The sequence below is a fragment of the Monodelphis domestica genome, chromosome 3 (genome assembly GCF_027887165.1).
Source record: "Monodelphis domestica isolate mMonDom1 chromosome 3, mMonDom1.pri, whole genome shotgun sequence".
Classification (NCBI taxonomy): Eukaryota; Metazoa; Chordata; class Mammalia; order Didelphimorphia; family Didelphidae; genus Monodelphis; species Monodelphis domestica.
Genome location: NC_077229.1, coordinates 200407561 through 200551739, shown reverse-complemented (window position 1 = coordinate 200551739; position 144179 = coordinate 200407561). Strand labels below are relative to the sequence as shown.

The following is a 144179-nucleotide window of genomic DNA, read 5'->3' as shown; positions in this document are numbered from 1 at the left end:
TTGTTTTTCCCTCTCACATGTATCATTGGAGGATTATTACCTTTCTTCTAGATATACCCTAGACCTATCTCTCATATGTCCTCCATTTCTAAAACATGACTTAATTGTATTATTCCACTGCTCAGAAACTATCTATAGTTCCTATATTACTAAAAGCAGCAAGAAGGAAATAAGCATTATTTTACATACCAGGCACTATGCTAAGCACTTAACATATTATCTCATTTGATTCTCACAACCCTGGGAGGTAAATGCTATTATTATCCCCATTTCATAGATGAGGAAACTGAGGCAGACAGACAAAGATAGGATCACACAGTAATAAGTATATGAGATTAGATTTGAACTCATGTCTTCCTTACCCAGGATCAAAATTTTATCCCTTTAACCACCTAGCTACCTCATAGATTATTATAAGGACAAGTAGGCCAACCAAGACTGAGTTAAGACCCACATTTATTATGAGTTTGTACATTCCATAAACATTCAGGCAAAATTTTGCACCCATACCTTGTAAATTATCTTTGTGTCCCACAGCATTTAGCACATTCCTTGATACATAGTAGGTACTAAATAAATTGCTTGTTAGTTGACTGATTAATTGAAACCTAAATAATGCATAATTATTGATCCAAGAGAAAGATTTTAAAGAAAAGGAGAAAAAGAAGGCAAAGAGAAACAAACACTAATGTTAAAGGGACACTGAAAAGCATGGATATGTGTTCACATGTTTACTTAATATTACTGCTGAGCTTTATAAATTGACATTACATTAATGATCTTCTGCAAGAAGCCTTTCCCAGACCCTCAGCTGTTAATACCTCCTGATTCAGATTGTCTTTCATCTGCTCTGTGTGCATCTTATCATGTACAAAATTATTCACATATTGTCTTTTTCATTAGAATGTACATTCCTTCAGGACAGAGACTTCTGTTTTGTCTCTTTTTGTATCTCTGGCATTTAGCACAGTGCCTGGCATAATCTTAATAGCTTTTTGCAAACTGACTAACTGTAATCCCTCTCACTCCAGCAGTCTTCATTGAGATGCTTATTTACCAGGTGATGTTACTTCCAAGTGCTCTTCTCTCCCTCCCTCCATCACCACAGAAGCACTCAGGCTAGGTGGCCATTCAGTTCAATTCCTTTTTTACCTATCACATCCCATTAGGATTCTTTCAGGTCTAAACAAACAGATCCAAATATCACAGCTAAAGATCTTACAGCTTGTTTAATACTATATCATTTTTTAAAACAGACTTGCAAATTTCATCAATGTAGGGAAGCTCCCAAAGAGAAATACCCTTTACCAATGTAGATAGAGTCTTCTATGCAATTTATAGTCTTAGACAGATGAGTGGGGTACTGGGAAATTAAGTGAATTTTCCAAATAACACAGGTAATATGTATTAGAGGAAAGAATTGAACCCTGATCTTCCAGATTCTGAGGCCAGCTCCCTACTCTATCACGCTACCTTTCATTATATCTAACCTAAAATATTATATTGGTTGAAACAACTCCAGCTTATGACTAGAGCAAGTTGTTTTCTCATTCTTATCCCTAGTAATGTGGATAGCTCAACAGTCTGTTCTCAATACCCACAGCCTCTCAAATAGAGCCCACACTCCTCCGTAAGTTCCTTTTCAGGCACCATCATCTCTTAAAAGCACACTGTGCTATATTATTCCATAAATCTGCAGTCTACACACTTCACCTTTGCTTGTGTTGCCCCCCCCACCTCTGCCCAGTAGGGTCCTTACCCAACTATGCCCATGGGGATTCTATCTACTTTTTAAGATAACTCATCACCTCCTCCATGAAGCCTATCCTAATCCATCTAAGCAGAATACAACAGCACATATTCTACTTTATTCTTTTATTGAAGAAGCAGTGCTTTTGTATACTGAATAGAATGCTGTTTAGAGTTAGGAAGACATGAACAAATCACTTAACCTTCATGACAATTCTCTAAGATTTAACTAGCATTTATTAAGCATCTACTATGTGCCACACACTGGGCTACACATTGGGGATTCAAAAAAAGGGAATATATAGTCCTTATTCTCAATGAACTCACTGTCTAATAGGGGAAAAATGTAAACAACTATATGCAAATGATATGTTGTGTATATATGGGCGTGTGTATTACAAATATATGCATAAATTATGTTATATATTTGTATGTATATATGGACATGTATATACACATATATGCATATAAAGATAGGTATGTATATGTATTTATATGTATCGACTAAGTAATGGAGGAGATAAAGTGTTGGGTCTAAAGTTAAGAACCCTCATCTTCCTAATTTCAAATCTGGCCTCAGACTTAATAGTTGTGTCACCCTGAGCAAGTCATTTAACCCTATTTGCCTCAATTTTCTTATTTATAAAATGAACTGGAGAAAGAAATGTCAAACTACTCTAGTATCTTTGCCAAGAAAACCCCAAAGGGTCACAAAGAGCCAGACACTACTGAAAAAGGAGCAATCAACAAATACATACCCATGTATATTTATAGGGAGTAGGTGTGTATACATACCTATATAAGTATTTTAAATATGTATATGTGTAAATATACAGCAACAACTATAAATTATTAGAAAATCACATGTTAAACTCAGTTTTAAAAAAAGATTAAGATACAACAAAAATGTGAACATTTCAATTCTTAATATATATATATATATATATGTATATATATGTATATGTATATGCTTTCCCCTTCATGACTTCATGGGAACTGCTCCACACATCAGGTCATATGATTTTGCTTTTATATATAGCCCACTAAGATATCACCTAAAATCAGCCGTGTTAAAAATTCATAAATCAAACCTCTTGATTTCCCAGCTGTTTAAACTCCAGGACCTGAGTAACAGTTGTCTATCCTTAGAAAGTTACAAAGACAGAAGGCACGGTTTTTGCCTGAGAGCTGAGATTGTGTGTGTGTGTGTGTGTGTGTGTGTGTGTGTGTGTGTGTGTGTGTGTAGTCATACACACATATACAAATATTTACTCTGAAATTATCTCTAATTTATCACATGAATAATGACATGTGTATGATAAATTGGTAATCTCAGTTATAAGACACTAAGAATAATCATAATCACACAACAATGTCATTTCTTAGCAATTTTAGTGCCCAAAAAATTATCCTGAGTGTCCAACAGAAATCATTTGAGACTCCTAACATTCTTTTGTTAGCTAGTTACCCATGCATTATATGCACCAGAGGGCGCTATGCAGCAATAGTAAGGTATATCTAACCTTTGAAATGCAAAATCTTCAAATGAGTAACAGTGTAACCTACCCCAGTTTTCTCCAGGATGAAGGGTTGTAGCAATAATACCACTCAGTGTGCAGTCTTGCTTATCCCTTACTTGTTTACTTAGAGATGACAACATTGCCACTGAAAAAATTCCATTGCCAAAATTGTATTCACAAGTTATCAGTAATCAACTGAAATAAATACCATGCCCTCCATCTTTGGAAAGTAACAGCCCAGGGATTAAAAATTGCTACACAGGGCATGGCATGTAAATAGCTAGAAAATCAAGTGACTTTTTTCCATGCCATTTTGACAGTGGCTTGTTTCAGGTGATATCTCAATGGGATATGAAATAGAAGGAACACTATATGGCTTGGTTTGTAGAGTGATCACCATGATGAAATCAAGAAGAGTAAAAACATTCTATTTTGAAATCTTCACAAAAAGCTAACTTTTTGTTGAAGTTGCTTAAAATGTATTTTTTAACTAAGCATAACCTGTCATTTCCATGAGAAAAATATCTAGCTATTGCTATAAAAGAGGTTTTTATTGTTCTATTAAGATATGGATACAAACAACAGGTTTCAAGATATCAAGGGAATTCTGATATAGTTATTTCTTTGCTCCTATTCCCAACCCACCATGACTAAAAAAATTTTTTTTAAGTATTTTCAATTACTGGATCAAAGAAGATGAACTAAAAAGCTATCACCCCCTTTGCTCCTCCACTTCCATTTTGGGAATGATCTACTATATGTCAAACTTGGATATGCCAAGCCATTACACTTCACCATCTGGTTAACCTTATCAGAAAAGCACTAGAAAATAGATCCAGAGCATTACAGTTTCATCTGTGCTGCAGAGTTATCCTGGTCATAAAGAGTTACCCAAAACTGAGATAAATTGTTATGGAGAGTAGAAATGGGTTGCATTAACTGCACATGATTGAATTCAACCAAGAGTGCTGCACCTGCAACAGACCACAGTACATGATGTTGGAAATAAGGGTACAATTGAAGAATCACAAATGCTGTACACTTAGCTGGCTTAACTAGTTATATTTTTCTATCTTATAACCCGACACACATCAAATTTGTCTAAATGTAAATGAATTGGAGTTTAAAGCTGAATAGCAAACTGGCTTTAGAGGGCAGAGCATCTCTATATGCAGCTGACCATGTTACTGAAATCCAATTTAAAGCCTATGTTTTTGTGTTCTTTTCTGGGTCAGATATCGCATGATGCAAAAGCCTAATAATTGTCAAACATAAAACTGAAATAAAAACAAAAGCTTCTGTAAGCATGGTAGTAATTTACAAAAATTCTTGGATTGACCTAATACTTAAGAAAAGACCACACAGAAATAAGTAAACTACTACATAATAAAAGATTAGTTTTCTGGGTCCCACTAACACCCCAGTAGCTCTGACTTATTCTGATTCTAACCTGGATCATATTATCCTTCTGTAGTTAATATGGTGGTACTCTATATTAATGCAAATTCAAAGTAAAAATTCTATACCTCAGAACTCTCCAGTTCAAGAGATCCACCTGCCTTGGCTTCCCTGGCAGTTGGAATTACAGCATGCACCATGTCCAGCCCAAAACCTTCCTTCTTTATCCTTATGGATAGAGCTAGGGGGGGGGAATAATTAATACTCAGAGTTATGGATGAGTTGATTCCTGGTTTTTTACCCTCTGCCCCCATCTCCAAAAATTAGCTTATATTTCCTTAGCATCCTCTAAGATAGAATTTAAAATGTATTAGGTTATACATTTGGGAAATGAAATTTTGCTGAGGTTAATCTATAAAGTGAATAAGTCAAACATGGATAATTGAGAATTGACTATCAGGTGTATATATTAAGAACAGTAACCTGATTTCCCTTGTAGTTTGCTCTTGTGATAGCTCAACAGCAACAGAAAAAAAATGATCTTAGCATTCTTCTCCCCATAATATTAAAAAAATGCCATTCAAGCTCTGCATACCAGAGTACATCATGTCACTCCTAACCAGCATCATGACTTTTTTTTCCCCTTTCATACCCACAGAATGCCAAGAACTTTCAAAATGCATTACCATGCAAATATCTTGGGTGCCTTTACTACACATTTATATTGCAGGGTAATCAATAAATTATTATTTCAATATTTATTGGAATCTCAGAATAAGAAAGAAGATAGATTACACAAATCCATCTTAGTTGATTAATGGAGACTCTAGCAAAAGGCACACACTGATGGAGTGGGTCAGTATGCAGACTATATTACTGAATATTTCAGCCGGGGCTGTAAATATAGTATCTGTTTCTCTTAGGGACTGTCACACTGAGTGCAGTATAAAAGGCAATAAATTTCAACAGATTAATTAACTCTTTGGTTACTGGGGCTGTGTGTCACCGATCCTGGCACCTAATAAAAAATCCTTTAATGCCAAGACATAAAGAAGGGCCTCTTTGGAAATGAGTTATTAACAGCATTTCGTGAATAGATGGAGAAATTGTAGGCTAGCCATTTAAGTGTCATAAAGTGCAGCAAAGGCTGCTGGAGGCCTCTGAGGGACGCCAGGCAATACCATAACAATCAAATCTGAGATGGAAGAGGGATTGAGCTGTCCACTCAGAATTTTTATATTGTCAAAGAGCAGCGAGGAAATAATGTGATCAAGAAGTGAATTAACCTTGTGTGTGAAAGGAAGGGGATGATCTGATGGAAAAGGCCGTAAAGTAAAACTCACTCCATAATGCCTCCATTGCAGGCTAGTCATGAGGGGCCCCTAATGTCTGCAGGCTGTCACCGAACAGATCCAACCCTCTAAGTACTATAAACCCATTACCTGCATTAGACTGTAATTGGAATACATTTATTCACACTTTTTTAGTTCTTTGGGGTCCCAGTGTTGTAGACCCACAGAGCATTAATTCCTATAAATGTTCTGCCTTTGCCGACTCCTGCAAAGAACTAGACAGGCTTCTGTGGCAATTAATACTCAGTGAGGGAGGAAGGAATTGCTGTATATACAGCACAAGATTTGTATCCATTTTCTATGTCATACAATATTGTTTAATTTAGCGCCCTAGGTGCTGCCTTCCCCAAAACACTCTCTGGGTGTTTTCTGATAAATGTCAGACTAGAAGAAGGAGGGGAAAAAACTTCCAGCTTTTTTCTTTTTTCTTTTTTTGCAGGAAAGGAGTCCTAACAGGCAGGAAATGGTAAATGCCAAAGGCTAACAAATTGTTTTTTAAGCAATGTTTGAGAGTCAGTCTGTCATGAGGCAGATCTCATTTTCTCTGATCGGCTGGCTTTTGAATACAAAGCCATTTTTAAGGTCCACTCAGAACTCACTGTGCTCAGGAACTCACAGACCTGCATAAGGTAATCAAATAATCAATTGTCTATTCCCATAGCTTTTTAACCCATTAGCCACTCATGTTCATAGGTAAGATAGATATTTTGCAAATGTGTTAACTCTTTACAGTTCAGTCTCCTAAAGGATTATTTGATAAGTTAATATTGTTGAGCTGTAATTAGCTAATTTATCTATAAGCTACTTGTCAGGCCAAAAGAGTAGCTCTTTCACTGGTCACACCTAGAAAACTAATCAATTAAATGTAAAAACACATGGATGTAGATGTGTATTTGTACATGCATGCATTTTGGGTCAAGCCTATTATTTCTGTAATATTTCTCCTGGGGAGAAAATTCCCTCTACCAGTGTAGATTTGCATGTACTCTGCAACTTATACCCTTAGAAATCATAAAACTATATATATATATAAATAATTACATAGGAAACTATCAATTATGTATATAACATGATTATATAATATTGTCAGATAATATGTATATAATACTCTTTATGTATACACTCCCTTGAATATTCTATATAATATTCTATATTTATATGTATGTATATTATAGATATGATATACACATACATATATTATGCACATATACAAGCATACATATATGCTTTGGGACATCCCAAAAGACTTAATTTAGTTTTAAGCTATTAAAATCTAAAACTAAATATAGTTTTAGTAAATAATTATACATTTAATTGTTCAGCGCTAAACAACTTCCTTTAAAAATATAGTCAATAGTAAGATGCCTTACTAGTCAATTATGTCATAGGTAATAGTCAGGTATTATCGGAAGAGTTTTCTTTACTCCCTTAAATAATAATTCATCTTTTCTTCCTCCTCCTCCTTCTTCTTTTGAATATTATTATATGATATATTATTATTTTTAAAGAAGAAAAAAGAAAAGTTTCAAAGCAGAAATCATTACAGAAGTCAATGTACATTCATAAACAAACATAAATAGTGGTAGAAGGAGTAGGAAATAGAGATTAGATACTAACAGCCTTAGGGCAAGAAAGGCCTGGTGGCTGTACATGGACTACGTGTTCTAGATGGGGTAATGGGGTATCTCAAGTAATATTCAGGATCTGCTTTTGGGAGGAGAAAAACTATAAGAGGCAGTCCTCAAAATGTATTTCTAGTTCTAAGTGGAATTCTGTCTCTTGTACATTTTATTTTGGATTTTCCCTCTACTTAGGTTGTATTCCATTTTAAAGCCTATTCCTTTCTTTTCTGTTTTTAAAGTTTAATTTATTTGTTTTGTTTTATTTTTTATATTACAAACATTTACAGATTACTCCCACTTTATGAGAAGTTTCTTACAACAAAGTAAAATGGTTATATAAAACTAATAATAAAGTAACCTCACCTGAAAATGCATATAACATTTCACATCTCTAGCACCTCTATCTCTCTATTAAAAAAAATAACAGAAATTTCTTTTCTTTCCCTCCTACTCTTACTCCATTTGGAAAAAGAAAAGAAAAACAAATGTCTTGTTATAAATATGTAAAGTAAAGCAAAATAAATTCCCTCAATAATAATATATATATGTATATATATATATATATATATGTTTGTGTCTTATTCTCTGCCTGAAATCTTTCATGTTTCATCAGGCTTCACAAGAATTATTCCTATTTATGAATTGTCATTATAACAATCACAGTTCTTATAGCTTTTAAAGTTGTTTGCTTTACCCAAGTGACAAATGGTCAAAGTATATGAAAAGGTACTTCTCAGATGAAGAAATTAAAACCATCTTTAGTCATATGAAAAAATGTTCCAAATTACTATTAATTAGAGAAGTGAAAATAAAAACAATCCTGAGTAAGGAAAAAAACTCTAAGGAACCCCCTCCTACCTATCAGACTGGCTACTATGACTAAAAAAAAGGAAAATAGTGGACATTGGATGGGATATGTGAAAATTGGGACACTAATACCTTTTGGTGGAACTGTGAACAATTGTTCAATAGAGCAATTTGGAATCATAACCAGGAAGTCATAAGACTGCGTACTTTTTGATCAAGCAATGTCACTAGTGGGTCTGTATCCCAAAGAAATCAAAGATGGCAGAGAAGTACCTACCTGTACAAAAATATTTTTAATGCCTCTTTTTATAACAACAAAGAATTGGAAACTGAAAGGATATCCATAAATTGGGGAATGGCTAAACAAGTTGCAGTATATGCGTGTAATGGAATACTATTGTACCATAAGAAATGATGAATGAGATGATCACAAAATACCTGGAAAATTTTATATGAAGTGATGCAAAGTTAAGTGAGCAGAACCAGTAGAATGTTGTACACAGTAACAGCAACAAATTATAATGTTCAATTGTGAATTACAACTAATGTTCTGATTCTGCTCAATTCACTTTGCAAGTTTTTCCATGTCTTTTTGAAATCATCTATTTCAATACAATCACAAACAAATTTATAGAATTAAATACAAACCTAAGCAATTGGAATAGAGCAATTATTCATGGGTAGCTTATGTCAATATAGTAAAATTGACAATGCAACCTAATCTAATTTACTTACTCAATTTCATACCAAACTACCAAATGATTATTTTAAAGAAGGAAGGATAATCGGAAGGAGGGGCAAGAGAGAAAGAAGTGGAGGAAAAAAAGAGAAGTGAAGTTTCAAGAAAAATAATTTTTAAAAATAGATTGTAGAGGGCTCAGAAGTGACAGATCTCAAACTATATTACAAAGCAATAATTATTAAAAAACAATTTGGTACAATCAGTGGAACAATTTAGGCATACATCATGTAGAAGCAAATGATATCAATTTTCCTAATATTTGATAAACACAAAGACCCCATTTACCAAATGAGGACTTACTACTATTTGATTATTTTTTTTTAATTTCTGGGAAAACTGAATGTTTTTAACAAAGAAATTAGATTTAGATCCACATTTCATAGCATATACAAAGATAACTTTCAACTGAGTATGTCACTAAGGTATAAAAGATCACATTATAAACATTATAAAAACATATATGTGAATTATATATATAATGTCAAATATATGGATAGGAGACAGGAGAAGAGTTCATGACCAAATAATAGCAAGGACCACAGGAGATAAGAATAATTTTGAATACTTGATACTAAAAAGCTTTTGCATAAACAAATTTAGTAAAGCTAAGATTAAATAGGAAATAATTGGAAAAATCTTTTCAGTGAGTTTATCTGATAAAGGTCTCATTTCTAAGATATATAAGGGATTAATTCAAATTTATAAGAAAAAGAGTATTTCCCAGCTGATAAATGGCATAAAGAGATGAACAGATAAATGACATTTTGACTTTTAAAATATACTGAAATATTTTGAAAATAAATGAAAGAATGTTTTATTTAAATTTAATTTGACTCATGTTGCATGTCTACATTCTGAAGAAAATTCTGAAGAGAAATAAAATAATTATTAATTAACTGATAAGCTTGCATTCTGGCTCAAGGGTCCTCTTTAGAATCAGAAAGATATGGGTTCAAGTCCTGCCTCTAACTTATTGACTGACTAAAAAAGTCATTTAACTTCTCAGTGTACAAAGAAATATGAAAAAATACTTTTCCCCTTTTTTGCTAATCTTTTAAATTAATTTTTAATTAAATTTTGTTTTACTTTCAGCTACAAATTCTCTTCTTCCCATTTCCCCTTTCCACATTCAGAAAACAAGAAAAACAAAAACATAAAATATATATATAGTTGAGCAAAACCAATTCATTAGCTATATTCCTCCTCCCTTCCCCTTAAAATGCATCAATCAACACAGAGCACATCAGCTGTCTTTCTAGAGATGGGTAATATGATTCATCATTCATTATGAGTCTTCTGGAATTGTAGTAGTCATGGTGTTGATCATACTTCTAAGTCTAATTTGTTTGTATTTAAAATATTTTTCATGTAAACTATTCTCCTGATTCTGCTCAATTTGCATAATTCATTCAGGTCCAGGCATTCGGGAATGCATTTTGGAACTATGCACCAAAGCTATTAAAATTTTTTAAATTTAATATAAATTATATAAAAATATAATTATGTAAAATAAATTAATGTAAATATAAATTTTAATATAAAATTAAAATATGCTTCTTTGAATCAGTAATACCACTACTAGTCCTATATCCAAAGAGATAAAAGAGAGAGAAGGATTGTACAAAGATATTTATAGAAGTTCTTTTTGTAATGGTAAAGAACTGCACACCAAGGGGATACTCATCACTTAGGCAATGACTTAAATAAATGATGGTATATGAATCTGATGGTATAGTATTCTCTTGCACAAAATGATGAAATGTATAATTTCAGATAACACTGTGTTGCCCTGTCTCCCAAATATTAGTCATTTTAATTTTTTCAACTGTTCCAATCTGATAAGTTTGAAATGGCACCTTAGAGTTGTTTTCATTTATATTTCACTAATTAGTTAGTTAAGAGCAGAGGTGTCAAAATCAGGGGCCCCCAGACTTCAATTCCTATGACCCTAGAATCAAATTAAAATGTAACTGCAATAAAATATGGACAATATTTTGTTTCTAAGTCAAATGTGGTCTGCAGGGATCCATTTCTATATGAATTTGATAACATTAAAGCATTTTTCATGAGACTGATAGTCTGGATTTCTTCCTTTGAAAACTTCCTATTCATATCCTTTGAACATTTGTCAATTGGATAATTACTTTTATTCCTATAAATTTGACTCCATTCTCTATATAACTTAGAAATGGGAGTGGGTTTTTTTCTAGTGAAGTTTTTACTAAAAATCGCATTATCAGAGAAACTTGCTGCAAAGATTCCTCACCCCTTAATTTCTGCTTCTCTTCTAATTTTAGCAGCATTAGATTTTTGGGGGGGGGGTAATCTGATGTAATCAAAATTCTCCACTTCACTTTTTATGAACCTCTCTCTCGCTCTCCTGTATGGTCATGAACTCGTCCCCTCTTCCTAGAACTGCCATACTCCTAGAATTCATTTAGGATGTCATGCTTTATTTCTAAATCATGCCCTCATTTAAGGCCTTTCTTGTTATTAATTTGACTGTAATCCAGAAGTTGTTGTTGTGATCTTTAGTGAAATTTTTCATTTAGAAAATTCTTTAGAATTAAGTGATTTCATTTCCAATTAATGTATAATTTTTGTTTCAAATAGTCTTTATTTCAGAGGCATAAAAGATGCATTTAATAATGTTTCATTTTTCTTCACTTTTTTATAATTTTTATGCCCAAATGCATATCAGATTTTGTGATTTTGTGAGATTTTGTGAAGGTGCTATGCACAGTTGAGAACTAGTATACTTTTCTCTATTCCCATTTAATATTCTCCAGATGTCTTTCATCTCTAACTTTTCTAAAAATTCTATTCAGGATCTTCATTTTTGTTGTTATTTTTTGTTTAGCTTTATCTAAGTCTGAGAGGAGTAATTGAAATCCCCTATTATTATAGTTAAACTATTTCTCTCTGTAATTCATTTAATTTTCTCTTTAAGAATTTAGATGCTGGTGATAAATGTTGGAGGGGTGTGGCAAAATTGGGACACTAATACACTGCTGGTGGAGTTGTGAATTGGTCCAACTATTCTGGAGGGCAATTTGGAATTATGCACAAAGGGTTTTAAAAGCATACCTGCCCTTTGATCCATCCATACCACTGCTAGGTTTGTACCCTAAAGAGATAATAAGGAAAAATACTTGTACAAAAATATTTTCCCAGGTGGGAAAAATTATGAATTATGTAACTGTGGACAAATATTCTAAATGAATAATTTTTTTAAAGAATTTAGATGCTGTCTTTTGCTACATATGCTTAGAATTAATTCACTGTCTAGAAAACTATTCCTCAAAATGAAGTTTCTCTATTTTAATTAGCTCTATTTCTTAATATTTTGTCTGAAATGATGATTGTACTCACTAGCTTTTTTTTACTTCAGCAGAATCATAGAATGTCCCTTATTTTACCTCTGTGTTTCTTATAAACAGAATATTCCAGTTTCTAATCCATTCTTGTACCCTCAGGTTTTATAGGTGAATTTGTGTAATTCACATTGTTATTTTTGTTAACTGTATATTCCACATAAACCCATTATCTTATACTTTTGTTTCTTGACCCCCTTGTTAAGAGTTTCTCTGGCTTCTCACTAATCCCTCCTTTAACAGCTTTCTCTTATTTCTCTGTTGAGTTAAATGTATTTCTGTATTATCTAACTGCATTTATGTACTCTTTCCTTCTTTAACCAGTTCAGATGAGGTGATATTCCCTTGTAGACTGATCCCACCACACGCTAGCCTCTTTACTTTATAAACTTATACTTGGACATCATATTTATATTAGATAATTGCCCTATTCTCCCATCCAACATTTTCCTTTTTTTCTCAAACATTCCCATTAGGTTTCTAATTTTTATTAAATCTTTTTTTGACTACTGCTATATTTCTTTCAGGAATTCTGATTGCACTTGTATCCAAGATTTTTTTTTTCTTTGAGGCTTCATTTGTATATGTTTTAGAGTCATTCTTTTCTGAGTTTGCATCTTGAGCTTCTCTACTGACATAATAGCTCTTTATGCTGATTCTTTTTTGTTTGTTCATTTTTCCAGCCTGCCTTTAAACTTTGGATTTATATCAGGGATGGACTTTATGTATTTCTAAGAGGGATTTCTGAACTTGATTTCTATTTTCTTGCATCTTTTTGCTAAGTTCATGGCTCAGTCAAGAGACCTTAAAGCTTTCGGTGTTCTGTAAACCTTAAAATTTCTTAGACTTATGAATGTTGGAAATTTCCCCATTGGGAAATTTCATATCTGAAAATTTTCCTACTGATAGTAAGAACTCTATTGGAATGTGAAACTCCTTGGAAAAGGAGGATCCTTCTCCTCCCTACTTAAGACTACTTTAGGACAGAAACCTTTTGCTAAACAATGGAAAGAGCTTTGACCTATGCTTAAGCATAGAACAGGAAGTTCTTTGAGTCATGATTGATTTTAGAATTGATACAATAGAGATACTTGGAATGATAGAACCAGGTCTTAGAACTTCTAATCTCCACCCTACTCAGAGTAACAGGATTTAGGAAGGGCTGCAGCAAAGATCAAGATTTAATTATTTGAGAATATGACCTTCAACAGACATGTGCAAAGGAAACAGACCTCTGGGAGGTCCTGGGTTAAGCTAGAGCCACCATTGGCATAGGGGAGACATTGACAGTGATTGGTAGATGTGAGAACTGAGGGGAGGGGAGTTAGATGGGTTCCTTAAAGATAGCGGGGTCTGAGGACAGGAGGAGGAGGTTTTTGCTCTGAAGGAGGTTTTGCTCTGAGAGGTTTTGCTTGGAGAGGTTTTGCTCTGAAGGAGGTCTGAGAGGAGGGCTTGCTCTGAAGGAGGCTGGAGGTGGAGGCCCCTGAGACTGTTTTTCCATTTTGGTCACGTGAGTGATAGGAACTGATCTCTTTTCTTTGCCCCAGCTATCTAAGGGCTTGGGCCTTTGGCCCAGCCTAAGCAGAGGGGGTATTTAAGCCCTATTCCCTTCTCTCCCCTTTCTCTCTCTCTCTCTCTCTCTCTCTCTCTCTCTCTCTCTCTCTCTCTCTCTCTCTCTCTCTAATACCTTTCTTCCTCCTGTTTGTAATTAAAAACTCCATAAAAGGTTGACTGCTGACTTGAGTTTTCATTTAGGAATTACATAGCTGAATTCCTTGGCGACCTTAAATTAATATATATCAATCTTTTAAAGTGATTTCAATATCACAGTTCCAAAAGCAATGTGATCTGGGATTAAGTACAGTCATCCCCTGCTATATAGCAGTTCACTTATTGAGGCTTCACTGTGTTGTAGGGTTTGTTTGTTTTTTTTAATCTAATTCTGTATCTCAGAGTTTTCACTATATCGCGGGATTTTGCAGATGAATACTATACTGTATACAATGGAAATGCAGTATGCCACTAACACTTGCACACATTTGCCAACATGAGATTGTACACAACACACTAGCAGCTGATGGAAAGAAACACAACCAACAATAACACTGTGTTCTATATCCTGGGGGCTGATTGATTCAGTGACTATAGCATCAGTCTGGTTGCTCTCCCACATTGTGCCCATACATTCAGCATCTCTCTTTGACAATTGATCACTGTGCATAGTGTTGTCCTGAGGTATCATGTTTTTGTGAAGTTTTCTTAAAATTTTGGATTTTTTTCAAGTCCTATGCCATCCAAATGTTCTTTGCCTTCTAAGGCTTCTGGCAGTGAACCCAAGCACCAAATTACATAGGTCTAAGAGTATAGAAATTGTGTTTATAAGAGTGTAAGAAAGGATAAGAGTGTGGAAAGGTATATAAGAGAGTGTAAAGGGTTTATAAAGCCTTGAAATATATGTAAATAATAAAATAAATATAGCACTGCTACTTTGAGGATTTTTACCTATCGCAGGGGTCTCGGGAACATAAGTCCCATGATAGGTGAGGGATCACTGTATATTCAATACCACTTGGTTTGAACTCTGCAAGTCCTGACTCAGGTTTGAGACTTTGGGCTTGTTCCTGATTTGAAGTTTCATCACACTGTTGCTGGATAAGCCACTGTTAGACCACTAGGAACCTCGAGAACTTCAGACTTAACTATACTACAGGTTCCCCTTTGGTCTGAAATTCCTATACTATGGGCTTCAGCCTAGGCTTGAGGCTGGAACTGAATCCCCATAGTACTCCTAAGATCAGAACTATTCTGCTATTATTTGTTTCTGAAATCACTCATGGCTCAGTATATAGGTAGGGTCTTTAAACCTAACTGTCCCTCTGTGACTACAACCTGTTAGGTGTGAGTCTCCTCCCTAGACTTCCCAAACTCTGTGACCTAGAACTGAATAATAGACAATAGAGCTGTCAGATGATATCCACTATTATATCCTTTGCTAATTCAGTGATTCCCCTGGGATTTCTTTCTGTTCAACTGCTTCCTGCTCTGGTGCCCAGTTTCAGGTTTTTTCCAGTCTTTGGGTGCTAGAATGCTCCATGTGTGACCTGTTCCTGATCAGACTCATCAGAAGTATCTTAATCAGCCTTTTATTAGGTATTACTTAAGATTTGAAATATGGTTGTTATTTCCATGGAAATAGCCCATATTTTATGAATTTAGAGATATAAATTCATTTGGAGTATTTGGAAAAGTCAGCATTTTGAGTTTACAGCCAACTCTTGCAAAGCCAGTAAGTAATACTTTCAACAAAATTATGAGGTTAAAGGTCTAAATCATTGTTCTAGATAGGCAAATGTTATTGTAAATTGGATGAATATAGATTATCCATAGAAAATAATGCCAATTTTTGCCCTTTGCCAATAACGAATGCCAATATATCATTGGATAGCAATAAAATCATCTAATCACTTACTAGTGTACCACTGACAGATGGAAATTTACAGACATTAGCACAGCATCTGCCACAAATATCCAGTGGTAAATCTATTCATATGACATATCTAATCCAACAATTAGTATTGAAAGGACAAAAATTGCAAGAGCTAGATGTGCCTGTTAAATGTTAAATCAGAATCATAGAACTGGAAGGGAACTTAGACATAATTTATGTATGTTGTAGTGGAATTAATGAAGACTTTGGAGGTAGAGGACAAAGGTTCAAATCCCAGTTCTGTTTCTTACTTCCTGGGTGACCTTAAGGAAATCATTTAAACTCAATTTCCTCATCTGTAAAAATGAAAGGCTGAGACTAATGGATCTCCACTATCCTTTCCACCACAAAATTTATGAGTCTATGAATTCATTCATTCTACAAATAACGAAAATGAGACCTAAAGAAGAGATTAAATGGCACACAAAAACACAACCTAGTCTAGGGCTAGATAAATGTTTTGGTACCAGCTATTAAGAATACAAGTAACTTTGGAACTGGTAGCCATGAGGATAGGGCATCAAGGCAATAAATTTTTAGAAATGTGATTTCTCACTAACACTTAATAACTACCTCATAAAATTAAGATAAAAGTGATTAAATTGTGACTCCCAAACAAGCATATTTTTGTTCCTTTTCACCTATAAAAACAATGATGCCCAAAGCTATTCCAAATGGAACTTATACATGAATTCCTTCAAAATAAGGACAATTCAACTAGTTACTAGCAATTACTTTGGCCCATAGTGTTTGTTAACAAACCAGCTGGCAGAGTCCTCGTCTTTTGCAAAGCAAGAATCCCAACAGAACAGACTTGAGCCATGAATGGATCTTTTCTTCATAGCATTCTGTCTTATTTATCAGATTGTGTTTCAGAGGGACCACTTGGCTTCACAGGGCGAAGTCTATTCAAAGGCTCTTATTTGGTTGTTCAACTTGTTTAAGTAAATCTAGTATTCATTCTAACAGTGAATGTGGCAACAAGCATCACTGATTTTATGTTTGATGAGCAAGGCTTGAAGTATTCCAATATTACAAGTATCAAGTCCCAACAGGTAGAGGGATTCCAGATCTGGCTATGCAGAAGAGAACTGTTCCAAACTGAAACTATCTTGGCTATCTATTGGATTTGATAGAAAAATGAGAATGTGCCTATGTCTTCCAGCCAACAGCAGTGATGCTGGTTAATGATCTGTGTAGACTGTCATCCAAAGAATCCTTAATAGGAAAGTGCCACCATGTGCATAGCTCTTGGTACTCTCAGTGCTCCCATCACTAATGGCCTTTAAGATACTTTGAACATTATCTGTTACAGTGAAGCCCACCATGAACCGAGTATCTCTACAGAACCAGGTGTTCTTCATAGTGCTTATGCTAAGTAGAATACTATTGGAAGTACAGCTTGTGTCTAATGTTCAAACACGTAATGGTGCCAGCTGTGCCCCCAGTCACTCAGCCATCCATGTTGCCACAGGGGTGGTCAGAATTACCAGGATTGCTATTTTGTATGCCAACAAAACAGGCTGGTTGGATTTCATTTATACTTTTCTGATCATAGAACCTAAAATTAAAAATAGTAAAGCAAAGAGGAATGGACTCTTCTCCATAATGGAATGCCAATGTTGACAAAATTGAAATGCTTCCAGTTTTTCTCTAAGCTAATACTGTTCCAGTGGGCCCTTTTTACTCTGTGATAAATCCATCTGGTTCATGCAGCAGGAACATATCATCAGTAGTAACTCAAATAATATTTTCCTTTTATATTAACCTAATAGCAGGTTATCATCAAATGGTCAAATTAACCCAAACTCTGTTGGATAAAAAGGTATTTGAATATGATTTTGATATATTTTTATTTTAATAATAATATTCTAGCAGATTTAATAAAGATGTATAAAAGAGTGAAAAAGAATACTATAGTTAAAAAACAAAAGTTACTATCATAAAAGTCAGAGTGAAAATATACAGTTTGATAATCCTTATATCATTTTTGTTTGTGGTGAATAATGATTCAAACTATTTAAAGGGGGAAGTGGCCTTAAGAAGAGGGAATATATTGAAAGAGATTTCTTATTATTGCTTTAAATTTAACAGTAGGCTTAGCAATTTATGGACTTGATTATACCTTCAAAATGAACACTAACCCAGTAACTACTGCAGTAGAAAGGTACTAAATTTTTATGATATAGGATAATCAGCTTGGCTACCAAAGATATAATAGACATGCTTCAAAGAAGAAACAATTCATGTTAAAAAAAAAAGCTGAGTAACAAAATTCCTCTTAGAAAGGCAATTTCTCCTTTTTGAGAATGCTTTTAACAGTCTTCTAGTCTATTGCTGGGGGAAAGAAACAACAAACTATATTGCATTAAACCTTACTCTTTCATTTTACCCTTTCCCTCAAACAATGATAGTAAGAATGCCTTAGGATATCTTTAACAGGTGGGCAAACATAAATGGACTACTGTCTCTTTTGACACAGTGAAGAAAACATAGGGTTCTCAGCCATTAGTAATGAAATGAATGCATCTAATATTTTATGTCCTTATTCACCCATCATCTTAGAACAACAATCTTTTTGTGGTTATTTTCATTGAAAAATAACCACTATCTCAGATGGCAGACTTCAGAGCACAACCCATAGTTGTCTCCTCTAAATATAATTGTCATGTATCTATATTTTTTAACCCTTATCTATTCTTAGAACTAATACTATTAATTACAAGACAGAAGAGCAGTAAATGATAGGCAGCTGGGGTTGTGACTTACCCAGGGTCACACAGCTTGGAAGTATATGAGGTCAGATTTGTACCCAGAACCTCCTGTCTCTGGACCTAACTCTCTATCTCCTGAACTACATAGCTATCCTATCTATATATATATATATATGTATTTTTAAACTAGATCAATAGAAGAAACAATGTCAGTAATACAGGTATCTCTAGACTTCAATTTCTTTTTTAAAATGATAATTCATGTAATAAGATATGTACTTAGCTAAAATATATCATAAAAATTTTTATAGTGGAAATGTTTATATTGGAGTATTTATCTTGGATGAATTTTCAGAATATTGTGATCACTTTCTTAATGCTATTGATTGGGTACAATCTTAGCATAGCAGGGTCTTTGTATCCCATAATCCTCCACTTCTTTGAAACCTAGATTTTAAGCACAGAGAATATGTAATGTGAGAATAATATGCTTTATATTCTTATATAAGCAAATCCTTTGTATAAACAATTTGTAAATTTTCAGAATACATTTTTTATGTTGCATTGAGTATTTGTTTTCACTTATTTAGTACTAAGTAGCTATTATCTTCAACTGGAATTGTGATTAAGCTAATCACAATTCCATTTGAAGACAATTAATGTAATTTTTAGAATATCAACATAGTTATATGGAATTCTTGACCCTATTTATTATCCAACATTAGCAAAAAAAAAAAGGAAAATAAAAATCCAATATATTTTTATATAAAGAAAAATTAAAATCCAATATAGTTTAGACTATAGATAGTTTTATGCAGTGAGGACATAGAAATAAATACTTTGATTAAATTAGCATAATTTAATCAACTCCAAGTTTCATTGAATGTTTTGTAGGCAAGACTCTCTCATGCAGGTATCCTTTTTTTACTTTTCAGTAAATAAATTCCCTTGGCCTGGGCACAAGATGGATTTGACTTATGTCCCATTCCATTCTGTATATTAAGAGGTTGTATTGAGATCCTAAGGTTATTTTCTAGAATTTTTATTTATTTATTTTTTGCTTCCAGAATGATTCAGAAATTTTGATATAGGATCTGTGGACAATGAGACAGGCACCCAATATTGGAAATGGGATATAAAAAGGAGACTTGGTTCTATAAAGGGCGCCAATAAAAGTTGTTCTTGTTGTTGAGTAGTGCCTGAGTCTTCATATCCTTGTAGATCAGTGATGGCAAACCTATGGCACAGGTGCCAAAAATGAAACACAGAGTGCTCTCTATGGGTACTTGTGCTGCCTTTTGCCTCCAGAGTTTGTTACAAGAAAGGCAGAGGAATTCCTGCAGAACTGCTCCCTTCCCCCTCTCCACAGTGCCTGAATACATTTTTTTTCATATCACCGCCCCATTATCCAGTAGTGCAATAGGAGCACATAGGGGGTAAGGTGAGCAGCTCTAGGACAGCAGAGCTAGAGAGGAACACAGTGTTTGGTCCACCCTCCTCCCCCTCTTCACCTGCACTGAAGACATTCCTCACTTCACCCACCACTCCACCCAGCAGCTCTTGGAAATACTTTCTCCTTCCCCTGTGTAAGATAAGGGGGTTGGGGCAGGCTACACCCAGAACTTGGGGGGGGGTATGTTATCTCTAAAAGATTCACTATCATGGTTGTAGACTATACTTGTTGGGTTTTCTTGGCAAGGATATTGGAGTGATTTGCAATTCTCTTCTCTAGTGGATTAAGGCAGAGGTTAAGTGACTTGCCTGGGGTCACATAGCTCATAAATATCTGCAACAAGATTGGAACTCAGGTCTTTAGGACTCCAGGGCCAGCATTCTGTCCACTAAGCCACATAAGATAAAGCAATAAAAGAGTTGGGAGTAAGATTTAAATTCCTGGAGACTTAGCGAGTCCATTTCATTTTTGCCTTTTTAAAGTTCCTAAAATAGTGCTAGCATAATGCAGGAATTTAATAAGTGCTTGTGATACTGAATTGCACTGATAACCTACAAAGAGTGAGTCATTGGAATTTTTATTAAGTTTTTCTGTCAAATAGATGGATGAAAAAATCATTATTACTAAGCATTTTCTATGTGCTAAATACTGCACTAAGTACTAGGGATACAAATAGAATAAGCTAGATAGTTCCTGTTCTCAAGGAGCTCATCCACTAAATGAGGGAGACAAAACATAAAAGGGTAGCTAGAAAGGTTCAGAAGTCCTACTGGTATATCAATGGAACTAGATGGTGAGGTTAAGAGGTTCTTAAATCACTTAAGTAATTATGATGACTGTAGAAAGAGATTTAAGATAATCAGGGCAAGGGAGAAAGTCTTAGGAGGCATTAGCAGAGGAGATATTAAGAGCTAGAGATTTTCCATCTCATCAGAAGTAATGGAATTGCGGACTTCCGTCTCATTAGAACACTGTGAGCATTCAAGCAATCCTGCTAGGGGGGAAGTTATAGGGATGGTACAATTCTAGTGATGTTATTATTCATGTTTGGTCATACAGGATGAGTTCTGGGACAATTTGGTCAAGGGGAAGGGAGAAACCTAGAGAAAAGGGCATCCCTTGTGAATGCAGTTCTTCTTGTCACTTAGCTACCCTTAATAAATGCTAGAATAACACTACATTAGGAGAGAAAACAAGGGGGAAAGTTGACAATAGGGCATTCTAATTAGACAGTTATTCCTAACATTTGGCCATGCTCATTGATTACCTCATTAATAAGTATGGGGAACATCTACTGGAATATTCCCCAAATCAATTGATTAATGATAGAACATCACCTTAAATCATAGGATCTTAGATCTAGAACTGGAAGAGACCTTAGAGGTTTATTTAATCCAACCCCTCACTTTATAGATAAGGAGACTGAAAGAGATTAAGTGGCCTAATCATATCAAACTTCTAAATATTTTAGGTGAAATTAGAATCCAGGTCTTCTAAATTCCAACCCCAGTAGCCTATATACAACATACTGATTCTCTGAATATCATAGATAATAATATTCATATTCATATCATTTTACATTATTGGCAATTTAATTTATTAATCATTTACTCATTATTAATTAATCAATAGTATTGAATATTGTGTTCAGAATGGCGAATAAATATAAAACAACATGGATGCATCCACGATCAAAACAGTGGCATCTCATTGACTATATCATTGTACGCTGGCGAGACATCCAGGATGTACAGATCACCAGAGCCATGAAAGGAGCTGAATGCTGGACAGACCACTGATTGGCTAGAGCAAATCTTCAAATACATATTGCGCCTTGCCATCTAAAACACGCCCAGACAGTTCGCGCATCTTGCAACATGAGTCGTCTAAGAGATCCATTCTATCTGCAAACATTCCAGTTCTGTCTGGACGACAAGCTGTCTGCCAAGGGACTACTCATTGGAAGCCCAACTGAGAAATGGAACCAGTTCAGAGATGTGGTGACAGAAACATCAAAGGCAGTCCTAGGCCCCAAACAACATAACCACCAGGACTGGTTCGACTAAAACAAGACTTCTATTGAAGACCTGTTGAACAAAAAGAACAAAGACTTTATATAGAATGGCAAAATAATCCAAACTCTGATCCTAAAAAGAACAGATTCAAGTCTCTCCAAGCTACGGCGCAGTGTGAGATCAGGAAGATGCAAAACTGATGGTGGGAAAAAAAGGCAGAAGAAATCCAGTGCTTTGCTGATACGAAAAACTACAAACAATTCTTCAGTGCCCTCAAGTCTGTCTATGGGCCATTAAAATCCGCCACCACTCCCTTGCTATCCTCTGATGGTGACACTCTCATAAAAGACAAAAAAGGCATCAGCAACAGGTGGAAAGAACTCTTCAGCCAGCTCTTCAACCTACCCTCCTCAGTCAACCAAAGGGCCCTTGACCAAAACTGCATCATCGAGCAACTTGACATCCCTCCTTCATTAGAAGAAGTCCAAAAAGCCATTAAACAAATGAGTACAGGCAAGGCACCCAGTAAAGACAGGCTCCCAACCAAGGTGTACAAGGCCTTAAATGGAAAGGCTCTTCAGGCATTCCATATAGTGCTGACCAGCATATGGGAAGAGGAAGACATGCCCTCAGAAACTCGGAGATGCCTCCATCATAGTCCTATACAAGAACAAAGATGCATGAGCAGCCTGTGACAACTACAGAGGCATCTCACTACTCTCCACTGCTGGAAAGATCCTCGCCCGTGTTATACTCAACAGACTCCTGTCATCTGTTTCAGAGCAGAACCTACCTGAATCACAATGCGGCTTCCGACCAGATCGCAGCACCATTGACATAGTCTTCACAGTGAGGCAAATGCAGGAAAAATGCCTTGAGCTGAACCTGAGTCTCTACATTGTCTTCATAGACCTGAAGAAGGCGTTCGACACAGTGAACAGGGATGCATTGTGGGTGATCCTCAGCAAGCTCGGTTGCCCAGCAAAATTCGTCAAACTGATCCAGCTCTTTCATGTCAACATGACAGGGGAAGTCCTATCTGGTGGAGAGACTTCCGATCTCTTCAACATCTCCGTGAAACAAGGCTGCATCCTTGCTCCGGTGCTATTCAACCTATACTTCACCCAAGTATTACGACATGCTGTGATGGATCTAGACCTGGGCGTCTACATCAAATACCGTCTGGATGGCTCACTATTCAACCTTCGCCGCCTGACTGCAAAAACAAAGACAACAGAGAGACTCATCCTGGAAGCTCTCTTCGCAGATGACTGTGCTCTCATGGTCCACCAAGAAAATCATCTCCAAGCCATTGTGGACAGGTTCTCTACCGCAATAAAATGGTTTGGCCTGACTATCAGCCTCAGCAAAACAGAGGTGCTATTTCAACCTGCACCAGGGAGGCCAACTAACCAGCTGTGCATAACTATCAACAGCACGCAGCTTTCTAACGTCAACACTTTCAAGTATCTGGGCAGCACCATCACCAACGACGGGTCCCTAGACCGCGAGATCAATGCCAGGATCCAAAAGGCCAGCCAGGCACTCAGGCGACTGTGCTCTAAAGTCCTCCAACACAGCAGTGTAAGCACTGCAATGAAGCTCAAAGTGTTTAACACAGTGGTCCTCAGCTCACTCCTGTATGGTTGTGAGACATGGACACTATACCAGAAGCACATGAAACAACTGGAGCAATTCCACCAACGCTCTCTCCGGTCAATCATGAGATTCCAATGGCAGGACTGAATCACCAATCAGGAAGTCCTCAACAGAGCCAACTCCACCAGCATCGAAGTAATGGTCCTCAAAACCCAGCTACGATGGTCTGGACACGTCATCCGCATGGACCCACAGCGAATACCAAAACAAGTGCTCTATGGTGAAATGTCAGCTGGACTCAGGAAACAAGGCCAACCAAAGGAAAGATACAAGGATCAGCTAAAGTCAAACTTGAAGTGGGCTGGCATTACACCAAAGCAACTAGAACTTGCTGTCTCTGACAGAAGCAGCTGGCATACCCACATTAACCATGCCGCCACCACCTTTGAAGATGAACGATTTCAACGTCTTGCCACTGTGCGTGAATGCCAACACCAGGCCACAACTGCACCTCCCGTAGCAAATGGCGTTCCATGCCCCATGTTCCACAAACTTTGTGCCTCAGCCTTTGGACTTCAAAGCCACATGAGGGTACATCAATAGATGATAATGCACAAAGACAATTGTCATTCTCGGCTTCCGAGGGACTACTACTAGTATTGAATATGTTTATTTTCTATTATAAATATTAATTTAATAATTAAAATATAATACTAATAAAATAAGAAATGAGTTCATTAATTTGGATTCTTGTAGGTCACCTAGAGATAAATTAGAAGTCATTGAGAGTTGTGGATTAAACACATCCTCTGGGCTGAGTCTATTTAAAAAACACACACACACACACAGTCAGATGCAGTCTTTCTTTCCAGAGATATCCTGAAAGATGAACACAGTTTGGAAAACAGCAGAGTCAAGAGTGGACCTGGGTCCTATACTGTGGAAAAAACTATTCATGGACACAGATTACACATTGGGAGCATTTCTGACTTCCATGGGACAATATTGGAGTTACATATGCTCTTAACCAGGCACTCCAAGTTGAGAATTCCTATAAAAATCCAGGGAGAGTGTGAACTTTATATTATTCCACCCTACTTAGTCTAACAAAATCAGGAATGTCTAGACCTATACTTAAGGATTAAGTATTTAGGAGGATGGCCTATGACAGACATGTGCTAGCAAATGGCAAATCAGAAACAACTGACAGACCCCTAGGCTGTCCTAAGTCAAACCTAAGATATCATTGGTACATGTGAGATGTAGGGAAGTGAAATAAAACCGTCTATATATTTTGCATCGCTTCCTCTCTCTGGCCTCTTTGATGACAGAGGGTAGAGAGGTGGCTGGTGGCAGCTTGCTGAGCTTGTTGGCATCTTGGCGTGGCAGCTGCTATTGTCCGAGTTTAGTGGTGACTTTTCCTTGATACCATACTGGAGGAAGCCTAGTAACCTAGTTCGGTGAGGCTCTTCTCTGAGATCCCTCAGAGTTTAGGCTGACTTTTTTCTCCTTTACCTTCCAAACATTATTCTCTTAGAGAAAGCCTCTAAGCTTCAAGGACCTCGTGGCAGAGGATTTTGAACTCACCTGGCACAAGCCAGGCAGGAGAAATCCTATACCTTTCCCTCTCTCTTCTCCTTGATTTTTTCTCAATATATTGATTAAACCACCATATATTTCCAAACTTACTTGGGTATTTTATTTGAGATATCCCCTGGTGACCAAAAATCAAATTTAGATTAGGTCACAACCATAATTTATCCTTACAGTCTGGCAACCACGAAGGGATGTGACAAGGACCCTCAAATTTCTGTGAAATCACTTTCCTTTCTCTCTTTATTACTTGCTCAAATCCGTGAGTCTTTTAAACAGCTAACTCAGCTTCAAAACACAGCTGCTAGAGCAGGTGAGTATAAAACATTTTTCTCTCTCTTTTCTCCTTAATTTGAATTGAAAACAGTCATGTTTATTTAAAAACCTAAAAGCAGCAGGACTGGGGAAGCTGTTTACCTATGAATCCCCTTTTCCCTCAGGGAACAAACAACCCAATTTGGCAACCCTCATTGACAATACTGCCTAGATTGCTCTTAATTAGCACTGAGAGAAACCTGAAGAAAGTTTTGGCCTTGTCTACTCCCCACATATTTTGTGAGGCCCACTAGGGAAATAACTACTATCTATCTATCTATCTATCTCTCTCTCTCTCTCTCTCTCTCTCTCTCTCTCTCTCTATATATATATATATATATATATATATATATATATATATATATATAAATGATGGAGAATCTCCATCATATAAATGATGGAGAATGTAGTATTCATTTATATATATATATATATATATATAAATGAATACTACATTCTCCATCATTTATATGACAGTTGAAGAATTAGGGACCTTAAGGAATTCAGGATACCTCCAATTTCTTATGTTATTAGGTAATGTCATTTTTGTACTCCTCAATACTGTGTTAAGAAATGCTAACATAAAAAAATTTTGAAGCCAAAATGCAGAAAAACATGCAAAAATACAAAGCTAAAATCCAGGGAACTATGTAAAAATCTGAAGCTAAAATACAGAAAATTATGCAGAAAATCTGAAGATAAAGAACAGAAAAACATAAAAAACCTGAAGATAAAAAACAGGAAAACATAAAAAATTTTGAGGCTAAAATACAGGAAAATATACAAACCGAATTGGATAATTTAAAATACTTCTTACAGGATCAGTTGGCAAATATCCACCCTACCAAAAACAGGTCTGAATCTGACAAACCTGTTTCTGAACCTCTAAATAAGGAAATTCCTTTCCCCAAAATGGAGATGGAAAACACCTTCCCTATAGCTCAGCTAACAGACTGGTTCTCTCATGGTCTGCAAATCTTGGCTGAATTTAATCCTCAAGACTCTTCTCCTGAAACCCAAACCTCTGAAATCCCAGTTTCTCCTGTTCTTTCTCCTACCCAAAAACCAATCCCAGCCCCAAGGAAATGTCCCCCTACCCAAAAACCAATTCCAGCCCCAAGGAAATCTCATCCTTTTAAAGAAACTCATTCTAGTCAAATTGACCCACAGGTACCAAATTTAATTACAGGCCTTTTCCCCCTAAAAGAAGTACCTGAAATAGGATGCAACAGGGATGTGGTAACTCTAAGGTACAATATACCATTACTCCCCAAGAAATAAATGAATTTACACAAAATATTCCCACATATAAAAAAGATCACTTTCTGGTAACAAAAAAGATGGCAGATATTTTTTCAATATAATCCGTCTTACAAAGACATTGAAAACTTGCTACAGGCTTTTTTAACTGAACGTGAGAAAAATAAAAATTGCTCATGTCAATAAAACCTGGGGGTTCAATACGGCACATTGGCCATCTCAAGATCCTGAATGGGACTATAACAACTCTGAGGATTATTTACAACTATACCGTTGTAGGGAGACCATCTTAACAGCAATGAGAGAGTGTGCAGACAATAGAGATAAGTGGACAGAATTTGAAAGAATTAAGCAAAATGAGGAAAAGACACCCTCCAGATTCATTGACAGAATAATTGAGTTTGGGGGTCGATACCTGGATTATGACCTTTCTAAAGAAAATTGCATAAGACAAGTTAGAAGGTACTTTGTCAATAACTCTTGCAAAGTGATTAGGGATTATTTTAGAACACATTACCCAAGATGGCTGGAGACAGACCTTGAAGAATTGCAGAAAATAGCTCTATATGTTTCAAAGGGAAATGAAGAAAAGGAGGAAGAGAATAATGATCTCATGGAGAAAATGGAAAAACAATTGACATATTTAACAGATAAGATGGCTAAACTGGAAAGAGGGCATGATTCTCAACCAATGGCACCTGCCCCTATCCAGGAATCTAATTATCAATCCATTACCTGCCAATTTTATGAGAAGGGCCACAGAATGATACAGAAAAATCTTGATTCAAGGCAATCAGAAGGAATATGCAGTTTAATAACAACTAAAGATATGATAATTATGGAAATAATTAAAATAATGATAATGGAAACCACAACTTTAGGAATGATAACTATAGGAATAGATATTGGGAAAATGATAACTCAAACCAAATGTTTCCACAACAATATAATTTAAGTGGTGCTCATTCAAAAAAAATACTCGGGGTTCTAATGACTCTCGGGGGTCCTTTTAGGGGGGTGCCCAAGGAACTCCCCAAATACTTTGAAGGTGTCTGGGGGGAGACTGGGGCACAGGAATCAGAGGATACAACCTTTGATTTTCCAGATTCTGATGACAACTACCCTTTGTCCTATCCACTACCCCCCTATACTGATGAGCCCCATGTTATCTTAAAGGTGGGTAACACCTATTATGATTGTCTTCTAGACACTGGAGCTTCCAAGTCTGTATTAACAAGTACACCTAATTTACATTGCTATTCCATTGGCTCAGAGAATGTAATGGGAGTGTCAGGGATACCCCAAAGAGTTAAAAAGGTTTCCCCTAGAATGGTGTCTGTAGGACCTATAGAAGTACAACATTCCTTCCTTTTGAAGCCTAACTCCCCTTTAAATTTGCTGGCGAGGGACCTTCTATGCAAACTCAGAGCCACAATAACTTGCTCCCCAGATGGTTCCTTATCATTGGAAGTACCAGAGGAATCTTTAAATTTACTCCCTGTAATTCTCTCGGAGAGTCAGAATCGAAAAGAGCATCCAACATTTGTAATACCTGAAGATATTCTGGAGTCTCTTTGGGCCACATCTTCTTCCTACGTAGGCTTACTCAAGTCAGCAGTTCCTGTGTAAATAAAAACTAAATCTAGCCCACCTCCTTCCATTCCTCAGTATCCCCTCTCAAAAGAGGCAATTGAGGTAATTACCCAGTGATTAACTCATTAATTGCACAGGGAATAATAATCCCTTTTAAGTCTGAATACAACATGCCCATCCTGCCTGTTAAAAAAACAAAAAGAGGGCCCAATTGCAAACACCTCTATAGATTCGTACAGGATTTGAGGGCTGTGAACAACCACATTATAAAAAGACATTCCATAGTTTCCAACATCAATACTATTATTTCTTCTATTCCTAGCACAGATACATACTTTACAGTAGTAGACTTATGCTCAGCCTTTTTTTTCCATACCCATACATGAGAACTCCAGGCATATCCCTGCTTTCACCTGGAAGGGTTCTAATTTTACATGGAATTGTCTGCCACAAGGGTTCATGGAAAGCCTGAGTTTATTTGCACAAATTTTGAGCCAAAACACAGATAATATAACATTTAAAAATAGTAAATTAATCAAATACGTAGATGATCTACTCTTGGCCTCAACAGATGCAGAAGCATGTCAGGAAGATAGTAAACACCTTCTTTTGGAACTACACAAAAGAGGGCATAAGATCTCGAAGAATAAAGTTCAGTGGTGTCTCCCTAAAGTAGAATATTTGGGGTTCATCCTGACTGCAGGTGCCCACTCTATTTCTCCCAAACGAATTGAAAATATTCAAAATTTAAGTGCTCCTACCACTAAGAAACAGTTGAAAACAATTTTAGTAGCAACAGGGTTTTGTAGACAATGGATTACTTGCTATGGGGAAATTACTAAACCTCTTATAGTATTAACAAGGGATTTGGTCCCTGAACTCCTCAAATTAGGGCCAGAATACCTCTCAGCTCTATCAGATCTAAAACAGGCTATCCTGTCTGTCCCTACTCTAGGCATCCGAGATTACAACAACTCATTTACTTTGTATGTACATGAGCAAAGAGGGGTAGCTTCATGTCTTTTAACTCAGACTTTGGGACCTTCTCAGCCACCAATTGCTTATTATTCTCCCCAAACAGATCCAGTAGCATCAGGAGCACCACTATATCTTAGAGGAGTAGCTGCTACAGCCTCACTAGTGACAAAAACTATTGATTTAGTATTGGGATGTCCATTAACAATTATGTGCCCTCATGAGGTAGAAGCATTGTTGCTAAGGTATAGAACACAGGCATTCTTGGATCAGCGAATTACAAGGTATGAAATAACCTTGTTAAATAGCGATAACATTACCTTGAAATGCTGTACAACCCTTAACCCTACCACCTTGCTTCCAGATTTACCAGATTCAGGAGAGCCATTACACAGTTGTGAAACACTAGTGTCCATGGCAGAAAAGCCTTGATATAATCTCTTGGACACTACCTTAGGCAAACTAGATATGGTCTTATTTACTGATGGTTCCTCTTTTATGAGGGATGGCATATGCTACACTAGACCTATTGTAGTCACAGAATTTGCCACTAAGTGGTCAGCTTTACTGCCCCCTAAAATTAGTTCTTAAGGTGCAGAACTCATAGCTCTGAAACACACCTGTATAATTGCCATGTATAAAAAGGCAACAATTTATATGGATTCTAGATATGCTTTTGGCATTTGTCACTCAGTCAGGATGCTATGGCTCCAGAGAGGATTTTTAAGCTCTGCTAGAAAATCTATAGCTAATGCAGAAATTATTAATGAAGTTCTTTCTGATTGTGGAAAGGAAACAAGACTGACCATTTGTGGGGGAAGGGGCCAACAGGGAGTGGCAGTTAGGTCTTGTGACTAACACTTCCTTCCTGCCAGGGTGGAGCTTGCTTCAGGGTGTTGGAGGAGAGAGGAGCTTATTCAGCCCAGTCTGGTGTGGTGTGCCTCCTCTTCTTGGTTCAGCCTGAAGATTTAGGCCCAATTGCTTCTGAAGATTAGAACTGTTCTTGTTTGCTTTCTGTCTACTGCTAAGATTCTAAAATGACAAAACTGAACTGATATAGAGTAGACGGGAGTGGGACAATCCCTCTGCCAGTCTCTGGGGCCTGGCCTCAGGTCTGAAGCTGAGAAAAACTCCAATTCCAACTGGTTATTAAACGTTATATTAATTGAATTTGCAGTCAGATAAATGGACTAACTTTTCTGGTCATAGAGAGAGCTGAACTTCAGTTCAGTCAATTCAACAACAAACAGGCCTTATCGGACCCCTGCTGTTTCCTCTCAGCAGGGGACATCTCCCTCCCTTGCATTACCAAGCAATACTCCCTCCTTCCCCTTAACTCCTCCATACCCCATACAAACCTTCCATTATCCCCAATTATTCCAATCCTCCTATTTCCTTTCCCAATAAATATTACATGCTCTCCAGCTGCCTGAAGCCCTAGCTATAGTTCATTGCTCTGCTCAAACAGGTGGCACTAACCTTGTCTCTAGGGGAAATGATCAAGCAAGATGCCGCTACAAAGCTAGCAGTCATAGAAGGGTTTGAATTAACTTTAACATTAACAACCACTGATGACTTAAATTTTATCACTTTCCGATAATGAAAAGGAAGTGGAAAAATGGAAGCAAAAATTCAAAGCAAAACAGATTAATGGAGAAAAGGTGTCATCTGAAGGAAAACCCCTGCTCCCTAGAAGTTTCTATCACCAAATTTGCCAATTTATTCATAAAAATGGTCACTTTGGTACCCAGGGCATTGTGGACTCTGTTAAGAGAGTATGGATAGCCCCTGGTATAACTACTATAGGCTCTAAGGTGTGTACAGCCTGCTCTACCTGCCAAGCATATAACCAACATGCCTTTCATGGCAAAGCCTTTTTTGGGTGTCCTCTGGCTTACACACCTTTTGAGTACCTACAGATAGATTTCATAACAATGCCGAAGGCTGGACATTATAAATTTTGTCTAGTTAAAGTAGATCAACAAACCAGATGGCCGGAAGCATTTCCTACAACCCAAGCCACAGAGGCTTTTGTTGCTAAGGTGCTTTTAAAAGAAATTATTCCTCACTTTGGTCTACCAGCTCATATTGATTCAGATAGAGGAAGTCATTTTACTGATTCTGTCCTAAATCAGATATATTCTTGCTTGGGGATAACTCCCAAATTTCATGTACCATATCATCCCCAGAGCTCAGGCCATGTTGAAAGAATGAACAGAGAACTTAAAACTATGATTGGCAAATTATGCACTGAGACCCATTTAAAATGGCCTGAAATTTTCCCTCTGGCCCTATTTTATCTTAGAAGCAGACCTAGAGAAGACCTACACATCTTACCATTTGAGATGCTTTTTGGATATCCACCTATACAAGCTAAGCCTTTCTCCCCTGCATATACATCACTATTAGGGGGAGATACTACTATTGCTTCCTATATATGGGAATTATAGCACAAACTGCATGAACTCCATGAATCTGGAGTAGTATAAACTTGAGTATAAAGCCTGAGATGACAGAGGTGGAGAAAGAATTTCAAAGCCTAGTGTAGAGCTCCTGATCCTTGCCTTAGACTACTATATAGAAAATGAAAATATAGAAAATTTCTAAGGCAGTGCTGAGTTCCTAGAGAGTTCAGAAACTCAGAATTCTACAGAAATAAGGTCTTGAATAGCTCTAGACATTTGTTAAGATAATACCAGAATCTAGATTTCTAGAGAAAGAAAGGGTATTTATTGGTACTACAAGCTGTTTGATGAGAAGATTGTGTATGTGGTCCCAGAACTGAAACAGCAAGAGATTGTGGTAGGATATGAACAGCAAATAATTGTGACTTTGTCATCTGTTAATACTGTGAATTATTCCAAGAATGTCAAGCCACCTTGGTAAATTCTAGGACAATCCAGTCAAGAAAGTAAAAGTGCCCCAAGTTATTACTCATCTTGCTATCCAGCTGTCCTACACAAGTGCTAAAAAGGTATCTGTTCTAACAACTATTCCAGGAAAATGATAAGCCCTAAGGGGCTTAAACCATGAGGTTGGGTGTCTATTAAGTATAGCGAGAGTGAAAGTGGGAGCCACCCAAATGTCATGGTATTTCCTATTTAGCAACTCCAATGCATTCACTTCTGAAAGCATTCCAAACCACAAGATAGTGTCATGAATCAGAGTGAGTATATAAGGACCCAAGGGAAAAGTGGAACAACAAAAAAAAAATAATTATATTCATTGTGGATACGGTAATGGAAATATTTTGTGTTCTCTACATTTTTAATGGAAGTGTTATAAAGGCTATAATAAACTAAGAATAACGGGTTCGCAGCAATTTAGAGTTGAAAGAGACCTCTGTAATCTTCAGGTCTAATTCATATCCAATAAAAAGAACACATCCAATAATATATCTGAAGTGTTCATTCAGCCTCTGTTCAAAGACCTCCAGTAATAAGGAACTCTCCTTCTTAGGGGACTAGGAACTATAGCTATATTTGAATTTGAACAATATTATATTCTCCAAAGAATAGGGGCAAAATAAGCCTAAGACATTTAAGGGTAGAGGCACCCCAAAAACTTAATTCAGTATATCTATCAAAGAACTTGGGGCATTGATTGGAGATTACAGTTGCAATAAACAAGAGAGAAAAAAGCATTTACTAAATAAAACTAAGACATATGACCTCCATCTGAGTTTTAGATTTGTGAGTCCTTATTTCTCTCACTTGCCTAGAGATCAGATTTATCCCAAGACATTAGTAGCAACACTAAGGTTGTATTTGAGGGTCAAATGGTCCCATCTGGAGGAATTATTGGGGAATTAGACAAGTGATTACATACAGATAGATTGGTTTGGCATCAGCATAGTAATTAAGTGCAAAAATGTTTCTTTCAGGGAACCTAACAATGATAGAAACATCAGGAATATAGCTTCTAGATCTGTCTGGTATTAAATTTTAAAATATATATACTAAAACCTCATCAAAGTCCCAAAGCTAAGAAGTAACTATATTACCCTGGCAACTCCTTAAAAGGAGTTAGCTGGTATTTCTCTACCCATTAGTGAAACAAAAAGAGAGCCTTCCAAATAATATTCTTTTCCTAATTAAAATATTTAGTCAGAGAGAGAGAGAGAGAGAGAAAGAGAGAGAGAGAGAGAGAGAATTGCATATGTCAGATTTCTGTGGTACAATGTTTTATTCCTTTTGAGTTCCTAGCTGTTAATGATACCAGCACTGATACAGCACTGATGCTCTCATCAAAGTCAAGCTTAGATTAAGAGAATTATTCCTACTCTTTCATAGCCACTAATGCCCAAAGGCCTATATGTGAACCATCCAAGCATAACGTAGAACTTGTGACAGGACAGCTGTGCCCATCAGAAGAAAAGAGCTGGACAACATGGACCTATTTTGCCTAGGATTTGCAAGAACCAACAGATGGTACCCATATATTTCTAGTTTTATCATTTCCATGGAACTGACCACCTTGCCTCATGGAAGGCATTCAAAGAATTGGTATTAATTTGGAATGTTTATGTAGAATAAAAGTTTGCAAAACTATATGAATCAAAGATTACCCTATAGTCAAGAATACCACCATTGCAGTATAGACAATCCATCCTTCTTACCCCACGGTGAGATATATATTCCCTGATCCAGGCTAAAAACTACAATCACTGGTTTAAGACAAGGTTGTCTGTTTACCATTAGAAAAAGAGGATCCAGTTGTGGCACTGCCATGATCTTCGTGCATTGGAGTGGATTAGAGGTCAATAGTTTGTGGTCGTTAATTGAATTACCTGAAGGTTGGTAAGTAAGCTATGAGGAGCTTTAGTTGAAAGATAAAAGCAAAAAAATCTCACTTTCATCCAAGTTTAGATGGTAAATGAATAGAGAAACAAGGCATGTAGAACATGTAGAATAGTTTCTTCTTTTTTAATTATTTTTTCCAGATTACTTGAAGAAAAACTTTTAATAATTTTTTGCTGATATTGTTGCAATCCATGTTTTCTTCCTCCCTTCCACTCCCCCTCCCATAGACAGCAGGCAATATGATATATGTAGGTTATATATGTGCTATCATGATGCTATCACATTTTCATCATATTATGAAAGAAGATACACTATTTATATTAGGGAAAAAAATTCACAAAGGAAAAGAAGTGAAAAAAATGGTATGCAGGAATCTACATTCAGACTCCATCAGTTCCTTCCATGGTAGTGGCTATCCTTTTTCATCATGAGTCCTTTGGATTTGTCTTGAATACTTGCATTGCTGACAATATTTAACTCATTTACAATTGATCGTTATACATTAAAAAAAAAAAACACCTTATTCCAAGGTAGAGGAGCAGTAAGGGATAGGCAACTGGAGTCAAGTAATTTGTCCAGGATCACACATATGAAGTGCCCAAGGACAGATTTGAACCCAAGACCTCCCATCTCCAGGCCTGGCTCTCTATTTGCCTCCATCATCATACACTATTACTGTTACTGTTTACAATGTTTTCCTACTTCTGCTCATTTCACTTTGCATCACTTCATATGAGGCTTTCCATATTTTTTTATGATCATCTTGTTCATCATTTCTTATGTCACAATGGTATTCCATTACAATCATATTACTCAATTGAAGGATATCCTTTCAGTTTATAATACTTTACCACCACAACAATAGTTGATATAAATATTTTGTAAAGGTAGTTCCTTTTCCCCATCTTTGATCTCATGTGACTATAGACCTAGTAGAGGTATTACTAGGTTAAAGAGTATGCATACTTTAAGGCCCTTTAGACCTGATTCCAAATTGCTCTCCAGAATGGTTGGATCAGTTCACAGATACACCAAAATTGTATTAGTTCTAATTTTCCCACATCCTCTCGGACATTTAGCATTTCCTTTTTTTTATCATATTGGCTAATCTAAAAATTGTGAGTTGCTAACTCGAGTTGTTTTAATCTGCATTTCTCTAATAATGATTTTTAGTATTTTTTAAATATGACTAAAGAAAAGTTTAATTTCTTCTTCTGAGAACTGCCTGTTCATATTCTTTAACCATTTACCAATTGGGAAATAACATTTAAAGATTTGCATTTATATAAATTTTCTTTTTTAAAAAATTCATATAAATTTGACATATTTCTCTGTATATTTGAGAAATGAAGCCTTTGTCATATTTGTTATAAAATTTTCCTCAAAATTTTGTTTCCCTTCTAATCTTGGTTGCATTGCTTTTGTTTGTATAAGTTCTTTTTAATTTAATGTAGTCAAAGGTATCTATTTTATTGCTTTTAATATTCTTTGTGCCTTGTTTGGTCATGAACTTGTTCCTTAATCATATCAGTCTGACAGGTAACTATTTTATGCTTCCATAATTTATGGTATCCCTTTTATTTCTAAATCATCTATCCATTTTGACTTTATCTTGGTATATGTTATGATATGTTGGTCTATGCCCAGTTTCTGCTATACTGTTTTTTCAGTTTTCCCAACAACTTTTCATGAATAGTGAATTCTTCTTCTAATAGCATGAATCTCTAGGTTTGTCAAACAGATTACTGTGGTCATTTATTATGGCATGCTAAGTGCCTAAATCTACTCCACTGATCCACTACTCTATTTCTTTCCCAGTACAAAATTGTTTTGATGGCAAGATCCAGGACAAACCTTTATATTTTTTGCATAGTTTCCCTTGTATTCTTGGTCTTTTGTTTCTTCAGATGAATTTTATTATTTTATAGCTTTATGAAATAATTTTGGGTAGTTTAATTGGCATGGTACTGAATAGATGAATTAATTTAGGCAGAATTTTTATTTTTAGTATTCTGGCTTAGCCTACTCAGGAGGAATTGATGTTTTTCCAATTGTTGACATCTTACTTTGTGTGGAAAATGTTTTGTAGTTTTGTTCATATAGTTTTGGAGGTTATCTTAGCAGGTAAACTTCCTGGTATTTTACATTGTCTATACTTATTTTAAATGGGAATTATCTCTTGCTGTCAGGCATTATTGGTGGTATAAAGAAATGCTGATTTACAGGTTTACTTAATATTCTGCAATTTTGTTAAACTTGTTTTGATTAGTTTTTTGGTTGATTCTCTAAAATATACCATCACATCATCTGCAGAGAAATAGTTTTATTTCCTCATTACCTGTTCTAATTCCTTAAATTCTTTTTCATCTCTTATTGCTATAGCTAACATTTTTAGTATAATGTTGAAGAGCAGTGCTGATAATGGGTATCCTTGATTCACTCCTGCTTATCCCCATTATAGATGATACTTGTTGATGGTTAAATATGATACTATTTATCATTTAAAGGAATGTCCCATTTATTCCAATTTTCTCTATTGTTTTTAATGAATGGATGTTCTATTTTGTCCAAAGCTCTTTCTGCATCTATTGAGATAATTATATTATTTCTGTTGGTTTTATTATTGATATGGTCAAATTATGATGACAGTTATATTCCTTTATATTCCCATTCAGTCTATCAAATCTAACATTTTAAAAATTCTATTTACTTCCTTAATTTCTGTATTCTTTTTTTTTATTTGGTTTACGTAATTCTGAGAGGGGAAAATTAATGTCCCTGACTAATATAGTTTTATTGTCTATTTCCTATTGTAAATCATGTAACTTCTCCTTTAAGAATTTGGATGTGATGCCATTTGGTGCACATGTTTAGTATTGATATTACTTTATTGTCTAAGGTACCTTTTATCAAGATGTAATTCCCTTCCTTATCTCTTTTATTTGAATTAATTTTTATTTTTGCTTTGAAGTAATAATTGCTACCCCTACTTTTTAACTTTAACTGAAGCATAATAGATTCTGCTACAGCCCTGTATCTTTGCTCTATGTATCTCCCTGATTAAAAAAAATATTTTAAGACAACATATAGTGGGATCCAGGCTTTTAATTTACTCTGTTATCCTCTTTTGTTTTGTGGATGATCATTCTATTTACATTCAGAGTTATGATTACTGTGTGCTTCCTTTCATCCTATTTTTCCTATTTATCCTTCTCTTTCTCTCCTGTCAGCCTTTCCCTGCTTACAAATGTTTTGCTTTCTCACTACTACTTCCCCCAGTTCACCCCCTCTTTTGTTCATCCCTTCCTTCTCTTATTCCTCCTCCCCTTCTTAATTCCCTATAAGGTAAAATAAGTTTCTATAGTCAAGTGAGTGTGGATTTTGCTCCTGCTTTGTGCCAATTCCACTGAAAGTATTGCCTGTCATCCCCTTCCCCCAACTTCCCTTTCATTTCCCTGACCTCTTACTGCCTCCTTATGCGAGATATTTATCGCTGTCTTTCTCTCTTCCCAATGTGTTCCTCTTTCTTATCCCTTAACTTGTTTTGTTATATCATCCCATCATATTCAACTTACTCCATGTTCTCTATATATGCTCCTATTCATTACCCTAATAGTGATAAAGATCAGTTAAGTGCCTTCAGCACATTAAGCATTCCAAGTATTTTAGGTACCTTAAGTATCTACATATTATGGATATCTTAAGTAACTTAATTATCATCTTCCCATGAAGTAATATCAGTTTGACCCTACTGATTCCCTTGATTACTTTAAATATCCTAAGTTCTTTATTATGTACTTCAAAAATGATTAATAACTTAAGTATCTCAATGATCACATTCCCAAGTAAAAATTTAATCAGTTTAACTCCACAGAGTTCCTCTGAGTATCTTAAGTGTCTTAAGTGTCTTAAGACACTTTGTTGTATCATGGATATCTCAAGTATCTTAGTTATCACTTTCCCATGTAGGAATATAAAGTTTAACCCCATTGAGGGCCTTTACTTTTCTCTTTTCTGCTTAGTTTTTTCTGCTTCTTTTGAGTATCAAATTTGATTGTCTGATTATCTTCTCAGCTCTAGTCTTTTAAGACATAATGCCAAAAAGTCCACTCTTTCATTAATTATCCATTTCTACCTCTGAATTATTTATGCTCTTTCAATAGGCAAATGATTCTTAGCTGTAGTCCTCGATGTTTTTCCTTATAGAATGCCATGTTCTATATCTTCCAGGCCTTTCATGTAGAAGCTACTAAGTCCTATGTAATCTTGACTGAAACTTCACAATATTTGAATTGGTTTAGTTTTTTCTGGTTCTTTACAGCATTTTCTCTTTGGTTTGAGAAATCTGGACTTTGACTAGAATAGTCTTGGGATTTTTAATTTGGATCTTTTTCAGGAGGCGATTGGTGGATTCTTTCAATTTCTATTTTCCTCTCATGTTAAGATCTCATTGATAATTTATTGCAATATGATGTCCAGGCCCCTTTTTTGATCAAGGCTTTCAGACAATTGAATGATTCTTGGGTTATTTCTCTTGTGTCTTTATTTTTTAGGTCAGTTGTTTTTCCAGTGAGATAATTCAGATTTTCTTCTATTTTTTTTCATTCTTTTTAATTTGTTTTATTGTTTGCTATGTCTTATGGAATCATTAACCTCCATTTGTCCAATTCTAATTTTTAGGGAGTCATTTTCTTGCTTTTTTGTACTCCCTTTTGGGATAGGAGGAGTTGTTTCCTTCAGTGAATTTTTGTTCTAAGCCGATGCCTCTTTTTGCTCCTATCCTTTGCTAATTTTCCTTTTGCCTCTCTCACTTATTTTTTTGAACCTCTTTTATAGTTCTTCCAGGAGTGTATTTTGAACCTGACATCCTTTCATATTTTCCTTTGAGGTTTCATTTACTTGCATTTTTGCACTGCTATCCTCTTTTGAGTCTATATTTTGGTTTTCTCTGTCACTGAAATAATCTTCCAGAGTCAGGCATTTTCTTTGTCTTTTGACCATTCTGAGCCTTTCCCCCATCTCCCACCTCAATTGCTTTGTCCATATGTTGAAGTTCAGCTCTGCTCCTGGGGTAGAGGAAGTACTGTACTGAGATTGTACCATGGTGTATCCTGGTGCCTAGGTTCAACTCAGCTGACTCTTGGCTTATGAAGTGAGCACTCTGCTCGGGCTTGGGGGGAGTGTGGCTTCCAAGAAGAGTGTGGAAGTCCAGATGCCACATACTAGTTTGAGTTAGTTTCTGCCCTCTCCCACCTCTGCTGGACCCTGCAGGGCTGTAGCTTTTTGCACTGATGCCCACACTATATCATCCCTCCTCAAGGTCGGATTGAACCCAGCTGTGTGCCTTCTCCTGCTGCTTGTGCTGGATTGAACTTATTTCTGCCTCAGAATATTGGAGAGTATTCTCCTTTCTTCCCCCCAAAAGATAGTCCCTCCACAATGTCCTTGACACAACAATGATTCATCCTGTCTCTATTTGTTCTGCTGCTACAAGATTAATTGTGAGGCATTTTTGTTTTTTGTGATTACTCAGAGGTAGGTTAGGCAGGCTCAGAATACTCGTTACTCTGCATGTTGGTTCCCAGAAGCAGAAATGACCTAGAATTATTTTCTGTAGCACTTTTAGGGTGGTTTTGTTTCAAAAACTGTCTGTCCTAATAATATAGTACTTACAACGTTCTTTATACGTCATTTCATTTGACCCTCAGTAGAAAAGTGTCAGTATTCGTGGTATTATCATTCCTATTCTACAGATGAGTTCAGGAGAAAAAAAGATACTAACCCAAATTACACAACCAGAGACTGTCAGAATTGAGTCCATATTTCCTCTGAGTCTAATCTCAGTGTTCTCCCACTATACCACAGTGACAGCTTATTTATTTTTAGTAATATCCAACACATCAAGGAAGAAACTGGAGATAGGCAAACCAGTTAGAAGGCTATAACAGGTTTGGAATTATTCTAAGAAAATGATACAAATGTTCTTACCCTTTGACACAAACATATCACGAAGAATTTACTCCCAAGGAGCTCAGAAAAATAGAAATAAAATTTGCATACACTCCATAGTTATTTGCAATACCACTTTTGTATTAGCAAAGAATTGGAAACAAGGTAGACAAAGAGAATGGCTAAATAAACCATGATGCATAAATGTAATGGAATAGCACTGCATCACCCCCCAAAATGATTAATATAGAAAAACCTAAGTAGTTATAACTGATACAAAAATAAATAAGCAAAGTCATAAAAACAAAATTAATAATTATCAAAACAATGTAAATGGAAAGAACAGGATCCATGGCTAAAAAAATAAAGGAAAAAACACTTAAAATGCTGCATAATTTTAATAACCAAGTTGAATTCCAAGAGGATTGAAAATGCATCACTATCCTTTCTTTGCAAGAGCTCAGAGACTATAGCTATGGAATATTACATTTACTGTCAGGCTTAAGTATTGAATTGATCACTTTGGTAAATGTTTTGTGTTCTCTATTTCTTTTATTCATGGTTAGAGGACATAGCAATATGGTCACAGGAAGAGAACTTGATTTATTTTTAAATGAAGGCAAAGGAAGATTCTTGGTTGATATGGTGATATGAACAATCATAGTAGTCCAATGATTATGAAATCTGAAAACAAAGAGAAGTGAACTCTTCATCAAATCTAGAACTATACAAAAAGGTGGCCAGTAAAGAGCAGAAGCTGCTAGAAGGGTCAATATGAGGGAAGCCAACCCCAACTCAAATAAAAATTCCAGTAAAAAAGCAAAGAAGATGAGTCTTGCCAAGGAAACTATCAGCTCCAGAAGCCGTCAGACATAGGAAGAGAAAGAGAGCCCAATACAAATTCCTAGAAATAAACCTGGACCAACCAGTTCACAACAATGGTATCGCAAATCAGGTCCAACCTCCATAGACACCTGAAGCTATAGCCCAGACCTTCTTTTTCAAAACAGAAAAGGGGGCCAGAACCAGACTCAATAGGCAACTGCACAGGAACATGAGACACAGCAGACTACTCCTCAGAACATCAGGAGCCACTGAGTGTCAGTGCATCAGTGCTAAAAGGGCAAAAAGCACAAAGCAAGACAACATGAGGACTTTACACTATGACCATATTAGATTTAGACCAAAAATTAAAATTTAGTTAAATATTTAGACTAGCTGAAAATATAATTAATACACATAAGAAAATTTAAACTGTAAGATTTATAATAGTGGAAGACTTAAACTGTTATAATTAAAATGGTTGAGGTTGTAAACTGTAGTGAGTTAAAATGGTGGAAGATATAAATTGTGATAGATATAAGAGAGGGTGAGTAAATTTGTGACCTCAGAAAATATGTTTCACTACAGTGTCTTGGTTTTTAAATCAAATATAAGGTGGTCGCCAGGGAATATATTCCCAAATTATGAATATGCCCAAGTCAACTGGGTTTTATAGAGAATTTAATTAGTAATACAATGAGTAATCAAAGAAAGAGAGAAAGAATAAGAAAGGAATAAGTATGAAGGGCCTTAAGACAACATGGCCTAGACCTGAGTCTTGAGAGAGAGATCAGTCAGTCAGTCTTTTATCACTCACCACAAGGTTTGTCTTAAGAAAGGATGTCTGGGGAACAGAGGCTCCCTAGAGGGAGTTCCAGCCAGAGTCAGCCTCCCAAGGGACTTCTTCTCAAGAGATCTTCAAAGGGCCTCCTCCAAAAGGATCTATCTCCAAGGATCTAAAGGATCTCCAATAATCCTCCTCCTTGCTCAAGAGATTCCTTTTCTTATATAGGTTTTTTTTTTCCTATGTCACCTCCCCTAAGTTCTTCCATCTACCAATCACCGTAGATATTTTCTAAAAGACAGCCCATCTGAATTCCAGCTAAGTCGACTAATCCCCTCAGTAAGTCTGAACCAGAGAAAACACTGCTGTGTCGACTAATCCCCTCAGTAAGTCTGAACCAGAGAAAACACAGCTGAATTGATTAATCCCATTAAGAAAAAACCTGCCTGACCTTTATAGGTACCTAGCATCCCATTGTTTTAATTCTAAAAACAGGCATGGCACAAAGAACTCCTTGCCTTATTATAAGCCTGGGTCCAAGTACTTTCATTGTTTAGCAAAGAGTTTTCTCCCCTAAAGCAGTCTTAAGTACGGGTGGAGTAGAGGTCCTCCCATTTCTGATCCTGGCGAGTTCTCACAGTCAAAATGGGGAATGTTCCCAGTGTGGAATTGTTCCAATTGAGAATTCCCCATTGAGGAAAATTTTTAACATTCACAAAGTCTGAGAAATTTCAAGATTTACAATCCCCCCTGATGATCACTGGGAGACTAGTCTCCCCATTGATCATTTAACATAATTAATTTATAATCCTAAATCCACTTCTAACTGTAGATATACACAATATTCAATTTTTAAGAGGAATTAGAATAGTGAGGGAAGAATAGAAAAGAAAAGAAAGCAAAACCAATGTTTTGCTAGGCGCATTGACAGAAAGCCAAATTAGGGGCAGTCCCTTTTGGCATAAATGTGTACATTTACAATAAATGTTCAATCAAAATTCAGTTCAATCAATCATATCCAAAGTTCATTCTTGATCTTCTTGATGAAGTGTAGGTTTTCCGGCATCTTTCTGCAACAGTTCATTCTCTGGATATAAAAGTTTCAAGCTTCTTTCTTGAAGATCTTTTCTCGAACAAAATCAAAATCTTGGAATTTCATAAAAGTACAATCTTAAACAAAAAGTCAAAATTTTTGGATTTTTATAAAAATACAATCCCCCCTGAAGTAGGTGTTAAAAAACATCAAGTTTCGCTCAGAATTCAATGTTCAGTTATGGGGGTGTATGAGTCAATTATCAAAAGAAAAGAAAAATAATCAAAAACATAAAGGAAAAAATCAAAATAGGCCCTTGTATAGGTCCAATTTAAAGTAATTTCTATCCCATAAGTCTGTAGGACAGAATGCAGTAATATTTCACTTAGTCATTTGTAGCCAAGACTACAGGAAGTTGCGATAATATAAGAAGAGAAGAATTAGAATTCTATTTTGATAGGGAAGTGTCATTCCCTCGTCTGACTTTTTTTTTCTTCATTCTCAGGGATATAGGGAGCCAGCATGATAGTCAAATTTTGTACTTGTATGAGTATTTCGTAAAGAGTGTAGATACAAGGAAGTCCTACTACTTAACATATGTCAAGCATCGCAACCTTGAGTCTCACATTAGTATTTCTTGTGTGCTCTTTTTGGCACTATTCAGGTTAAGTCTGTGCTCCTTATTTTCATCCCATTTTCTAGAATCAGATACAAACATTAATCACAGTCCTATAATATTTTATCAATAAATGGCAGGTTCCCATAGTTTAAAGCTTTTAGGTATATATTGACATTATAGCAAGAATATATATATTGAAATTGTATTACTGAAGAAAAAATATTTATATGTACCTTTTGTACGAGAAATGAGAAAAAATAAAATATTCTAATCAAAATAAAGAAAAGAAATAATAAAAAATAAGGAAAAAAAATCAGTAATTCAATGTGTTCTCAAAAAAACAGCATCCACTTGTCTATGGATTATTATTTCCAATGCATGCGATAGGTTACAGTCAATCAGTCTCAGCAGAAGATGCTTTCTTCACATGTGAGCAGTGAATCCAAGAGTCTTTTTCTCCAATCTTTATGGATGAGACTCTATTCCCCAGACATCCTTGCTTAAGACAAACCTTGTGGTGAGTGATAAAAGACTGACTGACTGATTGGCTTAAGGCCCTTCATACTTATTCCTTTCTTACTCTTTCTCTCTTTCTTTGATTACTCATTGTATTACTAATTAAATTCTCTATAAAACCCAGTTGACTTGGGCATATTCATAATTTGGGAATATATTCCCTGGCGACCACCTTATATTTGATTTAAAAACCAAGACACTGTAGTGAAACATATTTTCTGAGGTCACAAATTTACTCACCCTCTCTTATATCTATCACAATTTATATCTTCCACCATTTTAACTCACTACAGTTTACAACCTCAACCATTTTAATTATAACAGTTTAAATCTTCCACTATTATAAATCTTACAAAACCACATAACAATAATCTTGAAATAATTAAGCAAAAAAGGCAAAACATAACAGTATTTTGTTTAAGACACAGGAATATATGCATCATATAATATTGCAAATAGTATCTATCTAAAATTAAGAAGAATCTCTTTATAATAAAATTCGGAATTGTGTAATTAGCATTTTGTTCCCCTGGGACTCTCTTTCCCAGCTTCCCATGTTCCTTCTCACATTACATGCTAACATAGGGAAGATATAAGTTTTGTATAGCTCTGTCCTTTCACTCTCCTCTAAAAAACGTGGCTGGTGGAGGTTGGGTGAGAATTTTTCACACATGGTCAAACTTAAATTTTTTCTTTTGTTCTTTTATTTCTTCTACTTCAAGTGATTATTAATAAATCTCATGAAATGTAATACTTGGAGTTATTGGATATTCATTTTAATCTTACAGAATAAAGTGATGATGTTTATTTTTACCACTATTATTTGATATTGATCAAGAAATAATAACTTTAGTTATTAAGTCAAGATGAAAAAGGAACTGGAAAACCTTTCCCATATCTTTGCCAAGAAAATCCCAAATAGGGTTACAAAGAGTCAGACACAATTGACATGACTGAATAATAACACTACAAGTCAAGAAAAAGAAATGAAAGGAATAAGCATGGAAAAATAAAAAAAACAAATTATTCCTTTTTGCAGAATATATTAATATTATTACTTAACTCTAAATATTCAGCTAAAAGTAAAAAAAAATTCAGAAAAATCTAGGATATAAAATATACCCACAAGGCCACGAAAAATTATCATTAACATTACCAACAATACCTAGTTGGAGAAAACAGTAAAAGAAATTCCATTAAAATTTTCAAAAACATAAAATATTTGACAGTCCACTTTACCAAAATATACTCACAGAAGTCATATAAATATGACTATAAAATACTCTTTACTGAAATAAAAGAATAGTTAAGTACTTGAAGAATTAATTTCTCATGTTTTTGATACACTAATATAATGAAAATGACAATACTACTTAAATTAATTTACAGATTCTCTGACATACTAATCAAAGTACCAGAGGGTTATTTTAGAAATAAAGTTATAACAAATTCATCTGAGGGAATAGTCAATAATTTCTAGAAAAATAATAAGCAAAAATGAGAAAGAAAGAAGCCTATAGTACCAAATCTCAAACTATACTTCTTTATTGCGTGAGAGCCTTCAAACATGCCCAATATGCCCTTCCTAGACCCATTAATCATGGAAGTTGGCTGAATCTGCTTCCTTGATGTTCATTGAACAAAATTCTCTATCTCCCAATTCTAAGCCTAAAATATTCCCCATCCCATCTCTACTTCCAAGTTTCCTTGCCTTCTTTCAAGGACTACCTAAATTCTGACCCTCTATGATCTTTCCCAAGGTCCTTTAATATGAGTTCCTTCTTTTGATTTTCACTAACTAATCCCCTACATACCTTGTTGTATAAGAATTAAAATTATGAAACTGACCTTAAATTAATAAAGTTGATTAGAATCACTTGGATAGGTAAAAGATCAGAAATAGGTAGAAAGATAAGATTAAATTAGTCTAATCTAATTACCACATGGGTGCTCTCAGCCTGACCTCCAGCAGCAGGTCTCCTTGGTCAGTCACCAGAGACAGAGAGTGAACACTTCCTCGTTTGTCCCTTTTATTCTCTCAGTTCTGGGTCAAATTCAGAGTCATGTCCAGAACAAGTTCATAGTTCACACTCCCGTGAACTACACAAAGTGACATGGGTGACACAAACTCATACAGCCTCAAGTGACCTAATTTAACCAATGATTTCCCTCACATAGTCCTGGCTTCTGGGTCAGATGGTTGCCAGGAGATGAGGTCAAGTGTGGGAAAAGAGTTAATTTCCTTTACACAATCCCCACTTTGATTTTTTGGGAAACCAGGATGTTAAATCTCCTCACTTGGGGTTTCTAGGAGATTAACATATCAGGTCTCCCCAATGAATCATTACATATATGTGGCTTATATTTACATTCAGAATAAATGATGGGTTCAACCCTCTTCAATTCAGTTTATTATATCCCAAAATTCACTCTGGATTCCTTGATGTAGTGTGTGATTTCTGTAAGTATCCTTATGGCATCTTCTCCAGAAGATCCACTTTCTTGTTTCTGGGTGTTAGCCATTTTCTTTTCCTAAAATTACTTTAAAAGATCTTAACCCTTGGATTTTAGGATAATTATACAATCTCCCCCTTAGGAGGGTGTTGGCCAACACTAGAGTCATCCCAGGATACACGGCTGAGCTAAGAGGTATACGAATCAATTCTCAAAAGAAAACCAAAAATTAAAAAACCAGATAGGAGAGAAAAAATTAAATTCCATGTGTGTGTGTATATATATATATCCTATGTGTATAAAATTACAAGTAAAAATAAAACCATAACCAGTTCTTAAATCACCAATAAGGCCCAATTAAAGTGGCTTATGGCCTACCAGCATGCAGGACAAATGCAGCAATAAGTCTGAGGTAAAAGGGAAGTATGATTCCCTGGTCTGATTTTACCTTTAATCTCAGAGAGAGGGGAGCCAAAATGAAAGCCAAACAGAGGTACTTGCAGAAACCCAGCACAGGGAAGTCCAGCCTCTGGATTTGCCAAAGAAACACTTTCTTGAACTCAAAACAATCTTCTGTCTTGGTACAGATCCTCATCAATCCCACAGATCATGTTATTAATATTTAACTGGTTGTAACTCCTCCCATGTCCTCTTTGGCATGATGCAGCAATCATGGTGGGGTGGTAAGGTGGGGATTTTGGAAGTCTTCTATTTTGTTGAATGCCCATACTTTCCCTTGGAAGTATATAGTCAGTTTTGCTGGGTAGCTGATTCTTGGTTGGAGACCCAGCTCTCTTGCCTTTCTGAAGATCATGTTCCATGCCTTACGATCATTCAGCGTAGAACTTGCAAGGTCTTGTGTGACCCTGATTGGCATTCCTTTATATCTAAATTGTCTTTTTCTGGCTTCCTGTAGGATTTTTTCTTTTGTTTGATAGCTTTGGAATTTGGCAATTACATTCCTGGGAGTTGTCTTTTGGGGGTTTAGTGTAGAAGGTGTTCTGTGAGCTCTGTCAGTGGATGTATTGCCCCCTTGTTCTAGAATCTCTGGGCAATTTTCTTTGATTATATCTTGTATCACCATGTCCAGTTTGGTGTTTATTTCTGGCTTTTCTGGGAGTCCAATTATTCTTAAATTTTCTCTTCTCCCCCTGTTTTCCAGATCTATCACCTTGTCGGTGAGATATTTTATGTTCTCTTCTAATTTCTTGGTGTTTTGGCTTTGCTTTATTAGTTCTTGCTTTAAAGCCTGGTTTTCTTTTACAGTTTGGTCAAACTGGTTTTGTAGATGCGTGAATTTCTTTTGCATCATTTCCCACTTTTCCTCCCAGAGGGCTTCCATCTTTTTGGTCCTTTCTGATTCAAATTCTTCATGGGTTTGTGGAGAGTTTCTATTTCCTTTGGAAGATTTTGGAGAATTTTCTTGTATATCTTCTTCTATCTGCTCTGTATTTTGTATTTTGGCTCCATAGAATGTGTCCAGAGTCGCCCCTTTCTTCTTATTTTTCTTGGTATTTTGGGGCTTCTGTGCTTCTGTGGAGTTTGTCATCTCTGAACGTGGAGGATTGGCTTTTCTTGTCTTTGTCTGGTGATCAGAGGCTTTAGTCCTGGGCAGATGTTGGTTCTATGAGCGTTCCCTGGGTTAAACTGAATATGCCTCACTGGAACTGGAATGGAAGGGTCGGACCACGAGGCCACACTCTCCCCCTGGCTCGATTTCCGGAAGTTGCCTTCAGAATCCCTGGCCGTGAGGCTGTTTCGTCGGCCTGCGGGGGGATGGGCTGCCGCTTCCCCAAGCTCCGAGAGCACAGACTTTCCCTGAGACTTGGATAGCAGGATCCAGCCCGTGAGGCTGTCTTGCCCGCCCTGAGGGTTGCTGTTGTTTTGACCAGCTCTCTGCAGCGGAGGCCCCAGGCAGTAACTTTCACCCGGACCGACCGGCTCTTTGCAGCGGAAGCCCCAGGCAGTAACTTTCACCCGGACTGGGACTTGGGTAGAAGACCCTGAGGGTTGTTGTTCCTCAGACCCTGCTCTCTGAGCCCGGCGCGGCTGCCGCTTCCGGGAGCCTTGGACTCTGCGCTCCTACCCCTGAGGTCCGAGGGATCTTGGGTTCTGGCTTTTAAGGGGAGCCGTACCTTTTGAACCGGGTCCAGGTCCAGGAGGAGGGTTCCCAGGGTCTGTGCTGTTGATCGTTTTGAATTTCGGCGCCTTAGGAGCTTCTAGTTTGAGATCGGTGGGTCGGGAAGGGTTTTCCGGAGATCTGAACTTCAGCTTTCTCTAAGCCGCCATCTTAACCGGAAGTCCCCTAAGGTGGGGATTTTGAAATGGCTAATCAGCCATGGGCATGTGGTTTTTATTTTGTATCCTCTTTATTCCTTAATTTCTAATGATCTTTAATAAACCTCCTAAAATATAAAAAAATTATTATTTGAGATTTAATTTTAATTTTTACATGCAGAAACAAGAGAATGTTGTTCATAGAAACAACAATAATGTATGATCATCAGCTGTAAATGACTTAATTATAATCAATAAGGCAAGGATATAGGACAACTCCAGGAAACACATAACAGAAAAAAGTAAATCTCCCACCATAGAAAGAATGGAGTACAAATGAAACTGAAGTAATATATGTCTCCTTTCACATGATGAACATGGAAATATGTATTATATAATAGCATATAGTACTTTTACAAACTATTAAAAAAAATTGCCCTAAGTCTAAAATGATGTTTTAGTAACTTCTTTCCTTCCTATATAGGCCTTCTCAATGAATATCTTTTGTAAATCTATCTGATATCAAATGACTCATTCTGCTAATTGGGTAATTAATGTATAGACAGTCCATTAGATAAGGGCTCATGAATAATGCTATAAGAAACTCAAACTCACATGATTATTTTTAGAAGGGAGAATTAGTCAGATGATTTCTGGAACTCCAGTCCATAAATGCGAGTGGGATTTGGGGAAAATAAGTCCAGAAGGGGTACTACACAAATGGTACTGATATTTTAAAAAAGAACTGATTAATAGAAGAAAGTTGATATGCAAAATCCAATAGCATAGTGTCAAATACATGGACACTAAGTACTTTTTTAGTAAGGATTCACGGTTCAATAAAAATTGCTGGCAATTTTGGAAACTAATTTTTGAGAAATTGGGCTTCGAACAACATACCAAAATACAGTAATTCCTAAAAGGATGCATGACCTAGATATAAAAGGTCATATAAAAAAAACAAATTAGAGGAGAGTAGAAGGACATACTTTTTCACAATTATGAAAAGTTCCTGACTAAATAAAAGAGATTTTCAAAGAAGATAAAGTGGGCAATTTTTAATTTTAGAAAACAGAAAAAAATTTTTACAAATAAAAACAATGCCTTTATCATGAAAATGGAAATATCTAACTGTGGGGGGAAAAATCTTTTCCACAAATTTCTTTGACAAAAGTCTGGGTATCCAAGATATGTAGGAAACTTATACAAATATATAAGAATAAGAGCCATTTCCCAATAGAGAGATAACTATAGAGAGATATTAATAGAAAAGCATAAGCAGGCAGTTATCAAGAAAACATCAAGAGCCATTAGAAAAGTGGATCATCATTTAAACAGTAGTTTCACTGTGAGGCTGTAACTGCTATTTTTAGCAATTGTTGGTAAATTTTAAAAGTGAGCTCAAAAAATTAGTATTCACTGGCATGTTAAAGAAATGTATACATGGAAACTCAGACCTCCCTTTCTTGCCCATACATTTGGGCTTTTGTTTGAAGCAATGAGCCCATGTATTTCTAGATAAGAATCAATTGGTTATATGGGTTCTTACTAGATTGGGAAGTGCACACTAATTTCTTGATTGCCAATACTATGGTAGGCAGAATATGTAATATATGCCACTACACAGTGGATTTATAATCTGGAAAAAAAATAAGTATCTACTTGGTACAGATGGTAGTTCTTGAAATAAAATTGTTTATCATCTTCAAATAAGAGCAAGTGTTTTTGTACTGAATCAGAATAATGAGAATTGTCATTGTACTAAATCAAAATAATGAGAATTTCTATTTTTGTTATTCTGATTTCATACATATAAATAAATGAAAGTGAAATAAAAAGTCAGAAGTAATGAGTGCCTCATTAAATCAATTGAGGGAGGGGTAGGGGAAGAGTGGAAAAGTTAGAGCTGGTGAATCCTTAGAGAGTCCTCCAAATATCTTCTTCCCTCTTAAATCTTATAGTCATGGTGTTCTTCCTACTGAACTTCCCAGGAGGAAATAAAAACCCTTTAAATAAAGGAATTGATTTTTTTTTTAACTGACATGAAAATAGAAACTTAAGTGTTCACTTTTTTTTAAGCAGCCCTAAGTGTACTCTTGAACTCTTTAGTGAAGTAATATTTGATACAGTAAGTAGCATGTAGGTGGTATTATATTTATGTAATGTTTAGAGTGCCACATTAATAAAGCAATCTGTTAAAAATATCAGTAATTCCCAGAGAAATACAAATTAACAACTGAAGTTCTGCCTCATACTCATCAGTTTAGAAAACATGACAAAAAAGGATAATGACAATTTTTTTTTTGAGTGGCTGAAGATAGTAACATTTATGTATTGTTAGTAGAAGTATGAATTAGTCTCATCTTACTGGAAATCAATTTGATACTATGTCCAAAAAGTTATTAAATTTGCATATCCTTTGACCCATAAATACAACAATGAAGTATATATCCCAAAGAAATCAAAGATAAAAAAGAAATATGTTTAAAAATATCTGGAGCAGAATTTTTTTTGTTGTTGTGTCAAAGAACTAGAAATAAAGCAGATGTCATCAGATAGGGAAGGGCTGAACAATTTATTGTATAAAAATTAAATTTAAGAAATGAATGTTCCATTAGAAATTATTAAATAAACAAATTCAGAAAATCCTAGGATAACATATATGAACTAATGTGAAATGAAATGAGCAGAACAAGGAAATTTTTTTCAAAAATAACATTATTTTAAAAGAAAACTTTAAAATTAACTCTAATCATAATCTAATCTGATATGACTCCTGAAGACTGATAATGAAACATATTTCCAGATGTGTTTTCATAAATGTTTAACAGTGTTTAAAACCATACTTTTAAATTAGATTGGCATCATTAGTATTTTATCCATTACACTAGACAAGAAATAACTCAATCCTTAATTTGTATCAATCACCAATTTCTGATGTAATTGTTCACACTTAAAATTATATTAATACAACCACATTACTTTTAATATACCTGTAACAAAGAATCTATAATGATTCATTTTCATGTGCAGTCTCTTTTTTCTTCTGTACATGTAAATATTAAATTTTTTATTTTGTAGTCCATAATTTAAAAACAATACATTAAAAATGAAAGTGATATGAGGCAAAAGTGTCAATAATTTTTTTAAACAATCTATTGCAAGAGTTCAAGAATGTTGATCCATGGCATCACCAAGTGCCAAAAGTAAATGAAAGACTGAACAATAAAGCACTGCTACCTATGTTCTTACACATCAGGAATGCTTAGAAAGTATAAGTCAGAAAATGAGTTTCTTTTTTTAGTGCTGAGTCTCTCGAAGTGGTTGTACTATTGCTGCTATGGATGTTTAGTATTAGAATAGCTTTAAGTCCTCCACCTACCACAAACTGCTATTACTTGATCTGTCATATGTAAACCTCAAAATTTCTCAGACTTATGAATGTTGGAAATTTCCCCATTGGGGAATCTTCTACTTGGAAGAATTCCCTAGCAGATAGTGAGAATTCTACTTGAATGTGAAGGCTCCTTGCCTTGGGAGTATCCCTACTCCACCCTACTTAAGACTGCTTTGAGACAGAGGGCTGTTTGCTAAACAATGAAAGTACTTTGATCCATGCTTATGGAAGGGACAGGAAGTTCTTTGAGTCATGACTGTTTTAGAATTGATACAATGGGATACTAAGTACCTATAAAGGTGGGGCAACTTGTAAACTACTTAAACCTAAAAGGGTGAGAACTTATTCAGAGGTTTTTTCTAATGAAATTTGTTGACACAGCAGCATTTTTTCCTGACTTACTAAAGAGATTAAAACTACTCAGCTGTGAATTCAAAATGGGCGGTCCTTTAGAAACATCTACAGTGATTGGTAGATGTAAGGACTTAGGGGAGGTGACAGAGGAAATTTTGCCCTTAAAAATAAGAGCTTGGATCACATTCAGAAAAGATCTCGATTTCTGACTCTCATTCTGAAGGAGAGCTCCTTAAGGAGCTCCTCTGAGGGGCTCTGTCCCTCTGGGGTAGGAGCTCTGGAGGCTCTTGAGAGAGGCCCTTTGAAACAATCTCTGGCTGGAAGATTCTTTGAGGAAGGAAGCTGGCCTGGTGTCACTAAAATCCTTGTTTAGTCAGACCTTGTGGTGAGTGTTAAAAAACTGACTGATTTCTCTTTTAAGACTCAGGTCTAGGCCATATTGGCTAGAGGCCCTTCATATTTATTCCTTTCTTACTCTCTCTCTCTCTTTCTTTGATTACTCATTGTATTGTTTATTAAAATCTCTATAAAACCCAATTGACTTGGGTATTTGAATAATTGGGAATATTTCCCTGGCGACCACCTTATATTTGATTTTAAAACCCAAGACACTGTAGTGAAACATATTTCTGCGGTCAAATTTACTCACCCTCTCTTATATCTATCACAATTTATATCTTCCACTATTTTAATCACTACAGTTTAAGACCTCAACCATTTTAAATCTCACACATATATCTTATATTTCATTGCATCCTATTGTGGTGACCTTGACATAATGGATTTAGCACTCTCTTGCCAACAGATAGATATGCTTGCATACTGTAAATGTTTTACTATTTGCATGTAATGAATTAAAAAATAAACTGCATGTAATTGGGAATTACTTGATCGATCAATAAATATTTATCAATTATGCCAGGCCCTGTGCTAAGGGCTAGAGATACTGAGGCAAAAGACAGGCTCTGTCTTCAAGAAGCTTACAATTTAACAAGGGAGATGGCTTACAAACAAATATATACAAAGCAAACTATATATAGCACAGGATAAATACAAAATAGCCTTCAAAACAAAGGCACTAGAATTAACAGGGATTGGTAAAGCCTTTTTGTAGAATGTAGGATTTTAGTTGCAATTTAAAGGAAGACAGAAAGAGCATTCTAAGCATGAAGAATGGCCAGAACAAAACATTGAAACCAAGGGATGGAATGTCTTATTCATAGAACAGTCAGTATCAATAGATCAAAGAGTACATGTTGGGGGACAAAATTTAATAGAAAGGTAGAAGAGGTGTAAATTATGAAGGGCTTTGAATACCAAATAGAGTATTCTGTATTGGTCCCTTAAAGCACAAGAAAAACATTACAATTTATTCAATGGGGGAGGGGGCACAGTGTAGGGGTAAGTGACATGATTGAATCTGCATTTTAGGAAAATCACTTTACTGGTTGAATGAAGAATTGGATTGAGGAGAGACTTGAGGCAGATAGACTCACAAGCAGGCTACTACATTCATCAATAGAGTGGTAGTTGTATCAGAGGAGAGGAGATGTCTTTGAGAGATGTTTCAAAGGTGAAATCAGTAGGCCTTAGCACTAGCTTGGATATGGAGGGTGAGAAATAGTGATTGTTTGAGGATGACACCTAGATTACAAGCCTGAGGGGTTGATAGGATTGTGTTGCCCTCTATAATAATAGAGAAGGAAGGAGGAAGAAAAGAATGAGAGAAAAAGATAAGTTTGATTTTGAATATGTTGAATTTAGGATGGCAATTAGATATGCAATTTGAGATGTATGAAAGGCAATTGGAGGTGAGAGACTAAAGGTCAGCAGAGAGTTTCAGGCAGGACAGGTAAGCTTGTGAATCATCAATATAAAGATGTTAATTAAATCCATGGAACCTAAAAAGATCATTAAATGAAGTAGTATAGAGGGAGAAGAGATGAAGGTCCAGGACAGAACCCTGATTATGACTGGATAAGGATCCAGCAAAGAACAGAGGAATAGTTAGATAGGTAGGAAAATCAGGAGAGAGTGGTATCCCAAAAAACAGAGAGAAAAGGATGTCAAGGAGGAGAGGGTGATCAATAGTGTCAAAGGCTGCAGAGAGGAGTTGTCAAGAAGAATGAAGATTGACAAAAGGTCATTAGATGATCAACTAAGAGATAACGGGTAACTTTGGAGAAAACAGTTTCAAAGAAATGATAAGGTCAAAAGACAGATTTCAAGTGGTTAAGAAAGTGAGTTGGGAAAATATAGGGGTACCTAGTGTATACAATCTTTTCACGGAGTTTGGCTATGAAGGATAGAAGAGATATAGAATGATAGCTAGTAGGGATGGAAAGATCAAATGAGACTTTTGTTGAGTTTTTTTTTAGGATGAAGTAAGCATGGGAAAAATTGTAGGCAGTAGAAAATGAGCTAATAAAGATGGAGATTGAAAATAAATGAGAGTAGATATGACAGAGGAGGCAATCTGCTAGAGGAGACAGACTGGAATGGAATCACTTGAACAAGTAAAGGAGCTAGCCATGGAAATGAGTAAGGTCATTTTATCATATGAGAGTGAGGTGAAGGAAGAAGTAGCAAAAGGCATCTGAAAGATAAGAAAAGAGAAATAAAAGAGAGTTCATGACAAATAGCCTCAATTTGTTCTATAAAATATGAGGCAAAGTTTTCAGCTCAGAGAAGAGAGATTGAAGGAATCATAGAAGAACAATGAAAAGGTTTGGAAAAAACACTGTGGAAAGTGAGATAGTAAGTTGATAGGGGAGGCAAGATAAGATGCCTAGTAGCAGAAAGGACCCAAATAAGTTATATAACATAAATCTCTAGTGGATTCAGTTAGTACAGTTATGTGATTTTCTCCACCTTCAATCAACAACATATATATAAGCACAATGGTAACAAATGGGGCAAATCATCCAAAGTTAAGGTCTAGCTAGACATATCAGCAATATGATAAGGGGAAATAGGGATTCAAGAATGAGGATAAAGATAAACTGATTCACCAAGAGTCAAGATGGGGAGAGGAGGGAGACGTGCAGGGGACAGCCTAAGTGAGAACTGAAGGGTTAAAAGATTAGATATCATGGATAGATGAAGAGCAGGCTTATGTAAAGGAAGGAAGAGAGAGCTGAAAAAACAGATAGATTCTGGTCAGGTAAGAGGATTTCAATGTTCTTGAATATGGGGATGGCACATTTATGGATGATGGCAAAATTAAGGGTATATATAAACTTTTTCTGTGTGACTGAGGTATAGAAAAGTAGCTCATAGAAGTGAACAGGTAAGGAATTGAGTGGTTAGGGTACTTGAGTGTAAAAATGGAGATTTGAACCCTGGACTTCAATTCCCAGGAGTCCTTGGTAGCTCCCATCATACTACAGGCCTGTGCAGACTTCTCCAGGAGAAAAGAACTGAAGACAACAATTTGTTCCAATGGTGGTGAAGACACAAGAAGCAGGTCCTGTGGAGCACCTAGAGTTTGGCTAGACATTGAAGAAGTCAAGGACATGCTCGGTTAAAAGGCATCACTCATGTGATATCATTTTGGATCTCTTCCCCAGTACAGACTGTTATCCAAATTACCAAATATTGCAGTGGAAAGAAATGATCAGAAGAAACCTGGATTCAAATCTAGCCTCCAACACTGAGCCATTTTCCTTATCTTTAAAATAGCAGTAACAAAAATATAACCTATCCCAAAGGGTTGGAGATTGAAAACCTGGGTTCAAATTCCTACTTCCCTATTTATTGCCTTTGCAACATTAGGCAATTTACTTAACTTTTTTTGGCCCTCAGTTTTCTCGTGTAAAACGGAGGCAGTTGGGAGTATACGCTGCAGAAGAGCAGAGGATGGAGCTAGCCTGGAGTCTGAAAGGTCTAAGTCTTACATACCCAAGCTAAGACACTTAACCTGTTTGCCTCAGTTTCCTGATCTATAAAATGGGGATAACAATGGTACCTACCTCCCAGGATTGTTGTGTAGGTCAGAGGATTAAATGAGATAATAATTGTAAAGTGCTTAGCACTGTGCCTGGTACTTAGCAGTTGCTGTAGAAATATTAGCAATTATTATTATTAGCGTTTAGCTCTATGATTGTAAAGCATGTAAAGTGCTTTGCAAACTTTAAGTGTTAATAAATACCAAGTAGTATTTTTCCACTGGTTGATCACCTCACTCGAGAGGAAAGCAGGTCCAGATTAAGATATTGCTCGTGGCCACGTCCTGGAAACGCAGGCAGGTAAACTGAGGAATTCTTGTTTCTCTACTCATGAGGCACGTTTCAGACCAGGGGGTCTGACCTGCAAAAGCAGTGAACTCCTAAGGACCAGGGGGGCGGCGACGACGAAGGCGGGACCACGAAAGATCACTTGGGGCACCGATTTCCCTTCCCCCGGGCACCAAGACTTGCAGCTAAGGCGGAGAGCGCCGAGTAGTAGGATGAGCATGCTCGAACCGATAGGTGCTCCCCATTCTCCCACGCCATTTTAAGCGGCTAAGTGAGCGGAGGCCGGCTCGCTGCCTCTACCTCGGCGGCCGCCTCCGCCCCGCCACGTCCCTCACCCCGACAGGGAGAGCGAGCAAGCGTAGCGCGTGCCAGCTCCGAGGTAACGAACCCCGCACGCCCCTCCGGGGCCCGGGGAGGGGGGAGGGTACCGGAGCAGAGAGACCCCCGCGCGGTAGGGCGGGCAGTAGGCGGGGCTGATGCTGTTCTCGCTTTCGCTTCTACTAGTTCGATCGTGCGCACGCACTCAGACACGTACAGCCCATGAACGTATGCACGCACACACACGTACATAACACGCGGAAGTGGTCTAAGGCACCGGGATGCAGACCGCGGTGGGAGCAGTGGTGGTAGAAAGTGATGGCGGCGGATTTGGGGGGTCATCGCCGGATCCTTCTGGGCCACGGCTACCGTCCCAGGTGACCACATCTATCTGAGGCGGGCGTCACCTCCGGATCCTTGCCCTTCCTGCAGAGAGACAACTTCCCCCCCCCCCCCAACACATACACCCCGTTCTCTTTCTAACCTATCCGACATTTCCCGGTGTAGCCCAGCCCCCCTGTACTCCTGCCTGAACCTGCACCTCCCGCTTTTTGTTCTTTTGATTTTAAGGCCAGTGTAGATTTTGTGGTCTCTACTCTTCTAGGGCCTAGGCACTGGGCCAATATTTAATTACAACTTCCTAGTTCTAGGGCGAAAGTACCTGTGAGCGCTTCCGTGTTAAGGACGTGTTGAAGATCACTGCGTTTTACCCTATAGAAGAATTGAGTTTTGTGTTATGAAAAAGTCTGTAAAGTCTTGTTGAATGAAGTATCTGTCTGCATATGAAGCTCTCTTATCTGTTTATGGACACAATTGAGAGCATTTGATTGTGTGCATATACAGCAGTGCTCTCTTGTGTATATAAATATCTGCATATATTTAAATATATTTAACGTGGTGTGCTAAAATATTTAAGTCAATCCAGGTCAGCAGATATTTAAGCACTTAAATGTCAGGCACCTTTGAAAATACAAAGAAAAGCAAAAACAATCCCTTCTCCAGGAATTCAGTCTTAATTGGGTGTGTTCTCTAATTATTATATTTCTTGTCACTTTTCTTTTCCACCCTCCCACATTTCCAGGTTTTCTGAACAAAGTGGCAAAATGTTTTCGTTATTAATATATTAGAGGGGAAAAGCTTTAAAAATCCATTGATTGCCTCTCTTAACCATTTAAAGAAATTCCATAACAAGTTTAGACAACCAATATTTCTTTCATAAACTAGAAGTTTTTCAGAGGCAGACTCCTGAATTAGTAACAAAAAGGATTTTTTTTTTGGTCAAAAGTTCCTGATACCCATGAAATAACAAATCCATATCGCAAAAAAAATTATAAAAATAATATTGGTGCTGAATCCTAAATCCTAAATGTACTTTTATCCCCTCAAAACAATAGACAATAATAAAAGAATAATGAGAACATTATCGTCATATGTTAACTGAACACTAGTTGTAAAGCAATTATATAATTTCTGTCACTCATCCCTTCCTCATATCTACATCATATAAAGACTTCTATAATGAGCTAAGCTTATTTGTGCCAAATGTCATGATCATTTAATGGATTTGGAATCTTATTTCTAACACTATTTCATTGATAGGGGGCTTTTTTAAAACTTAAGGATAGAAAAGTGGAACTAGATCAAGTAATTAAATAATAATTGTGGTGTGTTCAGAAGGTTGATTTTCATTGTATACATTATGATCCATCCAAAGTTGCAATGTGATGTGGTGAATATAATATACTTGATTTTGGGGCAGAGGACCTGGGTTCAAATATCACTTATGCTCTTTTTATACCCAGTATGATTTCAAGCAATTCTTTTCAGCTCAGCTTCAGTTTCAATTCAATTCATAAAGCATTTAATAAATGTCTGCTATGTAATGTCTATAAAATGAGGAGTCTAGACTAAGTGCTCTCTAAGGCCTTTTCCAGCTCTAAATCCTATGATCCTATGTGCTAGGGACCCTTCAACTAAAGAAATATCAGAAGTGTACTCTGCCCTTGGGAAACTTAAGTTCCTAAATTTCTTGGTTGACTTTAATAGTAAGCCTTAGGGCAGTAGATTCCCAGTCCTAGTTTTACAACATCTTATGGCACTACATCAAGGATGTCTATTTTCCTGGGTGTGGAAACATTCATATGATTACAACACTAAATTGTTATTAAAATCACCAGCTATTAGTATTGTGAAAGTATAAAAGCAAAATTAATTTTTATCACTTTAATTTTTTTAAAAAGTATATATCAACTAGGATTTTTCCTAAGCCATTTTCAGAAATTATAGTAGGGGTTGTGAAATAAAATAGTAAAAGGATTTTACAATTTCCCCAAAGTGAAGCCATTAATCTAATACCTTAGAACTTAAGCCTTGCAGTTGGATTAAATATTATTCATATCAATAAATGTTAGTAGGCAGAGTTCTTTGATTCAATATTATTCATTCTAGGATGTAACAATCTGTTACTGAATAAAATCTGTCATAGAATCTTCTTAAATTAATCATTTATATTCAGAAATTTTGTTTCTAAAACTATTTTTGAGCTTTTAAAAACATTTTTGTTAAATTTGTGCCTTTTGTCTACTCTAAGACCACTTACATAAAAACTTGTCATTTTAAATTGTGCTGTGATTTTATGCTTGTAATATTAAGAGGGGTACATACCCTTCTGAGCTTAGAGTTCCTGCAATTTTGCTCTTGGAATCTATATTATGTTATTAAATTTTGTTACGTTTAGCAAATGGTTTATTGAACAAAGTTTTTCTGTCACTGCTACCTGAAAAAATTCTGAAGTGTCCAGACAAGAAAGTACCAAAAACTTTGCCTCATCCTCATAATATTCATTAAGACTTCTTCTGACAGCTGCTTGCATTCCCCTTAAATGCTATTCCTTTCTAAATCACTTACATCTGGTTTCCTGGTTCCCTTGTTATCTGATTTGGGATCACAGAGGCATTTTTTTAGTAATCTGGCTTCTTTAGCTTTTGCTTCTCTTACATTAAGCAAAACGAATGTAATATTGCAATACCAACTTCACAAAAAGTTCTGCTGTAAAGAAGAGATGACTTTAAAACAAAGAAAATTTTCAGAGTTTTTACCAAGTATAAGATCTGCATCGTTGTGTAAAGAAAGGAAAGTTGACCTAATAAGGAATAGGGAAGAGTCCTTGCTTTATGGTATTTTTCATCATACATAATCATTCTACAGAAAACCTAATTCTTTGTCATTCACAATTACAAATTTAAAATAAGTACAAGTATCAGTGTTTTAAGGCAACATAATAAAGGGATTTTGCTATTATTTAAAAGAAGTTCCTCTAAAAGTTATATGTCAGTGGATTGGTTAATCAAGAACCTTGACAACCAGTTGTGCTATCCCACCTTTCTTTAGATTACTGGAGCTTTAGGAAATAGTTTTCCCCTTCACCCACTTGCCAGTTTTTTAAGTATTTGCCCTAGAGGCTGTTTGTTCCCTTTCCCAGATCCTTGGAGAAGCTAGCTAGGGTTAGAGCTGTATTGTCTGTCTTTAACCACTTAGGAGTGATTCTCAGAGACTAACAGGGTCCTTGTGTTTGTACTAGCAATATTCCAATTCCAGTACTATATATTTTTCCTTTCTGTCTGTGTCTGTCCTCCCTCTCCCTTCTCCCCTCTTATGCCTCCCCCTCATTTCCCTCTTCATGTTTCAGAAATGAATTACATATAATGTATATAAACATACATTTTGACTTAATATATGGAAGACTTAGCCAATTTAAAAATTAGTCTACTAGTATTTAAGCCCCTGATGTTTCAGGTGCTATGATAACGACTTGAAATTCAAAGGAGAAAAAACCACATTCATATAGCACTTCAAGATTTACAAAGAGGTTTTTTTTTTATCATATTTATCTTCACAATATAGAGATGAGGTAGATGCTGTTATCATCCCCATTTCACAGATGAAGCAACTGAGGCAGTCAAAAGTTAAGTGACTCACTCAGGATTACATAGCTAGCAAACCTCCAACATGTCACCTTAACTTTTCATGCAGAAACAATCTCTGAGTTAAAAAAGAACTTAACTTGCACATATGTATGTGTATAAAAGATACGTACAAGTAAGATTCTAAGTAACCTTGCAGTAGAAGTTATTAAGAACATGGGAGACAAGGAATGACCTCCTTTAGAAAATGATGTTTGAATTGAATATTGAAGGATCCTATGCATTCCAAGAGTTGGAGCTGAAGAGGAAGTGCATTCCAGATATAGGGGACAACCTAGAGAAATGAGAGATCAAAGCATTGTGGAGAATAACAAGTAACCCAGATTGACTGGGTCGCCTAGAGGAATGTGTACAAAGACTTGAAAGCAGAAAGGAGCTAGGATGTGAAGAATTTTAAATACCAAATAGAGTAATTTATATGTGATCTTAGAAGTAATATGGAGCCATAGGACTAGGGGAGTGACAGTCAGCCTTACATTTAAAAAAAAAAATCACATTGGTAGGTATAAGGAGAATGAATTGAAATTTAGAAAAAAAATTGAAATGAAACTAGATACAAGGCTGTTACAGTAGTCTAGGCAAGCAGTAATGAGGCTCTCAACTACACTGGTTGCTGTGTGAGTGAAAAGAGAGTGTTGATTTTGAGAGATACAAAAGGACAAGATTTGGCAACTCGTTATATGTGTGGGGTGAATGATAGTGAAGAATTGGGTGACATTGAGGTGAGCCTGAGTGACTGGGAGGATGATAGGCTCTGAAGGGAAAGATAATAAATCCTATTCGACAGTTTAGGTTAAGTTGCTTACAAGACATCAAGTTTTAACGAGATAGATTTAATAATCATCAGTATAGAAATGATTATTTAACTGATGAGTGCCAAGGGGGATACCAAGTAAGAGTTTAGAGAGAAAAGAGGAACCAGAATTGAGTATTGACCACTCAGTGTTGGTGGCATGATGATAGAAGAAGCAGTCAGATAGACAAGAGGAGAACCTAGAGAGAGCAGGGTCAGGAAAACTCACTGAGTGGGAAGATCCAGGAAGAGAAGATGATCAGTAGTATCAAATGCCACTAAGAGGTTGAAGGTGATTGAGAAAATAACTTGGCAATTAATCAGTGACTTAGCATTTTCAGTTACATGATAAAGTGTGAGACCAAATTAAGAAGTTTTAGAAGAGATGAGAGAAAGTAGAGGCACCAAATAAAGGATTTCTCAAGTAGTTTGCTTGAGAAAGGGAGGAGAGAGTTCAAGGAAGATAGACAAGAGTTGGTTGCATCTGGTTCAAATTGGTATTGTATAGTATAGGAAAGATTGAGCATATTTTAGGTATAAGATCTGATGAATATCAAAGGTAGACTTATCTAATCTTGGGTGGTATTTGAGAATGGAAAAGTAGATTTATGATTAATAACTTATAAATAGAAACAAGTTATGGTTGTTCTTAAGAGTAATTTTCAAGACATTGCCTAGCAATTAATAAAGATGCTTCCCCAGGTAAATAAGTGAATGTGTTTCATAACCTTTACCACTTCTTTCTTGACCTAATCATGGGAATATTATTTTTTTGCAGACATTTTCCATCAGATTTCAGAGGGCCTTAGCTGCACATGTCCAACACAAGTAGATAAAGTATTAAAACTCTGGTAATAAGTTCAGAGAGGGGAAAGATGGGTATTGGAGGTTCGGGGTGAAGTGTACCAGGGAAACACAAATCAGGAATATTGCTAACTGAAGACATCAAATACCATCTTTAAAGTTAATTTTTACTAGTAGTGCCTCAGTGTTTAATATTTATTGCACATGCTCACATAGTAATCAAGGTCCCTGTTTCAGGCTATATATATCCATCCATTCGCTGTCACTAGGGGAGAAATGCTGCCTCAGGGGTCACATTGGTTGCCAAAGCTGGATTTTCTGCCTCTCACCTGTAAATTGTTCTGCTATGAGAGTCCTGGGCCAGACTTCTTTTCTGTATTTTTATTATATTGTCTATATTAGTGGGCTTAACTTTGACATGGTTAATTTAATTGAAAGTTAAAAGAGAAGGTAATGACTCTTGTGAGGGGGAGAGGAACATGCTACTGAAACAAAGAAACAAAAAGGCACATCTGTTGGGTCTTTTTATCTGAGCTCAGTAGTTACTTTATACATGAGTTGAAGCTATAATGTCATACATAATTTCTTATTGACTTTTGCATATTTTGGCCTCACTTTTAAAGACTTTTTTTCCTAGATACTACACTAAGAAAACTTATCTAAAGTTCTTAGGGCCATTTGAAGAATAACACTAAACAATGCTGATTATTTCAGACATTATGTAATTACTACTTGTATGTTTTATGATATGCTGTAAAAATTTTAAAGTTTGGAAATTCAGATAGCACCTTTATACTTTATACATGATCCTTTTGAAAACCAGTATTAAGACTACTCATCTTTCTGAAATCAACTGACTTTATTAGACATTTTAGGAGTAAATAATTATTGAATAGTTTTGTTTTAAGGAGTTATTACAAAAGCTATAAGTTGACTTACTTTGCAAAGATTTATTCATTTAAGGGACTATCTAAACAAAGCAGAATAAGAAATAACTTTTTTTTTAATACCAGAGGAGAATTTAAAACGAAGGTAATAAAATTGACTAAAAACTACCTTGAGAAGCATTCTACCCATTTTTATACATAGGTATAATTATTTCTATTTCAAACCTTTCTTGGGAAAGAGGTTACAAGATGTAGCTTTCAGAAAATCATCACAGTGTTACACTAGAAGACTAAAGTAAAATTAAGACAATAACTATACCTAGCTAACTTCATCTTTCAACAGTTCTTAGTTGGAAAAACAATAGCTGGTTGTTTTTCATTTTCTTAGAATCTGACAGATAGTACTTTAAAACATTTATTAAAGTGACTTGTTTTTCTCCTGTGGCCAAATATTCTTTTGTTTTCACCTAACTTTTCTTCATGCACTTTTATTTTTCAGCAGTGATAGTGAACCTATGGCACAAGTGCCAAAGATGGCACACAGAGCACTCTTTGTGGACACATGGTGCCCCCCCCCCATTTGTTACTAGAAAGGCAGAGAGACTTGGATAGAGCTGCTCCCCCTTCTCTCCACCATACCTGATGATATTTTTTCATGTCCCCTGCCCCCTCTGCCCAGCAGCCCAATGGGAGTACTTTCTCCTTCCCCTTTGTGGGGTACGGGGAGGGGAGGCACAGCACTAAATTTTAGGGATGGGGTGGGACAAGGCCCAGCACTCCATCTCTAAAATGTTCACTATCACTATTATAAGGCAACAGAGAAGGAACCACACTAGATGGGAAGAATTGAAGATGGGGCGGGGGCAGGGCGGAGTAATAGAGGTAGTAGTCTACTAGAGAAAAGGTGGAGGAAGGCATGAGATCAAGGGTATATATTTATCTTTCACAAGGAGAAGGGTAACCTTTTTTCCTTAGAGAGCAAGGGAGATTATGAGAAATGATTTTCAGATATGATTCTTTTCATCCTTTTATATATGTGATTAAGTAGCTTTATTTGTTCTAGTAATCCCATTCCATCCTGTTCTCCTCTAAAATATTTCTCTCATTTATTTTTTTTAAACCCTTACCTTCCATCTTGGAATCAATATTGGTAAAATATAGTAGAATCAGTGGAGTAGAATCAGTATTGGTTCCAAGACAGGAGAGTGACTAGGCAATCAGGGTTAAGTGACTTGCTCAGGGTCATAAAGATAGGAAGCATCTGAGATCAGATTTGAACCTAGAACCTTCCATCTCTAGTCCTGGCTCTCAATACACTGAGCCACCTAACTGCCTCTCACTAAAACTCTCCCTCTCTAGTGACTCATTTGCTACTGCCTACAGACATATCCATGTTTCTCCCATCCTGAAAAATCCATACTTGATCCTTCTGTCCATGGTAACTATTGTCCTATATCTATCATTTCTCTTTTTGGTAACCAGACTCCATGAAAAGGCCATCTATACTAGGTGCCTCAAATTTCTCTTCTCACTCTCTTCTTAACCCTTTACAATCTTGCTTTTTACTTTATTGTTCTACCAAAATTGTTCTCCCCGAATGGTGTCATTGCAAAATCCAATGGCACATTATCAGTCTCCATTCTCCTTAATCCTTCTGCAACATTTGACACTGTTAATCTCTCATCATGTCCTTTTCCAGCACATCACTTTCCTAGTTTTTTTTTCTTTACCAGTCTGACTACTCCTTTATTTCCTTTGCTGAATCCTTTTCCAGATCATAACTTCTAACCTTAAGAGTCCCTTAGGATTCTGTCCTGAGTTCTCTTCTCCTGTGTTATTTCACTTGATGATCTCATCAGTTTTCTTGGATTTAATTGCCATTTTTATACCAATGATTCTCAAATCCACCTTTCCTGCCCCCAATATCTCTATGGATCTCTAACTTCACACCTACAACAGATTTTCAGACATCTCAAACTGCATGCCCATTAAATACCTTAAATGCAATATGTCCAAAAGAGAACTCATTATCTTTTTCCCTATGCTCTCCTCCCTCCTACCTTCCCCTTCCCATTACTGTAATAAGCAACACTATACTTCCCTTCCTCAGGCTCAATACCTAGGAATCATCCTACATTCCTTACTACTCCTCAACCCTCATAGCCAAGCTCTTGCCAAAGCCTGTTGATTTCTCATTTGCAACATCTCTCAAATAGAACCTTTCTTACCTCTGATAGTAGTACCTTTTGAGTCGAGGTCTTCATTACCTCATGTCTTAATGATTATAATAACCTGATGGTGGGTCTGTGTGCCTCAAGTCTCTCTCCATTTCAAACTATTCTCTATTCAACCAAAGCATTTTCCTAATTTTCTTAAAATGCAAATCTGATTATTTTACCCCTCAGTGGCTTCCTATTGCTCCAAGAGCAAATACAAAATACCCTGTTCGGTATTCTAAGCCCTTTATGACTTAGTTCTTTCCAGTCTTTCTTTCCAGTCTTCTTATACCTTACTAACCAGAATATACTTTGATCCATTGACACTGGCTTTCTGACACTTTTACAAATAAACATTCAATCTCTCAACTTCAAGCATTTTATTCAGCTGTTCTTCATGGTTGGAATGATCTCCCTCCTCTACTGTCAAGTCCCAGTGTTAGACACTAGACAAAAGGTTTGGAACTGTTGTGATGAGTGAGATATCAAATTGATTAGGGAGAAGTAGAAAGATTGTTTTGTTTCATTTAGGCCCAGTTGAGAAAAATTCATGATAAAACCATTCTGGACTTTCGTGACTTATCTCTGTTCAACAGGAACTGCTTAGGTGTGGAAGAAGATAGTAGGGGTAATCTGGGGTTAGATTTTGGCAAGGCATGATTGGTGATAGGATAAGGAGACAAGGGATTAGAGAGCAAAGAATAATGTAAAGTTAATTCATGAAAGTATTAAATTGGGATGGATGGAGAGGTTAAAGCAGGAGTAGTAGTCTGTGAAAGCACTGGGGAGTGAAGAAACTGAATATCATGATGAGGACAAAAAAATGCCTTTTAAGGCATAGGGATATGTTCAATGATTAGAAGATAATGTTAAAGAAGTTCTTGAACATGGAAGTAGAACACAAGGGCCACAGCAAGATTAAGAGAATAATATGATTTTCAATATTTTAAAAATACTTTAAGTTTGACAAGCTCTATGATCATTCCTCTATGTAGCTGAGAGGAAGTTAAGAGATGAGGGACTGAGAAATCTGGGTATGTAAGTAAGTGAATATCAGTATTTCAAAGTTCCCTAGTATAAGGATGGGATCTGGAATGGATAGGAAGACTGCCAGACAAAGACTGAACAGGAAGGAGAGATTGTGTCTTGAGGACCAATAGATATTGGCCAGCAAGATCTTAATTGTATGATTGACATGTATAGAGTGATCCTCAAAGGAGGAGAAATTGATGAGTGATGGTAGGAGAGGGGAAACTCAGAATTAGCAATAAGTAAGGAAAAAAGAGTATTTTGACTCCCCAACCAGGATGAATGAGTTGAAGGCATAAAAGAATACTGGAGAGATTGGCCACAAATATAATGCCATTCAGAGGGAACCAGCTCTTAGTGAGTGTCAGAATATGCAAGAAGTATAAAAGGGAGACATCAAAATGAAAAGAAATTAAATTATTCAATGTGTAAACCTTAAAATTTCTTAGACTTATGAATGTTGGAAATTTCACCATTGGAAAATTTCATACTTGGAAAAAATGTCCTACTGATAGTAAGAACTCTATTGGAATGTGAACCCCTTTGGCATGGGAGGATCCTTCTCCTCCCTACCTAAGACTACTTTAGGACAGAAACCTTTTGCTAAACAATGGAAAGGGCTTTGACCTATGCTTAAGCATAGAACAGGAAGTTCTTTGAGTCATGATTGATTTTAGAATTAATACAATAGAGATACTTGGAATGACAGAACCAGGTCTTGGAAAATACAATCTCCACCCTACTCAGAGTAAAAGGATTTAGGAAGGGCTGCAGCAAAGGATCAAGATTTAATTATTTGAGAATATGACCTTCAACAGACATGTGCAAAGCCACAGAGCTCTGGGCGGTCCTGGGTTAAACTAGAGCCACCATTGGCATAGGGAAGACATGGACAGTGATTGGTAGATGTGAGAACTGAGGGGAGGGAACTTAGATGGTGTCCTTAAAGATAGCGGGGTCTGAGGACTGGGGGGTTCGAGAGGTTTTGCTCTGAGAGTTTGTGCTCTGAGAAGTTTTGCTCTGAAGGAGGCTGGAGGTGGAGGTCCCTGAGACTGTTTCTCCATTTTGGTCACGTGAGTGATAGGGACTGATCTCTTTTCTTTGCCACAGCTATCTAAGGGCTTGGACCTTTTGGCTCAGCCTAAACAGAGGGGGTATTTAAGCCCTATTCCCTTTTCTCCCCCTTCTCTCTCTCTCTCTCTCTCTCTCTCTCTCTCTCTCTCTCTCTCTCTCTCTCTCTCTCTCTCTCTCTCATACCTTTCTTCCTCCTGTTTGTAATTAAAAACTCCATAAAAGGTTGACTGCTGACTTGAGTTTTCATTTAGGAATTACATAGCTGAATTCCTTGACGACCTTAAATTAATATATATCAGTCTTTTAAAGTGATTTCCTTGTCACAAATGGAAATTCCATAGGACACAATAGAAAAGTTGGGCAAATGTATAGTGGAAAATTAGGGTAGGGTAGAGTCAAAAAGCATTCATTAAGCCTTCCTTATTTGCCAGGCAGTGTGCTAAGTGCCCAAAGAAAGGTAAATACATAGTCCGTGCCCTGCAGGAGTTGATAGTGGTATTGGCGCGTGAGGTTTATTCTTTGGTAATTAGGGTTTCAATATCACTGAGACAGAGAAAATAAGAGAAGCATTAGTATGCTAGCCATTACAGAATTAGTCCAGGCAAAGCATCTGTGAATTGAAGAGTATCTTCAGTTGAAGATTATCTTCAGTTGAAGATAGTTGATTACAAAGTTCAAAGTGTTTCCTGAATAAAGGCTTATTAATATTTCAGCATAGTCCTCAACTGAGCTGGGCTGTGATAGTATTGTATCCCAAGGCACCTGTAGTCCTGGCCTCCTGGCAGGTGTTAAGATTAAAATTTGGGCCAAACTGTGGTAGGTAAAGTTTCTCTCTGCTGAAGTATTATATTTTTATGAGGTTTATTTAAAGATTAAGAAATAGAGAAAATACAAAATAAGAAAGGCACATGCCTAGGCCCAGAGAGCCCATTCACAGCCACTCACATCTTGCCTGCTAGGTGGAGAGCTGCATCTGCTTGGAGGTGTAAGTAGGAGGGGGCTGGTAGGCTTTACAACTAGTTTAAATAGAAATTTTTGATCTCACCCAGATGAGGATCTCAGTGAGATTACAAAGCATTGTGAGAAGTGGTCAAGGACTTCTGGGGATTGGAGTGCGGGGTTCAAATCTCCATTTTTACAATTCTCCATATGATCATTTGGGAAGAAGGACTTCCCCAAAGGATCATGAAAACATAATCAATTTAAAGATTACAATAATTTGAGGATAAGAAAAAAATAACAAAACCATTAATTGCTAGACGCATTGACAAAAAGCCAGTTAGGGGGCAGTCCCCTTTGGCATGAAAGTATACATACAAATAAATGTTCAATCAACTACACCTAAAGTTCATTCTTGATCTTCTTGTGCAGCTTGTGGTCTGGAGGCTTCTTTATGATGTCTTCTCCAACAGTTCAGTTTCTGGATTCAGAGAGGTAGCATCTTTCTTTACCTAAAATTCTTCTTAAAAGGAATTTAAACTTTGCAATTTAAATAATATTTTTTAAATTTCCCCATGTTGAGGGTGATTTAAAAACACAGGGATCACTTAGGAATGCATGGCTGAGGTATGAGGTATATGAATCAATTGGTAAGAGAAATTAAAAAGGCATCAGAAAAATCCAAAAGAAAAAAATTTCTGGATGAAAATATAGACTATTAAAGTCTTATGTGTAAAAATTCTAAGTAAAGGAAAAGTAAATCTATATCAGGTCCTTGAGTCAGGGCCCAATTAAAATGATCTAAGCAATGATGCATTTACCCAGTCAGTAGCCAGGACTACAGAAAGTTACCACTCTAGGAAAGACAGAAAAGGGACCAGATTATAGAAGCCATGTAGGAGTCAAGTTTTTGGGGATACTCATCTGTAAGTATTTTCAGAGTGAGTGTGGACACAAGGAAAGCCTATGTCGTAACAAATGTTAAACATAGTAACCTCGAGTCTTCACACTAGGTTCAAGACCTTTGCATTGGCTTGCAAGTGCATCAATCCATCCTGGATTGGTTTATCTTTGGCCCTATGCAATGGCTCTTGTGTATATCTTGTCCTGGAATCAGACAGAATTATTAAGTAAAGTCCCATAAATTTTTTAAAATTAGTGGCGTCATTTTTATAGTCTCTAGCTTTTGGGGCATGCATTAGCAAATGTATCTTAAACTTATATTACTGCAAAATAAAAAAGTTAAAGAAAATCTTAATGCTGGTGACATGTGCCTCAAATATAAAAAGGAGAGAAAAAATAAAAAAACTGAAATAGTATATTGCACATGCAAGAAAAATATAATAAAAGAGTTTTAAAAATTCAAGAATGTAGCTTATAACGATTGACACACTGTGTCGGCTAAGAAAATATAGAATGCAAGGCTGTCTCACCAAAAATGAGATCCATTTCCTCTTCATATCTGGCCATGATCCACTGTGATTATGAGCAAATAAATGTTACAAGGTTTTTTTTTTTTAATAAAGAACAATATTACAAATATGTAGATATCAATATCCCCAAAATTCTCAATAGCCCAATTAATTACAATAGCAAACAAACACACTATCATATTTCACATAAGTTGCTGTATGGCATTTTTAAAAGCCTATGAACTAATGGATATTTGTCACAATTTTTTACAAACATAGCAAATCTTTCAACCTTGGTAATAAACATATTTTTAAACAAAGTAAAACTTATGTTGGGTTTAGAACACCATCAAGATATCTAGATATCATTCTGGTGGAGGTAAAATAAGCTGAAGAGTTATAAATGAGAAGTGCTCCTTTTTTTGGAGGCTTTTTGGGGATACAGATGCCCTGAGATTAACTGCCCAACTTCCATTCACATATTTAGAAATGCGGGAAGGGTTGGGGTTATAATTTTATTTCACTTTAGCTACTAGAATGGGCCTTACACCTCATGTTAGGGGCAGGCAAAGTAACCAGAGATTGTTAAAAAATTTTAAAAATCATGTCTAAAAACCTTAAAATCAATTGCGATATTTAGCACATTAAATTTTCCAAAGGTTGTTATAAAATTGTAACCAGTTCTGATGAAGTCCATCTATCCTCTATGTGACAATTTACAAAGTCAAAAATAGAAAAGCTGTGTTTTCATATGTGGGCTTATTCAATAATATTTGTTCAGAATGGTTATAGGGGAAAAGCAACAGAATATAACAGTAGTTAAAACCCAGTATATTAAAATGAACAGTATAACAGAATAATATTGAATGCAGTAATATATGAACTTAAAATCACAAAGTTAAATCTTAAACAAAACAAACAACAAAATGCAATAGAATACAGAGATTTTTATAAACCATTGAAGTCTGAAATGCCTTAAAAATATAACCTCCAGTCTCTTTAAAGTTCCTTGGGTTTTTATCCATTTAGATGCCTATTGTCAGAAGGCAGAAGATTGGTAAGGGGTAGGCAATGGAGGTTAAGCGACCCACCCAGGGACACACAGCTGGGAAGTGTCTGAGGCCAGATTTCAACTGAGGACCTCCTGTCTCTAGGCCTGGCTCTCAGTCAACTGAGTCACCCAGCTGCCTCCCCAAAGTTGATTAAAGAGTTGTAGCGAGCTGAATTTTTCTCCTGAAATGCAGGTGAAGTCAATAAAAGGATCAATGCAATTAAAAGATATCCTTGTAAAATATCCATGCTTTTAAGTTCCTGTTTGGAAAAGTCACTTTCTTCTTTCCCTTTTCTTTCTCTCCTCCTACGATCCCTTGCCCCCAGTCCACGTGGAATTTGGGCCAATCTGTGGTAGGTAAAGTTTCTCTGTGCTAGAAGTATTATATTTTTATGAGGTTTATTTAAAGATTAAGAAATAGAGAAAATACAAAATAAGAAAAGCACGTACCTAGGCCCAGAGAGCCCATTCACAATCACTCACATCTTGCCTTCTAGGTGGAGAGCCGCATCTGCTTGGAGGCAGAAGTAGGAAGGGGGCCGGTAGGCTTTACAACCAGTTTAAATAGAAAATTTTGATCTCGCCCAGGTGATGATCTCAGTGAGATTACAAAGCATTCTGGGAAGTGGCCAAGGACTTCTGGGGATTGGAGTCCAGGGTTCAAATCTCCATTTTTACACAGGCAAGAAAAGTAAGTCCTGGTCTTTCAGAATACTAAAGAGAAGTGAGGAATGTTATGTCACAAGATTAACAAGACAGTAAACTTTGTGTTTACTATATACTAGGCATCAAAGATAAAAAGATAGAATGGAAGCTTCTTGAAGTCAGGAATTATTTTGCTTTTGTCTTTTTATCCCCAACACAGAGTAAATGTTTATTGGATTATATTGTTCAATATGATTCCAATATTTCTCTCAAAAGAACTTTTGAATGGTCAAGGAGATACCCAGAAACCATGCTATTTGAACTAGAGAGGGTTAGCATGAAAAAGGAAACATCTAAGTAAAGAGTATGTCACAGCTGTATTTAAGTATTTGTAGATTTGACTCATGAGAGGTGTTTAGATTTATTTTTCTTCTTACCAGAAGGCAAAAATTAGAGCAAGGTAGGAGTTGGAGGGAACTATTGAGGGAAGGAAGTTTCAAGGAAGCAGTTTTTGCCCTGGTATAAGGAAAAATACCCTAATACCATATTATCCAAAAATGGAATGGGCTGCCTTGGAAGGTAATACTTTACCTCTCATTAGAAATCTTTAAAAAAAAAAGGCTAGGTGATTGTGTATTAGGTATGTTATAGAAAATCAGTCATTCACAAGTATTTATTTATGTCCCTATTATGTGTCAAACACCTAGGCTGTAGAGATATACACACGAAGACATAATCCCTATTTGGACAGCACTTACACTTGAATGGGAGAGACAAATATATTTTACAATATACACAACATAAATATAAATTCAAGAATTGCAAATATAGAAAAGGAAATTAAATACAGGTAGTTTGGAAAGGAGGGCACTAGAATTTAGGAGAGTCGGGATAGGTTTCATACAGAAGATAGAGTTTGACTTGAATCTTAAAGGAAGAGAGGGATTCCATGAACTAAAAGGAGAGAGAGATCACTCCAGAATCAGAGGGCAAGTATAAAGACAAACATGTGGAAAGATAGTGTTATAACTAAAGAACAAAGAGCCAATTAGCTGGATTACAAAGATTAATTTATTCAACCATTAATGGGGTTGAATAAATTGGTTGGGGCCAAGACATGTAAGGCTTTAACAGCTAAGAAGAGATGCTTATATTTTATCTTACAGGCAATAGGGAACCTCTGGAGCTGATTGAGTTGGTGAATTACATGGCCAGATTTATACTTAAGGAAAAACGTGACTACCATTTGTAAAATGTACTATAGAAGAACGAAACTTGAAGAAGGGATATCATATAGGAGTCATGTAATAATCTAAGCAAGAAGTGATGATAGTCTAAACTAAAGTTGGAATTCAGGAATAAAAAGGGTCAGATGGAAGCAATGTTAAGAAGGTAGAAAGGGCAACATTTGGCAATTGATTGAATCTGTGAGGTAAAGGAGAGTAAGGAGTCCAGGATACTGAGCTTATGAATCCTGGAAATTGGAAGGATAGTACCTTCAACAGAAAGAGAGAAAGAAATTTAGAAGAGGGCAAGGCTTTAAAGGAAAGATAATTAGTTAAGGTTTGGGCATGTTGAGTTTGCAATGTTTCCAGGATATACAATTGGAAATGTCTCCACGTAGACAGATAATTTGGAAATTATTCCAACATTGGTATCTAGTTGTTCCCTATTTATCAAGAATCATCAGTCTCAATTTTTGTGATATTTTAGTTCTCACCATGTCCAGAACTTTTCAACTTTCTTCTTAGTGCTCTTTTGACCTCTTTATGATGATTCCTTTATGTTGACTAAATATCTTTATGACATAGTCATGACTATAGTTGCCTTTATTTTTATGTTTTCCGTTTTTCAGAATTTAGCCTTATGAGGAGATTGGTTTGAAGCTTCTGAAGTTGGACACCATCTTTTCATTTTTACTGTTTCTTTTAATCTGCTCTTAATTTTTTTTATCTTTGTTCTAATTTGCTGATGATCTAATTATGCAAAAATAATTCCAAAATGACTCCAATATTAGTAATTAGTTATTCCCTAATATAAAGTCAGATTCATTATTAATGTTAGTATTATTTGGTAATTGCTATCATGCCATTCTTTGAAAAAAGTTTTTAATATATAAGCATAAGACATCTTTAATTCTTAATCCTAAACTTATCTATTTTTCATCTACCTTTCTTCAATGTTACCAAGTACTATTTATGGATTTTCTCTTACAGAAAACATTCTCAAAAATTTTAATAGAATTTTCTCTAATTTATCTAATAAAACAGAATTTGCTACATAGGCTGCAGTTACTTTTTATATACACTTACCAGGAGTACTTTAAGATGAGGTTACAAAGTAAACTATTAAATGATATTTCTTGCCACCTTAAGCATCTGATAAAAACTTGCTAATTACTTGTCAGAGGCAACTTTATACGCCATTCTTCTGTTTAGCTACAATTTCCTTGTCTTATGGTTTCCTTCAATATGAAGGAATATATAATTGGGAATGGTACATTTTCTCCAACACTATAACTGCTTGTTGGTTATCGAATCTTATAGGCTGCCATGACTAAAGTTTATTCTGTAAATATATATATATATATATATATACATATATCTCTTAATTTTTATTTACCTTAAAATTTAGTGCATTAGTACAAATTAATGCATAGTATTTTCAGTGAATAATTGTTAGATATGTCTATCACAGTCCAACATTCTTTTTTAAATAATTAAAACTGATAGTAATAAAAATAATTGTGAAATATATATTTTCTGATTTGAACCTCACATATAACCTCATGAGATAGGTACCACAACTATAATTTCCATTTACAGATAAGGAAACTGAAGGTGATGGAGGGTAAGGGTAGGTGACTTATCTAGGGTCAGAGAAGTAGTTGTCAGAAGTAGGTTTTGTCAGATTCTCTGTGGTGCTATTTACTGAAGGTTTTGATAGAGTCTTTCATGGGAATAGTTGAATTGGAGTATTTAAAATCATTGTTTAAAATAGTTATGTGAATATTTAACCTATATTAAAAGTTATTTTTTATACTATTTTTAAAATTTTACATGCAAAAACTAAGTGTATATTTTTCTTTTTTTTTTAACCTTTACCTTCTGTTTTAGAATGCATACTGTGTATTTGCTTCTAAGGCAGAGGAGCAGGAAGGACTAGGCAATGGGGATCAAGTGACTTGTCCAGGGTTACACAGCTAGGAAGTGTCTGAGGCCAGATTTGAGCTCAGGACCTCCCTTCTCTGGACCTGGCTCTCAATTCACATTCACTGAGCTACCCAGCTGCCCCCATATTTTTCTTTTTAAAAAAAGGATTTCATCAAAAATTAAAACATTACTTTGAAGCAAACTAATATAGAAAGCAATGTATTTTAAAATATAGATATTATTTTGGCATAATATTGACAAGACAAGTCACATATATGTATATTATTTACTCTTTAAAATGTATAATCCTAGGATTAAATTAGCAATCCTATTTTAACTCTTGGTTTGTTGCCATGGAAATGAGTCTGATGTAGGCTATTTAATATTGTGACTTCATCATCTTAAACAGGAGAAGATGAATTGTAAGCATAAGCACACATATTTTTGATGGTTATGAAAGGTACATGGATGCTTTTATATTAAGAGTGAGACCAGTTTATGTAATTTTTAAGACAATGTTTAGTGTAAGATAAAATAAATTTCATTTCACTCTGTGGTTTGAATTTCACACCTCTATTGCTTGTTTAATTCTCTAGGACTTTGATCAACATTCCAAGGAAGAACTCAACGCTAAGAACAGTAGCTCCATAAGCACTGAATGCATCAAACCAGGAACAATGGATCTGAAATTCAGCAACTCCAGGAAATATGTTTCTATCAGTGTCTCTTCCAAAGCCCAAGCTATGTCACCACACATCAAGTCAATAGATGACATTGTAGTACTTGGCATAAATCTCAGCAAATTTAACAAACCCACGCAGTTTTTCATATGTGTTACAGGAGTTTTTGTATTTTATCTAATCTATGGATATTTACAGGTAAAGAAAAAAAATAACCACATTTTCATTTATTTCTTCTGTATTGATACCACTTATTTTTATTGGATAGTATATATATGTATATGCTACAAATATGCATGTGTGTGTAGATGTTCAGTTTTACTGATAGTAAATCCAAGATAAACATTTTTTTATGTCTACATTTTACATCAGTTTTGCTGCTATTTCTAATAGGATGAGTTAATTTTACAATTCAAGAAAAGGAACATAATTATCATAAAGAATGAACCATATTTTGTATTTATTATTATTAGTAAGAGAAAATGTTATAAAATTTAATTGTAAGTAGACTACTTTATAATGTTCAAACTTCCTTTAAAGATATGGAAAGTTAAAGTAAATGTAAGTAAGGAGGTTGGCATATTTGAGTTTGTGCCCTGAGGAGTTTCCAAAACATTATTATTAATTAACAAGCCAGTCAACAAATTAGGAACTACTATGTGCCTGCCACTGTACTGTTCTAAGTCTTACGAATAAAAAGAAAAACAAAAAACAGATACCATTCACCAAAGAATTTGTAATTTAATGGGAGAGAACATTCAAACAACTGTACAAACATGTTATAAAAAGAATAAATCAGAAATAAACAGAGGGAAGGCACTAGAATTAAACTAGGAAAAACTTCCTGTAGAAAGTAGGGTTTTAACTAAGAATTGAAGAAAGCTGGGGAATCCAGAAGGCAAAGAGGAGGAGGGAGAATATTTCAGGTGTGAAGGACAGCCAGTGAAAATGTCTGGAGCCAAAAGATGATGGAGTATCTTGCTCAGTGAACAAGAAGGATGCCATTGTCATGAGATTAAAGGATACCTGGAGTATAAGGTGTGAGACTAGAAAGAATGGGGGAAGGAAGTCACCAAACAGGATTTTATATTTGATCCTAGATATGATTGGGAGCCACTGGAATTCACTGAATGAAGAGTGACATGACTGGACCTCTACTTTTAGAAAAAACACTGGCAATTTGGTGGAATAGGAAATTTGTGTCAAGCAAACCAATCAGCAGGCTATTGAAATAGTCCAGGTACAAGATGATGGGGGCCACTATCAGAATGGGGCCCATGTCAGATGAGAAAAGGGAGAATATTTGAGAGATGTTACAAAAGTAAAATAGACTGGCCTTGGCACTAGATTATGTATACAGGGTATGAAAGAGTCTAGGATGACACCTAGGTTGTAAACCTTGTATTCTCATAATAAAAAAGTTTGGAAGGGGGAGTGGTCAGGATTTGGTAAGGAAATTAATGAATTCAGCTTTGGACATAATGAATTTAAGACTACAGGACATCCAGTTGGAGATGTGAGATTGAAAATAAGTGAAGAAGCTGGGCCTAAATAAGTAGATTTAAAGAATCAATAGCATATTGCAGATAATTGAATACATCAAAACTGATGTGCCAAGTGAAATTGTATAAAAGGAAGAATGAAGAGGGCTTAGAACAGTGTAGTAAATTTATCTACATGGTGATCTAGCACAAAAGACTGATAAGCACTTACTCACTACCAGCTTTCACAAGCACTATGTTAATCACTAAAGATACAAAGATCAGAAAAATAATCTCTAACCTGAAGAATCTTATTCTTTATTAGAGAAAACAAGCTATTTATAAATAAGCAGATTAAAATAAATGCAAAGTAAATTTAAGAAGACCTTAATAGATTGAGGCACTAGAGGTGGTCATGAAAGGATTCCTATAGAAAGTAATATTTGAGCAGGTTTTTAAAAAGGGGAGGAATTCAAAGAGGTAGAATGCTGTATGAAATTGGTCAGCTGGTCCATGCAAAGGACCAAAGAGTGAGTGTCTTGTCACAGCAAAATATTTTTCTAACCTACCTTCTTAATCCTTAAGTTTTAAATTCTATTAATTTCACCATATTAAAAGGTATATCTATTGAAGAATAAAGAGAATATCATTAAAATAACCTTAGGAAAAGTTCATTTATATGTCCCATTCAAAGCCTCCTTTTTTAGTATTTCTCATATGCTTATTAAAATATACAGAACAAGAAGTTTTGATTAAAATTGACATTTAAAAGACTGCTATTATTAGAAAAAAATACATAAATAGCTTGCTATTAGTTTATGGTTGCATAATTTAAATTCCTTTTTGAGGACATTTTAACTACAAAGTCCCATTTTTACATAATGAGTTATTACATTTTTGAAGAAGAACAGAAATTGGCAATTTGAACAATTTTATTGAGGAACCATTTATTTAAAGTAACAAATATAAATAAAAAATAGCCATTTTCCTTTACCGCTTTAAATAGCATGCACAAAATTCAATGGAAGTAACTTAAAATGTTTGTAATCATAATTCAAACTATTTTTCCATTTTCATTTTTGAAATCCATATTCTTATATAAATAATATTCTTCATTTAAAGTAAAACTCTACATCTTTACTAATGATAAATAAGATAGGTTAGTTATACATAGTGATAGTGATATTTTATTTTGAATGCCAAACCATACTTTTGAGAGCTATGATTTCAGTTTATGTTCTTTCATCCAAAAGAAACCAAGACATTGTACAGATTGATGTGTACAAAAGAATTAATAGTTCCTTTGACAGTAATGCCAAAGGGCACTTTAAAATATGTTTAATAAAATTAAAGAATATAAAACTCAGAATTTTCTTGTTTAGTTTTTGTTTTGAAACAAAAGACTCTTTAATTCTCTTATTTGACTTCTTTTTTATTTCAAGCATATTTTTATTCATTTTAGGGTAATTTAAATCTTCAAAGATTCATATTTGTTAAACTTATTTCAACAGCAAAATCTCATTCTTGTAGAGGAATTTGTAAGCATAGAGTCTGGTTCAAGAAGTTTGAATTATAGAATTGTTTTAAAAATTAATTTTTAAATTTTGTCATAATAACTGTTTTGATCATGAGGAGACATGTCTAAATTTTTCACATATACATTATGAGCTTCTAAAAGTGCTTTAAAACAGCTTATTCAAGCTGGTTGAATTTTCTCCTTCCAAGGGGAATTATTTATGCTATTTGTTTAATATACAAATATTTATAAAGGCAAACTAAATCTCATTGCACATCTAAAATACTTCAATTCTCTGTTACTGGAATTCAAATCAATTAGATTTTACAGAATTCACATTTAGAAAGATACAGTTTGAGAATAATTGAGTTGAACTAATTAAGTGTCTTTTTAGGAAGTATAACAAGCTTGAGCTCACATTTATATTCTAATAAATCTAAAATAAAAAATGTTAAATCCATATCTTGGAATTTCAGAATAAAGTACCCCCTGGTTATCATTTTGGCAATTCTTTCAATTTCAGTAATCAGGTAATATTAATCCTTCAGAGGAGGCTTATCTGAGTATCAACTAACATCAGTTCCATAGAGAGTAGCTTCCTACAATATTCCTGCTGCTTTCTCTAGAGTAGGTGTCAGAGTTTATGTTTGAATGGGCTTATTAATCTGAGTTACCTGTAGAAAAAAATCTTATAGTCTCCTTTATTTGTGTTGTCACTTATTTTCTTTTATCTTTGCTTTTTTAATCTTATATCTTGAGTTGCTAGTATTTTAATTGTTTTAGGGTATTCATATTTAAACCTAATAATTTTATGTTTCTTGACAGGAGCTGATATTTTCAATGGAGGGGTTTAAGCCCTTTGGCTGGTACCTTACTTTAGTTCAATTTGGATTTTACTCTGTATTTGGACTAATAGAACTTCAGCTTATTCAGGACAAAAGGAGAAGGTATGATTTTTCCCTAGTTCAATTATGGATAAAATTTGATTTTGTTTCAGATAGTCTTAAAAGTATTTTGCATATTTGATTTGATACCCAATAATAGAAGATAAAAATTTTAATAGTTATAAACTTCAGTGATGATAGTTAGCTTTTAATTCCCTACTTTTCTATACTAATGAAACACTTTTTCAATTCTGTTGTCATTTCACTTCTTAATTTATTTGTTCTTCAATAATTTTCATAGAAATTAGTTAAGAGAATAAAATTTTTTTAGTTGCATATCTCTAATGAATATAAAAATAGAGCTAGAGTTTGACCAACAATTCATTTTGCTTTCTTAAAAAAAAATAACAATCTGTATATCTAAAGTAAAAACAAAATTTATGTTTTCAAGTTTTTCTTGATTGCTTTATTACTAGCATAATTTTATAACTATAATCATTCATGCAAATATGGAGTTGTAACTGACATAGTTAATTTATACTTTATTACTAATATAACTAGATATATCACTTAATAAATATTAGGAGAGCAGCTTTTTTCACTAGATCCTTTTTTCTTCCAAAATTATCCTTGTTTTAACTATCATGGTAGGAAATGGATTGTAGCAGTGATTATCAATATTCTTCAAATTTGTAGTGTTTTTTGTTGATTCCATATTTTAAAATCCCAAGCTCCCATATATTATTAGGGTTGATCTGAAGTTGATGAAGTGAAAATATATTACAGGTATTTTTAAGATAGTTTCAAAAATTTCTGCCCTTTTGCTTTCCATTTCTGATTGTAAAACACCATGGTATTGCTTTTTTCTCCCTTCAAAGGGTAAGAAAAAATTCTCATAGAGAATTAAATAGAGATGCTACTACTAATATTTGGAGGATAAGTTTGAAACCCATTGATTTCCTGATTGCTCATGAAATAGGAGGTAGCTGGTCCAGTTTTATTAAATAAAACATGATATGTTGAAACCTGTATGGTGAAAATCATTCTATTTCAGGTTTTAACACTTAAATTGACAAAAGAACCAATGTAACTAATTTTAGCCTTACAAATATCATTCAAAGGACTTTAAGACTTAATTTTGATAACCTTCAAATATCATCCATTTGGTTACTCACGTCCACATTGCCCAGAAAAAAAAAAAAAAAATATATATATATATATATATATTTTGGAATGTGAACTTTTGATGTCAAGATTTCAGTATAAGTGAAAAAATAGGGTATTTTTTTGGGGAGAGGAATTCATAAACTTTTTAAACAAAATAACTGCAATAGTGTACTAAAATTTTTCATTAACTGTTTCTGCAACATATGTTTTGTGGCTAAAGTATAAAACTCTTCAAAGTAGAACTTACCAGCATTTCCCTAAGTATTTGTAAAATAAGGATATTATACAATTTTAGGTATTTGTTTCTTAATTTTTTATTAAATCTGATGCTGTTCTTTGAAACAATAATATTATTTATGAATACTGTTTGTTATTTGCTTTCCTTTAACTTTCTTGTTATCCCATTTTGAAATATTTTATTATTCATCACTTTGACCAAGAGAGGCAAGAAAGAGAAGAAAGCAAAACAATCCCTTTTTATAGTTAAATATTCAGTGAAGAGTTTGAAAATATTTGCAAATTAGATTTCATGACTAAATATTTTATTAATTTATTTCACTACTTCATATCCCTTTTCGCATGTATAACTGAGAGCTGGTTATATTTTGTATTCTATTTTTCAATTTAGTTACTTTAGAAATGTAATTGCTCAACAAAAAATCATATATTCTTTAATAAAGGACATTTGTTAAGTCAATATAGGCTTTTTAAAAAGTTTCAACTAAAACATCATTTTCCCAAGAATTGAGAATTTATGAAAGCAAATGAATTGCCATATACTTTATTTTATGGGTGCTATTTGCCAATGTATAGGTCAAAAATGTTGAATTAGATGGTTTGATTATACTAATAAAATCTTGGGACTTTGATTTTCTAATTCCATATTTATTAATTCTTGGCAAAAATATTCTCTGAATCTATACATGTTCTATATCTGAAATAAACCCAAGTGAAGTTTAAAAGTAAATTATTAGAATGTTTATTTGGTTTTGCATCAACCACAATAGAACAAAAGAAATTAGAGTGACTTGAGTCATTTTTTTTCTGCACTTTGTTACATAGTTTGTGTGTGTGTATATATGTATATATATATATATATATATATATATATATATATATATATATATATAAACAAAGGTACTCTTTGTCTCCTGAAGAATAAAGCATATTTCAAGTAAATTAATTTCCTGTTTTGCTATTTATGAAACCATATTCATAAGCAATTTTTCATTAATGTTTTATTTTAAAATTAAAGTGAAAATTATTTTTTCTCAACATACATCCACAAAGTGATTCAAAGATAAAAGAATTGTAACATTAGGTTAAAAAATCTCTAGCTTAATAAATGATACTTTTCTAGCAATTCTAAGCAAAAATTAGAAAATTATTTACTAAAGCATTTTCCTTTCATGAATATCTTGAGTTGTCTCATTATTAATTTGGCCCCCAATCTTCATTTTAATGTTAATTGTGTTCCACAGGATACCAGGAAAAACCTATATGATAATAGCTTTTCTAACCGTGGGTACTATGGGTTTGTCAAACACTTCCCTAGGCTACCTGAATTACCCCACCCAAGTCATCTTCAAGTGCTGCAAATTGATTCCAGTTATGCTAGGAGGAGTTTTTATTCAAGGTAATGATTGATTTTTAATATTCCTTAAAGCTAATTAAAGATTGTCCATTACAGTTTTTTTTAATAGCATCTAACACTAGGAAAAGCATTTCTCTGCCATTAAAAAGTAGTAAGTGCTCATTTTCAATCATTAAATTATAACTAGTATATTACAAAACTAACAAAGATTAAAACAAAATATGATTGTATACTTTGTTCTCTGAAGTATTTGACATATCTCTTGAAATGCTTAACCTAGATGCAGGAAGAGTATTAGGGTTTATCTCGTTTTTCCTAAATTTAAAAATTCCTTTGGTGGTGGTATGTTTTTTGTTAAATTATATGAGAGAATTTATATTCATTGTCTTGACTTTTAGTTTTTGCTGATTATTTTTAAAACACTCTTTGACAAGGAAAGCCAATTACCAAACAAATAAGAATGGCTCAGAATTGAAATTTAGAAGAATGCAATCAGACTGACTCCTTTCATTCTCTTGCTTTTGAACAATTCCTTTTTATTCTTCTCTTAAGTAATATTGTATTTATTTGCATTTTTTCAAGTTGGTAGTAAAAAGAAGAGAGATTAGGAGAGACTTCTACTCTTTCAGTTAAAGGATAATAAATGGAGTCAAAACTATTTTATCTTTCCTGATGGATTGGGGACATCTCATGAATGTTCAGAATACATTCCTATTTTCTTTTGAAATTCACCACTCTTTAGCAAAACCTTGAAGACACTATGTAAACCTTACTTATCCTATCCTGTATTCCTTCACCCTCCCTCTCTCAGTGATTCCCCCTCCTTGATGCTAAAAATGGACAAGATACATACATAAGCAAAGAATTAGCCCACCATGCATGTTGGGAGCTAAGATCACCAGTAAAGGACTCTCAGCTTGCCCAAACCATCCAAACATACAAAACTAAAAAATAAAGCACCTCCAAACAAAGGAAAGCAGCCTACATAGTATATCAAAAGATTTATGTGGAAAATTTTATTAAATGCAAAGCAAAAGCTATAGTAAGTATGTATGCATACAGCAGGCTTGTCTGATATTTATGAACTCTTGTTCCATATAGGAAAGCGTTATAATATTGCAGATGTGTCCGCTGCAGTGTGTATGAGTCTCGGCCTAATATGGTTTACTCTGGCTGACAGTACAGTTGCACCAAATTTCAACTTGACAGGTAAAGAAATTCTTACTTCTTAATCATTTTTGCCTTTGCATAACAAGACTTCTTTACATTTTATAAGAAATTTAGTTAATGGCCTGATACAAGTTCAGAACAATAATCCACATGATTCTGATATAAGCTTGTCATATGCTCTGTATGAAGACTTAGATTAGGAAGATCATTGGAAATAATGTAATTCTTTCAGTGGCCTTTGGATTCTGATCCCATGTGAGCCATAGTCTTGCCTCATGATCCTTGATATTTCTGTAGAACTTTAAAGTTTGTAAATCATTTTCCATACATTATCTCATTTGAACTGAACAAGAATCTTGCAAGGTAGTTACCAAGGGTAGGTATCATCTCCATTGTTCAGAGGAGAAAGTTGACCTCAGAAGTCCAGTGACTTTGTCACTTAGCTACTTAGTGTTGTGGATTCAAGCTGAGGTCATTCTGACTCCTCCTCCAGCAACCAGTACATTACATGCTGCCCATAACTATTGATTATATAATCAGTTACTTTTTATAGGTGGGAGTGGCTGTTTTTGTGTGTTCATGCATAAACAGAGAATAACTAGAAACAAATACAAAGGTACTGTTATGGTACTGATTTCCTTTCCTCTCTTGATTTAATACAAATTCTTTAAATGTGCACTTTGTCAAGGACATGTCTATTTATATCTTACTAGTTTGCCTAAGAATGCGAAAATATATTAGAAGATTAAATAGAGTAAAAATGCCTTGCTATCTCATACATATAATAAAACTTAAATGCATTTAGAATTTTCATCAGATGAATGATTTTTCCTTTATTATGTATGCTATGTGTGGAATTCAGTAAATTGGGCTTATAATTTCTTTTAAAAGAATTAGGAATGAATACTATTTTATTTAGTTTTTTAGTCATTTCTGACTCTTCATGACCTGATTTTGGAGTTTTCTTCACAAATACATTGAAGTGGTTTGCCATATCCTTGTATAGTTCATTTTACAGATGTGGAAACTGAGGTAAATAGGGTTAAGTACCTTGCCCTAAGTGATATAGCTAATAAGTGTCTGAGGCCAGATTTGAACTCGAGAAGATGATTCTTCCTGACTTCAGGGCTGGCACTCTATCCACTGGGCCACTTAGCTGCAATAGATAGATAGATAGATAGATAGATAGATAGATAGATAGATAGATAGATAGATAGATAGATAGATAGATAGATAGATAGATAGATAGATAGATAATATATCACTATTCTGAATACCTATTTAGAAACAGATCTTTTGTTATTTACATATGTATGTGTGTATATATATATGTGTGTAAATGTATATACACATAGATATACATATACTTTTTAAGAAAACATATATCTTTTTTCCTAAAAGTGATAATCTCCAAAATCTCATTTGGGTTTTAAGAATGATATAAAATAATTCAAATGTCATTTTGTATTAATTTGGGCATTTTATTATATTTTTGTTGCCTTTAAAGGAAAGCATTGAATGTTAGATTTTTGCTAATAGAATGTATGAAACATCTTTCCCATAAATGCTAGAACTTTGGCCTCAAAAATTTATATACCTGGCAGGAATAAGAGTTCACAGCCAAGGCTGCTCACAGAACCCCAAAAGAAAAAGGATGGATTGATAATATAGCTACATTTAAGCATCATGGCCTCGTTGTGGGAATCATGTGTGGGAGTCTGGTAATGAGTGATTGAATATGAAGGCCATTGTAGCCCTGAAGAGAGAGAGTTAGCCTGTCAGGGAGATTAGCAGCTAGAGAAAAGAGAGTGAGATAAGGAGTACAGGAAAGATTGGAGCCAGCCTGCCCAAGAAGGACCGAACAGAAGAATCAAGGCACCATGACTGGGGGCTAAGATCTTCCTTTATTATGACAAACCAAAAGACTTTTATAGAGAGTAAAATATCAAGCATTACAACATTCTTAGGGGGTAGTACTTTCTCACAGGATAATGTTTATGAAAATGACTTCACACATGTACCTTAACAAGGTTGCTATTACAGGCATAAGTTGAGAAACTGATTGCTAATCTGTTCTTGGGGAAAGGAAGGTTTTGTACTTTTAGTTATGATGTTTACATGCCTGTTACATGATGTTGCTCTTTAGAGTGAGGGGGGACTCAGGGTTTAATGATGGTCTTTGGCTGAGAGCAACAGTGCCTTTGTGTGAGAAATTGGAAACTTGCCAGCAGTCTCAGGCAAGCATGGCTCCTTTCCTCAGTGGGCTTGATCTACCTGACTTCCTCCTATACCTTGTCATAAAATACTAAAATTGAACCTCAAAGGAATAACAATATAGGCAAAAACTTTAATGATACAACCAATAAAAAAGTAGTTTATTTCTTTACGGTCTATGAATTATTTAATCAATTTCATTATCTTTTTTTTATCAACATTCAAAAAAGTCTCTTGGCTTATTGTTGACTAAATTGCTTACTTGAATGGAAATGTTGCCAGTTTAGGATCAGAATGTATAGACTCCAAATAACCCAAAGTAATTGTGAATTACCCCAAGAGCTAGAGAACCAATACTTTGTCCACTCTAAAAATCTTATTATTTGAATCATTTTTGTGATAACTTCTCATTACTCCATAAAACTCATTACTCTATAAAGGACATGATTTCAGGTCTAATACAAGGCATGCTTATTATTGTAAGATCGGTTTTCTTATATGACTCTTAAACCAGATGGAAAAGGAAATTACATGTGAGATTTAAATAGACATGACATGGCAAGACTATTTTCTCTTTATGTGAGGATTCAAGTTCAAAGACAAGTTTAAGACCTGACATCTTATTGTGTTTCTTATAATTAAATAAGGCGACTTTTTTCTTTACTTTTACTTTCTTGAAGGTGTGGTCCTTATTTCCCTTGCCTTATGTGCAGATGCTGTTATAGGAAATGTACAGGAAAAAGCTATGAAGATGCATAATGCTTCCAATTCAGAAATGGTAAATATGAACTCAAACACACTGTTGTAATTTTCACATTTAAAAACTCAAATATAAGAACTTATCTTGTTTTATGTAATAGTTATCTTCCTGAAAACTTGTTGAATTTCGTTTTTGGTAGATCAGATCACTTTAAATGAACTAGGAAACTAGGCATTTTAAAGGAACTCAAGAAAGTTCTTTTGTAAAGAAAAAAAGTACATTGTAAACAATCTTCTCCTATCTAATCTCTCTTACTGAAAAACTATTTATTACATTGTCTTAAAGCAAACTCCTAGAGTACATAAATGTTTCTCTTTGGAAAATCATGTTTGGATTTGTAAGTGCTATTTTTTCTTACTTCTAAAACATAGTATTTATTTCTTTTTTTATAGCTTGAGAAATAAAATTGATATGTTTGCTTATGCCATGTAAGTGAAAGAGAGTATGCTTTGTGGCAAGATCACTGGACTAAGACTCAAGACACTTGAGTTCTGATTTCTGGCTTCACTATTAAGCTGCTGTGTATTTGGATATATATTTGGATATGACATTGGAACTCTTCATTTATCTTTCTTAGCTGGAAATTTTAGAGGATAATTCTGTAGCCTCACAAGCTCACAAGGTATTTATTTGTGAGAATATATACTATCTCTATTGAAAAGTATAATCATGTAAACATAAAATATATAAAGAATACTTTGACTTTTAAGAGTAGAAAATACTAAAAATACTGAAAAGTCATATTGCAATTATACACGTGTTCAACAGAAATCCTAGGATTGGGATCATCAGGTTTTACAATAAAATGAGATCCTGTCTGTCTCCTTTAATTTCAGATGCCTTCTTTTCCAGAATTGAGGTTCTAATTTAGAAGGATGTATGAAATCTGTCTCTTCTCTCTTTACACTCATAGAAAAGAGCTTCTTTCAGCTACCCAGTATATGAAGCTACTTTTAGAAATTATGAGTACTTACACTTGGGAGAAAAAAACCTTTGATGTATGTAATGTGTAACCTAAACTTATCCCTAAACTACAAGTTAACTATTTTTAACTGAAAAATGAATGGTGCATATTTGGGAGAGCAGGAAGGGAAAAATAATAAATGTTTACATACAGTCATATAATACAGAATATTATGTTTGTTATAAGTGAATTTTTATAAACATATGGTCAGATGAAGGAAGTTGTATCCAATTTAAAAGCCCCCAAATCTCCCAATTGCAAAACAAATTTAGACTCAGAAACCAGGCAGTCATGTAAAAGCTCATGTTAGGTATAAATCTTAACTGTACTCTATCATGTAAAATGAACCAATTATAAAAATATTGCTGGTAAAAAATAAATACATTTTGCTCAAGTATTTCCCTCTCATTATACTAAGAAGCAATTTAATATTTCAGGGAGTGAGGGGAGATTGGAATCAGAGTGCCTAGGTTCAAATCTTTACTTGAGGCAAGTCCATTAACCCTTATGGACTTTGCTCTACAATCTCTTCCAGCTCAAAAATCTATAATCCAATAAAGAAATTTTAGAAATTAAAAATTTATCAGAATTAATCATGACTGGAAAATTCTACATCATTAATTTTTAATTTACTCTGGCAATTTCTAGAGGTGACACTGAATTTTATCTTACAGAACTCCATTTTTAGATAGTGATTTTTAAAATTATATTTTAAATACATTTATAAAGATCTTGAAGCATACATATACAAATATATATGCTCCTTATTCTTATTAAGCAGATCAAAGAGGAAATAATATTCTTTTACTCTTCCAAGTGCAAATGAACACTGATGAGAAAAGAACCCTCCAGTAATTGAGAATTACAATGACAATTACAGCCACCTGGTCTCAGATACTTACTGTCTGTGAGACCCTTAAGTCAGTCACTTAACTCTGTTTGCCTCAATTTCCTTATCTATAAAATGAGTTTAAGAAGTAAATGGCAAATCACTTCAGTATCTTTGCCAAGAAAACCCCAAATTGGTTCACAAAGAATCAGACACAACTAAAATGTTTGAATAGCAAAAAGAAAAAAAATGACAAATGAAGAATTTGCATTTGGCCCTAAAGACAATACGAAGCCATTGGATCTTATTAGGGAAGCAACATGGTCAAGTGTGTGCTTTGGACTATCACTTTGGTAGCTATGTGAAATATGGATGGATTAGAGAGGAAAGAGATAAAAAAGAGAGGCAAGTTTACAAGGCTATTACAATAGTCCAGCCCAGAGGTTGTGGTGATGCTAATGATGATAACTATGATTTATGTAGTACCTACTATGTGCCAGGCACTTTAAGGGGAGGAGGGTGAATATAAGAAGAGAGTTGGGCAGATATAGGATATGTTAAGGGGAGTAGAACAAAAAAGATTAGGCACTGTTGTTAAGGAGAAGAGAGAAAGCATGAGGAGCTGTGAGTGACTTCAATAGTCACAAGTACATACTTATCAGAAATTAGGAAGTTAGGAAGAAAGATTCAGAGACAGAAATAATAAATTTCCTTTGGACATAGTTTGAGATACCTGTAAGACATCCAGTGAAAATATTGCATAGCAATTGACAGTTGGTAACATGGGACCAATAAATAGATCTGAACCTATTAGACCTAATGAAGTCACTGAGAGAAGGATACTGGAGAAGAAGGCCCAGTACAGAGCCTTGGGGCCATAACTATGGTTTCTTGTAATAAGAAGAAATGTAATGATCCTGCAAAGAAGAATGAAGGCAAGTCAGATAGGGAATAGGAGAACCCTGGAAGAACATCATGAAAAAACAAAGAGAAGGGACTTTCTCAGGAGAGCATAGCTAACTCTATCAGATTTTTCAGGGAGGTCAAGAATGAAGATTAATAAAATGCCTCTGGAATTGTCAACTAAAAGATCTTGGTAACTTTGGAAAATGAGTTTCAGTTGAATGATGAGGTTAGAAGCCAAACATCTAGGAGTTGAGAAGTGAATAACTGAAGAGGAAGTAGAAACAAGTAGAGACAGATTCTTGCAGCTATTTAGTTTGAGAAAGGGAGGAAAGATATAGGATAAGAGAGGGTTTCATTAAATGTTGTTAAAACTTGATTTATAACTTCCATTTGAAGGCATTCATATTCTTTATTTATTATCATACTTATTTCACATAAATGGGACCAACATAATAATGAAAAGAAAAATTTCAAATAACTTTTGATAATGTAGGCAAGTTCAAAAAAATACAGTAGAAAAGATTTCTTTCAGACTAGTGTTCTGAAGAATAATAATAGAAAATCAGGAAGTTCAGAGGTAAAGGTGGTTCCCATAAGATATTGTATCAAGGCACAGCATAGAATGGGCCTGTTTTTGTGCAAAATAGAAAATTGTAATGTATTTTGATTTTGATAAAAATTAATCTATGTACCAACAGCAACAGAGACATAATCATTAAAACTTTACTTAATCAGAGTTAGTAGCTTGTTCTTAGTACTGAAGTGAATTGGATGATTAACCCCATTAGAAATTACTTTAGAAAATAATCAGAGCTTATAAAATTAAGTGCTTTATCATAATGAGCAATATGGGATTTCAAAAGTTGAACAAAGCCCAGAAGCTCTTCATAGTTTTCTAGTGAACTGTCACCAGCTTTTACAATCTCCATATTCTCCAACTACTACCTGGAGAGAGATACAAAGAATTAAGCATTTGCTATCTTGTTAGCATATTTCAATACTAAAAAGAGAGTGAAGTACAAATTGCAACAGAATTGACCATACACAAATAATTGAAAAAATTCATAATTGAGAAAGCATACAGAAGTCTTAGATTGGAAGGATGAAATGATTTTAAATAAATGATAGATCCAGTTGGAGCTTTAATTTATATTGGCTCGAAGACAAAATAATGACCAAATCCATTAGTGTGAGCCAGAGAATAAACACATTAAATGAGATTCTTCAAATAGATTTTGAAGGAACCATAAATTAGTTAAGTACAGTATAAAACAACTCCCAGTAGCCCACAAAGTATTTCCAGAATGAAAATAAATTTATTTGCAAGTGACAACCACAACCCTTTAACCAACTTATATAGTTAATTGGTTGATTCATTTTGAAATTAATTTGAAAGATGAGTCAGCCAACATTTATTAAGTGCCTACCATGTGCCAGGCACTATGCTAAGAACTGGGGGTGAAAAGAAAGGCACAAATAAGCAAAATCCCTGCAATCAAGGAACTTACAATCCAATTAGAGCATGTGAACAACATAAGATAATGAACAGGGGATATTGGAGGGAGTCTCAGGGGCATGGGACACTAAGCTAAAGAAGGACCAGGTAAGCCTCCTTGCAGAAAGTGGGAATTTAGCTGAATCTTGAAAGAATCAAGGGAAGTCAAGAGATGGAGATGAAGAGGAGTGTTCCAAGCATAGGAGTCAGCTGGCAAAAGCAATGAAGCCAGTGTCACTGGATCACAGAATATGTGTAAGTGAGGGGAGTAGATATAAGAAGACTGGAAAGGTGGGAATAGGCCAACTCCGAAAGGACTTTTACACTCAAGATTTATTTTATATTGGATCCTGGATGTAATAGGAGACCACTGGAGTTTATTGAATAAACAGATGATGTGGTCAGACCTGCATTTTAGGAAGAACATTTTAATTGCTGAATGAAGGAGGGACGGGAGCTGGAGTGTAGTGAGATGAGACAAGGGAGACAAACCACCAGACTGTTGTAAAGGTCCAGGACTGAGATGACAAGGGCTTGCACAAGCATGGTGATGGTCTCAGATGAGAAGATGCCATGTAGGAGAAATATTAAAAAGGTACACATGACAAGACAACTATTGATTGGATAATGGCAAGGGCAAGGGTGGATGTTACTGAGAGAGGAACTGGTTGAGGATGACACTGAGATTGTAATTTGGGTGACTGGGAAGATGGTGTTATTCTCAACAGTAAGAGTGGTTATGAAGAGGAGTTCCTGGTGGAAAACAATGAATTCCATTTTGAACCTGTTGAATTTAAGATGTTTATAGGACATCTGACTCAAGATGACTAAAAACTAATTGGAGATAATAACCGTAATACTAATGCTAGCTAATGTTTATATAGTACTAACAATGGAACAGGCGTGTGCTAAGCACTTCATAATTATTATCTCATTTGATCTTGACAATAATATCCTAAGAGGTATATGCTGTTATTCCTATTTTATATATGAGGAAACTGAGGCAAACAGGTTAAGTGACTTATCTAGTGTCACACAGCTAATGAATGTCTGAGGCTGGATTTGAATTCAAATTTTCCTGACTCCTAGTCCAGTGCTCTGTCCACTGTGTCAAATAGCTACCAATATTCAAGATGCACAACTGGAAGCCAGCAGTAAAGTGAAGACTGGACAAGTAGATTTAAGAGTGATTTTAATAGAGCTTATCATTGAAACAGTGGGAACTGATGAGATGACCAGGGGACAGGAGGAGAAGACACAGAAAAGAGCTTTGGGGAGTCCCTACTTTTGCCAGATTTTACATGGATGAACATCCAGCAAAGGAGACAGAGATAGTGCAATTAGATAACATTGCTAATTGCTAATTGTTGGACCAGACCAATGAAAATTTCCCAGTGTTTGCCTATTGTACTTTGCAAACAATAGATAGGAGCCCAATAAATATTGAATTAAGTTTAAGCTAGTTTTCACTGTTAAGAACCATAACTGTTGAACCATTCTAATCTGTGCTGCTTGTATTACCAAATCTGAGCCGTATATGACTTTAAAATGTTCTGGTTTTAATGGTATTAGATATGGAAATAAAAGAAATTGTAGATAGAATACTGTTTTTTTTTCTTTTATAACCCTTACCTTCCACATTAGAATCAATACTATGTATTGGTTCCAAGGCAGAAGAGTGGTAAGGGCTAGGCAATGGGGGTTAAGTGACTTGCCCAGGGTCACACAGCTAGGAAGTATCTGAGGACCTCCTCTCTGTTGGCCTGGTTCTTAATTCATTGAGCTACCCAGCTGCTCCCCAGAATACTAATCTTAAACAGCGTGACATAATGGAGAGAGCATGGATCTGCAAATAGGGAGATCTTATTTCTTCTGATTGGATATATGACCTTGAGCAAATTGCTTACCCTCTCTTAGCCTGTGACTCATCAATCTCTAATATAGGAGTTACACCATTTTAACCCCAAATTCCCTCCTAGATCTAATTTTTTAAAATAAATTACTTGTGAGGACATACAGGGTAGTACAAAGATGGCTTTTATGGAAATAAAAGCCAAAGAGAACTGGTGTCCAATAAATGTAGTTTTGAAATTATACACATAAACCACTAAACAGCATATGTGCTTTGACCCAAATATATCATTGGTAGGCCTATACAGATAGATATTTATGGCATTTTTTATGACAAAAAAACCCCAGAAACTGAGAATACCAATCACTTGAGGAATAGCTTAACAAACTGTGATGTGAATGGAATGGAATACTAAGGCACTTTAGCAAAAGAAGAAACTGCTAGTTTCAAAAAAATATGAAAAGACTTTTAATAACTGAGGCAGAGTGAAGTGAACAGAACCAGAACAATATGTAAACATTAATATTATAGAAACCATTGATTTTTAAATACTTAAAAACTCTGATAAACTAAATGATCAACCATGATTCAATAGACTTGATGAACTTTGCCAATTTCATGACAAATATGATTGACCTAATATATAGAATAAGAAATACATTTTTAGGTATGACTAATTTGGGAATTTATTTTTCATGAATTATGTGATGCTGGAGTTCTATTTTCCTTTCTTCTTTATACTTCCTGTTCCCCTTCAATCCTTTCTTCCTTCCTTTTTTTATTCCTTCTATCCTTCATCCCCCTCTTTCATCCTTCTTTCCTTTCCTCTCTTCCTCCTTCCCTTTCCTTCCTATTTTTTCTTTTTCCCCTCTTCCTCTCTTTCCTTCTTCTCTCCTTCCTCTCCTTTACCTCCCTCCCTTCCTTTTTTCTTTTCAGTAAATGGATGAGTATGGGAGGAATAAAAAATGATATGACCATGGGATGATAGATTTATAATTTGGAAGATACTTTAGAATTCATCTAGAACAACTTAATCTTACAGATGAGAACACTTAATTAGTGAGGTCAAGTGACAAAGCCCAGTGTTCTAATATATTATTATGCTATCTACAAGGATGTCTCAAAGTAATACCCTGGTCAGAACAGGAGAGTATTGGGGGAACTGCTTTTACCAGGATGGTGACTAAGTTTCTGTGGAGTTTGACACCCTAGGCCAAGTACCTGAAGCTATAGTTTTCTGCCACTTTCCCAACCTCTTCTCACAGACCCTGAATAATTTACAGGGACTGGACAGCTTTAAGTAGTCCCCTTGTGGAATCAATCAATAGATTCCTTTTTAAAACTCTAGTCAGAAGCAATTCTAGATCATCACCACCCTTTCTTCAAATAAGGTATTCTTGGCCAGAAGGGAATTGAATAGGTAAACAATACCCAGTGGCATAATATTTGAGATTGTTAGGGGCAGATAAACCTTGGGTAGGTTGATGGAGGAATAGAGAAGTTTATATATTAAGTGTGCCATGCAATGCTTTGCTATTTTCTTTTAGAAAGATTAAAATTGGGCATGTGTATTATATATTGCTGGGAAGTTTTTTACATTTTTGTGTCCTATTACAAAATGTCTTCTAATCCAATAGCTGTTTCAGATATTAGCAATAAATACATATAAGAGAATATACTTCAGGGTTTTGTATATTTTTATTTTGTCTGTAAGGTTATAAACAGTTACCATCAGCCATCATTTTTAGTATGTTAATCTATACAGTAGCATTGATGTTAGCTTTAAAATGTTTTGTGCTGTAGATTTGATTGAATAAATTAATTGAGCCACATATTAAAAGGCCTTAATTACCTACCTTTGGTGTGATAGTTATTAACACTAGGTAATTTTTTTTTACCACTTTATTTCATCCATTCCAGGTTTTATATTCCTATTCAATAGGTTTTGTGTACATTTTATTGGGATTGACATGCACTACTGGATTAAGCCCTGCAGTAGCATTTTGTTCAAAGGTAATGCTAGTTAATCACTTTTTAAACAAACATCTGCCACTAAATAGTTTTCTATATGCTTTTAAAGCTCCCCTTGTTTGAAAAGACAGGTACAGTGTAATTTAGAAAGTCTTTTAATTTATCCTTACAGTGATCTATGTCAGGACATCAGAAATTTATTTTGCATGATTTCTATTTTAATGTGTTTGTCCTTGCTACAACTAGCAAATTAATTTTTTTAAATCACTATGCCAAAGTTGTAGATTTTTAATTTCATTATAATTTTCCATTATTTAATCAAAATTAAATAAGAATCTTTGCTTGAATGCATTGTTGAACAGCTTATTATTGCTCAAGCAGTTGATTAAAATCTGTATTTTATTTCATCTTGTAATACCTCAGGGTTTGTTTTGCATTTTCCTAACAGGTTTTTTGTTGTTGCAGCATCCAGTACAGACGTATGGTTATGCATTCCTTTTCTCCCTTACTGGGTATTTTGGAATCTCCTTTGTTCTGGCTTTGATTAAAATTTTCGGTGCTCTTCTTGCTGTAACAGGTAAGGCTAGTGGATATGCTTGATTCTTTAATATGAGCATGTTAACATGTATCTAAATGTTATTCTTTAAGAGCAGGAGTAGCATCCACTTTTCAGTAGCAAAAAAGAAAAAAAAAATAATTCCACTGACTTTTGAGTGATTTGCATATGTTCTTGATTCAGCTTTTTAAAGGAAGCTATATTTGCTTTTTATATAATTCATTTGTTTTAAAAATCTTACCATATTTGAAAATATATAAATTATCATAACAACAGACCCAAAAGAGCCTAAAAACTTGTTTAGTCAGTATTCACTTTATTTGACTATAGTTTCTGAGTACAACACTAATATAAAATATAACCCCATTTATAAAATTGCACAGAACCTGGTGATTATGGTTTGCATAACCTTATAGAATGGGGAAAAGGAGTAGAGAGGAAAATTTTTTTAAATAAACCCTGGGCCAAAGACCCAAATAAGCAAAATTATTCTGAGATCAATTAAAAATGGAACTGGAAGGAAGATAGCAAAGTGACAAAAGTTAGAAAAGATCTGCAAATAAATTCTTTTCCCCATCCAGAGGAGTGAAACCATTGTATTTGAACTTTTGCTATCATGGACTCATCAGTCAATCAGTGATGTGCATTTAGAGAAAATGGAAATAAAAGGAACATAGCTCTAGAGCTGGAAGGGATCTCAGAAGTTATAGAGTTCTAAACTTCTCATTTTATAAATGAGGAAACTGAGACTCAAAAAATGGTTAAGTGACTTATAATAAATCATATAAATATATCACTATATATTTATTACATGTATGCTTGTACATGTAATAAATATATCAATAAATATTACATGTAGGTAATTAACAGGCAGATTTGGAATATAAGTTCTCTGATTCCAGACATAGCATTTTTTCCAATGTACAATTCTATACACATACACAAAAAAAGAAAGGTTGAACAAACAGCAGTTTTGAGGGATTAATTCTCAAAGTATCTGAAAGCAAGTATGATACCAGCATTTAGCACAGTGCCTGACACATAGTATGTACTTTGTAAATGCCCTGACTTGATCAAGTACATGAGGGGAAAATCTTGGACCTCCCCCATAAAGAGTATTGGAGAAAACATCAGTAATTACTCCCATATATACAGTATTGTTATGATAATGATAAATAAATCTCTACATACATCAGATTCATGTTTGATGAGATAATAGAAAGAAACAGACAGACTTTCTTGAGTAATATTCCAGAGACCATGTCTTTTTCATGGCAAAGTTGACTTAAGTATAAAATAAAAGATATTATAGTGTTTATTATTTGTTGACTACAAATAAAAGTGTGTAACTTGGTAGAATAGTCACCGTAAAGGCTTTCCTCCTACAAAGTCATATGTGTATGTCAAATTTATCCAAAATTCCTTGAAAAATAACAACTAAAATCTTGTCCATAGACTGATCATTAATAGCAAGCAAGACATAAAACAGAAAAAGATGCTTGCCATATGTATTAAACACTTTCTTTAGGGAGATACAATGCCAAGAGATTCCTCTAGACAGTGATGTCCTACAAATGTGATGATAATGTGATGATTGCATCAAAGTCTAGAACACTGCAAAGCTTTCTTAGTTATATCTATAATCTCTTAGAAGAGTTTTACCTAACTGTCCATATCAGAAAAAAAACAAATAGGTTAAAAATGCCTTTTGTCTTCTCTAACATTCATTTAAATGGAAAGCTATAGTGCTTGTGTATGTGTGTGTGTGTATGTGTGTATGTGTGTGTGTGTGTGTGTGAGAGAGAGAGAGAGAGAGAGAGAGAGAGAGAGAGAGAGAGAGAGAGAGAGAGAAATAAGGTTCAGCATTAAATATAAGGGGGAGTAGGTTGTTTACCTTTGGAAAATTGCAGAAGTTTTACCCTAAACTTCACCCTGACATAAATCCTATTTTTTTAAATATCTGTATCCTTAAAGTGACATCATACAGCTGCACATTATTGAATACTATGGTCTCTGATTAATTCAAAATAAGACTTATGTAAAAAAGGCAGTGGTGGGATGCAGTTAAGTACATGAGCAGAAAGAGACCTTTTATAAACAAGGAATTATGGAGGAGTACTAGAATAAAGGATACCAGCATAGAAATATATGATCAAATAAAAGATGTGCTGATCATGTGGGAACAGAGCATAAATTAGGTAGCCTTCTCACTACATAGGTATCCTCATAATGTCAAGAAAACCCAAAGAAAATCACAAGTAGCATGTTTATCTGACCTTCAGTGATAAACATACAGTATAACTTGGGCAGAGTTGCACTGGATAGGCAGGCATGGTGAATTGCAATATGTCTAATCAAAAGATGAGATCATAAACCCCTGCGTTTTTTTTTTCTTCATAATGAGCTTAGCAATATTGGGTCTAAAATTTTTGAAACTGTTAAAATTCCTTTCTTATCCACATATGATGCAGTAATGAAAGATGCACATGTGTATAACATATATGGAAGGAAAATAATATAAATGTGTGTATTGATATATTTTCACATACATATCCACTGATATATATATATATATATATATATATATAATATACACATACCTATGCAGCCTCATCAAAAAGACCTACTTAATAATTAAGTAAAAAAGTTAGGCTTTCATTAGTTTATTTCTACAGCTTTGTTTTCCTTTTAATTCAGTAAAGTAATATTTAACCAAGCTTAAAAATATAACATTTCATGTGTGAGAATTTTAAGGTTTGACTTTAATAAGAACTTTCTTAGGTTTTCTCTCCCTGATCTTAAATTTTAATTAGTCCTTTAAAAATACAAAAATTGGAATGTGTTTATTTACTTTCTGTGAAACAGTATTCCCTTGTTTCTTGCATTTCTTTCCATTCTTCTATTGAGTGTGAGGACTGATGAAAATGTTTAATGAAAATTGTATTTCTGTTAGGAAAATGAGAACTTATCAAACTTAATTGGAAAAAAGAACAAAAGGCATTTAACTTAGAAAATAGTTATAAATATTTTAATTAATAACTGATTTGGTGAAACAGAAATAATACTAATTAAAAAACTGAAGTAATTTAAAGTGTTTTTAAATTATTCATCTGTAAACTCAATTTTCTAATTAAAACTATGCTTTTTTATTTTGCTTTTTCCATATAATGGAAAAAATCTTTTTCTAATATACATAAATTCAGACAATGTTACAAAACATTATTTAGCTTTAAAATAAGTAATGATTAGATGCATACCATGAATAGGCAAGGAATACTCTGCAATTATACATTTTATGCAGAATTATCATTTTGAAAATTTTAAGGTACAAAATGTTGCTGAGAAATGTCTTATAGTGAAATAGTTGGGCACTCTGCTTAAAATTCATAGAAAATGTTTTATTTGCTTTTAAAACTTTTGAATACATATTTGCCTACATTGTTGAATACTGACTTGTCATCCTATTCAGTAAACTTTTATATAAAGTACCTATTATATGCAGAATAAAAAGGTAGGAGTTAGGAAAGATGCAAAGTTTAGGAAAGAGAAAATCCCTGCCTTCATGTTACCTAAAGATTAATAGAGAGATATAAAGCTTTACAATATATAACAGTTGAATTTAGCATTGTGTTGCCAAGAATTGGTTATAAGTATGTAAATGAGGTTCAAATAAGTGCTATGTGGGCAAAGCAAAAAAGTCGTTACCTACTTGGGAAATTTTAGACTTCCTAGAAGGGGTAGCATTTTTGTTAAAAAGTTGGTGTGTTGCACCAGGCTTAATAGCTGACCTGGAGGGTTTAAATTTGTCAGCTTCTTCCTCTGTCATTAATGTCAGTACTCCAGTATTTTGCCAATGAAGACTCATGAGCTGCTTCATCCAATGAGTGGCAAAGGATTAGCTGCCAGCTATCACTTTCCAAGACAGCCTTGAATTTTTGGTGATAAAATGGTCTCAGTGCAAGTGATATTAAATAATACCAGTGATCAGAAGATTGAGAATATCTACCTCTCTGATCAGAAGCTGCCTTCAGGCATGCTGATACATATGTTTAGCCCAATGGGTAAATAATAATTATAAATTAAGATTTTACAGTGTGGTAGATGTTTAACAACTTAAAAGATAAAATTGAAATAGAAAATACTGTGCTTACTCTGTTGAATAGTGATAGACCTCACTTTTGTTCATTTTAATTTTCATCTGCATCTCTGAACCTTAAATTTTCTCTACTCTTAAATACTAAATCATGCTTCTCAGAAACCATTCAGTTTTCATTAACCCATAGAAAATGAGATATAAGGAGTGATGAAAATAGACCCAAATACCTCTCAAAAGACCATTCTAGTAGTTTCCTATGTTTGCCTTTCATATATGCCCCGTTTTAATCTATATCCTGGCAGGGTAAGAAACAGTCTAGCTTACAATGCCCTTCATCCTCTCTCATTTTTTCATTTTGTGAAGTGAAAAGAAGATATTAGGAGAAAGGAAAGCTGCCATTATGGACCTCTGGCTACCATCTTACCCATATTTTTCATTTCATTTTAATAGTATAGCACTTATTATTTTAAAGAATTTTGAAATTCAGTTACTTTTAAGAAGTAAAATTATGGTGTCTTTTATCATGACATACACTTGAAACATTCACATTCAACTTCTGTTTATTTTATAACTTCAGCTAATGTGGTCTTAATTGGTGAAGGTAGAAAAAACTATAAATGTATGTGATAATTGTATAATAAAGACAGTGAGACACTCCTGAAAGAAAGTTGGTGTGTTGGTCAACCCAGTATGATCAAAAACTTAGAAAATAGCTAAATATCAAGAGCATAGAGGACACGGAGAGGAGTGATATTAGTTAAGACCAGAAATGAAAGGTGGTCCTGAGTTGAAGATATCCTTAATTGCCAAGCAAAGCAGTATGGTGGCAAATGTTAGGGAGGAATTTGATGATATTTAAGCAAGAGGAAAAGCATAAAAGAAATATGATTGGCAGTATAGGATGATTTCTAGAGGGAAGTAAATAGAGAAAGAACTAGAATAAAATAGGAACATCCTGTGGGAGACTCTTCAAATAATCCAGGTAGATAGTAATAAGAAACTGTGTTAGTGTGATAGTATTTGCAACAAAGAAGAGAGTATAGGTATAAGAGATACAGCAGAATCAGAAGTCAAAAGACTTGAACACTAGTAGAGAATGAATGGTGCAGGGAAAAGAAAGTAATATTGATATTTCAAACATGAAAGACTGGTTGACAATGATACCACTAAAGAAATAGTCAGATCTGAAGAAGACAGGTTTGGGATGTGAACTATTATAAGTCCAAATTTAAACTATGCTGAATTTGAGGTGCCATTAGATACCTACCTATTCAGTAATGTTCTTCAGTCATTAAAAACATGATTCTAAATTTCACAGTTGCAAGAGAAATCAAAGCCAACTTTGGATTTTTGTAGTCATCTCCATAAAATGTTAATTGAAGCTTAGTGAAGTAAGTAAGCATTGTGGTTCAGTGGAAAGAACATTGAACTTGGAGTCCAAAAACCTGGGTTGAAATCTCAGTTCTCATACTCCTATGAGAACCAACTGCCATGCTGATCAGAAAGCTCCAGACCACAGCAACAGGCCTTGACCAACAGTGTACTCAGACTGGAATACTCTAGGCATGTAGCTTCAAAGTTCTCTAAAGAGACCTTGAAAACTAATACACTGAACTTTTAGGAAGGGGAGAACTAGGGAAGGTAGATCCAATAGGTGGAAATGGGTGGCAAGAACCCAAAGTTAACAAAAGTAAGAACCACTTCCTCTAAAATGAGCAACAGGAAGCTAGGGGGTAGGGAGGGAGAAGTGCTCAATTCTGGAACTAAGAAAGGAGAGATGAGTAAATCAATGAAAACACTAACCAGAATTTTAAAAAGTATTTCATATCTTGATTCTCCCCAAAAGGAGCAAGTATAACTGCATAACAACTATAGATTCAAAGGTTAAAATAAATAGATTTTTCTATAATGACTACATGAGTGCCAGGAGGAAAAAAATGCAAGATCCAAAAAATGAAATTAAGTCTTTGGAGAAAAGAATTGAAAGTAGCTTAAGAGAAGTGGTAAGCCATACTCAAGAAATGGAATACCTAAAAACTGAAATAGAGCAAAGATCAATGATTCCATGTGATATTAAGAAATATTAGAATAAAATCAAAAGGTTGAAAAAAGTGAGACAAGATATATACTATATATATACTACACTATCTGATATAAAAAGCAATTGATAGATCAAAGAGATAAATTTTTAATTGCTGAACTTCCTGAAAATCATATTTTCTTTAAAGCTGAAACACTGTATTTCAGTAAATCATGAATGAAAAAAAGAAACACCCAGATTAATATGTCTGGCAAGAAAGCAAAGATAGAAAGAACAGCCTGACTACCCCCTGAAAAGAACCCCAAAGAGAAAAATCCCAGAAATGCCATAACTAAAAATCATTTACACAGGACTTGACTATTTCTACAGTAAATAGGATGGTTTCAGCTGTGCTGATAGTAGCCTTATATATACACAGAGAGGGCTGCTAGACAGATCTTTAAAAAAATTGTAAAAGTCTAACAAAGTAGGCTTCATTAAAGACCTCACCGACCTTTTCATGTCTGGAGAGGAGGAAAACCAGAGATAACATTAGTCTTTGCTTTGACCCAATATCAAAAAATATCTTTCAGTATCATTTTCCTTTATGTTATTATATTCATTATGTAAATTGTATTCTTGGTTTTGCTTACCACCTTCTGTGTGAATTTATACATAAAAGTGTTCCTAAATTTCTCTGAAATCTTCATAGTGGATGTTTCTTATATTACATTAATAGACCACAGTACATTCAACCTATCAGTGGTCTCCTTATGGCCACAATTAATTTACACTGGTTAAAGTTCTAGAATAAGTTATCATGCCATTTCTGATGGCCTTTTCCCATTTTTAAAAATTTCCACTTAAGTCATTTCAGTTTAACTCCACATCTTTTTTTCCTATTTTTTTCTTTTTACTAATTCTGATTTTAGTTCTCAATCACTGTTCTGATTGCATATAGACAGCTGACTCAGGGATAACTCCCATATCAATAATAAGTCCTTTCATAACTATGAAAATATAATATATTTTAAATAACATCACATAAATCTAAAAGGTAACATTTTAAATGTTTATAGTCACTGAATTGCATGCAGTTTAGAGTGAAAATTCAGAACTCATATAGAAGAAAGAAATCTCATGTTTGTCATTCATGTACACTGTTAGATAACTCATATTGTTTCTGTTTTGTATTGTTACAACAGTATCGATGAAAGTCTCAGAAGTCATTAGCAAGAAAGTGAAAGCTTATAAACTGATCATTTTTTTTTCCTACAGTTACAACGGGAAGAAAAGCAATGACCATTGTGCTTTCTTTTATATTCTTTGCTAAGCCATTCACATTTCAGTAAGTACTTTGCTTTCTATAATTTTTTCGCCTTCTATGAGGTATATAATATGTCTCCCTAAATAACACTAACTCTAGTTCTTGTACTTTCCTTCTATTTCTTTGATAAGTGCCTTAATTTTAATGCTTTAGAAAATATTTTATAGTGAACCTTTTTGCTTGAAGCTCTTATTTGCAGATATCTCTATACAGTTCTCATAGATACTATCTTAATTCACTTTTTATATAAATAGATTCTGTTGAAAGTAGTATGCATAACTTGAAATCCTGGAAGCTAGTAATATATTCTGTATACATTACTGAGAATAAGTGCTTATTTTCTAATACAGAAATTCAAGACTTTTCCTCCTAATGTAGGGAAACCATGTTGATGTGCCTAAAATATTTACTTGCTATTAGATTTCTGTCATGTATTATACATGCCCATCCTTCATTAGAGTCATTTTATGCCTCATCATGGTATGTTGGCAGCCCTGAGTTTTTGAAGGCTGAGCAAGCAGAGTATAGACCCTGGCACTTCTGAGGGGTCTTTTATCTATTTATTAAATAAAATATATTAAAATATTACTAATAATGTAATATAAAATAATGTATTAAAATAAAATAATAATTTTTTGCTGTCTGAAGCCCAGCCAAGATGAATTCATCCCAAGGCCGACCTTAAGGATGTTGTGTATTGTACTGGCCTTGTGATTTGGGTCAGTATATTAGGATGCACCACTAAGGCCATTGAGCCTTTATCTCACTTGAAATCAGCATTGTCTTGGACCTATTCATAATAGGAGAAGCTGTAACCTGCAACTCCTAGGAGTCACACTCAGATGAATTTTAAATATGTCTCAGTTGCCTTAGAATGAATGTTCATCCATACATATATAGATTTATATCCTTGCAAAAATAAAATTTTTGCACTTCAGTTGCCATCAAAACACAGAGCAATTGGAATATATATATAGTTAAAGCATACAATATCTATGGAAGTTTCCTTGGTTTCTCTTTGTTTCCTAGAGATGCCTTCTTTCATGCCTTTTAATCTCTTATCTAGTAGTTTTCTAGGTTCTCTAAGTGACCCGTAACCAATTTCTAGCCTCTGAGGTTATCCACAACCATTGATTATGTTTTCTAGATCTTTTGGAAAGTTTGGGTTTTAAACTTTGATCACTATAATGAAAGGCTTCAAAATTTGTTAAACATACTAAAAATAAAGAATGGCTTTTCTCTAAAGATTTAGGAGAAAAGACTCACAACAGTACAGGCCTCTCAGATATCAATAAGTGAAGTCATAGAATTTAGGACTGAAGGTAGAGGAACTAGAACACTATGAACCAGGCCCATGAATTCAGACACCAAAAAATTATAATTTACTTTGAAATACAAATTTTCATCTATTATGTTTTCTTTGCTTTATTAACTAAAAAATGTACAGCATGAATTGACACAGTTTTGATCTTTTGAGGTATTCTTAAGTTTCAGTCTCTCTGGTGCAAGTCCAGTCCCTCATTTTACATAAGAAGATACTAAAGCCCAGTTTGGTAAATTGACTTTTCAAAGGTTAGAAATTCTAAAATTGATTAACTTATAATCCAGTGCTTTTTCTGCTTCCCTGAAGATGCTGTTTAATAAAATCAATAATAAATAAGCAATGACAATATCAAATAATATGATAATTTAGTAAACTTCTATTTTTGAAGGTAATAATTATGTGTACATAGCCAAATTCCTTTGTTTTACAATGATATTCTTTTACTTTCTTTTCCTCTCAGGTATGTATGGTCTGCTTTATTGGTTGTGCTTGGTATATTTCTCAATGTTTACAGCAAAAATATGGATAAAATCAAGCTCCCATCACTATATGGTCTATTAAATAAAAAAATGGAAAACAGAAAGACAAGGACGTTGGCACAAACAGTATAGGCAGTAATTTACACTGTCTGAAATGGAACTCTTTTTTTTTTTTGAGGGAACAATTATCAATTCACTTTCCAAAGGGATCTTTATAAAAACCAAAGGAGTAGAAGAAGGCAAGCTGTGCATTATGGCTTAACTATGAACATTTTCATATGAAATCAACCTTTTCTTCAGAACACTTGAATTCACATTACTTTTGAAACATTCAACAAGCCAGTGTGTAACACATTATGAGAATAAAATATCAAGATGAAGGACCAAATATACTTGGCAGCTTATTGAGAATTTCCAGTAGAAATGGAGCATTGCAAGACCAACTTGGATATCATATTTATGTCATATCTAAAATGCCATTGATATGGAATTCATAGGCTTGTCTTGTCTTTATTATTTGGTTGGAGTTATTAAAGTTGATTTTTTATATTATGATACTGATGACCAAATTTACACTTTAAAGTCTTAGAAGAGTGATTATTTTAAATAAAATATATATTTAATGATTTGTAATATCTTAATATGATTATGTATTAAAGTTGAAAATGGAAATTAGATAGAATTTAACTAAGCAAAACATTTGGGGGATTTTCTCTCACTTGTAATTTAAAAATCTGTTTCACAGTGACAGCATGCCTTTTAATTATTCTGTAAAATGTGCCTAGGATGTCCTTTGAAGTTACCTTTATGCAGCAGTTTAATGTATATCATTGGAAGGATTATTTCTGTCCACTAGGATGGTGCTGAAAAAATTAAGTGATCCCGGAGAGATTCATTCACTTAATTAAGACAGAAAAAAAGTTTGTCTTACAATAATTATAGTTTAATTTTCTCACAGAATGTTAGTCAGCTTTGAAACAATAAAAGATATGGTAAAGTTGAAGTAGTTGAAAGTTTGGTTTATTTTTCATGTATACAAAAAATAATTAGAAACTCATACATGGTAGAAAAAATTTTCTAAGCTATTTTTATGTACTATTTGAAGTGCAAGTGATCTCTACTAAAAAGCTATTTTACTATGTCATTAAAACAGGGATGCAGCTTTGAGATGACCATGAATTTTTAAAAGGCTATTATATGCCAGGGAGGTACAAATGGTCAGTTCCTAACAAAGGGAAAGGGCTTTGCCTCTGGCCTGGTCCAAGTCTCACTATATTTGGAATGTTTTATCATCAGAAAGGTGGCCAACAGGTGATGTTAGTTTGGGGGGTGTGAAACAAGTTATTAAGAACTTATCTACCAAAGTGTAAATACACTAATTAATATTTTAGACTATTAAAGTTTCTGTGAAAATACATAGGGAACTGTGCCCACCAACAAATCACAACCTTTCTTAGGAGTTAAGTCTGTAGTCTCAATAGAGTTATAATTGGAAGGCCATCTAGTCTACCTTCCTCCTTTTCTTGATGAAGAACTAGGACTGAACCACAGTAAGTTCCTGACCCAAGATCACACAAGTAGTAAATATTGGAAATTAGTTCAGATTCTCCATTTACTATATCAGTGCTGTAGGGAGAGACTGAGATACATAGAAGTTCAAGGAATTGTCCAGGGGAACGCAGCTTAGAAGCTGTATCAGCAGCCAGGAATTCAACCTATGTAGGTATTCCTCACTCCAAGCCAGGATTCTATCCATTAAAGTATAAATCTAAAAGTATGCCATTTAGAATTTTTTACACTTAGAATAATCTGACATTTTAGCCATTTATTTTAATTCTACTAATAGCTTTTCAAAAGTCCAATATATAACAAAAACATTTCCTTTCAAAACCAATATAAATTTGATTTCCCAATACAAATAGTATTGGTCAGATCAATTCAGTGTCTGCTCCAATGGATTATTTCATACATGCTTTTAGATTTCTTATACTATTTCACTATTTAGATGCAAAGTACTATGCTGAGCAGCAGAGATAGAAAAAAGGCCGAAGAGAACAAAAGAAAGCCCCTGCCCCAATGAACTCACAACCAAATGGAAGGGACAATGAGCAAACAAATATATAAAGACAAGCTATATGCAGGATAAATAAATGAGAGGGAGGGTACTAAAGTGTAGAAGATTTAGAAATGGCTTCCTCTAGAAGGTGGAAATTCTCTGGGAGCTTGAAGAAAACCAGGGAAGCCAAGAGGTAGTGATGAGGAGAGAAAGCATTCCAGACATGAGAGACAACCAGAGAAATTGTCCCAAGGCAAGATGGTGCTGGCGGGAAGGGGAGAATGTTAAGGAGACTAATACCACTTGGTCAAAGTATGTGTAGAGATTGGAAGATGTGAAAAGACTGGAGAGGTAGAGGCAGGTCTGGGTTATAAAGGGCACTGAATGCCAGAGGATTTTATAATATTTGATCCTATAGGCAATAGAGAGCCACTATAGTTTATTAAAGGGAGAAGGATGGGGATGGGTGACATGGTTGGACCTGTGACTTTGGAAAATTGGTTTGGAATGAGGAGAGACTTATGGCAGACAAAATCCCCCTACAGTAGCCAGCAGGCTATTGCAATAGTCCCCACATGAGGACTATTATGAGTTGCTAGCACCAGTGTGATGACAATAGCAGAGGAGAGAAGGGGACATATTTAAGGTATGTGAAGGTCAGTGATTATAATGGTTATCACTACATTTCTGATGAAGGCAACTTAATGGATGAAGGAGTTGTAACAACTGATCATCCAATATTTGAAATTTGCAATTAACTATTTTGAAGTAGTCTCTTGTGGGTTGAAAAGTTGAATTCTAATCTTTCAAAATTGATCTAATTACTATATCAAGAAGCACGATGACTTTAATACACATTGTAAATTTATTGTATTGTCTTGTAATGTGAATGAACCTTGAAAAAAAATCATCTATCCTTCTGGCCTTAAAAGATGGTTAAATAAAACTGTCCTTTTGGGGAAAAGTGCCTAATAAAAAAACTGATTACACAAAATCCTTAATAACCTGTTGCAGAGTTTCAATTGCCTGTGTCAAAATATTCTTTCTTTTACCAAACATAATTGCTTAAGTTAAATCATTCTGACCTTTCATAGCTTTCTTATATCGTAAACCCTCATGAATTCAATCATTATGGGAAATACTAATATGATGTAATAATCTAAAATATAGAATTTTTTAAAGAAATGCAGTTGTGTTGTTACCTACAGTAGCACTAATTAAAGACTAATAAATTGTTGCCAAGTAGAGGTCTTACTATAACTACCTTAATGAATAAATTCATTTAGAATTTAAATATTAAATACCTCATTGCAAGCATATTGGATATTTGAAAAAATTCCTGTCCAAATAGATTAAAAATTGCCCCTATAATCTTGTTTGCATTATTAGTTATTGCATAATTAGTTAAATTTGGCTAGTATAGTGAATGAGTTGCCTCATGGTTCTTTTAAGTATTTCATTTGATTCTTTCCTTGCTTTTAGAACCACATCTATTTGAAATTGCTCATATTACATCACTGTGTTATTTATTATAATTTAGATTCTATCTCTGCTTCTTTTTTCAGCTCATAAACCATCCTCCCGATTATGTATTTGAGCAGTTTGGTTTTCCTCTCTTCAGCCATTCTATCTTAAAACTTCTTGTTAAAAACATCAATCTGTTTTTTTTCCAATCCATCACTTCCCTACTCATTTTCTTGCTCTAAATCTTTCTCTCCTTCAACTCAGGTGCCACCTTCTCCCTAAACTTTCCTCAATTTCCTCAGTTGTTAATGCTTTCTCCTTCTCTAGTTTACTTTTTATTATTTAATGACAAGGGCATCAGGCCCTAACAAGTCAGGCCCAACTGAAATGACTGAACAGAGCAACACCACCCAGGTGCAATGGGGAAGACACAGGGAAGATTGCTGAAGCTAAGATAGTTAATAATGGGACCAGAATAAATTTATGAGGGCAGCTAGGTGGTGCAGTGGCTGAAGTACCAGGTCTGCATTCAGGAAGGCTCATCTTCCTGAATTCAAATCTGGTCTCAAACACTTACTGGATGGGTAACTAACCCTTACTAAATCACTTCACCCGTTTACCTCAGTTACCTCATCTGTAAAATGAGCGGGAGGACTTCCGGTCAAGATGGCGGCTTAGAGAAAGCTAAAGTTCAGATCTCCGGAAACCCTTCCCTACCGATCTCAAACTATATGCTCCTAGGGCGCCAAAATTCAAAACGATCAACAGCATAGACCCTGAGAATCCTCCTCCTGGACCTGGACCAGGATCAAAAGGTACGGCCCTCCTCAAAAGCCAGAACCCGAGATCACTCCGACCTAAGGGGTGGGAGCCCTGAGTCCAAGGCTACAGAGGGAAACTTAGACCCGAGATTGTAACCCCCTGGCCAGATCCTTCCATCCAAGTTCCAGTGAACGTCACTGCCCTCGGAGCTCCGGGAAGCCACGGCCCCTCCCCCCTCAGAGAGCAGGGTCGTCTGAAACAACAGTAACCCTCAGGGCCGGCAAGACAGCCTCACGGGCTAGATCCTTCTATCTGAGTCTCAGTGAAAGTCACTGCCCTTGGAGCTCCGGGAAGCCGCGGCACCTCCCCCCTCAGAGAGCAGGGTCCTCTGAAATAACAGTAATCCTCAGGGCCAACAAGACAAGACAGCCTCACTGCCAGCTATTCTGAAGGCAACTTCCGGAAAGCAACCCGACCCAGTCGAGGGGGCACCCAAACAGCAGGGAAACAGAGAGAGCCAGGGGAGAGTGTAACCCCCTGGCTGGATCCTTCCATTCCAGTTCCAGTGAAAGTCACTGCCTTAAGGCATACTCAGTTCAACCCAGGGAAAACACATAGAAAGGACAATCTGCCCAGTACTAAAACCTCTGAACACCAGATAGAGATAAGAAAAGCTAATCCTCCCCATTCAGAGATGGCAAACTCAACAGAACCACAGAAGCCCCAAAATCCCAAGAAAAATAAGAAGAAAGGGTCAACTTTGGACACATTCTATGGAGCAAAAATACAAAATACAGAGGAGATAGAAGGTGATACACAAGAAAATGCTCCGAAACCTTCCAAAGGAAATGGAAACTCTCCACAAACCCATGAAGAATTTGAATCAGAAATGACCAAAAAGATGGAAGCCTTATGGGAGGAAAAGTGGGAAATAATGGAAAAGGAATTCATGCACCTACAAAACCGGTGTGACTAAACTGAAAAGGAAAACCAGGCTTTAAAGGTCAGAATCAGGCAACTGGAAGACAACAATCGTGTAAAAGAGCAAGAATTAATAAAGCAAAGCCAAAATACCAAGAAATTAGAAGAGAACATAAAATATCTCACCAACAAGGTGACAGATCTGGAAAATAGAGGGAGAAGAGATAATTTAAGAATAATTGGACTTCCACAAAAGCCAGAAATAAACACCAAACTCGACATTGTGATACAAGATATAATCAAAGAAAATTGCCCAGAGATTCTAGAACAAGGGGGTAATACAGCCACTGACAGAGCTCACAGAACACTTTTTACACTAAACCCCCAAAAGACAACTCCCAGGAATGTAATTGCCAAATTCCAAAGCTCTCAAACAAAAGAAAAAATCCTACAGGAAGCCAGAAAAAGACAATTTAGATATAAAGGAATGCCAATCAGGGTCACACAAGACCTTGCAAGTTCTACTCTGAATGATCATAAGGCATGGAACATGATCTTCAGAAAGGAAAGAGAGCTGGGTCTTCAACCAAGAATCAGCTACCCAGCAAAACTGACTATATACTTCCGAGGGAAAGTATGGGCATTCAACAAAATAGAAGACTTCCAACTTTTTGCAAAGAAAAGACCAGAGCTCTGTGGAAAGTTTGATACCGAAAAACAAAGAGCAAAGAATACCTGAAAAGGTAAATATTAAGGAAAGTGGAAAGGAGAAAAATGTTATCCTCTTCTTTTATTCAAACTCTCTTCTATAAGGACTACATTTCTATCAATCTATGTATACTAACATGTGGGGAAAATGTAACGTATCAATAGGGGGTGAAGAAAGACCAAATAGAATAATCTTTCTCACACAAAGATTCACATGGAAAGGGGAGGGGAAGAAAACTCCTATAAGAAGGAGAGGAAGAGAGGGTTTTTTACTTAAACCTTAATCTCAGGGAAATCAACTCTGAGAGGGAAAAACATCCAGATCCATTGGGATCTTGAAGTCTATCTTACCCAACAAGGGTAGGGAGAAGGGAAAACCAAGGTGGGGAGGGGGAGAGGGAAAACAAAAAGGGAGGGAAAGAGAGGGGGGAGGGGGAGGGAACAAAAAGGGAGGGACTAAAAAGGGAAAAATCAAGGGAGGGGACAAGGGGGACTGATACAAAGTAAATCACTGGACTAAAAGGTAGAGCCAAAGAAGAAAAGGTTAGAATTAGGGAAGGATATCAAAATGCCAGGGAGTCTACAAATGACAATCATAACTTTGAAAGTGAATGGAATGAACTCACCCATAAAATGTAGATGAATAGCAGAATGCATTAGAATCCAAAACCCTACCATATGTTGTCTTCAAGAAACACACATGAGGCGGGTTGACACCCATAAGGTCAGAATAAAAGGATGGAGTAAGACCTTCTGGGCCTCAACTGACAGAAAGAAGGCAAGAGTGGTAATCATGATATCTGATAAAGCCAAATCAAAAATAGACCTGATCAAAAGGGACAGGGAAGGTAATTATATTCTGTTAAAAAGGACTTTAGACAATGAGGAAATATCATTAATGAACATGTATGCACCAAATAATATAGCACCCAAATTTCTAATGGAGAAACTAGGAGAATTGAAGGAAGAAATAGACAGTAAAACCATATTAGTGGGAGACTTAAACCAACCATTATCAAATTTAGATAAATCAAATAAAAAAATAAATAAGAAAGGTAAAAGAAATGAATGAAATCTTAGAAAAATTAGAATTAATAGACATATGGAGAAAAATAAATAGGGATAAAAAGGAATACACCTTCTTCTCAGCACCACATGGCACATTCACAAAAATTGACCATATATTAGGTCACAGAAACATAGCACACAAATGCAGAAAAGCAGAAATAATGAATGCAGCCTTCTCAGATCACAAGGCAATAAAAATAATGATTAGTAATGGTATATGGAAAACCAAATCAAAAACCAATTGGAAATTAAACAATATGATACTCCAAAACCATTTAGTTAAAGAAGAAATCATAGAAACAATAATTTCATCGAGGAAAATGACAATGGCGAGACATCCTTTCAAACCTTTTGGGATGCAGCCAAAGCGGTAATCAGAGGTAAATTCATATCCCTGAATGCTTATATTAACAAAATAGGGAGAGCAGAGATCAATCAATTGGAAATACAAATGAAAAAACTCAAAATTGATCAAATTAAAAACCCCCAGCAGAAAACCAAACTAGAAATCCTAAAAATTAAGGGAGAAATTAATAAAATTGAAAGTGATAGAACTATTGATTTAATAAATGAGACTAGAAGCTGGTACTTTGAAAAAACAAACAAAATAGACAAAGTACTGGTCAATCTAATTAAAAAAAGGAAGGAAGAAAAGCAAATTAACAGCATCAAAGATGAAAAGGGGGACAGCCCCTCAGATGAAGAAGAAATTAAGGCAATCATTAAAAATTACTTTGCCCAATTATATGGCAATAAATACACCAATTTAGGGGATATGGATGAATATATACAAAAATACAAACTGCCTAGATTAACAGAAGAGGAAATAGAATTCTTAAATAATCCCATATCAGAAAATGAAATCCAACAAGCCATCAAAGAACTTCCTAAGAAAAAATCCCCAGGGCCTGATGGATTCACCAGTGAATTCTATCAAACATTCAGAGAACAGTTAATCCCAATACTATACAAACTATTTGACATAATAAGCAAAGAGGGAGTTCTACCAAACTCCTTTTACGACACAAACATGGTACTGATTCCAAAACCAGGCAGGTCAAACACAGAAAAAGAAAACTATAGACCAATCTCCCTAATGAATATAGATGCAAAAATCTTAAATAGGATACTAGCAAAAAGACTCCAGCAAGTGATCAGAAGGATCATCCACCATGATCAAGTATGATTTATACCAGGGATGCAGGGCTGGTTCAATATATTAGGAAAACCATCCACATAATTGACCACATCAACAAGCAAACCAACAAGAACCACATGATTATCTCAATACACACAGAAAAAGCCTTTGATAAAATACAACACCCATTCCTATTAAAAACACTAGAAAGCTTAGGAATAGAAGGGTCATTCCTAAAAATAATAAACAGTATATATCTAAAACCATCAGCTAATATCATTTGCAATGGGGATAAACTAGATGTATTCCCAATAAGATCAGGAGTGAAACAAGGATGCCCATTATCACCTCTATTATTTGACATTGTACTAGAAACACTAGCAGTAGCAATTAGAGAAGAAAAAGAAATTGAAGGCATCAAAATAGGCAAGGAGGAGACCAAGTTATCACTCTTTGCAGATGACATGATGGTCTACTTAAAGAATCCTAGAGATTCAACCAAAAAGCTAATTGAAATAATCAACAACTTTAGCAAAGTTGCAGGATACAAAATAAACCCACATAAATCATTAGGTTTTCTATATATCTCCAACACAGTTCAGCAGCAAAAACTAGAAAGAGAAATCCCATTCAAAATCACCTTAGATAAAATAAAATACCTAAGAATCTACCTCCCGAGACAAACACAGGAACTATATGAACACAACTACAAAACACTCTCCACACAACTAAAACTAGACTTGAGCAATTGAAAAAACATTAACTGCTTATGGATAGGATGAGCCAATATAATAAAAATGACCATCCTACCCAAACTTATTCATCTATTTAGTGCCATACCCATTGAACTACCAAAATACTTCTTCACTGATTTAGAAAAAAACCATAACAAAATTCATTTGGAACAACAAAAGATCAAGGATATCCAGGGAAATAATGAAAAAAAAAACACATATGATGGGGGCTTTGCAGTCCCTGACCTTAAACTATATTACAAAGCAGCAGTCATCAAAACAATTTGGTACTGGCTAAGAAACAGAAAGGAAGATCAGTGGAATAGACTGGGGAAAGCGACCTCAGCAAGACAGTATATGATAAACCCAAAGATCCCAGCTTTTGGGACAAAAACCCACTATTCAATAAAAACTGCTGGGAAAATTGGAGAGACTAGGAATAGATCAACACCTCACACCCTACACCAAGATAAATTCAAAATGGGTGAGTGACTTAAACATAAAGAAGGAAACCATAAGTAAATTGGGTAAACACAGAATAGTATACATGTCAGATCTTTGGGAGGGGAAAGACTTTAAAACCAAGCATGACATAGAAAGAATCACAAAATGTAAAATAAATAATTTTGACTACATCAAATTAAAAAGCTTTTGCACAAACAAAACCAATGTAACTAAAATCAGAAGGGAAACAACAAACTGGGAAAAAATCTTCATAGAAACCTCTGACAAAGGTTTAATTACTCAAATTTATAAAGAGCTAAATCAACTGTACAAAAAATCAAGCCATTCTCCAATTGATAAATGGGCAAGGGACATGGATAGGCAGTTCTCAGATAAAGAAATCAAAACTATTAATAAGCACATGAAGAAGTGTTCTAAATCTCTTATAATCAGAGAGATGTAAATCAAAACAACTCTGAGGTATCACCTCACACCAAGCAGATTGGCTAACATGATAGCAAAGGAAAGTAATGAATGCTGGAGGGGATGTGGCGAAGTAGGGACATTAATTCATTGCTGGTGGAGTTGTGCACTGATCCAACCATTCTGGAGGGCAATTTGGAACTATGCCCAAAGGGCGACAAAAGAATATCTACCCTTTGATCCAGCCATAGCACTGCTGGGTCTGTACCCCAAAGCGATAATGGACAAAAAGACTTGTACAAAAATATTCATAGCTGCGCTCTTTGTGGTGGCCAAAATCTGGAAAACGAGGGGATGCCCATCAACTGGGGAATGGCTGAGCAAATTGTGGTATATGTTGGTGATGGAATACTATTGTGCTAAAAGGAATAATAAAGTAGAGGAGTTCCATGGAGACTGGAACAACCTCCAGGAAGTGATGCAGAGCAAGAAGAGCAGAACCAGGAGAACATTGTACACAGAGACTAATACACTGTGGTATAATGGAACGTAATGGACTTCTCCATTAGTGGCGGTGTAATGTCCCTGAACAATTTGCAGGGATCTAGGAGAAAAAAACACCATTCATAAGCAGAGGACAAACTGAGGGAGTAGAAACACGGAGGAAAAGCAACTGCCTGAATACAGCGGTTGAGGGGACATGACAGAGGAGAGACTCTAAATGAACACTCTAATGCAAATATTATCAACATAGCAATGGGTTCAAATCAAGAAAACATGTAATGCCCAGTGGATTTACGCATCGGCTATGGGGGGTGGGGGGAGGAAAAGAAAATGATCTATGTCTTTAATGAATAATGCTTGGAAATGATCAAATAAAATATTTAAAAAAAAATGAGCGGGAGAAGGAAATGGCAAATCACTCCCGTATCTTTGCCAAGAAAACCCCAAATGGAATCAGGGAGAGTTGGACATGACTGATAAAAAGCAATACCAATTTATTTATAGGCTATGGCAATGTATGTGAGAGTGAGCTTGAGAGAGGGACTACTGCCTATATCCTAGAACCTAACACTATGCCTTATATAAAGCAGTACTTAATATAATTCTTGTTTTATTGGATTATTATATATCCAGATCACTTAAAATTTGACTCGCTCTCATATGAAGTTTCCCACCCTTGAACTGGAAGTGGCATCTGCAGAATCATTTAGCTATTCTTGCCAGGGTCCAAGATTGTGATGAAAATGTCAGTAATGGGGGCAGCAAGGTGATTCAGTGGATGGAGGACCAGACGCAGAGACAGGAGGTCCTGGATTCAAATCTGACCTTGGATACTTCCTACCTGTGTGTCCCTGGACATGTCACTTAACTCCCAATGCCTAGCCCTGACAGCTCTTCTGCCTTAGAACCAATACACAGTATTGAGTCTAAGATTTAAGATAAGGGTTTAAAAATATTTATCAATGATATTCATCTAGAGATTACCTTCCTCAAATACCACCAATATCCCTCCTATCCACTTCCCACTCTTTGAAGTGGAACCACCCAAAACATTTAAAATTACATGATATCTATTGCATTTCCTGTGTGTGGTTACAGTGTCAGGTACCCTGGACTTGGAGTTAGTAGACTGAGGTACAGATCTCACTATCTTGGACTTAACTCCTAAATCTCATTTTTCATTTCTATAAAATAAGGGCATTGTACCTCAGAGCATCCAGCTTTAAAATCTATGGTGCTAATTGACTTATTAAGGAGTATTTTATACTAAGCCTTAATGAACTGTGATAAAATTGGTGTAGATTACCTTTTGTCTAGACTCAATAGATCAGACGTTTTTACCTCAAACCATATTGGGTTAGGCTGAAAAGACTTTGATCTTTATGAAATCATTGTGGTTGTTAACTAGTACCATGTTATCTTCAAGGACTTAACAGATGATTTTTTTGGCACCCTCTTCTTTGAACTGTCCCCAAGCAATTTAGGGTTTAAGTTTACAGATTCAATTACCATGTTTGCTTTTGTTTCCCTTTAAATATTAACAATGTGTTGACTCTTAAACCCCTTAAAAACTTCCCTCTAACTTCTCAAAAATGATAGCAAATTTCCCTCCCCAATTCAGTACCACCATGATATCTTTGGGACCCTAGAATACAGTCAGGATTTCCAAAATTAGTTGAATTTATCTGATTTTATCTGTCACCTGGTCTTCATCCACTTCAACCTGATTTTCACATTTTCCAATGTACGTGGTCTCTGTTTTTATTTGTTAGCTCCTAAAGAACTGCCGGTATAAATGAAAGGACTTCTTTAATCATCACAAGTATTTGAAAGATTTGGTATTCATTACTTTCTCTATAAATGTGTTACTTATAAAAAAATTTGTGAATGTCAGATAAAGCCATAATTCACTATGAGTCATGGTCTGTTGTTTTAATTTCATGGCATATAGTTAGAATACTTTTTATGCTACGGTGTAGTGACATTATGAAAAAAAAATATTCACTTCAGTGAACTGTTGCTTTGGAGTAAGCTCTGTCTTGCAAAGGGTTAGAAAAGCTTCAAAGCAGTGTATGACTCAACACATAAGGGAGTTTTCCAAGAGGTTATGTTTGAAATGTGCATTGTTCAGTAGTTAATTATAGAATATAACCAGCCACCAAATCTCTTAATCATAAGCAATTCCTTACTCTATGAGTTGCTTATTTCCATTAATGCAGTGATTTGGGGGTGATGCATCATCATCTAAAAGGTAGCTTTTTAGCTTTGGTCTCTTTAGCTTTGGTCTTCCACTTTTCTATCCCAAAGCCAACCACAGTGTGAAGGATAACCAGGAAATGATTTCATTTGTTAACACAAAATCTTAGCACACAATACCATTTGAGGAATGTTTTTGGAAGCAGACAGTATGGTATAATGGATACTGTGATGGACTTAGAACCAGGAAGACCTCAATTCAAATCCTGCCAATATTCACTAGCTATAATGATCTTGGGCAAGTCTCTCTTTGAGACTAGTTTTCTTCTCTATAAAATGAGGATAATAATATCACCTACCTAATAATAATAGTTAATATTTATATAAAGCTTTAAGATTTGCAAAATAATTTACAAATATTATTTTATCCTCACATCAGCCCTGAGAGATAAATACTATTATTATCCCCATTTTACAGATGAGAGCTAGGCAAAGGGGCTATAACTTAACCAGGTTCACAAAGCTATTAAGTTATTAAATTAAAAAGAAGAAATATTTGAATTGAGGTCTTCCTATTTCCAGTGCTGTACCCAATTAGCTGTCTTACAAGATTTTTATGAAGATCAAATTTTATAACTTTATGTGAAAGCACTTTACTAACCTTAAATCAAGCTCTTATTATGTCCAAATAGAATTACATTAACATATTAAATTATTTATTTCCTAATCTATAAACTTAAATACTCCTTACCAAGGCAAGCCTTTCTATGGCACTAGTGATCCCATTCTATTATGTCTCTTCCAGTAGATTGCACCCTCTAACATCCCTACTCCATCACTTATCTTCAGTCTCTCCTTATCTTCTGCTTCATTATTGCCTTCAAACATGGCCATACCTTCCTCATCCTTGCATCTCTATCTTCCAGACATCTTGAACTGGATGTCCAGGAGATATTTTAAGCTTAATATATCCAACGCTGACCTCCTCTCTCCTCTTCATGCCTTCCAAAGTAGCCTGTTACTGGTGAGTGCTCCTCGAACCCATGTGTGATCTGTCTTCACTATCACTCACCCACCCTTTCCCATTATCCAATCGATTGTCAAGACCTATTGATTTCACCTTGGCTACACTCTCAACTATGCCCTCTTCTCTTCTCTGGTGCTGCCACCATCTCGAATAGGCGCTCGTCTCCTCACACCTGCAATAGCTTGTTGATTCATCTGCTGGCCATAAGTGTCTCCCACTCCAATCCATCCTCTACTCACCTGCCAAAGTGAATTTACTAAAGCATGGACCTGACTGTGTCACTCCTCCCTACTCAGTCAATTCCAGAGGGTCTTTATCACCGTCAGGTTAAAATATAAAATGCTATATTTGCACTCTGTTTGGCACTGAAAGCCTTTACTAACCCAGCCACACATACCCCAAAACTTTCCAGACTTGCAATTAAACCCCTTCACATACTATTTGATCCATTGACACTGGCATCCTTGCTGCTCAAGGAACAAGACACTCTAATCTCTCCCCTCTTGGCATTTTCTCTGGCTGCCCTCTAGGGCTGGAATGCTCTCCTTCACACTCTCTGCTTTCCTGGCTTCCTGTGTGTCTCAGTAAAAGTCCTACCTTCTTCCAGAAGCCTTTTGCAATTGTCCTTAATTCTAGTGCTTTGCCTCTATTGATTCTTTCCTACTTATCCTGTATCATACTTCTTTGCACATTTTTATTGGAAGATTGTTTCAACCATTAAACTTGCTAGAGTGAAGGGACTTGGGTTTTGTCTCTCTTTATACCCTCAGCTCTTAGCAAAGTACCTGACACATAGTAGGTGCTTCATTAAAGCTTGTTGGATTTATTCTTTGAAAAGAATAAAAATCAAAATGACAATAGTTGTTCATTTCTGATTATCTAAATATTGTTGACTAAAAATATTTTGGAACAATAGGTATCTAGACAATTAGACTTAAAGGAAATAGATATCTGCCTTTGAGAAGTATACAAGCTAATGAAAAATAGCACATATGATAAGGCTCCGATTCAAACATAGCTGTGTGTAGTCATATTGGTTTTCTCCATTCTTAGTCGAGGAGTACAGAGATCACAAAAGGAGAATAAAGTTAAAATAATTCAACACACCTTTAGAAAGTTGATGGTTAGGGCTGCTGTGGGAGAGGCAGAAGGCCAGGGGGCTATCACAGTAATCTTAAGACCAAGTCCTTGAGGGCTGAGTAGGACCCTGGGTAAGGAAAGATAGGTTCTGATTAAAAAGAAAATACCTCATCTAAATCAGAAGATATGAATTTTAAAATATATTAGTTATTCTTGCTCTTACAGCTTCAAGGTGGCCTCCTAACATTTTTTTAAATTATCTGTTGACCAATTTTTTTAACAGTCTGCCATTCCCATAAAAACAAATTGAAGGTAGTATATCATATTGTATGCTGGGTATACACCTGTTTTCCAGACTGCAAGGTCAAATCCCTTGACTGTTACTTTTCTTTCCAATAATAAGTTGTCTCAGGATGCTCTAACTCAAAGTTTATCACTGTTGATAAAAATTAGAAATTAAATCAGCATAACAATTTAATTAGTTCACCTGTTTGATTACATTACACAGTAGAATCAGTACATTACCTTTCTTTAATTAGTGTTCCTACTTTGTCATTAAATAGTTGATTCATTCCATCAACTTTCATAGTTTCACGATTTAAAAAAAATGTTATTGTCTTGCAATGCCCTTCAAACCACTATGATATTAAATGTAATGAACATATCTCTGTATATTTAGATCATTGTCTCTCCAGAACTGATATGGTTTTCATAACTCTAATATATGGAGAACAGATATATGCATAACAAGATATTAAGTCTAGATAATTCAACTATTCCAGGAAACAAAAACTAAATAAAATGCTTATACCTGTGCAAAACTCCAAAGGGCATATCCTCATTTGAGTTGATTTGTGGGCAAAATTCTCATTTCTTTTGACCTTAGATATGCCTATAGAATATACCTGAGAACACAGCATGGCATAGTGAATAGAGAGCCTACTTTGAAGTTAAAAAGACCTAGGTTCAAGCGTGGCCACCAGTCCATCCTAGATGAGTGACCAAGAGTAAAATTATTTAAACTTTTAGTGTTCTAGAAGGCTCTAGGTTGGAAAATAGCTGCTGATCATTAAAAGGAAATTTCCTGAAAGTTTACGTTAATGAAATAATTAGAAACAAAAATGTATTTCAGCTATCGGGAGACACTAATTTCTAACTCAAGGATAGCCAGAACACAAAGGGGCCAGGGGAATTTGACTCACTTGTACCGTGTTTACGTCCTCTTATAAGTAGGTTAATAGATTAATTAGATTAAATAGATAGATAGATTAATGTCATTTGCAAGTTGGATCTACCTTTAGGTTCCAACAGGGAAAAACACTTAACTCATAAATCCATCAGACCTATTTTTGTAATTCTATTATGAAGAAAGTTAGTTTAAGCAAGACAAAAATCTTATCCCTTTATTAAAACATATAAAAAGTGAATGGAATAAGGGTGTCATTAGTAGTCTGAGGGAAATTCATATATACTTGCAAAATGAAGCCATCGTGAATATTAGCAGGGTGTTATGGAAAATGCCTTCTAGTAGGAGTCAGAAAACCTAGTGGCTTCGTCACTAATTAGTCTGATGGATGACCTCAAACTAGTCATTTAACCTCTGTAGATCTCAAAATTTTCATCTCTAAAACAAAGGAGATAAATTAGATCATTTTGAGGGTCTCTTCCAGCTCTAAGATTCTAAATTGCTTTGTTGAAAACTTGAAATTGATTGACAAAGCAATCAATCAACAAACAATTCTGAAATGCCCACTAAGTGCCAGGTGTCTAAAATGAATCTCTTTGCTTAAAATTCCATTCTGCATCAATAATTGCTCATCAGAAATGAACATACTATGGGCCATCTTAAACTCGACATGTACAAAATAGAACAGACTTGTCCAAAAGCTACAGCCTGTCCATCTCTGAGTTGGGGTTGGAAGGAGCAAGGCAAGGAAAGACTGTTGGCTTCATTACCCCACCTAGACACCATGTGTCTGGGAGAACCTAATGTGGCTGTTTCTTTTGTATTTATTGTTTCCTGAAATCAATCAAATGAATATTCTGAGGGAGCCCTATTAACCTGATAATTTCAAGAGATGCAGAGGGAGGTCCCATGGACCAATGCAGATAAATGTGGAAAGAAAATCACTTGAAGACTATGATAGCTTTAGGGAGGAGTAAGATCTCTTGTGGCAGAAATAAATGCCAGCTATGGTCTGTGGAAATACATTCACCTCAGTGTAGAGACCTATGAAGAGGGTTCCACAAAGAGAGAAAAGGGTACCCAAGGCCAGGAGTCATGTTTTCTACAATTATACTTTACGTTTGAGACCACTCTCCCCAGGACCTTGTGTGTACAAAATTCTATGGAGGAAGGTCTTGTAATTTTTTTAAACCCTCACCTTCCATCTTAGAATCAATGCTATGTATTGGTTACAAAGCAGAAGAATAATGAGGGCAAGGCAATAGGGGTTAAGTAACTTGGCCAGGGTCACACAGCTAGGAACATTCTGAGGTCAGATTTGAACCCAGGACCTCCCATCTCTAGGTCTGGCTCTCAACTGGGCCACCAAGCTGCCCCCACTACTGAAGTGATTTATCATTTCCTTCTCCAGCTCATCTTACAGATAAAGAACTAAGGGAAACAGAATTAAAGCCCAGGGTCACACAGCCAGTAAGTGTCTGAGGTCAGATTAGAACTCATGAAGATGAATCTACCTGACTTCAAGCCCAGCACTCTATCCACTGCACCACCTAACTGCCTCTGGTTTTGTAACTTTTTAAATAATGTTGCTCAGTAAAACCCTCTACTAAAGAGTAATCAAATTCAACTGGTTGATTGTTAGTGAAGAACATATCTACTTTTGACCATGAATGATTCCAGAAGTAAGTAGAGTTGGTACCACTGAAAGCTGATGAGCCACAGAACTATAAACTTGGCGACACTCAGTTACCCTTATGCAAAGCAGTAATAGTTCCACCCTCTTGGAATCCCAACCTGTGAATGTTAGTGCCCAGTTGAAGCAATCACTCCAGAAGGGCTGTGACAGAATATTGACTAGTTTTTCACTATGCAAGGATTTCACATTTATAGTTTCATCAGATAAGTTTTAGACACTCTAAAATCTGCATGACTCTTAATGTCATCTGACCCCTTTCTCATCACTTTGCCATTGGTACACAATAAAAGGAAATCACTTAGGACTAAGGACCATTTTGTATTTTTCCTTGTTGTATGGGTTGTCATGGGCAAATCAAGAAATAATTAGTCTACTAGCAATGAGTTTTTTTCATACATAAATAGGCTGAAAATTCAAAAGGCAAATATAGTCTATTTTGCTCATTGTTTTCTAAGCTTTTTCCAAAAATGGAATATTTTCTCAGAAGAGAACACTCCACAGGCATAAACTCCCAAAATCTAGTGTCACTTTTATGCCACAATGAAGCATCAGATTAGGACTATTTGGACAAATACTGAAGATAGGCAATGCAGAGGACCAGGACTGAGAGCAAGAGAATAGGTTGGATTACATGGGGAAATTTACATGGTAATTTTAATGTCCCAACACAGTTTTCCCAAAATAGAATAATTTTTGATTCTCTTTTAGCAGCTACCAAAATTTATTTTATAAATGGAAGAAATCGATAGACAGCAAAGAAAGGGCAATAAGCAAAGAGGGCAGGGGAATGATTATTATGGATTGAAAGAATCTGACATGGTCAGCTGCTAAAAAAAATCACCTTCTCAGAGCAGCCATCTCCAAAAGGAAGAAGAAATTGTCTATTATCTTAACAAAAATACTAGCCAAACCCTCTTTAAAAGATAAGTTGGGATTTTTAGGAGGCGGAGTCAAGAGGTGGCATAGAAGCAGCAAAAGTTCAGACCTCTGAATACCTTTCCTTACCAATTACAAACTAAATGCTCCTAGGCGACTGAAAATCAAACCTAACAAGAAGATAGAACAAAGGAACCCTCCTGCTGGACTCAATTCAAAAGGTACACCCCCCAAAAGCCAGAATTGGAGAACACTCGGGTTTAAGGGGAATGTAGAAGGAAGATCCCAGGACCCCTCCCCACCACCACCTAGAGCACTAAACCTCCAACGGCAGTAGGAACCTCTGGGTGGGCAAAGGCACTGGTCTGCAGGTTGTACCTTGCGAGCAGGACTGTGCCAGGCTCAGAGCATCACACAGAGCCAGTGGGAAAGAAGCTGGAGAGGGAGCGCAGAATGGGCAGCCTGGTCACAGTGGCAGAGACCCTCCATATATTGCTCCAGCCTTCCATGAGGTTTTGGCCTCAGAGCACATCCAGCCCAACCCAACTGAACTTAATCCCATCAAAAGACTTTAGAGGTCAGGGAAGCCCAAGCTCCAATATCCCTCCCTCACAGACTGTTGGACTTTAATCCAATCAAAAGCCTCCAGAGGACAGGGAACCTCAAACTCCAACACTCCTCCCCCACAGTCTGCATGAGATCTCCTTTCCAGATCTCCTTTGCTAGATCTTCTAGCAAAGCTCCAAGAGGGGAGACTGTCAGAAAACCCCAAAACCAAAAAAATGAGAGGAGCAAGAGCATAGACAAATACAGGGAGTCAAGAAGTGATAAATATGAGCAAACAACAGAAAAAGAAAAAAGAAATTACAATCAACAGTTTCTATAGAGGCAATGAACAAAGAACAAACAAATGGAACAGAGGAGGAGGGATCATCAAACAATAAATCAGAAATCCCAGCAATTTATATACAGGCTTTGGAAGAACTCAAAATGCATCTCAAAACAAAATTAAGAGAGGATGAAGACAATTGGGGAAAGAACTTAAAAACTAAGATAAGTCATCTGGAAACAGAAAATAGTGTCTTGAAAGGATATTAGCAAAAAGACTCCAGCAAGTCATCACAAGGGTTATTCACTATGACCAGGTAGGATTTATACCAGGAATGCAAGGATGGTTCAATATTAGGAAAACCATCCACAATTGACCATATTAACAAGCAAACTGACAAAAAAATCACAAGATTATCTCAATAGAATTTGCAGAAAAAGCCTTTGATAAAATACAACACCCATTCCTATTGAAAACACTAGAAAGCTTAGGAATAGAAGGTCTTTTCCGAAAAATAATAAACAGTATATATCTAAAACCATCAGCTAATATCATCTGCAATGGGTATAAACTAGAAGCCTTCCCATTAAGATCAGGAGTGAAACGAGGATACCCATTATTTAACATTGTACTAGAAACACTAGCAGTAGCAATTACAGAAGAAAAAGAAATTGAAGGTATTAAAATTGGCAATGAGGAGACCAATCTGTCACTCTTCGTGGACGATATGATGATTTACTTAAAAAATCCTAGAAAATCAACCAAAAAGCTATTCAAAATAATCAACAAGTTTAGCAAAGTTGCAGTATACAAAATAAGCCTGCATAAGTCATCAGCATTTCTATATATCTCCAACCCATTTCAGCAGCAAGAATTAGAAAGAGAAATTCCATTTAAAATCACCCTAGACAATTTAAATTACTTAGGAATCTATCTGCCGAGACAAACATAGGAACTATATGAACACAACTACAAAACACTCTCCACACATTTAAAACTAGATCTAAACAATTAGAAAAATATTGATTGCTCATGGGTAGAATGAGCTAACATAATAAAAATGACAACCCTGCCCAAATTAATTTACTTATTTAGTGCCATACCCATTGAACTACCAAAAAACTTTTTTACTGAATTAGAAAAAAACCATAACAAAGTTCATTTGGAAGAACACAAAATCAGAGATATCCAGGGAAATCATAAAAAAAAAAATGCAAAGGAAGGTGGCCTTGCAGTACCAGATATCAAACTATACTATAAAACAATGGTCATCAAAACAATTTGGTACTGGCTAAGATATAGAAAGGAGAATCAGTGGAATAGACTTGGGGTAAGTGACCTCAGCAAGACACTCTATGATAAGCCCAAAGATCCAGCTTTTGGGACCAAACCACACTATTTGATAAAAACTGCTGGGAAAATTTGAAGATAGTATGGGAGAGATTAGGTTTGGATCAACATCTCACACCCTACACCAAGATAAACTCAGAATGGGTGAGTGACCTGAATATAAAAAAGGAAACTATAAGCAAATTAGGCGAACACAGGATAGTATTCTTGTCAGATCTTTGGGAAAGGAAAGACTTTAAAACCAAGCAAGAGCTAGAAAAAAAATCACAAAATGTAAAATCAACAATTTTGATTACATCAAATTAAAAAGTTTTTGTACAAACAAAATTAATGCATCCAAAATTAGAGGGGAAGCAATAAATTGGGAAACAATCTTCATTACAAAAACCTCTGACAAAGGTCTAATTACTCAAATTTATAAAGAGCTAAACCAATTGTACAAAAAAATCAAGCCATTCTCCAGTTGATAAATGGGCAAGGGACATGAATAGGCAAATTTCAGTTAAGGAAATTAAAACTATTAATAGGTGCATTAAAAAGTGTCCTAAATCTCTTATAATCAGAGAAATACAAATCAAAACAACTCTGAGGTATCACCTCACACCTAGCAGGTTGGCTAACATAACAGCAAAGGAAAGTAATGAATGCTGGAGGGGATGTGGCAAAGTCTGGACATTAATACATTGCTAGTGGAGTTGTGAATTGATCCAACCATTCTGGAGGGCAATTTGGAACTATGCCCAAAGGGTGCAAAAAGACTGTCTGCCCTTTGATCCAGCCATAGCTCTGCTGAGTTTGTACCCCAAAGAGATTATAAGGAAAAATACATGTACAAAAATATTCATAGCTGCACTCTTTGTGGTGGCAAAAAAAAAAAAAAGGAAAATGAGGGGATGTACTTCGATTGGGGAATGGTTGAACAAATTGTGGTATAGGTTGGTAATGGAATACTATTGTGGTCAAAGGAATAATAAAGTGGAGGAATTCCATGGGAATTGGAACAACCTCCAGGAATTGATGCAGAGTGAGAGGAGCAGAACCAGAAAAACATTGTACACAGAGATTGATACACTGTGGTACAATCAAATGTAATGGACTTCTCCATTAGTAGCAATGCAGTGATCCTGAACAACTTGGAGGAATCTACAAGAAAAAACAGTATCCACATTCAAAGGAAACGCTGTGGGAGTTAAAACACCGAAGAAAAACAACTGCTTAAATACATGGGTCGAAGGGATATGGTTGAGGATGTAGATTCTAAATGAACATCCTAGTGCAAACATCAACAGAAGGGAAATAGTTTCTGGTCAAGGACACAAGTAATACCCAAGGAAATTGCGCATCAACTGCGGGAAGGGTGGGTGAAGTGGAGGGAGGGAAATAATGTGATTATTGTAACCAAGGAATATACATGCCCCATTAATTTGGGAGGGAGAGGCTATTCCTCAGCATATACTTTTATTACTTGTTACCCTAATGGATTATGAAGGAAGAAAGAAGGGAACCCACACTCAGGGTGCTTTGGTAAACCATCTTCATGCATCCTTCCTAATAAAAGAAGATAAAGAAATCAAAACTATTAATAAGCACATGAAGAAGTGTTCTAAATCTCTTATAATCAGAGAGATGCAAATCAAAACAACTCTGAGGTATCACCTCACACCAAGCAGATTGGCTAACATGACAGCAAAGGAAAGTAATGAATGCTGGAGGGGATGTGGCAAAGCAGGGACATTAATTCATTGCTGGTGGAGTTGTGAACTGATCCAACCATTCTGGAGGGCAATTTAGAACTATGCACAAAGGGCGATAAAAGAATGTCTACCCTTTTATCCAGCCATAGCACTGCTGGGTCTGTACCCCAAAGAGATAATGGACAAAAAGACTTGTACAAAAATATTCATAGCTGCGCTCTTTGTGGTGGCCAAAAATTGGAAAACAAGGGGATGCCCATCAATTGAGGAATGGCTGAACAAATTGTGGTATATGTTGGTGATGGAAATATTATTGTGCAAAAAGGAATAATAAAGTGGAGGAATTCCATGGAGACTGGAACAACCTCCAGGAAGTGATGCAGAGTGAGAGGAGCAGAACCAGGAGAACATTGTACACAGAGACAAACACACTGTGGTATAATCGAACGTAATGGACTTCTCCATTAGTGGCGGTGTAATGTCCCTGAACAATCTGCAGGGATCTAGGAGAAAAAACACTATCCATAAGCAGAGGACAAACTGAGGGAGTAGAAACACGAAGGAAAAGCAACTGCCTGACTACAGTGGCTGAGGGGACATGACAGAGGAGAGACTCTAAACGAACACTCTAATGCAAATATTAACAATATGGCAATGGGTTCGAATCAAGAACACATGTGATAACCAGTGGAATCACGCGTCGGCTACGGGGGGTGGGAGGGAGGAAAAGAAAATTATCTTTGTCTTTAATGAATAATTCATGTAAATGATCAAATAAAATACTATAAAATTAAAAAAAAAAGAAGTAGAGATCTATTTTCTCATAGTGTGGATAATCTTCCACAATTGTTAATGAAGAAGTTAGACTTAAGAAGACATCCAATTTGCTTTGATTTTCAAAGGCTGTCATTTTACCTTAACCTACATTGAATGATTATGGCTGACTCATTCTACAATGCTTGAAAGTTATATTAAAACCAGAAATTCTTTGTTCTGAAAAAAAAAGAAGATAAAATTGGTTCTAGGTCCTTTTTTGAACATCATTTTTCACTATGGAATACCAGAGTTTATGAGTTATTAAATTTTTAGGTCATACAAAGGAAAATGGAAAGGTTCACTGGGGGCATAAGCATTCTGTAGCTCATTATCTATGAACAAATATAAAAGACAAACTAGGTAAATAACATTATTAGTTATTAGTATGAGAAGAAATAATGAGAAGAGGAATAAAGAAGCATTTATAAAGCACTTCTTATGTCCCAGGCACTGTGATGAAGTCTTTATACATAATATCTCATTTGATCAACTCTCTTAAATAAGTACTATTATCATACCCATTTTACAGTTGGAGGAAATGAGGCAGACAGAAGTTAATTGACCTACCCAGGATCACATAGTTAAGAAGTTTCTGAGACCAAATTAGAATTCAGGGCTTCCTGCAAGCCCAATGCTTTATTTGCTATGACACTTAATTGGGCAGAGGAGCAGAAAAGGGCCCCAGCATGCTGATCAAACATCTGTCATGGATTTATGAGAGAACATGGATGAGAGTTGTACAGGTTTAGAGGGCACTGATAGGGAGATGTGGAGCTAAGATGGCAGAGTGATGAGTAGCAGTACAATGAGCTCCCATCCAAAAACTTCTCCGAACATACCTACAAAATACACAAAAATGAATCCTGATGTGGAAACCTAAAAGTACAGCTAGAAAGTCCTTTGTCCAGTGCAGCTCAACAGAAGGAGACAGAAGGGAGGTCTATGGTGTAGGTCAACCAGGAGCACACTGTAGGTATGATTCCATCATCCAGAAAGAGAATATTAACCAGGACAAGAAGAGGTTCTGGGCCAGCACCAGGGCACTACAACTGGGAAGGGAGCAAAATAGATGGTTTGTTTTCCAATACCCAGTTCTAGGTCACAGGTCCAGGAAAGCATTAGAAAGGCTCATGAAGGGATATGGCATTCAGAGTAGCGAGGCCCTGGGAAGTATAATGAGGAAAGAGGAAGCTTCGTTGGGAGTCAAGAGTCAGCAGCCACAACAATAGTGTCACTCAGATCTCAGAGTGGTCTCACTTCCAGAATCTAGCCTAGTCTACAAAGGAATAACTAAGGCAGGAATTCCAGACCAAAGGGGAGCCTAAAATTCTGCTGCTCTAAATTAAAATAATTTTCCACTTAGATAATAGGAGAGGAGTCCAGGAGGAATCTCCTCTTTCACAGACCTAAACCTAGATCAGGAACTTGTAGGGCTCCCAATTAGGGGAGTAGGTCAGCAATCAGACTTTGACCTAGATTAGACTACTTTGGGAGTAATTAAAATTTGCAAGTCCCCAGCCAGTCACAGATCCTGAAATAATGTAATACTCAATACCCCAAGAAGGTAGCAAAAGGATCAGCCCAGACATTTGCTCAAGAAGTGTAGTAGCGTCTAATCCTAACATCAAGTCCAAAATTAGGAAGTAAACTAGAGGAAAGGACAAATAAAAAATATCTCACATAATGAGAAATTATGGTGACTGGGACATTTAAGAGACAAATGCAGTCTTCCAGGTAAACATGGCTGCAATCTAGATGTGACTCGCTTCCCCTCCCCGGCACCTAACGAAATAGACTACCTCAAAAGAGCATAAAAATGACCTTTGGAAGAACAGAGGGACTCCCCAGTAACCCACAGAAACAAAGGTACATGGGGTTTGAACATTTCCACACTATAAGGAGGAGGAAAAGCTTGCACAAAAAACGTGAACTGAGCCGCCCTCCCCCCCCCTTACCCCCACCAAACCAGAGTAAGCTATCAGAGTGCCCACTGGAACAGCGAGTGAGTGAGGAGCCTCTCTGTCTGGGGGGGCACACCAGGGTCCTTGGGATCTAAAGACTGCAAGGAAACAACCTCTCAGGGCGGTTTCACAGGAAAATCCTGTGCTGAGCAAAGGGGCAGCCACACTGAGAGGCTGCACTGAGCAAAGGGGCGCTGAGAGGCTGTGCTGAGCACAGGGACCTGGGCTCTAAGAAACCTCAGAGGCTGGGAAGAACTAGTCTGAGGCAACCTAAATTCATAGAAAACCTGCCTACATCACCCTGACCCCAGACCAAAAAAGAAAGTGGAATAAAACCACCAAAGGGATGGCTTACATGTCCCAAAATCAAGCCTCCAAGAAGAAAGGGGGGGGGGAAGTGACTATTGAAAACTTTTATGGAGGGAGTACCCAAGGAAAAGAAGAGAATGAGGATGAAATCCAAACAAAATCAGAACATGCCTCCCAAAATGGAAACTATCCACAAGCTCTGGAAGATCTCAAACTGGAACTTACCTAAAAGATGGAAACCTTTTGGGAAAAAAATGGGAGAAAGAGATCAGCAATCTGATAGACAAGACTTCACAATTGGAGAAGGAGCTGGAAGCATCTAATAGAAGGGCAGACAAAGCTGAAAAGCAAAACCAGTCCCTAATGACCAGAATTAAGCAACTAGAAGACATCAAGCATGCCCAAAAGATGGAAACCTTTTGGAAAGAAAAATTGGAGAAAGAGATCAGCAGTCTGATAGACAAGACTTCACAATTGGAGAAAGAGCTGGAAGCATCTAATAGAAGGGCAGACAAAGCCGAAAAGCAAAACCAGTCCCTAACGACCAGAATTAAGCAAATGGAAGACAACGAGATTACAAAACAGCAAGAATCAATAAAGCAAAGCCAAAAAATTAATGAATTAAAAGAAAACATGAAATATCTCACTGAAAAGGTCACAGACTTGGAAAACAGAGGAAGAAGAGACAACCTCAGAATTATTGGTCTCCCCGAAAAACCAGAGATAAACAAAAACCTCGATGCTATTCTACAGGAGATTATAGAAGAAAATGGCCCACACGTTCTGGAGCAAGGGGGCAAAATAGAAATAGAAAGGGTTCATAGAACACCCTCTATGCTAAATCCCCAAAAGACAACCCCCAGGAATGTAATCGCCAAATTCAAGAGCTTCCAAGAAAAGGAGAAAATCCTACAAGAAGCCAAGAAGAGGAGCTTCAGATGGGGGTGGGGGGGGCTCCCATAAGGATCACACAGGACTTAGCAGCTAACACACTAAGAGACCGCAAAGCATGGAACACAATATTTAGAAAGGCAAGAGAGCTGGGTCTCCAACCAAGAATTAACTACCCAGCAAAACTGACTATATACTTCCAGGGGAAAGTATGGGCATTCAACAAAATAGAAGATTTCCAAGGATTTGCTAAGAAAAGACCAGAACTTAGTGGAAAATTTGACATCCAATCACAGAAAGCAAGAGAAACATGAAAAGGTAAATATGAAAGAAAGGGAAAAGGAGACTAATCTTATCTTTTTCTTTAAGTCAAACTCTCTTCTATAAGGACTACATTTATATCAAATTATATATATTAATGTGTGGGGAAAATGTATTGTTTAACTCTCAAAAATTGTATGCATTATAAGAGTAGTTAGAAGAATCATACATAGGGAAAGATTGGGGAATCAAGAAGATTTGGTGAAAGGGGGGGGCAAAGAAAGAAATAGGGAGGAGGTATTCGTCAATAATACTAACATTTACTTCAAGAAATGGGGGGGGGACTAAATAGAATAATCTTTCCCATATAAAGATACATATGGGAAGGGGAGGGGAAGAACTCTCATATGAGAAGGAGAGGAAGAGAGCGTGAAGTGGTATTACTTAAACCTTACTCTCAGTGAAATCAACTCTGAGAGGGAAGAACATCTAGATCCAGTGGGATCCTAAATTCTATTTTATCCAACAATTTATCCAATAATTTTATCCAACAGGGTAAGAAAGAAAGGAAAATCAAGGATGGGGGGAAGGGAGTATAAAAAGGGAGGGAAGGAAAGGGGGGAGGGGAAGGGAGCATAAATAGGGAGGAGCTAAAAAGGGAAGCATATCAAAGGAGGGGACTAGGGGGACTGACCTAAAGTAAATCATTGGTTCAAAAGGATATAGCTAAAGAAGAAAGGTCAGAACTAGGGGAAGTTATCAAAATGCCAGGGAATCCACAAGTAACAATCATAACTTTGAACGTGAATGGGATGAACTCACCCATAAAACGTAGACAAATAGCAGATTGGATTAGAACCCAAAACCCTACCATTTGTTGTCTTCAAGAAACACACATGAGACGGGTTGATACTCACAAGGTTAGAATTAAAGGATGGAGTAAGACCTTTTGGGCCTCAACTGATAGAAAGAAGGCAGGAGTTGCAATCATGATATCTGACAAAGCCAAAGCAAAAATAGAATTGATCAAAAGGGATAGGGAAGGTGAATATATTCTGTTAAAAGGGAGTATAGACAATGAGGAAATATCACTAATCAACATGTATGCACCAAATGGTATAGCATCCAAATTCTTAATGGAGAAACTAGGAGAATTGAAGGAGGAAATAGACAGTAAAACCATATTAGTGGGAGACTTGAACCAACCACTATCAAATTTAGATAAATCAAACCAAAAAATAAATAAGGAAGAGGTAAAAGAGGTGAATGAAATCTTAGAAAAATTAGAGTTAATAGACATATGGAGAAAAATAAATAGGGACAAAAAGGAATACACTTTCTTCTCAGCACCACATGGCACATTCACAAAAATAGATCATACACTAGGTCACAGAAACATGGCACTCAAATGCAGAAAAGCAGAAATAATAAATGCAACCTTTTCAGATCATAAAGCAATAAAAATATTGATCAGAAAGGGTACATGGAGAGCCAAATAAAAAATTAATTGGAAATTAAATAATATGATACTCCCAAATCAGTTACTTAGAGAAGAAATCATAGAAGCAATAATTTCATTGAGGAAAATTACAATGGTTAGACATCCTTTCAAACCTTTTGGGATGCAGCCAAAGCAGTACTTAGAGGAAAATTCATATCCCTGAGTGCATATATTAACAAATTAGGGAAGGCAGAGATCAATGAATTGGAAATGCAAATCAAAAAACTTGAGAATGAACAAATTAAAAACTCCCAGAAGAAAACTAAACTAGAGATCCTAAAAATTAAGGGAGAAATTAATAAAATTGAAAATGATAGAACTATTGCATTAATAAACAAAACTAGAAGCTGGTACTTTGAAAAAACAGACAAAATAGACAAAGTACTGGTCAATCTAATTAAGAAAAGGAAAGAAGAAAGGCAAATTAACAGCATCAAGGATGAAAAGAAGGACCTCACCTCCAACGAAGAGGAAGTTAAGGCAATCATTAAAAACTACTTTGCACAACTACATGGCAATAAATATACCAATCTAGCTGATATGGATGAATATTTACAGAAATATAAATTGCCTAGACTAACAGAAAAAGAAATAGATTTCTTAAATAATCCCATATCAGAAACAGAAATCCAACAGGCCATCAAAGAACTTCCTAATAAAAAATCCCAAGGGCCTGATGGATTCACCAGTGAATTCTATCAAACATTCAAAGAACAACTAACCCCAATACTATAGAAACTATTTGATATAATAAGCAAAGAAGGAGTTCTACCAAACTCCCTTTATGACACAAACATGGTACTAATTCCAAAACTAGGTAGGTCAAAAAGAGAGAAAGGAAATTATAGACCAATCTCCCTAATGAATATAGATGCAAAAATCTTAAATAGCATACTAGCAAAAAGAGTCCAGCAAGTGATCAGAAGAGTCATTCACCATGATCAAGTAGGATTTATACCAGGGATGCAGGGCTGGTTCAATATTAGGAAAACCATCTACATAATTGAGCACATCAGCAAGCAAACCAACAAAAATCACATGATTATTTCAATAAATGCAGAAAAAGCCTTTGATAAAATACAACACCCATTCCTATTAAAAACACTAGAAAGCTTAGGAATAGAAGGGTCGTTCCTAAAAATAATAAACAGTATATATCTAAAATCATCAACTAATATCATCTGCAATGGGGATAAACTAGATGCATTCCCAATAAGATCAGGAGTGAAAAAAGGATGTCCATTATCACCTCTACTATTTGACATTGTACTAGAAACACTAGCAGTAGCAATTAGAGAAGAAAAAGAAATTGAAGGCATTAAAATTGGCAATGAGGAGACCAAGTTATCAATCTTTGCGGATGACATGATGGTCTACTTAAAGAATCCTAGAGATTCAACCAAAAAGCTAATTGAAATAATCAACAACTTTAGCAAAGTTGCAGGATACAAAATAAACCCACATAAGTCATCAGCATTTCTATATATTTCCAACACAGCTCAGCAGCAAGAACTAGAAAGAGAAATCCCATTCAAAATCAACTTAGACAAAATAAAATACCTAGGAATCTACCTCCCGAGACAAACACAGGAACTATATGAACACAACTACAAAACACTCTCCACACAACTAAAACTAGACTTGAGCAATTGAAAAAACATTAACTGCTCATGGGTAGGACAAGCCAATATAATAAAAATGACCATCCTACCCAAATTCATCTATCTATTTAGTGCCATACCCATGGAACTTCCAAAAAATTTCTTTACTGATTTAGAAAAAACCATAACAAACTTCATTTGGAAGAACAAAGGATCAAGGATATCCAGGGAAATAATGAAAAAAATACAAAGGAAGGGGGCCTTGCAGTCCCAGATCTCAGACTATATTATAAAGCAGTGGTCATCAAAACAATTTGGTACTGGCTAAGAGACAGAAAGGAGGATCAGTGGAACAGACTGGGGGTAAGTGACCTCAGCAAGACAATATATGACAAACCCAAAGATTCCTGCTTTTGGGACAAAAATCCACTATTCCATAAAAACTGCTAGGAAAATTGGAGGACAGTGTGGGAAAGATTAGGTTTAGATCAACACCTCACACCCTACACCAAGATAAATTCAAAATGGGTGAATGACTTAATCATAAAGAAGGAAACCATAAGTAAATTGGGTAAACACAGAATAGTATACATGTCAGATCTTTGGGAGGGGAAAGACTTTAAAACCAAGCATGACATAGAAAGAATCACAAAATGTAAAATAAATAATCTGGAATACATCAAATTAAAAAGTTTTTGTACAAACAAAACCAATGTAACTAAAATTAGATGGGAAGGAACAAATTGGGAAACAATCTTCATAGAAACCTCTGACAAAGGTTTAATTACTCAAATTTATAAAGAGCTAAATCAACTGTACAAAAAATCAAGCCATTCTCCAATTGACAAATGGGCAAAGGACATGAACAGGCAGTTCTCAGCCAAAGAAATCAAAACTATTAATAAGCACATGAAGAAGTGTTCTACATCTTTTATAATCAGAGAGATGCAAATCAAAACAACTCTGAGGTATCACCTCACACCTAGCAGATTGGCTAACATGACAGCAAAGGAAAGTAATGAATTCTGGAGGGGATGTGGCAAAGCAGGGACATTAATTCATTGCTGGTAGAGTTGTGAATTGATCCAACCATTCTGGAGAGCAATTTGGAACTATGCCCAAAGGGTGATAAAAGACTGTCTGCCCTTTGATCCAGCTATAGCACTGCTGGGTTTGTACCCCAAAGAGATAATAAGGAAAAAGACTTGTACAAGAATATTCATAGCTGCACTCTTTGTGGTGGCCAAAAATTGGAAAACGAGGGGATGCCCATCAATTGAGGAATGGCTGAACAAATTGTGGTATATGTTGGTGATGGAATACTATTGTGCTAAAAGGAATAATAAAGTAGAGGAATTCCATGGAGACTGGAACGACCTCCAAGAAGTGATGCAGAGCGAAAGGAGCAGAACCAGGAAAACATTATACACAGAGACTGATACACTGTGGTACAATCGAAGGTAATGGACTTCTCAATTAGTGTCAATGCAATGTCCCTGAACAATCTGCAGGGATCTAAAAAACAATATCCACAAGCAGAGGATAAACTATGGGAGTAAAAACAATGAGGAAAAGCAACTGCTTGACTACAGGGGTGGAGGGGATACAATTGAGGAGAGACTTTAAATGAACACTCTAATGCAAATTCCAACAACATGGAAATTGGTTCCAACCAAGAACACATGTGATACCCAGTGGAATCATGCATCGGCTATGGGAGAGGTGGTGGGAAGGGGGTGGGGGGGAGGAAAAGAAAATGATCTTTGTTTCCAATGAATAATGTTTGGAAATGACCAAATAAAATAATGTTTAAAGTGGGGAAAAAAAGATACAAATGCAGAAGAAAATTACTCCAAAATATCTACAAACAAAGCCTCACAGAGAACATGGCTTGAATACCAACATAACTATAATTATTGGAAGAGAGAAAACAGGAGTTTAGAAAAATTTTCCAGTGCTTGAGGGGCTTGAGTGCTTGATAGTGCTTGAGGGGTGAAATGAAATAGAAATGAGAACTATGGAACAATTAGAGAGGGAGTTAACAGCTGGACACCAGGTTCAAAATTTTGCCCAAGCAATAACTCTCTCAAAATTAGAGTGGAGGAGGCAGCTGAGTAGCTCAGTGGATTGAGAGCCAGGCCTAGAGATGGGAGGTCCCAGGTTCAAATCTGACCTCAGACACTTCCCAGCTGTGTGACCCTGGGCAAGTCACTTAACCCCCATTGCCTTGTCCTTACCACTCTTCTGCCTTCGAGCCAATACACAGTATTGACTCCAATATGGAAGGTAAGGATTTAAAAAAAAATTAGAGTGGACCAAGTAGAAAACAACTCCATGAGGCAACAAAAATATTGTAACAAAGACAAATACTGAAAATATAAGAAAAATGTGGGGTTTCTAATTAAATTAAAAAACCAGATCTGGATGATTATTTGAGGAGAAAAAATTAAAGTATCACTGGACTATCTGAATAACATGGCCACAAAAGAGACCAGATGTCATAGTTGAAGAAATCTAAAACTACCCAGATTTCTCCACTGGTCACTTTCTGAAAGAAATCTCAAAATTAAACTCCCCAGGAACATCATTACCAAAATCCAGAACTTCCAGGTGAAATAGCCAGAAAGAAAAAATTTAAAAATCAATAAGCTATAGTCAAGATCATAAATAATATAGACAATTTAGCAGGCCATCATTGTAATGAAGCAAAGACATTAGAATATTATATTTCAGAAGGCAAAAAAATATGGCCTTACACATACATGTAACTCATCCAGAAAAAATGAGTATAATGGAAAATAGATCTTCATATAATGGAAAATTGATCTTGTAAAAGAGGATCCAAGCATCCTTGAAAAAAAAAGACAAGAGGTCCAAAAAAGCTTTTAGGTTCAATCATAGAAATTAAGAAAAACATAACAAATTGAACAAGAATGAAACAAAGATACATTGCTTATACTTGTAGCATTTTAGTTTTAACAGAAGGGTAAACTGAGACAAATATTCCAGAAAGATATAATTTGTTGACAGAGGTATTCTACTTCTGTCAAATGGGTCAGTGACTTGCCTCCATTCATGCAAAAGACCCCAAGCAAAATGACAGCTTCCCTTATATAGGGTTTTGGGGAATATAGAACAACAAAGAACAGAACAAGGTAGATCATATCATGAGATTAAGAGCAACATGACTGGTTATGGAGGTAAGGTGCAGAAAGCAATATGATTAATTGGAAGTAAGGCAGTGTGTAATTAGAATCTGTTACCATAAAAACTACAATTCCCAGCACCCCAATATCCTCACATTACATGCTGATGTAGGGAGGATATAAATTTGGTGTAGCCCCACCTCTCTCTTTTGTCTTCCTGTTGGGGTTTTGGTGGAGCAGGCTTTTTAAACAGGCAAAGAGAACTTAGTCACATGGTCTTAATTTTGTGAAATAATTAGGTTTTTAATTTCTACTTCCTTTTTATTCCTTGTACTTCAAGTGATTATTAATAAACTTTTAAAAATTAATACTTGGAATTGATGTATATTAATTAATGTCCTACATTTATGGCAACCAGAAGTGGGGTTTAGAACCCTTACTTCTCTCTGAGTAAATTAGTTTGAAAAGAAACCACATTGCTTGCTTGCTCCCTGCTGCTATTGCTACTGCTGCCTGCCACTGCCACTCCTGCCTCCCTCCCTTACTGCCTGGGTGGTCCCACCTGCCATTGAAGCCTCTGCTCCTTCTCCTGCTGTTGCTGTTGCTGGTAAAGTATTTACCTCTTTTTCCCTTGCATTGCTAACACCTGAATGCAAAGCCCGGTGTTTCTTTTAGCCAACAATCAGCCTCTTAAAGGGCTTTTACCTTAGGAGACACTCCTACCCTTTTAACTCCCTGTCCACGTGGCAGTGGAAGCCAGTGACTCTCTGGTGTTTTTACCCCTAGTGGAAAGGGGAAGGAAGGTTAGTCTTCCAAAGAGGAAGTAGATTTACAAGCAATTTAATAAGTAGAATTGCAAGCATGGCCCTGTTTCCTGCCTATCTCAAATAGCTCCCATTCAGGGAGAGTATTACAGAGAGAGTATTACATAGCTCAAAGTTTTGAGGTATCTTCTCTTACTACTGTTGCTTGGTGCACTGGTCCTTGTGATTAGCTTGAGTAATCTTGAGATTCAGGGAGGAGATTCATCTCCCTACACCCCCTTTGCCATTTTGGTCTGCCCAGTCTCTGCAACACATTCAATATGGGATTTGTCCACACTATGCTCAGTGCAGGTATGGGGAACCCCCGGAGGTGTGACCAAAAGAATCTAGATGGATGGTGCTACTGGGGAGGGGGAGGAACCTTAAAGCGTCTGGAGGTGAATTTTTAAGCCTTTACCAACTCCATTGCTAAATATTTCAGTTTTGTTCCCTTCAAAATAATGAATAAGTCTCTGTAACACAACCAACAGAATTAGAAGAAAAAAAATGACTTTTGGATTCAATATCTGTATCCTATACTGTATTTGCTGATTATTTGGTTTAAGATTTAATTTTGTTTGTTAAGTTCACATATTGATCTAATCTGATATATTCTGTTACCGTATGTCACTTTAAGTTACTGTATTTTGGCTATTAGCTATATGTTCTGTTACACTGTTTTTATTTGTTCCATCCTACTATCTTTATTTGTACCTCCTCATATGACTAGACTAGAGAAAATACCATTGTAAAAGCCAATAAACAACTTGAGCAAACCCTTTTCCATGGCAGAAACCATAAGTCCTTATGGATGCTGGGTTTGTTATCAGATCCATTGAGGTCACATGTTACCTAAACAGTCTTTTGTTCCTTTTTACCTTTGTTAATTGTCACATAGATGGTGATGAATGGACTCCATCAAACTGGCTACAACCTATATACAACCTTTGGAAAATTTAGTGACTTAAAAATTTAAATTGATTTTAAGGGGCCTTTAGAAATTATTTTTAGACATCCAGTAGTACCACTACCTCTGACTGATCATTTGCCTACCTCTGAGTTGTTTGTAACAAGAGGTAATGGGTCCATATAGTAGCTGAAGTAAAGTGCTGTAGCACTATTATATTCCCCACCTCTGCATTTATAAAAAATGTAATGGATGAGATGTCTGAAGAGATTTTCACTATTGTAGTCTTTGCCATCACATTGCAATGGATGGGACATATAAAAACATACCTTTTATGGCTGTTACAGTTTCATGCCAGAGGAGGGAGGTTTCCAAAGGATTTTGGTTACCCCATGGGGGATTATAATCTCATCTGGGAGGTAGAAAGGTTTTCCTAGGGGGAATGGCTCATGAGAGGGAGCATTTTGCATGAAGTCTAGCAGCTTCTGAATGATTTTTTATATTTATAATTCTCCGGCTTACTCTACCCATAATGATCTAGATTCTTGGTGACATTTTGGACCCAAAAAGTTTTCAGCAGTGCATCAGTACATCAGCAGTTTGTGTTTTTTCTTGGGTCTTCTACCAAATTTTGGAATGATGGCAGTAATGGACTTTTTAAAAAATATCTGAGTCAAGGTTGAAAGATTTGCTAGATCTGGAGAACTTCTGACAAGTATCCATGTGTTTCAGTGGCTATGGAGACTCATGTGAATCCTAATGTTAGCAGGTTTGTTTGCTATTGTTATTAAGTAGACTATTATGATTTTGGGGATTTGGGTACTTCTTGAATGTGTATTAGCTGCTATGCTACTGTTTTTTGTTTGTTTGTTTTTTAATAAAGCTGTTTTCTTAGTGAAAATTAAGTGCTCTCACACTGTGGATCATAGCTAAATTAAAAAGGAAATGGATCTCATTTTAAGTGAGAAACCTTTGCATTCTGCCTCTCCTTGGGTAAACACAGTGTGTCACTGATTGTGAACTATATATATTTTTTTATTTTTAAATTGTTTTATTATTTTTACTTGTATGTGCAATAGAGTATTTGAGTTTTTTCTCTCATTTTTTTGTTCTTGAAGCACATATCACCAGCATTATTTTTTTAATTTTACACTAATATAAGGTTAAAATATCCATTTCTTCTAATATCCATGCATACCCCAAAACTTTAGACTATGGAAACCTGCCATTGATTGTTAAATATTATGGGACTTTGATTAATGATTGTGTCTGATTCCAGGAGAAGGGATCACAAAAGAGCCATTCAGTGTCAAGGAAGCACAAAGTTAATCTTCACAGTGCCTATGAACACAAGGTCAAGGAGACCAACCAATCCCGATGGGATTGATGAGAATCTGCACCAAGACAGAGGACTTGTTTTGGAGTTGGAGGAAGTGGCTGTTTGAGAATGACAGATGCAAGATTTCCCCATGCCATGTTCTGAAAAATACCCCAGTTTGGCTAAAATATTAGCTCCCCTATCCCTGAGAGCAAAGGTAAAGTCAGACCCGGGAATGTTATTTCCCATCTGTTACAAAAATCTAGTCCCTTTTCTTTCTTTCATAACTGTGGCAATTTTTTGTAGTCCTGGCTGCTGATTGGGTAAGTACATATTGCTGCAATGGTCCTATAGGCATGTGGGACTTAAATCACTTTATTGTGCACTAATTCTAGGACTTTTTATAGGCTTATTCTTGCCTACTGAGAATTTTTATATATTATTTCATTTTGATTTTTTTCTTTTCCTCTATTTGGTTTTATGTTTTTTATTTCCTTTTAATAATTGATTCACATACCTCATAACTCAACCATGTATCCCTGGGTGATCTGTGTATTTGTCACCACCCATCCTCAGGAGAGGATTGTATAATTATCATAAAATTCTAGTTTTATATAATTTTTTTCTTGTTTGAGAGTAATTTTAGGATAAGAAAATTGCTACCTCCCAGAATCAAGAAAGTGAACTGCTTGGAGAAGGCACCATGAAGATGCCTGCAGAACCCACACACTGTACCAAAAGATCCAGAATGAACTTTGGGATGTAGTGAAATTGAACTGGGTGGGGTTGAATGCATTTATTTTTAATGTAAACTCTTATGCCAAAGGGCACTGCCCCCTATTTTGTTTTTTTTCAATGCACTTAGCAAACTCTGGTTTTGGTTTTTCTCTCTTCTATTTCCCTCTTATCTCTAACTATTGTAGTTTCCTTTTAGAAAGTACAATATTGTATGCACCTTTAGTTAGATCTTTAGAGGTATAAGACAGTTACATTTAAATGATCCACTGGGGAGACTAGTCTTCCAAAGGATTACAGGAGGAATTGTGTAATTAGAATTTGTTACCCTAAGAACTACAATTTCCAGCACCCTACTCTCTTCACATTATATGCTAAAGTAGGGAGGATATAAATTTGGTGTAGCCCTGCCTCTCTCTCTCTCTTGTCTTCATGTTGGGGCTTTGGTGGAGCAGACTTTTTAAACAGACAAGGAGAACTTAATCATGTGGTCTTAATTTTATTAAATAATTAGATTTTTAATTTTCTATTTTTTATTCCTTCTACTTCAAGTGATTATTAATAAATTTTATAAAATCAATACTTGTGTTATGGGGGTGCAGATGTGTACCACTGGGGTTCGGGAAGGATATCTTTTGCAAGAATACAAGACTCCAAAACTCAGCTTAAAAACAAAAAGAGAAATTTATTAATTTAGAAAGTAATGTTGAGAATGGCCAGGAGGCTATCAAGGTGGAACAGCAAGATGGGGAGCAGTTCCTTGGGAGGACAGGATGGATGGAAAAGCTGTCCCCCAGAGGACATCAGTTCTGGGGATTTTATACTCTTTAAAACAGATGCTATGTCATGGTGTGAACGTGACCTAGAGTGCTAGTCACTCAGGCATTTGGTGGGGTGGGGTCATCTGTCTGGGGTCTGCCTGGAGGAATAAAGATTCCTTAACAAACAGATATTTTGAGATGTAGCCTGATAGGATTGAGGTATAGCCTGGAGGTGCATCTCTCTGTCCATAATAGTTTGCCTGAGTTTCTGGGGGTACAATGCCCATGTCACTTGGAGTTGCTGGATATTAATTTTAAGTTCTACAGTAATGAGGACTATCAACAAACCTTGTCCTCCTCCCCCCACTCCTTTTTTTTTTACCAGACTAAGAAGTGCTCATTGTTGTAGTCCAGGACCTATTGGAGACCCAATCTTTTGGACAGCAGATCAGATATCCTTTAAGAATAGTTTGGTGGAATAAAAATATTAGACCCAAATTGTCTATACATACATATACATTCTTCAAGGTTAGTTAAATTCCTTGAGGCAGGAGAATTGGATTATTAAACTTAACCCAGCTGATTTCTGAACTAAATACAGAGACAAAGAACTACAACCTAAGCAACTACAAGACAAAACCAATTAATTGTAAATAGGATCAATAAATAAATTATGCAAGATCAACCTTAATCTTCTCACATTCAGATATTGGAAGATGATATATGTATCTCCTTTGAACCCTGTCACATCAGAGTTTGAAGAGGGTGTTCCTGAGATAAGACCTGAGAGGGGTTCTGTTGTGTCTTCAAAATCTTAAGAAAAGAATGGAGAGGGGTAGAAAAATAAAGAAGTGGAAAGGAAGGGAAAGGAAGGCTAAGGAAAATCATTTTACATAATATGGGTACATCTGTAGAAATTATACAAACAAGGAAGAGGAATTGAGGAAAGTAGCTAACACAAATTTAACTCATCTGAACTGGTTAAAAGAAGGAAGGGAGAGACAGAGGCAGAGACAGAAACAGAGAGACAGAGAGAGTTGGACATAGGACTATATTTCACTCAAAAGGGAAATGGGGAAAGTGGAAAAGAAGGAGGGCGATTTAGAGGGTAGGGAGACTAAGGGAATGACTAATCTGAAAAGGTATCAATAAATTGGGAAATGGCTGAAAAGTTATGGTGTATAAATGTGATCCATGCTACAACTAACCAGGATTCTAAAAGACCAATGATGAAACATTCTACCTATTTCCTGATAGAGAGGCAAAAGATTCAGAATGCAGAATGAAAAATAAATTTTTAGACAAGGCCAATGTAGAAATTTGCTTTGATTGATTATATGTATTTGTAATGGGTTTTATTTTTCTTCTGTTCTCAATTGTGTGTGTGTGTGTGTGTGTGTGTGTGTGTGTGTGTGTATGTTGGGATGAGGGTAGGTGGAAAGATAAGAAAGCAGACCTTTAATTATTAAAACAAATATTTTTAAAAAGAGTGAAGAGGCATGATTAGATTAAAATGTGCACCATTGGAGGGATTACCATACAATAAAGACATCATAGATTCATCTAAGTATTCCTCCTTGCTAAAAAGTCAATAAAATGTGTTCACCTGAGAAAAGGGTAATGATCCAGAATTAGAAATTAAGTCTACTTGATTTTTTCCTTGAAGCTGTACCTAATTTAATGATGAGATATGATATTTCACCTTAATTTTCCAATGAGGGCCTGAGAAACACAAAATTTCTGAGCTCTCCCCAACCCTTTTGGGTTTTTAGATGATAAGCAGTATGTATTCTGAAGATGCACTATGCAAAACTGGAATTGTGAAGCAGCCAGCCTTCTCTAAACAGATGCAAAGCTTCACTATTATTACACATTCAAATTGCATCCCCCAAATGGGCATGAATATGCAAATAAGCCTGCTGTCATGTCAGAAAACTTCATTACAATTATATGAATTTGAACTTAAAACTACCCAGAGAGCTCTTCTGCAAGCCTGTTCTATCCCCTTCCAGAGACTCCAAAGCTAAAGACTGCACTGGGGCTTCTGGGACTCGGTACTACTTAGACCTTTTACTAGATGTCTTCACACTGGGTCTTTATTTCCAACAGACTGGAATTAAATTCTTACTTCCTTTATACTCATTTAGCTTTACTTTGCCATCACATTCTATTGCATGGGCCTTTGTGCAGTGTCCATTACCTTGCAGCTCTAAAACTATAATCCTATGTTAACACACAACAGAAATCTTGACATTTGCTGCGCCTGAAGTCAGGAAGATTTGAGTTCAAATCTAGTTTCAGATGTTTATTAGCTATATGACCTTGGGCAAGTCAAAACCTATTTCAGCTGAGTTTCTTCACCCATAAGCTGGGGATAATAGTAGCACTTGTTTCATAGAGTTGTGAGAATCAAATGAATCTATAGGTATAAAAGTGCTTATAAAAGTGTCTATATCTGTCTGTCTCTGCTTCCACATAAATGTACATATATGCACATATTTCATATGAATGCTTATTCCCTTTCTTTCTTTTCTCTTCCCTTCCTATTCTGTTTTATCCTTCTGGAGAAGTATGAGTCTGTACCAGGGTCAATTTTTTAAGCTAATTCTGTTCAT

General features: G+C 35.6%; 1 protein-coding gene across 8 annotated transcripts; it reads left to right on the top strand.

Annotated features, from left to right (window-relative positions):
* The first annotated feature begins 57043 nt into the window (after nt 1–57043).
* On the top strand, nt 57044–107451 carry SLC35B3 (solute carrier family 35 member B3). 8 transcript variants are annotated; one of them, XM_007487982.3, is made up of 10 exons: nt 57044–57189; nt 75710–75991; nt 79616–79737; nt 82323–82477; nt 83537–83644; nt 86500–86597; nt 94546–94638; nt 95062–95173; nt 102547–102616; nt 104380–107451. In XM_007487982.3, exons 2-10 carry the CDS (start codon nt 75791–75793, stop codon nt 104528–104530), a joined length of 1110 nt encoding a protein of 369 aa, XP_007488044.2. In that variant the 5' UTR covers nt 57044–57189; nt 75710–75790; the 3' UTR covers nt 104531–107451. The 8 variants fall into 8 exon arrangements, with proteins under 8 accessions (XP_007488044.2, XP_056679384.1, XP_056679381.1 ...); XM_056823403.1 differs by lacking the exon at nt 57044–57189 and adding an exon at nt 57371–57505 and having other exon boundaries at nt 86533–86597; XM_007487980.3 differs by lacking the exon at nt 57044–57189 and adding an exon at nt 57371–57505.
* The last annotated feature ends 36728 nt before the right edge of the window (nt 107452–144179 follow it).

Coding starts and splice junctions, on each gene's coding strand:
- SLC35B3 (XM_007487980.3), top strand. CDS start 57,410: ATGCAGACCGCGGTGGGAGCAGTGGTGGTAGAAAGTGATGGCGGCGGA. Junction 94,639..95,061: donor CAGTAGCATTTTGTTCAAAG/GTAATGCTAGTT, acceptor TTGTTGTTGCAG/CATCCAGTACAGACGTATGG. Junction 102,617..104,379: donor GCTAAGCCATTCACATTTCA/GTAAGTACTTTG, acceptor TTTTCCTCTCAG/GTATGTATGGTCTGCTTTAT.